Source organism: Patagioenas fasciata, chromosome 1 (genome assembly GCF_037038585.1).
Source record: "Patagioenas fasciata isolate bPatFas1 chromosome 1, bPatFas1.hap1, whole genome shotgun sequence".
Classification (NCBI taxonomy): domain Eukaryota; kingdom Metazoa; phylum Chordata; class Aves; order Columbiformes; family Columbidae; genus Patagioenas; species Patagioenas fasciata.
The window spans coordinates 45160584-45282479 of NC_092520.1; the positions used below are offsets into that span (position 1 = coordinate 45160584).

Genomic DNA, 121896 nt, shown 5'->3' on the forward strand with positions numbered 1-121896 from the left:
CCTCAAAGCATGCCATAAATGGGAGAGTGAGTAATTGAGGTCCTTTGAGGATCTAATCACACTCTTTATTTGAATCTCTAAGTATAAAAATAAACAAACAGGCTGAGGAGGCTGTCGATATTACATATTTCCCCTTGCATTTTTTTCCAGGATGCATTTCTGACAAGAAACAAAGCCTTTTGTTTCATTAACAGTTGTGCTAACGGCTAGGTTATTATACAAAGGGAAAGAAAGGAGGTACCATACCTCTGTTTTTCTTGCTGGTATGTGGGGTGAGTGGCAGAGAAAAAAGGAACAGGCAAATGCTTTAGGACCCACCACAGCCAGAGAGAGGCAGATATCGAAATTAGATGAATGAGATTTAATCTTTGGTGGTGTCTCTATAAAGTCAGTGCTGAGCCAGAAAGCTTGATAAAGACAAAATCAAATCTTCCCACTTCTATAAACAGGCACCTACAAAATAATTGTACATCTGCCTAAGCAGATCATAATTGCCCTGAGCCCATGGTGCTCTTCTTACCAACTCACTCTCATCCTTATTCCTATCTCTTTGATTTAATCGTAAATTTCTGGGACACTTAACATCTTTTGCTGTCTTACCAGATTTATATTGTAGCATCTCTCTGTGCCCTGCAGTATCACCCATAAATATTGTTTCCAAAGTGCAGGGTCCTCCACTTAGCAACTTTGCATCATGTTAGTACTTTAGTTCTCTAGGATGCTGTGGTAATTTCAGGTGGTTATAGGAAAAAATATATACTTTTTGTAAGGAGTAACTAGGACAAATGTCAAGAAGCTAGAAATCCTGAAAAACTGGCATGTTACCATGTGTTTTGGTATAAATAAGCTGCTGTAAGAGCAGAAGTGTTTGTCATATCTATTTTATGATGTCCTGCCATAATTCCATTTCTTCCTGCCTACCCACACGCAATCGCTTCACATATCCCCAATCTCCACAAACTAAAGTTTCTTTTCAGAGCTGTTTAAGTGCATCAGGTTGCCTTCCACTGAGAGACAGTAAAAAAAACCCAGCATCTTCATCTGCTATGGAAGTTACAGTCATCCAGATCCCGGACCTTTAAGAAGCAGGAGCTGCACCAGGCACATGAAGTATCCTCCTGCATTGCTTGTGTATAACCTCTCAGGAACACGAGAACTAACCCTGAGGAACTGCTGGACAGGGTGCTCTGCCTTTTCCCAAAGTGGGCAGCAGTGCTACTGCCCATCCAGCTGATAGAAACACATTCCTTGAAAAACCACAGAGCTTTGATGCTACATTTCTCCAGCAGGCCAGGGTTGGTGAGAACATTGCCCACAGACAAAGGAAATGGTCAGTGATCTCACCCTTTGTGAAGAATATGAGCAGGAGGGGAAAGACTAAACAAGTGGGGACCAGCTGGCCTGAAAGGAAAACAAGATGTGCAGCAGGATCTGGCCTTCTGCAGAGGATAAGAAGTTGGAAAAATAGGAGGAAAAAAGACATAAACCAACCAGTTTAATATTAGTTTGCACATTTTATTCTGAGAAGAAATTCAATGAGGATCTGCCCAGTCCAGGCTGTAACAAGAGCCGGTACCAAGCATCAGAGCTGGGCTACCTTCCACTGCACTCTTACATCTTCCTCCACCCATCGGCATAACCAAATCACCCAACTCCTTCCTACAAAGGAGAAGTGCACTGCAGCACTATGTGAAGATTGCCTTTACACGGAAAAGAGGAACCAAAAGCTTTGTGGAAAACTCCCTTAGAAAACTGTTAGAAGTTATCCTCCCAGTTGGCATATTATTATAGTTATGCACAAGCACTGGTCACTGTGAAAGTAGTTAGGCCGCTGTGAGCAATTCAGTGGTTCAGCAATACCTCACTTCCCTTCACTGGTCCATTTGCAGTAGGAAGGACCACATAGTTTTTACTTGTTTTAGCCAGAAAGTGACAAAGGGATGTTCTTCCCAAAAGTCTGCTACCTTTTCTCCTTTCATAACATGCAATACCAGGAGTCAGTGACAAAAACACCCATTTCAGCCCACCAAAGCCCTCTGAAGTTTTCAGAATTACCGTAAGGGCAGAGGACATAAACATGACGAATTCTGGTTGGGATGATGGCTTGGCAACGCATCCAGCTCCAACAGCTGTGATTGCTCGATGGGCAAAGGATGTCAGGGAGTCTCTGCCCCCTGGGCCGCTCAATCCCATCCCATACCAGGACTGCAGGCTACGGAGGATGGAGATGTGCCTGGTCACCACATTTTTAAGATACTCTCTCCCTCTCCAAAGCCTTAAGCACTGCTAAAGTTAGCACTGTTTCTAATAGTTTCTTAAATAAACATGTAACATTAAAAAAATTACTCTGTAGATTCTCCCTCATCTATATTTACCCAGGCATAATACCAGCTGCCTACACAATTTTTGTCTTGCTAATGCACAGCAATAATCATAGATCCACCCACAGCCCATCTATTTTAGTAGAGTGCAGAAATAGACATTAAACCTATAAATGTCAAAGCATGCCTTCATTTTAGATGTTAGTATTATTTAAATTAGCACTTCAATGATGTTTCCACAACGTGATAGCTTTTCAAATGATGGTATATTGCACATGAAGTGCACTGGCCCTGCTTTAAGCACCTTCAACCCATTAGGCCCATCTATAATTTGGTGCTTTCAGAAACGCAAACACATTGCAGAAGAGATGTGGTCTCTTTGTTTATATCCAGAAGTCCTTAGGGAAATGCAGATGCCGTAATTACCAGAATATGGTTTGAACATCAGGCTCTGGTCGGGAGGTAAACACGCCTCGTGCTTGTTGTCCACACGTACTTGAGAACAGCTGCATCTTGGTGGTAAGAACAGTATGTTATCTTGAATGTGTCCTCTGCATCTCAGAGTGAGTGCGACATCTGAAAGCAATGCTGTTGGGGGGAAAAAAATTGAAGTAGCAAATCATGTTTTTGCTGCAGGTCTGGGAAAAATAGGAACAAATCCTTCATTTTTGTACTGATCACTGAAACCCCAGTAAGCTTAATTAAAATAAAACCTGGAAAGGACTGGTTCTTTCAGGTTTAATGGGCATAGGGAAGCCTATTGCAAGGAATCCTTATATAAAAAAAAAAGCGCAGAATTGAACTGCAGTTAGACCAGGTCATCTCAATGCTGGTTTCAAGAGACATAAAAATAAATCCTGCTCAACCAGAACGGTACAAAAGGAGACAGCCAGGATCAGATTGCTGGGGACAATGTGCTTGTTGTAAGGTGTAAAAGTGCTTCCGTAGTTTTCTCACACAAGAACAGAGGCTGAACACTGCAACTGAGGCATCTGTTTCTGAGAAGGCCATATCTGTCATTCAGTAAGTCTTCTCATTACAATAAATTCTTTGACACAAACATCACATTTTACTACAAACAAATAGAGAATCATGCTTCATCAGGCAGGAGAATAAGTTAATTCTCCTCATTTAAAAAAGGGCCATAGGGTGCTGCTTGCACACTGCATGGCACAAGAGCCATGCAACCACAACACTGTCACGGACACCAGGTGCACATACAAAAGCAACAGTGACACCTCGTGGGCAATATTCAAGTACAAATATTAATGACTATGATTTCTTCTGAAGCACCAGTTTCAGCAGATTGAGCCCTAAAAAATCAAGGTGAATGTTTTTTGTTGCACTGGGAAAAAATAAAAATTAAAAAGATCACCCTTTACTGAGGCCTGGAGAGGACAGTGCTGCCAGCCCAGCAGCTTCATACAAAACTAGTCCTTCCTCTTCCTGGAGAAGTGGTGATGGATGCTGACAGGGCTTTGTGGGTCTACAGTAGGGTTTTGGTTAGCATCAGGTGTCCAGCTTGCAGGAAATCTCCCATGCATCTCCATTTACTGTGATTTGGTTTGGATTGTAGTGCCATCTCGGCACCTAAAACTAAACTGGAAGACATCTTTCAGAAGTGCAAACTGTGCGGGACAAATGGGCATTCGGTCCACAGGACCAGACTTGACCATGTCTGAATCAAGGAGCCCTGAGATGCAGCACAGTGGTGATTGTCCAGGCCTCCCAGAGCCATGCACAGACTGCACTCCTGGATGTTCAGCAAGCCAGGCTTTGCATGGTGTTATTGTGGCTGCTTCCAGGCTCTGGCTAGCCCAGATCTGCTCTTCACAGTGTGCCCAAGTATCTCTGTTCCCTAGAACTGCTACTGATGATAAACTAGGAGAAGCTGTGGACTCCCTCAAGGGTAGAGAAGCCTTACAGAGAGATCTGGATAAACTAGAGAGCTGGACAATCTCATACGATATGAAATTTAGCAAGAGCAAGTGCCAGATTCTCCACCTGGGACAGGGCAGTCCTGGTTTTACATACGAATTCAAGGACAAGAGGCTGGAAAGCAGCCCCACAGAAAGTGTTCTGGGATTTGGGTTGATGGCAAGTTGAACACGAGCCAACAGTGTGCCCTGGCAGCCAAGAGGGGCAACCGTGTCCTGGGTGCATCAAGCACAGCATTGCCAGCCAGGCAAGTGAGGTGATTGTCCCGCTCTGCTCTGCACTGGTGTGGCCTCACCTGGAGCACTGTGTGCAGCTCTGGGAACCTCGATATAAAAAGGACATCAAACTATTAGAGGATGTGCAGAGGAGGGAGACCAAAATGGTGAAAGGCCTCGAGGGCAGAACTTACCAGGAGAGGCTGAGGTCACTTGTCTTGTTCAGTTTGGAGAAGAGAAGGCTGAGGGGTGACCTCAGCACCGTCTACAGCTTCCTCATGGCGGGCAGCAGAGAGGGAGGTGCTGATCTCCTCTCTCTTGTGACCAGTGACAGGATACGGGGAAATGGAATGAAGCTGCATCAGAAAAAGTTCAGATTGGACAATGGGAAAAGGTTCTTCACTGAGAGGGTGGTCAATGTAGAGCGCAATAGCCAGTGCAACTTGGTTTCTGTTTTGAAGTCAGATACAGACCTATTTCCCACACTTTTTAAAAAGTGACATCTCTTAGTCCAGCATTTTACAAGCACACGCTCACTCAATACTTCTCCCCATGTATGTTCCAGCATGACACGATGTATGACATTTAAGTCATCTCTCAGCATGTACTCTAACGGAAAATAAACCCAATATATTAGAACCTTCTAACACTTGTTTCATCAGAGTGGAGACTTGAATAAGTTGTAATTTGAATAGAGGAACAGTTTGGATAAGCTCCAAGAGAAATTTTTCTGATGGTAAGACTAAGAACAACAATTCCAAGTTCCCTTGTTAAGAAATGGCTGCTGAGCAGGAGTTCCGAAGAGAATGGTAAAGGAATGGAAAAACCTTCTCAACTCAAATGAAACACCAGTACATCATTTTGGTAAAGGAGCTCCTTCCTTTGGTCCAGAGTCAAGGTCAACATTAAAATAAAGCCAAACATCACACCAAGTACCCATCTGTCCAGATTCATTGCAAGCCAGTGAGCACACAACCCATCAGATGCTCGAGGCACAGAGTAATCTCAGTTTTATTTCTCAGCTTTTTACTGTCAACTGTCGAGTTTAATATGCTTTCAGGCAGAGTGATCTAACATACTAAACTTTAACCACATAAACTCTATCCCTTGTATACCACATGTCTGAAGGAAGGATATAGCTAAGCCTTCAATGTGCCTTTCTGGAAAAGAAAGTTAAATTTTGTTCTTTCTAGTCACTAGAAAGATGGAGGAAGGTAAAGCATACCTTAAACGCATTCAATGGTTAATACTGACAGTAAAAGCTGAACTACAAATACAGAATCAATTACAGTTTTTCAAATAGATGGTGTAGCCTGGCACAAAGCTTGGAACGTTATGGCCTGCACATGCCTGTCAACACCCATCTATGACTACAAAGACTGACTGGATAATCACTATTAACACCGCCTGGTGTTACTCACCTCCACACATAAGAGGCTATTCACACTAATACCTATGTGGTTTTAGGTTTAGATTAAGTGTCCAAATGTGGACTCTCTCGATCATACTAGTAATATCAAATTATTGGATTAAACTGCTGAAATTCTTTCCTATGTTACAAATTGTTTGGTTTTCTTGCAGTGATATTAAGCAAAGCAGTGTCATGTTGAAGGAGGGTGTAATCAAACCACAAGATCAGCTAGATTTGTGATTTCAAGTCAGGTCTTCAATTGGAACACGCCATTTATCAGAAGACTGTTTTTTCAGTAAAATCCAATGGGTTTTTTTTAGAAAAAAGTGAACAAAATACAACTTAAAGGCACCTTAAATAAATATTCCCCTTTTTAGTAGAGAAATATATACTTTCTTTTTCAGGAGAGGGAAAAACAAAACAAAACAACAAACACCACCACCACCAACCTCCTGCCCCCTCCAAAAACCCAGCCAAGCAAAACCACACACACAACCCAAAACCAAATTCAAACAACCATGAAAACACACCACCACCACCACACACTTTCTGGACACTTCTTCTACCCATGAAAGATGTGAATACAAGAGAGTTCCCCAGATTAGCCCAGACTGACCTATTTCAACTGCATCCCGGCAAGCAGTACTCTTCATTTACAATCTAGTTTGCTAGTTAAAAGGACACATCTCTTCCCAGACTTCATAAAAACGTTTCTGCCAGCAGAAAATTAGCTGTTCCTGAAAACAGCTGATACTTTTTCCTCCCAAGTTACTTCTCCACAATTTGACTGCAAAAACTGTGGGTGCTGCTGTGCTTAGCTGGGACAAAACAATCACTTTATTCTGAAAACTTTTTTTCCAAACAGAAAAACAAGATACAGGAATTAATGAGCAATTTGTCCAAACCCAGGAACCGGCCCTTCTCCCAAGGAAACATCCTTGCAGCTCTGCCTTTGGCCCACTGCACCTTAGATTTCCTCCTTCACAGACGCACAACTGCACCCAGAACAGAACAGCTGTAAAGCCGTGGACAGGGAGAGACAAAGAGATGGGCACAAACACACACACAGACTATTCACAGTCTTCTAGATAATCTTGCTGGTTATTCATCTGAAGATGGTCTGGAGCATATCTGATTAAGGGTAGACTTCAAGCCAGACACCCTAGAGATATCCCATTACAAGCCACACTTAAGTCCAGAATACAAATGCTGTCACAAAGGATCTGATGTCATGAGGCACTTACCTCCTTGTGGTTTCACTGCTGTAGTTCATCCTGCCTGTTGATACGGTGTCCTCCTACTCCTCCCAACCTAGATGTACAGTGTAGAGTTCATAAAATGACTATTCTCAACATGCATGCGTACTAAATGAACTGCTACAGAAGAAAAATGCCTTATAATAATTTCATCTTCAGTTAAGAACAATGCAAGACTATTTTCCTCAATAAGAATTTCTATCCTCCCCGTGTCCTTTTGCAAACCTTGTGGTTTTTTTTTTCCCCCACAACTAAAAAGATCCTTTTCATCTTTCATTTAAACAGTACTACGGAGAATGAGATTAGTACTTGAAGTGTAGAAAAATAAAAACCAGCCAGAGGCCATGGGGAAACGCAGCAATGACATTTATTGGAATTTCTCCAGGCATTACATGAAAAATTCTATAAAGGAAACAGAGGGTAACGCACATTCAGTGCGCCTTCAAAAAAAACAAAACAACAACAACAACAAAAAAGATGATGTATCTGAATAACCGTGATTCTTCGCAATACGTACTACTGCAGTTCCCGGGATTGGTTTTTTATGTACACACCAGCTAAAACATATTTTGTACAAAACTGCAAAGAACTGCCTTTTCACTTGGCATTTTCCCATCTAATACAATACAACATTCTTGAAATATCTAGACAAGAGTCCACTTAATTTTATACACAGTATTAAAGACCTTTCACCCCAACTGTAAAAAGAAAGACTTAAGTAAATCAATATCTTTAATCAAATAAAACACCATGGAAGTAAAAAACAACAAACCCAGGAGACCCCAAGCCCCTAAGTTCCACAGCAGCGTGCAGCAAATCAGCATTGCTCTTCACTTTCACGTTAACATAAAGCATAATACTTAGAAAGCAGTGATATTATGTCCTTGCTTTCTAAATCAGACAATTTTATGCATCAAGACACTGCTGGATTTGGCACTTCGCTTAATTGCTTTTATTACTAAAAATAATAAGTGTTTCCTGAAATACAGTATAAATGGTAAGAGATAATATGACCCACTGTAACACTCAACAGTTCAGACATGCACTCCAAAACACGTGTCTATTACACATTTGTCTAAGCCTGCTTAAAAATTCCACTCAAACATTTTCAAATCTATATGCATCTTTTTATACCTTTATAAACATATTTTCTCCCTTGAAATGATCAGAGCTCAACTCATCTTCTGCCTGGAACACAAAATCATGACTTCTGTTTTAAAAAGACGACCACAAAGCAGTATTAAAACAGGAATAACCTGGAAAGCAGTATTAAAACTGCATCCGTGCTTTGGAATCCCCTTTGAAATGTATACCCACTGTCTATGTGAAAACTGAAAGGTACATAATACTTGAAACCTGCTTGGTCCTCATGCTCAACTTCCCATAACCTGCCTCAACTTTTTCTTCAAATAAAACTTAAGAACAGTTCTCTGGCTCCCGCTACAGCAAGACCAGGCTTCTTGCAGTATTTCTTTGGTTAAATGAGAACCTCTTGCACGCGTAACTCTTATGACAGCGAGTCTCCTGCGGAAAATTAACATCAGAATAAATACCACCCTGCAGCCTCGCTTCCTTCCTCCTGTCATCACGACCAAGCCCAGGACAGGTGGAAGCAAAGAGGCTGGGAAGCAGCAGTCGCCATTAGCTCTTACCTTTACAGGTGCTGCGAGTATGTACAGACAGCTGTTTCTTAGCTCTGAGTGACGGAGGCAGAGCTATGACATGATGCTTTTTGTTTCCAGTTCCAACATGCATGTGGAATTCTGCTGCTGACCAGTACAGCCCAGGCAGCGGATGGCACTAGAGCTCTTTCTGTACAAACCAAGTCATGATAACTAATCTGCTTATTGGTCTGTGCACGCAATGTCAGTAGAATTAAAAGAGGCACACATGAGCTCACACAGATTTCCCACAGAAGATGTGAAACATGCTGCTCTTTGGAGGGAAGATTACATTCTTTTTTTTTTTTACTTCAAGTATTATTCAACATACATATATATAGAGATACGCTATCCTCACTTCACTGCAAGACAAGCATATCTAGAGTGAATCTGTGGATCACCATTATCTTGGCTTTGACTACTGAAATTTCTCTTTTCCTTTACGTCAATTCTAAATTTACATCAAATCATCAATATTACATATGAGAACCCTTTATTTTCCCCTTCTGATTTATTTACACAATCATAAAAAAATTAAGAGCTTGAATTTGCATACTGACATTTGAAGGCGCATCTGTAGCTGTAAGTGTCCCAGCACTAGTTTTGGATAATACCATTGCCTATTGCTAATTTCTCTTCTGAAAGCAGCATACCCATCTTTTCTTTCCCCCTTTTTTTGGAAGAAATGCTGCCTAGAAAAACCCTGGTTTATGGCTTACTCCTTATTTTTTATTTTATTATTTGGATTATAGTTTACTTCCTTTAGGAGCAGTTCGCAGTCAGACAATGCTTCTGCTGGCAAATACTTCATCATCTGCTCAAGAGTCTTTTGATACGTTATCTTCTCCTGTTCCAGGGTCTGAATTACAGTCTTCATTTTGTTCTCTCGAGTCAAAATAGTCTCCAGGCTGGATTCCAGATTCTGAATTTTAGCATGAGCAACCTGGAAACAATAACATTATCTTTATAATCAATTGAGACATTCTGAATAACTTTTTTTTTTAACATTATGATACGCTATATGTTAAGGAAAGACCTTAATTACACAGATGTTCCTAAAAGACACCTGTGTAGGTAGATGATAGACCGAATGCCTACTGTGTATCATACACAGAATCTTCTTCTAGTGGCCAGACCAATCTGAAGGCTTTGTGAAAGCTTGACAAGGGGAAGGAGACATGCAAGGGACAGTTGAGAGTAACAAGGAACTGGAACTCCAGGGAGAAAAAAGAAATCAGCAGCTGGACTGACACTGGAAGAGACGGTTTGTCTGGCAGTGATGGAGCAATGGGAACCCTATGTAATAAAGTAAATTAGCACGATTGAGAGGTTAGAGGGAAAGAGAACCTCAGTGTTAACAACAGAAGCAGACCACCTTCTCTATTTTCCAATAAAATACCTATAGCTTCCTCTGGAAAAAAACAAACAAACCAAACCAAAAGAACTGACTGGTAATCAGAAGCCCTGGACCTCATCAGTAGCAAATGTCTCCCTGTGGGAAGTGAGGGGAATTCTGACCATTCCTAAGAAAACGCCCAAGCAGAGTAAGGAAGAAGCTATACAAACAAAGAGACAAAGAGGTTGAGGAACTGAGGAAGATGCATTGAAGTACAGCACTCTGGAAGCTTTGACAGAGGCTTTCAAATCAGTCACTCATAATTAGTCTATGCCCTTGGTGCATTTTCAGAACAGAGGTAAAAGTCAGTAAATAAGCAGATAAATAAATAGCAAGGCAAAAATATAACTGTAAAAAAGGCAAGCGATCCCTGTTTTCAATATCAAAAGAACACAGCACAGCACCCTCAGCCTATAAACACAAGAATAATGAGGACTTGATCTTTCATTTCTTCCTTACTTCTATTTTCAGGTTTCACAAACTGAAGGTGCTCTTGAGCTCTTCCCAGTGCTTTTTTAAATTAACAAATATAGCAAGAAATGGCCTGGTGATGTAAAAAGAACTTGTCTTTCAGGAAAAGGCAAGACAATACATATTGAAACCTGAAATATGTCTTGGCCAGGCTACAGTATAAAGGGCAAAACAGTGAAGGAGGAAGAGAAGACTTTTAAAGCATGACTTTATCAGGCAAAGTCTGGTGGGCACTCAGTTCTATTCAAGTCTGTTAAGAGAGATCACATTTCAGAAGTAGGCCTATGAGCTTCAACAGAAGAAAACAGAACTATACTGCCTACTAAAGTCTGGAGAAAACAAGCCTACTGCGCTATGGATTATTTCTTAAAATTCTCCAATAAGGAAGCAGAGATGAAGGAACAGAGAACTTATTTTTCAGCAAGATACACAAATTTTGCGAACAATTTTTATGGGACATAAGGGTAGAGATATTTTGAGAAAAAGAAATCAAAATCAAGAAGGAAAAGTCTAAGAAATTACAAAGGAGTTAAAAATATGTCTAACAGAAGTAAATCACTGTAACTGAGAGAACTGTTCAGCTGCATAAGATCTTGCAGTTTGGAGAACTTTAAAAAGACACTCCTCCATTGGCTGAATCACAGAAATGACCTCTCTGTGGGTTTGTAGTCCTAAATCATTTACCTGTAGCTTCTCCAACAAATCCATGTTTTGTCTCTTCAGATGACTGTTCACCCTCTCCAGCTTCTCCAGGGGTTCACCTTCATCACACGGATTCACATTTTCCTGCAGCTCATCCTGAAGTACATGGTACTCTACTTCATAGGCATGGAGCTGTTTTGAAATATCCATCTCAAACACCTGTCACGAGAGAAAAAACAGTTTTTAACTACAATAGAGAACACTTATTCCCATGAATGTTCGTTTAAGAGGCAACTCTGCTTGATAAATGTTTTTTCCTGTTCCTTTCAAAAAAGTATTTTAAGGGGAAGTCTACAACAAGAGCATTTTTAGCATCTAGACTTCTTATTGCAGCCAAAATAAATCATGAGACTTCAGAATAAACTCTACCATCAGTTCTACAATTACCAAATACCATCTCTTACTACAAGATGTATCAGCAGAAAAGCCTTATTTAATAAAATGATTTTATAATATTCTTGCTCAAGAATATTAAGAACATCAAAAATAAACTTTTAAATTCAAGTCTCACACACTTGTGATGGGAGCAGGATCACACAATGAGGAAGAATAATACAGGAATCATCAGATCTCGATTCTCAAAACTGGATCTCTTGACTCCAAGTGCCCATTTATAGACTTTCATAAAACACTCTTCATGGTTAGAGTTTCCCTGTGTTCTGTCTCTTCGTGAAGATACACTATTTTCTTATTGGGATGCTTTGGTGACAAAGCATTGTGAACACTATGGAACTGAGCATGTAAGCAGTGATGGGACCATACAACCCTTATGTGTTTATTCATCCAGTCACAGCCTCTCAGCTTCTGAAAGCTGTCAAATAGTTTAAGCTAGGCAGGGAAGGATCTCTACAGTGACATTAATTCTGTTCCTTGTTCTAGAGATCACAAATATTACACCAATAGAAGACATGAAAAGATAATCCAGCTAAACAAGTTCTGCGTTATATCCACCATTCTTCAGGTAATTCAAAACAAAAGGTAAAACTTTAAATTGCATATGGTGTTCAAGCTGGACAAATGCCATTTTCCTCTATGTAGCTACCCAGTCAATTCTTCATTTTTGTATCTAAGTCCTGCATAATATCTACATTTTTCTTTCATAATCACAGAATCACAGAATGGTTGGGGTTGGAAGGGACCTCTGGAGATCATCTAGTCCAACCCATCTGCTAAAGCAGGTACACCTAGAGTAGATTGCACAGGAATGTGTCTGCTATAAGAGGACAGTCCTGGGAATTACAATGCTGAGACAGCCAAACGACTCCACCTGCAGCCAGCCTAGGTAGGAGCAATCCAATACAGGTAGTCCACACACGAATACAGATCCAGAAAGCTGTTAAAGGTGAGCAGGTGACTTTCCTCTCAGAGCGGAGCTGACCTGCGTACAATCACATCCACCTCCATTCAGGCGACATAACCCATTTTTTCACTCAAACCCAGCACTGCACAGAGCCACTTCTACCATGCTCACCACAGCACGATTCCTCTGCAACACACACAGACCACAGGATAAAGATTTAATTTCTAATTGTATCAAAAATACTGAACTATCATCTCTAGCAGCGCCAGAATCAGTGAGTTGTGAAGTCAAACACTAAAGTGCCTGACAGGTTTACTGTGCCAACCACAATCAGTGCAATGAGAAATTAAGACTTAGATGTCATCTAAAAATGAATTCTTAACTGACAGCACCTGAAACATTCAAGTGTTAACCAAGCCATGGGAATGCATCAGTGTTAACTGTATTCCTGCATATGGAGACTGCTTTCTACAGATCTTCTGTGATCTCTGAACTGCCACCCGAAGGGGGAAAACTGTTCGTATGTTCACAGTTCAGGTACCAGACTGAGACTCATTTTCAATTTGCAGCTTCAACAGAGAAGAACAGGATGTAGAGAGATGAAGGTCCCAGCCACTGACAGTATTTCACAAGAAGCTTGTTGCTTCTCCTATATCAGCATCAGTAATTCTTTTTCTTTCTTCTATTACAGCATCACAGAATCGTTTAGGTTGGAAAAGACCTTTAAGATCGTCAGTTCCAACCATTAACCAACCCCTACCAGGTCTACCTCTAAACTATGTCCCTGAGACCCTCATCTACGCATCTTTTTAAATATTTTCATGGATGATGACTCAAATACTTCCCCGAGCAGCCTGTTCCAATGTCTGACAACCCTTTCCATGAAGACATTTTTTTCAAATGTCTAATCTAAATCTCCCCTGATGCAACTTGAGGCCATTTCCTCTTGTTCTATCACTTGTTACTTGGGAAAACAGACCAACACCCTCCATGCTACAACCTCCTTTCAGGTAGTTGTAGAAAGAGTTAAGGTCCTTCCTCAGCCTCCTTTTCTTGCCCATTACCACAATGTTGCTGTGATACCACTGAAATAACACTACTGCAGTCCTCCTTTCCCTTACCCAAAAAAGGCAAGGCAGGTATCAGTCCTGAGGAACTTTTACCTCTGGCACCAAGTACCTGCCAGATATGAACCCTTCAAGAAAGGGGTTGAGGTGGAAAGGGGAAGTTGCATGAGGGCACCCTAGAAGTGATTCCCAGGAGGACAGAAACTGCCCATGCAACAGAACAGCAAAAGCTTGCTTGACCTTGATTTTAATACAGATCACGAAAAACAGGGTACCACCAACCTCCTAACTTGTAGGATTTTAAGATGGAGGTGTCAGGAAAGTTCCTATGGGGATACCTGGCCCTATGCGGCCAGAACTTCAAAAGGTCAGAAGGAGATGTTGCTGTGATGCTGTCTCTTCCCACCACTGCAAGTTGTGCTTCCCATCATGAACTGCTGGTCCGCTCACCCACTAGCAGGGAGCAATAGCTGGGTTTAAGTTTGGATAATAGGATACTTTTATCCTTCTAATGGTGACATGGAATTTATGAACAAAGTCATGTTCCCAATACGTGGGGCACAAAAGAACCTTTGAACTAGAACTTGATGCAGCAACTATGGTCTTGCTAAAATTGCAGTTCAGAACACATTGAAATTAGCTTATATCCTATTTCCATACAAGCTACTGGGAAGATGATCCCTTTGCATTTCAAACCAAAACAAACATACTGAGAAGACTTTTACCTGTAAGTTAGGCATGATACTTTCAAAGTAAACCAAATCGGGGGAAAAAAAAAGTAAAGAGAAAAACAACCTTACCTGGGTAATAATTTTTTCCATCTGAGGCTGAGTCATATCTGGAATAGTGGTTTTAAGAAAATCAACAATGTTCTCAAAACTCTCACATCCCATTATAGATGTTTCTTGACTGCTAAGGAGGCTCAGTGCTACTTTAAATATGACTTCTGTTCCTTGAAGAAAAATAATGTCTAAAAAATAAAATAATGAAAATATCTTGAAAATGAGAGCTGAAGTCATTGGATAAACATTATATTTGCTGGGATGTTTTTCTTTTTAATCAATCATACTGCAGATGTGTTCAGTTCAGGAGAAGTGCAATGTCTTATTTCAACATGACATAAATGCACATAAAAGCATTTTCTGTCATCTTACAGATGTGAGAGAACATTAAAGAAAATATCGCATGCTTGTTATGTCTGTAACAGTTATCTGCAATAAGCATTTCATTACTGCCTACTGTAGATTGTTAACCAACTGCTAACTCTTTTAAAAGTGCATTTATGACTGAAAAACAATTGGGAAATGGATCACAACACAATGTACTGACATTTTACTGTTTTCTACAGGTAGAAGCTAGACCTAGATGCCTAGATGCCATAAGCAATCATATTATTTTCAAAATCCATACTCGTGATCACACTGGCTATAATTTAAGCCTCAAACCCTTACGTTGGGGTATAAGTATGTGGATAAGAGAGACAACTACAGGCTCTGCAGGAGTCAGCAGACACAGACTGCGCAGAAACCCAAAACTTGATCACAGTAACTAGAAACTTGGTCTCAGTAGCAGCGATAGACTTGCAGTTCATAGAATACCCTGATTTGGAAGGGACCCACAAGGATCATCGAGTCCAACTCCTGTCCCTGCATGTGACAACCCCACAGTTCACACCATGTGTCTGAGGATGCTGTCCAGTCTCTTCTTGAACACTGTCAGGCTTGGGGCCGTGACACCTCCCTGGAGAGCCTGTTCCAGCACTCCACCACCCTCTGGGGGAAGAACCTTTTCCTGATGTCCAACCTAAACCTCCCCTGGCACATCTTCCTGACATTGCCTCGGGTTCTGTCAGTTGTCACTAAAGAGAAGAGTTTGGTGCCTGCCCCTCCTCCTGCCCTTGTGAGGAAGCTGTAGACCATCATGAGGTCTCCTCTTAGTCTTCTCTAGGTGGAACAAACCAAGTGACTTTAGCCACTCCTCATACGGCTTCTCCTCCAAACCCTTCACCAACTCTGCAGCCCTCTTCTGGACACTCTCCAGTAGTCACTGAGATGAATGCAGCACACAAGCAGTTCAGATAAGCTTCCTGTGCTGCTGGCTCTGTCACGCCACCAAGAGCAGCACCGCACAACCTCAATTTCCGATCCTGACACTGACAGGTCATCCTTGGCCCTAACTCAGTGTTGCAGGGTAGCACCAGGACACTGGTGAGGCATCCAGCTCACTCACACACAGCTCCTACAAGTCTCCCTTCTCAAGTCTATGACACACATTCAAGCCACATAAATATCTAATTTATGATGGGTAGACACTTAACCACCTGTTCCTGGTATGTGACAATGGCCCTTAAGGACACAGGAATTCAAAGCATTAGGAAGTAAACCAACATGGTGACTTTTCAGTTTTAAAATCAGAACATGCCTTGCTCAGCTCATTTACAGAGAAATTAACACTGACCCTCCCCCATCCTTAAAAAAATAGTCTTCCAAGCTCAAAGCCTACTGAAGTTAAAAAAAAAAAAAGGCACTTTATCTTTGAAAGCCAAATAATAAAAAAAAGCTTGAATATCCTGGAATTCAATAATCCCACTGGGAAAGAGATGTACTCATCATGTGCATATCACTGAAAACCAGATACACCAATCATTTGCTCACCCAAAGAGCAATCAGAACAAGTTTCTTGTAAAAGAAAATAATTGTGTAATGGAGAAATCACTAAACCAAAAAAAAAAAACCCACCCCAATATCAAAACCCAACCAAACAAGGTCCTCTTCCCCCCAAACTACCACACCAAATTAAAAACCCAACACTCTCCAGTAATAAAACGCGAGACAGAAGTCAGATTGAATTTCTTAAGAAAATATAAAAGGTGCCATATGAAAACAGAAAAAAATCAAATGCAATTAGTTTTACATTAATAAATATATTTTTTAAAACGCTGCATTACTGGAGTTTTGATTAAGCTGGCAGTTCTTATTGACAATAAAAATAATACAAAACCAAGTACTTGACATGCTGATACTGTAAACACTACAGAGCACAATCAGTATTTAAGCTTTTGTGCTTGATGTTATTTGAAGAAGAAAGTATCACAAAAAAACCTTTTAAATGGAAAAAGAGGCATAATAAGATTGGGAAACTGTTCAATATATATACATGAATACCTGAACAGCCTTTAAGTTACACTTTAGGTGAATTTTTATTAGATAGTACATTAGAATCAGTTATTCAGAAACACTTTCTTGAAAACCAATGCCTTCTCTCTTTTCAATTTGCAAGTTCAACAAGATGAACTTTTCTATACACATAAACTGAATGCTTAATGCATAAAATACATTTGCGACAACAAACTTCCTGCTGTTCACACTTCAGAAGTCTCTTGGCTAATAACAGTAGACAGACTTAATTGCTCAAGTCTGATGTTTCAAATAACACATTTCAGTTTTCCTCTTTGAAAGGGGGCTGATATGCCACTATAAAGAACATTGCTACTTACCACCCACACTAGTCACCCCAAACGTCCCTAGTATGTAGAAAACTACTTCCTGAGGTTTCAAATCAAAATGGACAACATTGCTCTGTTTATTATTGCAACAGAATAAACTTTCTTACCAAATACTCTGGCTACAAATCCTAATGGAAACTGAGACGCGAACAGTGTAAGAAACCATGGTGCAGCATAAAGACTGGGACTGATTTCATTTTCTTCAAGATGATTATACAGGTCTCTGTGATAATCATGAAGAAGCCTTGAGAGCTGATACATCTGTATCTACAGTGCATGATGGGGTTGGGGGGAAAGAAATAGAGAAAGAGAAGTTCAGCTTTACTCAGTTTTCCAGACCATTCACATTTCACTCAAGGGAAATTAACTCCAGTACAGATGGCAATGTGAATGAAGCTTAATTGTTGCCTAGGGCCCGACGCGATATCTACTCATGTATAAACAACCCATCCCTAATGAATTAAAACCAACAGAGTAGTCAACAACAAAGAACAGTTTGAACCCAATTATTAATGATGTATCATTTCAGATTCATAGGCATAAGAAGAGAATATATTGATCTAACTCTATCAACAAACCAGAACTTTCAGTCTCACAGCACTAGAAATAGCTTTTGCAAGATGCCAACACTCTCCTTTACAGAATTCAACTAATTCTGGCTAAATTTACACATTTCAGCTTTCATCCTTTGAATCTTGCACGCATTTTTGTTGCATTTAAAACTCCTATGCTAGTCATCACTGTAGGCAGCTGCTGTACCCACATCGTATATTAGATACAGTGGGTCAATAGAGCTGTCCCACATACATATTTCCCAGCACACCCCCCACATGCTGGTGGTCCAGAGACATTTAAGATACTGATGCAAAAAAGTGCTGCTATACAACCTGGAAAAGGTTGCAAGGCAAACTGGTTAGAAGTTGCTATTCATTGCTAAAAACAGCGCTCTACGGCAAATTATTTCCTTGCAATTTTGATAGTTTTAATATTTTATATTCCACAGTAAGTCGCTCATAGCACAGAACAATGTTTCTCTCAGAAAGCAGAAGAAGCAGACATACATCAATTAGCTGTCAGGTCCAATTTTGCTGTCAACAGTGCCTTATGGTTAAAGTGAATCTATTCCTCAATAAGGAAATAACTTAGTGGATTCAGCTACTTTCCTACTTTTGGTGGTCATGATTATTTCCCTACCACAAACTGACTGCACTCGAAACTATCTGATCAGTCAGCAGAATCCACAAGCAGACAGATCATTTCTCATTCAGACAAATTAGCTAAATTTGTGCGTGTCTTTAAGTTCTTCCTTTAATTGCCAAAGATACTAATTAAGCATGGTTTGGACAGTGTCAATAAAACACACATTTACATGTGAAATTAGAAGAGTATCATAGAGGCAGTAAATCAATTGGATGGGTTCATCATGAACTGAAGATCTACAACAGAAAGCCAAATAAGTTTTCATCATCCTAAAGAAACATCCAATGTATTTCTTCTACAGGACAAAAGCTAATTCTGCATATAAGCTTACTTTCTGTTTCAGTACTGTAAATGTAAAAGAATTTGCAAGTGGTCTACTCCTGTTAAAATCTAAAACTAAAAGAATTAGGCTTAAGCAAGATCCTCTAAGTCATCTTCAACTGTCTAGTTCGTCTTGAGCAGAAAAAACTTGCACTTCTGTCTAGAACAGGATAACTGCCTAGAAGCAAACTGTGTAGAAAGAGGTAATCTCATTTAAAAGGGCAAACTGTACTACAAGTGGTAAACCTTCTCAAACTTAAAAAGCATTTTTCCTAAGAGCTTCGGATGATGAAAGTTTCAGACTCATTTAAATAAAAATGTGAAACCTGGACATTTGAATGCTCTCAAACCATCAGATGGTACTGAAAACCTACACCTGCGGTATGACATACAGACACTAAGAGAGCATCTTCTTGGGGAAAAAAAAAATCCCACAACCACACGCTTATCATCCTTTGACACCCACTGGTCCAAAAAACACATTTGGGGTGGGGCAAATGGGACAGGGAAGAGGCAGAATGATGCTCTTTATGGCTGTTTACTCTCAATTCATCACAACAAACTGGTTAAAGCATACTTATATCCAGAGTAAAACATCCCTCTTTATTATTTTTAGAATTAACACATACGATTTCTTTAACTACAATCTGTTCTGTTGTTATGGACATTTGCCAAATAAGCACCTAATCTGACTGACCATGAAAAGTAGACTGAAACTCCCCTTAAGTTTTTACTTTATTATAAGTGTTTGCCATGCAGACAGCATGAAAAAAGAGACTTTTAAAATCTGCCTCTTTGTTTTCTCTTTTTCCACTATGGATTACAAGCTTTAACACAGCTGAGGTATATCCCTTTATAATATTAGGGACTTATGGAATAATAATATGTAAGTGGGTGGACAGCTGCATCTCAAGATCAAAGACTCATCAAACTCTAAAACTTGGAGTTTATACAGATCTGAAACATTTTCTGTTTCCTTCCTAAACAGGCTCCAGTATCTATAGCCAGCTATTAAAAACCAGTAGTGCAGAATGTGCATCATTTCATAAGCAAACTAAATTATTAAAAATTAATCTGTTTTCCTTCTGTGTTGGGGTAGAGAACGATGAGAGAAAAGGGGTGCAAATGATGACGCGACACAGAGCAGCCCCAAGTACAAATGCCTGTGGAGTACACTGACTGGCCACTGGGTGTCACTATTGATTTGACTAGGAATAACTAGAGAAAACTCTACATTTAAGTGCTTAAGGACTGCAGAAAAACAAAATCAAATTTATTTTTAAACTCTGTCTATACAGATGCAAGCATATTGTGTCTTTTTTGGATAAGGAAGAGAGAGAAGTGAGGAAAGGAAAAGGAAGAGCAAAATAGCAGAGATAGAGTTTCCAAACAGGAGATGATAGAGACGTGTGACAGGAAAAGCCTGCAAGTTTTGAACTTCTCTGTTTGCAAACTCAGAGTTGAAGAGGGGTTTGACAATAACATTTGCATGCATGCCACGACCTCCAAAACAGCACAACAAGCTTCATAAGGCCCTGGAGAACAAGAGCAAGCTCTGAGATCTCAAAACTCATTTAAAACTCTGGTTTGCTTTAGGAGAAGGATGGACTTACCTGTAGTGACATCATGTCTGGCCTGTATTGTTTACGGAAGCCAAGGTCATACATGAGGAATTTCAGCATTTCAAAGGCCTGTTCCTCACTCATATGTAGAAGCAGCACTCCAGCTACAAAGCTTATACCTTGACAATAACCCACTTCTTTGTCCAGCAAAGAATATGCTTTCAGGAGATTAAAGAGTGACAGCTGTCCTGCTCCCAGGTGGGTAGAAAAGTAAGGATGTGTAGGGAACGTCCGTCCTGATGTGAAGAGAGAACAATAGTTGATATTCAATTCTTCTCATAAAAAAAGAAAACAGATCCATCTGGCAACCAGCACTTCTCTCTTCTCATAGACCTTTTCTCTTTGCTTTCATGTGCAGGTTCATTTTAGACAGATCGATCTGTATTTTACTGATTTTAGGTTGTATCCATTGAGCTCATTTAATATTCTCATCTGCACAGAATTTGCAGATACAACTGCTTTATTTCTCTCTTCAGACAGATGTAGAAGAGCACAAATACAAACAGCATAACCTAAGAAACCATTTGCTTAGAGAACGCTAAGTGACAGACACAGAATGTATCCTGACAACACTGAAAGGTGGGCTGACACAGCAGCATCTATCTCCAGCAACAGCTTCCATTAAGATTGTTGTGTTTCTGCTCAAAGACACACAAAACAAGCCAGAAAAGTCTCCCAGCTACAAACAGACATACCTAGATCTACAAGGATGGCGTGCTGTTGAGCAGTCAGTTGTTTCAGAAGTTCTTTGTAGGAGATGTCAGGAGGCTGCTGCTTATTTGGCAGTCTGTGTCTGACTCGATGCTGCACAGCCAAAAACTGCCAAATTTCTCCCCGACGACTTTTTGGTACACCTGCAGATCAGTCAAAAACACAAGAGGCCTAAGGAGGGGCATATTTTCAGTGCTATAACACAAGAATTCAGTTTTTCATAATCTTTGCCTTTGGAGGATCCCCTGGAGGATCCTTTACAAGCACTGAGCTTCAGAAGTCGTGCACTCTGCAGTGTATTGCCTCAGCAACCACAGTTTGCCCCACTAATAAAACATTAATTACAAACTTATGGTAATTACACTGAGTAGTACATTGGGCAACAACTGAGGTACAGACATCACTTGTTTTACCACCTCTGAGCTGTCAGTCTCCAGCAGGAAAAGATGCGCAACTACATGAAGAACGCAGACTTTCCCATTTAGAAAGGCTGAACTAAATTTAGAGGTGTAATATATACAGAGGTCCACCTCCTCTTCCCCCTCCCAAAGAACTGCTCATGCCAGTCCATAGGCTTGTGTAACAGAAAGATGTACAGATCACGGAATGCTCAGTTCAAATCTAAAAGCATTAATGCTGCATACCAAAGGAAGGACACAGAACCACTCATATTGAAAGACAGCATTTCTCTTTAATCAGCCTAACACCTGTGAAAGCATAAACTAAATTAAAATACTACTTTTGGTATTTCACATACATTCCCCTGACTCTGTAAACTGACCTTTGGAAGTCAAATTGAACTGTCAACTCTGCTAATACTTTCCAGGCAAATAATTGCTTAACAAGAATACAAATTAGAAAAAATTATATCCTTGTTCCCAAGTCTAAACTTCAGTCCAGTAGCAGAATATAGGGCAGCAATGCAAGTTGTTTGTTGGCTGTCTTCTGCAGATCACTAGCAGGAACTGCCTTATTTCTACCACAATTTTCTTTGGTAGCAATTTGAACTTCCCTTCTGTACCACTAGCAGATTACACTGAAATGTTGTTTTTCAGCATCTGTACTACAGACATGAGATTCTATGAAGGAGAGCACAGCGGTGCAGTGAGACCAGATCTATAGGCCTCCTGGCCCACAGTTAAGCCACAGAAGACCTACTTCAAGCCAAAATCCCCAGCCTTTCACTTGAGGAAACAAAATACTAAAAGACCATAGTCCAGACTCCATAAAATGTGGTCCCTTTGACTCTCTGAAGCTTGGTTGTGATTCTCCTAGGTTTTGGGTACAGTTCACACTAGACATTATGGTCCTGCCTTCTCAGTGAGTAATTGAAATCAGAGCATCTGAAGCTCTGAGTCCACTGGATAGTAGCCACAGACCAGAAACCAGAAGATCACAGTGTCAGCTGCAGAAGCTCCAAGTTCAGTCTTCAATGCAATACATGGACACAAGGTGCTTCTTTCAGAAGAACGACTATAGATGTTTGCTGACATTGTAAGCTGTAGACACAGCAGAACCTGTTTTCTGTTTGGCAGCAGGAGGAGAATGCATTTGCAAAAAGAAGGCCATTTTCTCATTATTTTGTGCTACTGGAAAAAGTGTACTGCTGGCAGATTTCCTTCAGTATCAAAAGGCAACTTCACATACACACCAAAACAATCTTCAGACTTCATAGTTAAAAGCCATCCCACATGCATACCTTCTTTCAAAGTGGAATGAATATCTTCCATGTCACATCGGATTTTGGCTCTGCAGTTCAGTAACTTCTTATCCCAGACATTTATGACATCTTTCTGACATGTACCAACTTCATCATAGTCCAGTTTGACTTTTCTTGATTGGAGCTCATCTCTGCTTGCTAGAGCATAGAACACAAAGGAAGAGCAGATGAAACACCAGAACATCAAAAAACTCAGATTCCCACACTATTGGTGGAAAAAAACTGGAATTAAGACCTTCATGGGTCTTAATTTACAGAGATAGGTTTAATTATCATTGGACTGAATTATACATTCCACAACATGACCTCTGAAAACTGCAGTTGAGTTTATCCCAAATTTGTCTTGATCCATGTGCAGTACTTACGCTCCTTGCAGGAGACTGGTTCCTCTTACAGATGTACTGCCCTCCCCACCATCATCTCTAGGTGAAAGAAAACTCTCACATTACTATACAAACTGCAAAACAAGACAAGCAGGTCCTTTGTCTGATCAGCACACTTTGGATACATCCAATATTGCATGAATCCAGATGATGATTGCCTATTCCACTCCAAAAATGTAGGTGGCATTTTTTTTTCATTTCCAAAAACTGTATGTTACACCAGTGAAATCTATTCAAGACTACAGGGGGGCTTACAGAAGCAACATTATGCAAGGTGCAGTACACTTTCACAAAAACACAAATGTGATCTTACCACAAGAATCCGCAGTCTAACTGGGGTAATTTTAAATGCTACTCTCTTGCTGCATGATTTGAGAATGCTCATTCTCATAAACAGTACGTGACAGATTCAAGATGACAGTAACACATACTTCAGCGTGGCAACAAACTCCAGAATTAAGTGCATGGGTTATCACTCACTGAATGGTACTTTGGCTCTGCAGTTAACCCTAGTGAAAGTCAGCAGCTTGCCCATCTATCGTACTTGTCCTACCTCCTGTGCCACCCTTGGCTCCTTGCAAACATCCTTACTATATGTTCTTCCTAATCATTGCTATGTGGCCTGTTACTTTTTGTAGTTCTTGTATTTCTAGGTGATCTACTGGAAAAAGGAGCTTTTAGTTGCTGATTAAAAAAATAATGTTTGTGCAATTGACAGAACTTACCTTCTGTAAAACAAAGAGCTAATAGATTTCAAGTCTCCTCGACAGCAAAAGAACAGGAAAAGAGGTTCTATTAATATTTTGTAAATAAAACTCAACAAAACATTAACAGAAAACCACTGAAAACAATTCCACAGCAATACCAGTCTTAAACCAGTCATATACAGCTGAATAAATTAACAGGTAGGAACATGACTTCAAGCAGAGAAATGGTGGCATTTCTGTTATATTTCCCATTCCTGAGATCTACATTTAATTGTAGGCTAAAATGCCAAGCACTGCCCAAACCAGCGCTTGTTTGGAATGTACCAGTTCTGCATATGTCCTGTCCATAAAATGGCCCACGTTACAGCAGCCCACAGGAAGGATGCCTAGAGACAGGTGTTAAGACAGTTTATTTTTCTCCCTTTGAAAATAAGACGATAAATTCCAGCTAGCCAGAGCACCAATTTCACTAGCAGTACTTACAAACCTCCATAAAAGAAAGGCGACATGCTCCTTGGAGCACAAACCTACATGTAGGCTGGCAGACAAGTTTCAGTTTGCAGTCTCCACTGCTGATGCTCCTGTTTTCACCGCAAGTGATTAGGCAGGAAGAACTTATTTTCTACCTGTCTCCTACAGAATGGAAATAACTTGTAACTGAATCTTAAGAAACTGGACTGATTTTACAGTTTCTAATACCTCCAGCCACACAGGGTGGGTATAGAACTTAGTTTGTCCCCTCAGCAGCTCATACTACCAGAGGGAATAACATGAAATTGGTCACTGCAGCAGATGTCCAGATTTCCCACTCCACAGTAGCAGACTAACCGTTTGCTAAAACAATAAATGAATATTTTGGCTGAAGTTAAAACAGACTTCTCTGTAGGTGTTCCCTATGAATCTAGGAGTTTCCACAGAAGTGTGTGCCAAAAAGGAGACAAACAGAGAGTGCACAGAGAAATATACTACACATATAGGCAATACATTCAATGATGTGCTGTTGTAGGGACATGGAAGGACTTCCGTCCTGCTGTTTTCTTTCCTCTCCCTGCCTTCTCAGTAAGTACCACTAAAGAAGGAAAAAGAGTTCACTGACCTTAATAAGATCAATACATTTTGTTTGAAGAATCAGACTACCATACAATGAGGTTATACACCATACAGAAGATGATGAGGGCAGCAATTGTAGAGAAGACGTGTGAAATTTTCAGCTTGCACCAAAAGATACTAGTCTATTACACTGAAGAAGTTCTATATGTTAGGATAGACATTGCATCCTGTCTTTTATTTGTGAGTCTTGACCAGCCACAATAAAATATCTCTGCCAAAAGCTCAGGCAGCTGACAAGTCAGCATGGTCACGTTCAGATCCCTCAGTAATAGCACTCAATTGTCAGTGTACATTGCTCATCTTCCAAAATAAGAACTTTCTGCCGTACCTCAAGAACCAGTTGCTCAAAAGTCATATTTGGATTTAAATACTTATAAATTATCACTGTGACGTGATTAAGGAAGGACAGGAAGCCTGGACAGAAGGACTGAAAGGAGATTTAGAGGGTTGACCATACCTAAGGGTTCACACGGCAACTGTGGTTCCATGTTAGAACTCCTAGACTAGACACAGACTGCAGTAGGCTTTGTCTGACACGCACTAAAAAAGGAAAAGTGATCACTTTCTTGTTTTCCTAAGGCAACTCATTACAAGTTGGCATGTGGACAGAGAACCTGGCAGACTGGGAGATGCGACTAAGTGAGTACATTTTTTTCTAGCACTGTTAACCAAAAAGTTACAGCATCACATCTCTGTCTGAGGTGCCCAACACCAGTACAGTTTTCAGCTTCAGACAGTAGAATATGTGGTAGTTTTTAGGTGTATTTTCTAAATAGCTAACCTTCCAACTTCTGGTTTTCTTTTTCCATTCGAAGTAACAGAATTTGTTGATGGATAGCTTTTCTCCACAGGCTTTGTAGTTCTTCTGAGTTCTTCCTCTCTCCAGTTTTATCTGAACCATCCTCATTCTGCAATACCAACACAAGAGGGTCCTCCTCCAAGGGTGGAGCAAGAGGGGATAATGGTAACAATTCACTTCCATCATGACCATCTGCAAAGAATCAGAAAGATATTATAGGAAACTCAGATTGTTTGACACATTACGAAAATCTAAGTCACAGCAGAACAAAAATAGCTGTCTTCCACATTCAGCAGTGAGGTGCTGATATCAAAGACAGAAAAATGCAGTTCAACAGCAGAGAATTATTTTTAAATAAAGTGTTTTACTTAAATAGCTATATTTAAACGAAATCAAGTTAAATTAAGGGTCACCCAGTATTTCAACACTTTCCCCTGCTAGCTCCTCTAACATTACAAAGAGACATTTATTCATACTCTCTTATAACTGAACTTGTTGATTACTACCAAGGCTCTGTACTAAAAGCAACTTTTCCCATCTGCTGAGCTGCACTGTAGGCAGTGCTATAGCACTTCATGGTCACTAAATTCAGAGTTGGTCATTTACCCATGGCTGCGAATTCTGCCAATGCGACTATATCAACATAGCAGGATTACAGGTATTTCAGAGGTTTCTACCTTAAATCACCTAAAGCTACAAGAATTGTTAACACACTCAGCTGGTGCTACATGCAGTACATGGACAAGCCAGAAAAAACTCAATTTTCTGCAAACAGTGCTATTATGTAAGCAGGTTAGGGTAAAAAAATGCTACGTGTTAGAATGGATATCTTTGTCAGCAAGAGGCAGTTCTTTGTTTCCTTGCTACCGGTGCAGCCATGGCAGATTGCAATTCATTTTATTTTGATGACAGAATCCTCTGTTCAAAGCAACAAGGACCTAAAGCCAACTGAGCACAACTGTTCTCTAGTGAGGTTCTAGCAAGAAAATTGTATCAAGTTTACTTCTCCCTTTCATATTTTCACATGTTGCAATTCACTATAGTAATAACTAGTCAGTTAGCTTGTTTATTTTCTTTAAAAGCACACACAGACCTGGTTGCTGCATCTTGGAAGGAGATTTATTCATAGGTGAAGCTACCTGCAGGAATATTCTCCGCCGCCAGGAGATGCGGCGAGGTGTAAGCGTGGCCCCCGCAGCATTTAAAGATTCACTGCTGCAGACAGTTGATGTTCTTTTCTTTCCATCCCCATCACTAAAGGAAAGAAAAAGCAGATGGGGTGATCAAAGTCAGTCATCTTTGGAGGAAAAAAAAAAAATCGTTATTAAGTCTGTCTAATGTACAAGCAAACCCACAGGAGCGTTTGCTTGGAAGCTTTAGAAGGCAAGGTGTGCTGTGTGTGAGCTTCGCCTTGAATACAGAAGTGCTCAATTGTTTTCTGGTAATGCAGTGCTGCACAACTTGCACTACTTGCCCCCAGGAAGAATTCATAGCATTCATAAAGTGCTCAGCTGGAAGCTCAGAATAAAAGCTAAACTTTCTGAAAAGCTAAGAGAAAAATATAGTAATATTTAGCCCCTAAAACAGAGAGCAATGGGGTTTGCTTTGCCATACATTAGTCTTACAGGGGTGATCTGATGCAAAAGGCACAGATTTTGCTTTAGCAGAGCACAATGCTCCACTTGATGCCATTTTAAATGGCATGATGAGCTCACAGGTGAACATTTCATTGGAGGCAGTATTCTGGACTTCTTACGAAGCCTCTTTCCTGTGCTTCAAGAAGTGGACACCTCACTTGCACAAAAGAGGCCAAACGTCCTCATGTCTCATCAGCATCTTCAGCTGAAGGAACAAAGACTTCACAAACAGAGGGCAGGCTCAGTTCTTGGCACAATGATCTCAAGGGGCTGACCACCTCCCCAGCTGCCACATATATTTTAATAATAAATAAATAAATAAATAAATAAATAAATAAATAAATAATAATAATAATAATAATATATTTACACAGTAACTTTAATCGCTTATATTGCTGGAATAGGCAAGGAGAGGATATACGAAAGCTTTGCTGGGAGGTGACTTTAAAAGGACACCAAGCAGATCTCTTTACTGACTACTGCCAGAGGTAAGGACATTTAGCTTTCAGAAGTACTTGAGCCACTTTCAGAAATGTTCCAGCATTTTCTATTTAATAGTAAAGCAGGTGCACAGATCTCATATAGCAATGAGTACATTGATTATCTGCCAAAAATCCTTCCATGTAATGTCAACAGCGTGACACACAAGTATAAGCTTCTTGGGAAGACAAAATCAAATTTGGGCAACTGTGTGTGCAGCTTCATCTTCATCAAAGGGAAAAATGATATATTAACACAGCAGTAGCTATGCTCAAACCTTCATCCTGTGAAGAATTTCCATGCTACAGTACAAAGCCTGTAAAAAGAGTTAGATGAAAGAAAAGCCCAGCATGTTAAGCATTCACTAAGTTTGTCGCAGTAAGTTAGTTGTAGATGATCACAGTTTGCCAGCTGTAGTTGGTTTCCCCACATCTGACTTGCATAAAAATAAGAAATCTGCAAGGCAGACAGACTAAAACTTCTTGAAGTTTCAGCTACATCACATCAACCAGCACATTTCATATCAAATACTCTGTGCTGTAGGACAATCCACTGAGCCAGAATTAGCCTTTTTGGTGATCAAAGCTGTCCCTGTGATAACATTTTACAACAGTTCCCTGACATCTGTAAACCTCAGCGAGCAAACTGGACTCACCATCATACACAGGTATCAGACCCTGCTTCCATATCCTCGCAGATAAAGAACCATGTATTCACGTGCACCTACCCAGCATTATGCACCAGCCCTGCTCTCCTCTAAGAACAACGCTATGGGCTGGGAGACCTGGAGAACAGATACTCTGAATTATTCTCTACTCTTGATTTAGATTCTACAGTGCCTCAGGTTTCCTACGCATCAAACTATTAGTAAGCGGTCTCAGAGCTCCACACTGCACTAACCAAAACAGCAACAGAAAACCCTGTGACAATCTTTGGCTAATTCTTAGACAGCCTTGGGTGATGGGGTAACCACTGCTTGTGCTAGCTAAACATAGACTACAAAACTAATTTTGAATCTAGAAGTGCTGTCTTCCAAAGGTATTTCACCTCAACTCTTCAAAATAAAGTATTGAGTTTGTCTATATTAATCATTATAACTCATGTTTCTATAAATAATGTGATGAAACTACTTCTTCCTTTTTCAAGTCTTTCATATCACATGCTAGAACACAAAAACTGACTGATTCCAGGGCTTACTAAATAGGAGCTATGTAACAAGGGAATGAAAACTTCCCTCCCTTCAAAATTCCCCTGGCATTTTAAGCAACTAACATTAATCATTTCCTTTTTCAAAGAGCTGCCTGGTGAGCAATTAGAGGAAAACTTTTGAAAGTCTCATGTGCACACTTTGCCATATTCAATGGAAGTGAAGGGCACCTGTGAAAACACTGAGATTTAGGAAAGGGAAGCTAGAAAGGGAGAAAGGAAAGCCTCCCCAGTTCAAGAAAGACAGACAAGTCCTAGTTTAACATCAGATCTGAAGGTGTGAAACAATACCCTACAGAGTAAAATGGTAGTGCCTCCTATCTTGTGATGGAATGGTTGAGAAGGTTGGTGCAAAAAACAGATAACTCAGCTACATATTCCCCACCTTGAAACAGGAATTGCACAATACTTACTCCTTAGACTTGACCATCCCTCATACCTAAACTTAACCAGCTGGCTTCAATCATGCTCATATTTGCAAGATTACTCCAGGTTTTAAGGCAGCCGTGAATTTTAACAGCCGAGCAGGCACGTGCTCTCCTCAGACAGGCCAGAAACGCCTCATACGGTTCCTCTGAACAGGTAGCGGGTAAAGGAAAAAAGAAAAGTCTATCTGGCCATTAGCTATCAGCTTCCTGCAAAATGAAGAGGTTTATTAATGTGAGTGGAAAGACTAAGAGCAAAAGCAGCTCCAAAACAAAAATTTCTTAAATGGAGTTCACTCATTGCTACTGAAAAGCAGAGCAGCGTTTTCACTACCTGGGGAAACAGAGAGTTTCACAAATTTCTGCCAAGGCCCTGATACCAAACCCCAACCACTCATGGGAAAAATTCTTAAGAATTCTAAGGAAGACCCTGTTCTGACAATACACAGGTTTGAATATCTACATGAGCAACATGTTGCAAGGTCAGCTAGCAAAAAAAGTTTCATTGTTAATTCCAGTTTTTAATGACGTTTTTCCTCTCTAAGAAAAAGTTGCTACTTCAAACTCAATAAATGTATACCTGCCCTATAAGCTATGAATTATAGAGCCTAAACACTGGGGCAAGGCAGAGGATGAGTATTTCTTGGGTTGTACAGTGACAAAGCAACCAAGAAGAAGAAAAAACACGCAATTACTTTTTACAAGTTCCCGTCCTGCCGCAGCCTCCCAACAACTGAGCAAGATAAAATGCATCACAGTCAGTGTGCTGCAAATGAAGAGATGGCAGTATATAAAATCTTAATGAACTGCAGAATAAATATTGAAGAGCTGAATGGACAACTAGGACAGAATTGCAAGAACAGATTTTTTTTTTTTTACTTAATTTTTAAAAATTTATTTTAAGAAAATGACAACTAGATTATGGTACAGCTTCTACATCAAAATATTTCAGCTTGGTAAAACAAACATATGAAACGGCAAAGCCAAATATTTCAGTAAAGAAATTTCACAAAATTGAATATTTCCAGTTTATTTTACTGTTCCTGTCTTCATCACTTAATATACCTCCCACGCAGCTCTGAAAAGAGGCTAACAATGTAGTACTCCATATTTAAGACAAATGCATCACAGTTCAGTTTGAAGAACAATGGTTCTCCATAAGGCTACTTAGCCTATGCTCCTCACCCAACACAGAAACTAAGATGCATTTATCACCTTGTATGCAATAAAAAGTGAAAAGCTACCAATTCAATATAATGCCTTAAATAGTTCAGTCTGTATTTTCATCCTTAAGCTATTAAACATTCAGATAACTGCAACTCAATTTCACAAAAAGTGTCATCCCATTCACTGTTCTATCAGATAACGCTTAGTATGAAGATGAGACAGCTAGTTTAGGAAAAAAACAAACCACATCACTTGTTCTGATTACAAACATTCTAATCGCTTGGTTTCAACTACCCAAATCTCTTCCCAAAACTGTTCTTTAAAATGCTTCCAAAGACTGCTATTAAAAAAAATGACAAAGCTACCCCATTTCTTGGGAACTCCTTATACAATACTTACCTGAATTATTTTGCAATTGAGTCCATGCAAGCCAACTGATTCAAGAATAAACACTGCTGCTGCTCATGCCAAGATTTGCATTTTTAACCAGCTTGCTTTCATTTCAACTTCTTCTCTTGATTGCTCTAAGTAGCAATTGAATCGACTTGACCTACTTTGCAATTTGGAGACTGTGATGGTACAAAACCCCCCAGATCAAGCACAGAGACACAGCTGGTATTTAAACTCCCAGGGCTTACACTGGCAGAAGTCTATATGTAAGCCTCATACATGAAGCCTCCCCGCCGGGAGGAAGAAAAACCAGTTCCAATCGGTTTCTCTCTATTAGTTCTCATTCCTGTCATGTATTTTTATTCTGCATAATTACTTTCTGCTATTTTGTTTAAAGAACATTCTCAAATATTTTACTTTCTTCATGAAAAATGAAGTGGTTTTAGAAAAGCTGAAGGTCATTCCATTTTTAAAAGTGCTGGCTTTATTTTTATATTAAAACCCCAAAGATTCTTCCAATAGCCTACCTTTCAGGAGTAGCTGTTGAATAAAAGCCAGAAATTCCGGAAGTTACAGAAATGAAAGTTTACCACATTATGCTCCCAAATTCCTGTTAGTTTACCTCCATGTTGGTAGGATTTTTTTTTTTAATCCTTACATGTGCTTGCATTCGGTATTAAATGCTGTACACCACTTGTCAAAAGTCAAGATTATGTGAACTGCTTCCACCCTAGATTTGTCTCTAGACAAATTAATCGGCAATGCAATAAAAACATTCTGAAGGCACCTATTAATATTGTGTTGATGCCCAACTTCACTCCTTAAAGCACAAAATGTGCCAGCGTTTTCTCCCTTCCACATGAAGCATTACAGCAGCGATCATCAGAATTAAACTCTAAAAGATCAGCTGCTCCACAAACACTGGGAAAAAAAGAGATGTCTTTCACCATAGTGAACCTATCTGGATAACAGGTTTTTTTTCTTCTGGCTTTAGGTAACCCCAGCACAGCCATTTAAATCCTAATAAGTCAACTGAGGCTTCCTTTTTACTGAAGGTCAAGACACTTTCAGGGCATGATTCACACTCTCTAAGTGAAGATGTTACCAGTGACAGGCACAAATGGCAATGTGGATAACCCATGGAATGTGGATAAATAGGCAGGATCAGCTCTGCAAATGTCAGAATATTACAGAAAATCACACTAGGATGAGAGCAACCATGCTGCAGAAACAGCAACTTCTCTCCTTTGATGAGATGAAGGTATCTACAATCAGATGAGAGCCACTGTGTCTCCAACGTCCTAGTCACAAATTCAGAAACTGATACCATATGCCAAATGTGATGCAAACATAGATAAGAATCACCTCCTATACAACAGCAAACACCTAAAGAGACATATGTAATAAGCAGAGCTGTTTTTTAACACCCAGCTTCCCTGCTGACCCTGGCTTGGTGTATTTGCATAGGCCCATCTGACTGCTACAAAACAAACATCTTTCTAGATTAATTCCGACTGAAACTGGCTGTGCTTCTGCACATCGAAGTTCACCAGAACACCAAGGAAAGCTGCCGGCTGCATCACGTGTTACCTCAAAGCTACATGATATGGAAAGTAAGAGTATAAAGAATATTTCTCCAGTGCAATGTGGGTAGAAAGGTGGGGTCAGCTTAAAGTGACTCTCTCTTCAAAACTGTGAAATATTTCTAAGATTGGTTTTGGAAAGATGTTCTAAACTTAAGTAAGGATTAGTTTACATTATCCCCTTATTAGAAAGTGAATCTAGACAATTTAATGTTTACTTCTTAAAAACTGTGGGACTGGGGGGAACAGGGGAGGGTGCAACAGGCAGCAGTGGTCCTGCCACTAAAGCTATGGAGTCACCTTCCTGTAAGAATGTCTCACCTTATTCCATTTATACACAGGTTTATTCTGCTGGAAGGACCTAAACTGTAGAAATTTCCAACCAGGTGTTTTTTAATTGGGTTTACAGTAGTTTTTGGATGCATGCTATACACCAATTACAGATTAGAGGTCAGAAAGAGACACTTTAAAAGTCAGTGAAATCAAGGTAGGACACAGTGTGCTTAAGGAGATGATATGTACTTTGTATTTATTTTAACCTGTATATTTTTAGAGATGATTAACGTAAACTGTTCCTCAAAGCCACCTTTAGGTCAACTGCCTCTCACATTAGTTCGTACATTTACATAGTTTCCCACAGTCTGCCCTAAATGGGGATGATAAACTAATCTGCATTTAATTAAACTGCATCCCCCAAGGTGAAAAAATTTCTTCAGGCTCTCCTAAAAATTTCCACACCTGTCTCACACAACTGAAATCCCCATGCACTAGAGTCCTAACACACCTGGAATCCAGATTTCATCAACACTTGTCTGGTAAGAATGCGGTCTCCAGTTATTTTTGAAGGGAGAAAGAGTCACAAAAGCACCTTCCACAACTCCACAGGTTTCCATTGGGAATGGCTGGGGAAAAGCCACTCTCAGAGATGAAGAGTACCAGAAACACAAGTATAATTCAGTGAACAAGGACAGTCTGATAAAGGAAAAAGGATCTTTCATTGACAGAAGAGAAACTTAAACAGGCGAGCAACTGGCAAAAACTCATGGACTTCAAAACTATGGCTCCACTACAGTCCTACTTCAGAAAAATAACCCATCTGCAGTTTCCTCAAGCACCCTCCTGAAGGAGAGCCTATTCTTACAGTAAAATGAAGCGTGACTTCCGTTCAAATACTTAGTGTTTCACACCAATGTCAGAAAGCCCTTCTTGTATCTTCATTTCTTCCTCACTCTTCTTCAATTGCAAGCTGTTTTCCAGTTCTCTCTAAACATCTCACACCTAGTATCAACCAGCTAACTTGGCATTTCCCCTTCCTCATGCACAGGCATCCCACATTAGTACTGTACACTCTTCACATTGCTCTTCTGTTATTTTCACATGCCAATGATCACAGCCATACATGCCGGTTTGCATTCAGCAGAGGAAGCATTAAATTGGCGTGACACTCCTGAAAACCATTGCATTTCAAGTGACAAACCAACAGGACAGATTTGCAACGCTGCAATGGAAATAGGTCACAGCTACTAGATGTCAGTACACAAGCCTCTATTTTTAAATTTTAAATTTTATTTGCATCAAGTACTTAGGAAGTCTGTTAGAAATGCAGGAGCACAAAGCAGAGTGGAAGAGATCCCGTGTGCTGCATTGCACTAGGAATCCTGTTGTTAAGCCGGTGGAACTGAAGAACTAAGCAGGAGACAACGCTCTCACCTCTTGGAGAGGTCACCTTCTGAGGGCTGGAGCAACCTTCCTGAGCCCTGGTAAAAGCTTTTCAGGAAAGAAGGGGCAGAGACAGAGGAGGGGAGACCAGGTGACGCAGATTCACTCTCATTGAGAGCGCGACGAACCCCGACAACAGGGCTGTGCAGGCAACAAGAGAACACAGCAGATGGGTCAGCACGGGTTTGGATACAACAACAAAACATCTAGGTTTAAGATACTGGCCAAATACCTCATCTTGGCTTATAGTAACCCTGTTTCCCAGAAGATGAAATGTACCAAGTGCACCACTGGGCGGGTTCCCTGATATTGATTTTGCTGTTACAGCTGACTTCTTTCAAGAAGCATTTCAATGACACTGCAGAACAGGGAAACCATCTTATTTCTTTAGCCTTATTTCTTCTCAAAGCAAATTCAGAAAAAGAATCTCTGGAACATTCAGAAAATATCCTTGGAAACCTGCTTCCAGTAACATGAACCACCTTGTTTCTTCCCTTCAGTTTTCTCTTGCTCTTGTAAATAACATGTATTGCTAGAACACATTAGAAAGTAAAGATTATTTAAATCAATATTTTTGGATCAATTTTTGTGAAGAGTTTAAGCCAAGAAAGGTAGTCCTACTACACAGTTAACCACTACTTAATAATAGTAAAAAATATCAAGGGGACATAAAAATTGTTTCTTTTACTTAACAGTAATACCCAGTAGAAGAGAAGGAAAAATCTCAGCCTAGACCCAAGTTGCTATGAATTGTTTTGACTGAAAATCTGCTGATGATGCCACTTAATCAGTGACTTCTTAAAAGTTATTACAAATAAGTGAAGTCAGCAAGTCCTTCAGTTTGAACTGTCAGGGTTTCCTGTTTGCATACAACATGGTCAGTGGAAAAAAAAATAAAAAAAAAAAAAAAAGGGAAAAAAACAACAACCAAAGTTTATCTCAGTAAAAAACACATTATTTATCTCTTCAGAAACACAATGAAACAAGGGTATTTCAAGGCTAGTTTCTTACCCTTCAACCCCTTCCATTCTCCTAAACAGGGAAAACATTTTTGCCTTTCTCTACAAGCTGGTGCAGCATTCACAGTGGTGTTTTAATCTAGACATCAAATAGGCAATAAATTGTTATTTAAAAACATTTTTAGAAAGAGCCCACAAAAGGCATAATGACAACCAAGCACTGAAACAGACGAGTAGTTTGGAAAAAGTGCTCCTCCGACAGGAAAAACTGAGCTCATTTAGACCTGAATCTTGTAAAGGTTTTGGAGTTTGCAAGGTCACTTAACTGCAGATAGTCAGGATGGAAGCAGAGAAAGAAAGTGCAACCAAAGAGGCCCACAATGAGCTGTGGGGACCTCTTCTGACCGAGTGAAGGAACTCCTGAAGTTATTCCACATGTTAATAGCTGGAGAGTCTCCAAAAAGGAAGGGGAAAGAAGTTACAGAGGGAAGCTCCGGAAAAAAAGCAAACAGGGAAACTGCAAGCCTCACAGTTCAGTGGAGGTGTTTAATCCCTAAGTCCTTTCTTTAGACTTCAGTTTTAATTCTGGTCACGCTCTCTGGGAGTTTGGCTAACACAGCAAATGACACTCGAAGCTGTTAGTGCCTTTTTCATCCTGGCGTAAAACTGTCAGGCTATCGTCTCTGCCATTAAAAGCGGTGAGGACATCTTTTCCAACGGGTTTGACCAACACTGCCAAAAAGGTTCAACTCTGGGGTGACAAATAAATAAACAGACTGGCACCGGCATCCAGCCTGATGATCAATTCACCGGATTGACACTTCCCTCGAGTCACTAATTCAGGGATTAGTGAGTTACTGCAAAGCACCAAAACTTCTCAGGCAGAGAAGACAGGCTGAAAGTAAATAAATAAAACCCTGAGCAGCACAGAAACAGCTTCCACAAGCAGGAACAAGGGGGAGGCTCGTGTACCGAAATGGCAGGAGATGGTAGACGTGTGGGGTGGGCAACATCCTGACTCACCTTGTCGCCTCGAGGCAGCTCTGCCGCAGCAGCGGGGACCGGACGCTCTGGGACCTGCTGTTCTGGAAGGTGATCCTCCGCCTGGCGCTGGATGGCGGGTGGCTGAATGTGTGGGCTCGCCTCCTGAACTGGGGGGAGTCTGAGTCTTCCTCAGGAAAAGGCTGCCAGCCCGAGGACACAGGGGATGCCGGAGGGGTGGCTGGCGGGGAATCACCCGGTGAAGCGTCCTGGAAGGAAGTGGCGGCGGAGTGAGGCCTCCTGCCCTGCGCCCCGCCAGGGCTCACCCTAACCCCGCGTGTCGCGCATCGGGGCACCAAAGCCTCTCCCCTTCTTGGTCACGGCCTATTGTATGCTAATTATCACCAAAACCAGACATCCTCTGAGAATGTATTCCGAACCAGCAGCGCCTTTCTTTAAAAAAAGAGGAAGGAGGAATAAAACTACATACAAAACGCAAGCAAGATACTAATTACTCTAGGTACCCTCTCACAGGGATCGGCATTCCAGCTACTGGACTTGTGGCTCTTTCGGGAAAACACAGGAATTGAAAAGACTGGGGAAACTGCTTTTAGCTGGTTTCCTCGACATATCGCGAACATACTTCCTGTATCGTCACAGTGATATCCTGGAAGAGAGGCTGTTATTACACAGCTAGTTTACGAGCAACTGTAGCAGGAAAACCATAACAGAATCTTCACCTCATGGGAAAACCAGCAACCAATCCTCACGTGAGGCGAAACATTAAAAACAGGAAACAAAAAGAAAGTGAACAGAGTTCCGCCCCTCGCCCCTATGCAGCATCCCCAACAGCTGGTTTTAGGTCAAAAATCGCAGCATCCCCAACAGCTGGTTTTAGGTCAAAAATCCTTACTTCCCCAAAGCAACTATTACTTACAGAAATTATTCTTCACCTTCAGAGCACTTCCTTTTGTTGAGAGATGACCTTTTTTAATTACTTCAGCAAAACAAAGCAGAAGCTCACCAGAAATTCCCTGCTTTTTGTAAAAGCTAGGGAAGTGGAGAAAAAAAATAAATAACTGGCAATCCAACAACACACTGAAGTCGAAACTTCAAGTCAACATACATGCCAGCCTTCTTACATCCTCCAGCTCTCAGTGGAAACTCTTATTTGAGTTTTGTAAATTGATGTGTTTTGTGCTCCTTCCTTCAAATTGAAGCGGGGTGCTATATTTATGCTTCATTACCACCCGCGCATGAAAACGTGCCAATTTTAACTAAGCTCCTTACATACTTTGTCAGAGGCAAGGCTGTTGCAGCGCTCAAAGCTGTCCACACTTCCCAGGCGGCCTCGCATTCTGTTGGCTCCCTGCAAGAAAAAGGGCGAGTGATTCAGTCTGGTCTCTTTTTCTCTCTTTTATTTTTTTCTGAAGGTTAAGCAAAGATGGCAACAGCTGTGCAGGTGAACACAGGACGGTTCAGGTACGTGATATGTTTGACGTAACACCACAGATTGTGGGGCAAGCACTGGATTTTACAAGGAGCAACGTCTTTAGCTGGCAAAACTGTATCTTCTCTTCCCCTGCTCCCAGGAGTTTTAAACCTTTAGCTCTGTTGACCGAAGTAACTGAGTATTTCTTGATCCATTTCCGTAAAAGACCTGAGTTGGCTTAAACAGCTGAGTTCAAAAAGCTCCAGACTTCAGTACTGCAGCTAACAGAAGCATTTGAATATACTACAATCTAAATAAAGAGTTCACTCTGTATCTACACATTTCAGATAAATTAATTCCACCTCAGTATAATTAACAAAAGCTCTAAAACTGGGAAAAAACACACTCTGACAGCAAATCCAGTCAAATAGCATCAGATACAAATAAGACTTTTCATTTATAATGCAGATAACCCTGAGGCAAATTTGTGAGAAACTGGGATTAGCAGATACTTGCTAAAATTGTTAAAAGGCACCTGGTTTGACAGGGAGAGGTGACAGAGCCACAAGACTTTTGACTACCTTCCACTCCTAACTGTCTCCCATGAAACATGGATGACATGTGCTGTTGGACACTTTCAACTGCTGATTAAGTTGTTTTCAGTACTTTACCAGGGGAAAAAACAGACTAGGTTTTAGGAAAACTACAGGTAGAGCTCCTCTTAGTATGCTTGCAACTACAGGGGAAGTTTTGTCAACATCAGCAGTATTTATTTAGCCTACTTTTTCCTAGGGAGGTTTATTTCCAAGAGTCAGAGTGCCCTTTAAGTACATTATCCTGTTTAAGCTCATTACCAATGAATACTCTCTGCCTGAAGCATCTCTTCACTGACCCTCACAATAAAACAAGAGCAAAGGATAACTTGGAAGTTTCTCACTAGCTTTAAAAACATACACTTTTGGCACTGTAAGAAGGGTTTTTTGATTCAGAAAAAAGAACAGAAGAAGTTAGTGCAGCATGGGCTGAAGCCAATCTGTTCATAAGGTCAAACAGAGGTTATATTTATTTTTCTGAGCTACCTCGTTAGGAAGCCACAGCCTGTTTTCAATTCAAACCTGACAAAAATAAGATCAGTCCAGCAAAAACAAACAAGTGAAAAAGTGACATTCCTCTGGGACTAAGGGAAGCCAGAGCACTGAACCCAGCATCTTTCCTACAGCAAGCAGTGAGCAGCTACTACTTCAACCAGTTTAAAATGTCATGTGATGATACTTATCTAGCTAAGAAGTCATCCACTTAAAGTGTTCCTATATATCTGGTTACTACTTATTTCTTATTTTGCCAAGATAGAGGCTGTGTACACCTCTCCCCCACATATACTGACTTTTACTTTTTACTTAAATCTTTTTATCTACACAATGATGCTGAATGCAATTGAAAAAAAGAAAAAAAAAAAAAAGTTATTTCTTTCCCAGTCTCTAAATATACTTTAGAATAAAGATGGAAAGTCACGCAATAGTTAGCATCATGTGATGTGCAGCTGGTTTGAGGAGGGGAAAACCCACCACACCACTAGGTATTTGGGGCCTAAATACCTTTAGGAATTAGCCATGATCCAATAGGCTTGTTGTAACAGCCTGATTAAGAATAAGAACTATTGAAACAGTCACTGTATAGCACATGTATGCATATAACACCGTATACACGCACAGAGACACTTATCATATATACCTGCATTAACCAAATAAAAGTGGTGCACTGTAAATTACTTTTCACAGTCTTGCATTGTGTAACCTCTAAATGGGTCTTCAGGGATGAACACCTACGTGTTATCATGATTCACTACAACATGCTGCTGTTCCTGATCTCTTGCAGTTTCAAGTTAAAGATGATAGAAACTTCCTCACAACAGCAAGTCCGTTGCATAAATAGCAAACTTAAAATGGGCCCAATCCAGTCTCCTGAACTCAATCATGGGCTGTATAGATCCTTATACTGTAACATGCAGCATGTCACAGTGGCCCTGGTGAGAAGGAACAACACTACACAAAAATAAGAATATATAAGCAATTTCCCTTCAGAAGCTCTTCAATTTAAGCAGTGCCCTTCATCTAAATCATTCTTCCTTGACATGATCAGAGCACTAGCGTTGTCCGTATATGACAGGGCTGCTTTACTGGGCTATTCCCAGTGATGTACGCCTGGTTCTGCAACCACTGCAGGGTTAGTGAACCCCCGTCAGAGCTAGATGACTTTCCAGTCACATGTCCTTTAGATGTGGAAAAGAAAACAGGTTCCTCACAGGCATGACTGTAGCTGTCACCATTTGATGATATCCCAGACTGCTGAAATTATTAAGATCTTCTGACTGTCATTGCTCTCTTTCATGCGGGCGCTCTCCCTCTCTTCAGATCAAGTCCCCAGTGTGTAAAACTTGCTACACAACACAGGTCAGATCTGACCAGGAGAGTTTTAATGCTAACTTCAGTCCTAAGTCAAATTCATGTCTAACCTTAAGTACAAACAGATCTAAGGATTCTCCCTGGCAAATGATATTTTGCATCCTTTATACAGAACATCTGTGGCATTCTACATTTGAAGGTTACTTTATGACATACCCAAGTGCAACTCGAGTCTTGATTTAGCATGGTACTTTTAAAATTAGTAGCAGAAGTAACTTAATTTCACTACTCAAATTATATTTAGCTCTTGCCATCCAGTATTCACAGCTCATCACACATTCTCTGTAACAACATTCTGGACCCCAGGCACCAGCCTTCTTCAGATACTCCTCTAGATGCCTCTTCTCTGCTTTCAGGACTCTCCCTGCTGAGCAGGGGACAGTAAGCAAAACTTGAAGTTCAGAATTCTTTAAAAGGTTATGTAACATAAGAGAGCTCCAGCAATTATCTGCAATTCCACATCATACCTGGCTAGCAATGAAGAACAATTCACTATTTTTTTTCTATAAATCTATTTTTTTTTTTTTTTTTCCTGCTAAAGAACAACTTTGTTACTACTTTCTAAAGATTCCTAGTGACCAATATGAGTAATTTTAGCTATGAGAAGTATGGTATTACTTCTCAGAACCAAAAGACTTCCAGTTTATGCAGGCACATTTAGTCCCACTTTCAGAAAAAGATAACGTGTCTTTTTATGGGATCATACAGCAATCCTGATTATTTCTTCTTATTCTGAAGCAATGCATCTGACAATGCTCAGCTAACTCATCACCTACAAGGAACATTCATTATGCAGAAAAAGTTGCTTTTTGTCCTCTCTGTATGTATGGTCTTACCATAAATTTTCTAGCACAGTTAAATCACAATCAACCCAGCTATAACCCTCAGATTTCAAAACAGGGATATCACTTCATTAAGTATTTAACAGACTGAGGTCAGAAAAAACAAAAAAAATCTGATAGGTCTTTACTGTCAGGGATATCTGGGAGAGCTGCTGACAATTAGTTGTTAATCTTACCCTTGAGAAGATATTTTCCAGAGAGCTAGTCAAGGATTTCTTGGCCTTGTTTTTCAGAACGTCAAGTTTAAACCTGCCACCACTGGTAGTGCTTTCTGGAATCGCACTGTTAGAAATGGTCTGTTGAAATGAGCAAGGACATAATTTAGCTTTGGCAATTCTTTTTGCAATTGCAGACCTCTAAAGACTAGAGCTGAACAAAGTTACGTAATAAACAATATAACCTTGGCCTTTACCTAAAACAAACAAACAAAAAACCCCACACAAACAAGAAACCCAAAACAAACCAAATAACCCCAAGCACCCTACCCCGCCCCCCCCAAAAATACCACAAACTCACAAAAAAACCCACAGTTAAAGGCACATTTCATCCCTGAAGACTACCTTGTAAAATTGTATCAATTTAACAATACTGTTTCTCATTTCCTTTGCTAGCTAAGTTTGTAGTTTAAACTGAAAACAATGGCCCCTCTTCATTCCTGTTTCCCCTAGAAATGACTGTTTGGGAGCAGGGATCAAGGAGGAGGGAAAAGGACAGAAGACATGTCCTCAAGTTGTACGAAAATCTAGACCTGAAAATAACTGGTTGCCTTTCCTCCCTCCCTTCCTATCCCCCAAACTGTAAATAAATAAATAGAACAAAAAAACCCAACCAAACAAAAAGCCACAAACCAAGCATGCCAGTATAAATCAAATCAAATTCCTTTCTTTCACAGTCCTCTCTGTATTACAACATCAAGTTTCAGCTATTCCTGATGACTTCTAGCAGTGGCCTTGCTAGTATTCAAGGTTGCATTTGAATAGGGTAGAAGAAAGAAGAGGAATAATACAAAAATAAGCTAAAAATAAGCTTTACCGATGGTGCTTCACCAATGTGAATGTGCGTTTTCTGCTTAGATTCACAGAGCTGGCGCAGATGTAAGATCACAAGTTCATTTTCTTCCTGGTCATTCTCAGGCTTCATTTTCTGTCAGTAACAGCAAAGAAAACACAAAAAGTTCTCGTTCAAGTCATGATTTGCTTATTTTCCCTTCCATATGTATCTAATCTTTGAAGTTTATATATATATATATATAAAATATATTGACATGCCAAATGTCAGAGCGCATTACTAGTGTGTCAAATTACACCGTCTGTGTGCCCTCATGCTCCTGACCAAAACTGATCAAAACTTTCCATATGGAGAATATTACAGGCCGTGGAGGGGAGGGAGACTCACGCCCACACTTCTTGTTTCCTAAGGTTGTCTACCATTGCATAGCCTTATAAATGGAATAAGGAACACACAAATGACAGAGGCATTCCCATCTTCAGGTAGCCAGAGAGAAGCACAGCCTTTGGAAGCCTAAATTATTTGTAAACTTCATCTGCTTGAGTACACCTGCTTACAGCTCTTGCCTCAGAATAAGTCAAAAGAGAGCTGCTGCAAATACAAACCACCTCTTTGATACCCACATATCTCACCTGCTCTCAACTCATTCCCACGTCGCTTTCAAGTAGGGAAATGCATCTACAGGGGAAGAACTAAGCTCAGAAAAAAAACACCCTGAGTATGAACACAGAACATCTCATCAGACTTGGGAACAAAAACTTCTGACAGCAGTGTATCACACATGAGGATAGGTTGGAGCATGCTATTTCAGTGTGAAGTTTTGTGGAACAATAACAAATTCTAGATCAACTACATAACAAAACAAACAATCAAAAGAAAAAATGTCCAGTTCATTTTACCACGGTCTTTCTCAAATTTGAGACAACAGCGTCTAATGTATTACCTGAACACGTTCAAAAATGTCCGCTTGCTCATTATCACTTAATGTCGACAGATGCCTCTGAATGACAAGTTTGGCTCTTGGTGGGTAGAGCCCTGAGAAAAGAAAGGAACATAAAACTTCTAGATTCTCAAACGATCTCTCAAAAAAGCTTTCAAAAAATTATAGTAGAAGGTATATCCTGCATTTGAGTTTACATAAGTTTAAAGTATGGTAGCAGTATAACTGCAGTATCCATGACACAAAATACTTCAGGTTTTTCTGAACCACATGGTTTTGTCTCCTTTCTTTAGCAGTAAAAACAGAACTAGCAGCAGCTAAGTGGCTAACTTCTGTGTAATAGCTTGTGCTCCCCACCCTACTGTTATGTTCTGTCCTAGTACCAATAGATCACCGAGTCAGAAGCCTGAAAACTGTATGAGAGAGAAGAAAGAGAGGAACAGATCAGGGCTATAACTGGAAAGATAATGCACAAGATAGTCAGAAGTATTCAGATGTTTTTAATTGAAAAGTTTAGATTAATTTCTACACATAGAAGGGGTAGGGTATAGGTCATACCAGAGAACTGAAGACATTTTTAAAAGCAAGAGCAGCATAAAAGCCATAAAAATAAAGCAAAGAATTTCCGATGTTCGATAAAGCGCACATTTGCTCAAAGGAATTGTTCTAGGAAGCTACAGAAACTGCGAGGAAAACGGCCCTGAGAATCAGATCAAGATATATATTTTTTCCATCCAAGGTAGATATAATGGGCAGAGAATTGCAATCAGAATAGATCAAGCTTTTCCAAGTCATGAAGCCCTGGGTTTGGCTATGATAAACTTCTAAACAAAGCAGATGAAGAAAAAGGAAGGGAAACTAAAATAAGTCTTTCAGTTACTAAGTACGAAGTTTATGAAACTACTATTACTGTACTCAAGTTGTTATCCTAGAAGAAATTTTATTTTGATACTGGATACTTATCCCAGGCTTGTAAGTACCTGTATTCAAGGTACTTACACTGCCTTATACAGCAGCCTCTATAGTTTTCCACTGACAGAGGACTTTCCCAGGTAAGCTTTATCACTTCTGAATAGCTGTCGTAAATTCGGAAAATATCAGTCACAAGCTAACAGAATTTCACTCCACTAAGATTTTATACTTTGCTTTTCATCCACCAGAGGGAGGTAAGTAGCAATAGTGACTTTTAATGCATGGGAAAACTGGCGATTATGAGCACCACCATCAACTGACCAGAAGATAAAAGACTAGTATAACATATTTGAGTGGTTTTTTGCATACAATAATTCACAAGGAGACACAGCAGAGTGACTATAAAAATAGGATCCTGCTACTAAACTTTTCTTAAAAATTTCTACTTCATAATATTTTTGTATGTGTTCTGGCACACCTCACTTCCAGAGAAACTACAAAGGCTTGTGCATTCATATTTGAAGCCATGTAGTTGCCTTAACTTTCTATATTAGATATTAATCTCCTAACTTAATAGTTTATTTCCCATAATAGAACTAGGTTTTGAAGTATGTAAGAGAATAAACACAAAGAAGGAAAAAACAACCCCACACAGAAAAGAACAAACACATGAGAAAAAAAGACCCTTTTTGATCACAACTGCCTTTTTACGACCCATTTTGAAAGCATGCATCTTCAGAAAAAAAACAAAAGGTGAACTCATGGGTTTTTCTGCTGTTTAACATTTAAGAGAGATTATGTTTTTATAACACAAGCTATACTATATTCAGCTGCAATATCATTACTTTTCTGTCTTAACACTGTTCAAGTTGAAAGCACGTGGTTGACATAATTAACAGATATTGTGAAATTCTTCTAGAATAATCAGAAAAAAGTACAATTAGAAGATCAACTCAGTCTCTACCTTCAATTCTTTCACAAAGTTTGTGCAATGAATGCATAGGGCAGGCCTCACACAGTTTAATCTGCGTCTTGGCATTTTGCAGAGCTGCAGCAGTGCTAAAGGCTTGTTTCAGGGTGAGCATTACCTCATCAACCTAAAGGGGAGAGAGGGAAAAGACAGTATATAAACAAAAAAATGTACCATTTCAGCACAAAACCCTACAGACCCATCCCGCTGGCAGACAGGAGCTCAAAGGAGGTGATTGTCCCGCTCTGCTCTGCACTGGTGCGGCCTCACATGGAGCACTGTGTGCAGTTCTGGGCACCACAGCATAAAATAAGATAAAAAGCTACTGCAGAGTGTCCAGAAGAGGGCTACAAAGTTGGTGAAGGGTTTGGAGGGGAAGCCACATGAGGAGCAGCTCAAGTCAGATGGTCTGTTCAGCTTGGAGGAGACTGAGGGGAGACCTCATGGTGGCTACAGCTTCCTCACCAGAGGAGGAGGAAAAGCCGCTGCTGATCTCTTCTCTCTGGCGATCAATAACAGAACTCAAGGGAATGTCAGGAAGATGAGCCAGGGGAGGTTTAGGTTGGACATTAGGAAAAGGTTCTTCACCCAGAAAGTGGTGGAGCACTGGAACAGGCTCCCCAGGGAGGTGTCACAGCCCCAAGCCTGACAGTGTTCAAGAGGAGACCGGACAGCATCCTCAGACACATGGTGTGAACTGTGGGGTTGTCACATGCAGGGACAGGAGTTGGACTCGATGATCCTTGTTGGTCCCTTCCAACTCCGGACATTCTATGATTCCCATGGGTGTTCACTTTTATCCATCCTACTAGCCTGGCTCCCAGCCTCATTACAACTACCAAATGATCTTTACAGCTGGCCTGCCTTGCAGTCAGTTTGCCCTGATCTTTCCTCTGCCAGTACCACAAATAAAGCAGTGCTATGTGGCCACACAACAGCATTGGAAAAGCTCAAATTTTATCTAAGAAAGGTCAGAGGTGACAGTGTTTCTCTATAATTATTCAAATGCTCTCCCAGACCAATACACAAAGCACTCAAGAGTTCCTCCCTCTATATTTTAGGGGAATACAATGCTTACTAAAAGCTGTTTACTTGAGTCTTTGCATTATCATGGAAACGAGACAACAGCTTGATAACAATCTTAGGAAAGACATCAGTATTATATTTCAGAATCGGGTCCCTGCTCTTACCTGTTGCTTTTTTTTTTTTTTAATAAGCAGGAAGAAGAAAGCTGAAATATTTGACACCAAAATCATGCTGTCTAACACTGGAAACATACAGACTTTTTTGAGGGTCTGTCACTCGTAGGAAAAAAATAAAAGAAACAAAAGAAGGGCACCTGAATGGGGAAATTAGAATTAGTTTACATGTCAGTATGTTTAAGCTTTATTTATTTATAACCTACAATTTTAAGCACTACCACTAATTTCTGGACATTCTCTTTTTAGCAATAAAGCAGGGTATTGAACAGTGAATATCCGACTTGAAATACAGAATGATCATTTTTAAAAACTGGCAGCAATGCCTTTCAAATGGAAGATCCACGGAACAGTGCTAAGCATATGGATTGTGACTACACTAAAATAATGAGAACTGCAGCACAGACTGTAGCTATGTTTAAAGCAAATTTACACAAAACGATCAACACAGCCTGCCTGGCGGCACAGAAACCAGAAAGCATGAGGTTTTACAGCTCTGCCCTGCCACAGCCAGACTGTCACTGAGGCCCTGGTGATCGCATCTGAAAGTAGCTCAGAAATGTACATTTCATATTGTAATGTGGGCATACCCACACGGATCAGCACTAGAATATGTAAAGAGGTGCATAAATACATGGTTTCTTTATACACCACATTTTAAGTCTTTGAATTATGCGTGGTCAGATTTATCGACAGGTCAGATTTAACATTTTGTGCTAGTATAAAGACAGAGCTAATTTCATAACAAGCTCCCATTTTGATCAAAGAGCAGCCTCAGCTACCATTGTACACCCAGGGCTGTTTGTCTGCTGTTTGAACTCCTATTGATGTGAATCTATTCACTCTCAAACTAGTAAATGGATTGACAAATTACATTTTCAGCTAGCTAGTAGAGCAAATTTTAAGGTTAGCTGAGAAAGAGATAGTAGCTGTTGGCACAGCCATCAGGAACAGAACATGTTTTGGAACAGAAACCACCTTCCTTTAAAGTATCTTAGCTTTAAAATAAAAATGTAGTAGCCAAAATTATTTCCTGTATGCATCTCACATTATTAAGCTACCTGTATCAGTTAAATTAGTGGCACCTAGAACTTCAGTTGATTGATACAATGGATGGTTTTATAGTTACATCCATACATACTATGTTTTTCTTTTTCTCTGATGAGATGCTACTTTCTTCTCCTGAGGAGCAAAATAGACTACAGGGAAAACGATAAAGCCACATGGATGCTAAAGACACATACAGGATCGGGCCGGTAGTTTGAACCCTACCCTGAAAAGTACGTTCAGGTTTTATCATCAGCTTTGTTCCTGATTCAATACATGGAATTACATGTTTAATGGGGAACCAAGTGTCTCCACAATTAGAAATGCAAGAATTACTATCAAATATCAAAACTGTCTGCATGCGTGAACTCATCCATCTGGATTTTTTCTATTTGTTATTGATGTATGCATCAGCAGAGTACCGGGATATGGCTGTATATTAACAGAATGTACACATCTCCTATGGCATGTTTTCATATTCACAGCTGAGGTCTTGCACCTGAGAAGACACGACCACTGAGGCTCAGCTGACACAGCAGAATAACAGAGACTCCCATGGTTTGGGAAACATCTCAGACATTCCCTGATTTAAAGGATAGGATCATTAATAAATACTCACCAGAGACTCATTTGCACACTGGAACACATAGCAAACATACTGGCTTAACCCAGGTTCAACAGATTCCCGGCAAATGAAGCCAAAGTGATCAACATGTTTTATACCCTAAAATAGTTCAGAAACAACATTAGTGGACAATTTTATGAACAGGTTTAGTTTCCAAAGTGATCCTAAAATTAGTTACCAGGCTCCAACACTTGTTGACACAAAGATCTAAGAAACTGTAAATGTATGCTCCCAATGATCTATTTTATAACTACAATAATTATATTTTAATTTTTTTTTAATTTAAGTGTTATATAACGCTCTTTACACAATCAAAACAAAAGTTATACAGCAATGGACCTGGACCTGAATTTCTTGCATTAGAAAAACTGGATTTTCAGGGAAGCGAACAAGAGTCCTAGGTTGTATTTGAAATTGCCTTTGCGGTGAAGCTTGATGTAATGAGCCCACACTAAAACATGGGACTGGATTAGCATCAAAGTAGCAACAGATCTTCACTTTCCTGTAATACAAGTTTGGAGTACAGCAAAAAGAGCAGGGAGTGAGCGGTGGCATGCAGAATTCCAACAAAATTCTTAAAAAAATTCTTTGAGTTATATACCAGAAGTTTCAAGACTTACTACACATTATTACTGATGTTTTCTTTCAAGATCCCAGTCTAACTGCTTGACAGAGAATGCTGCCTTGTTAAAAACACCACTAAGAAGATCAAAGAGAGCTGTTTCCTAAGAATCACTATATTCTCAGTCTCAATTCATGGAACATGACTCACTATTGATAAAGCTTTTGCCAGTGTTTTTATCATCTGAGTATGGTAAAAGTAAATTTTCTCCAAGAGAAGGCCTAATTCCTCAAGTTCAAATACAACAGAAAGCAGAACTCAGTTGCTTGGATCCATCTCCAAAGAAAACACCTATATTGGAAGAGAGGGGAGGAGGCAAAACAACTTGTCACTACAGAAAACACTCTAGACAAAATTGGTAACGCACTACGTGACAGACTGAACATACTATCACTACACGCTGTAGTTTTTAGAACCAAAATTCCAAAAGTTACCTTTGTGCTACTTAAACAAAACTTAAGAAAGCTGCAGAAGACCTCTAAGATGGCACAAATGGCATTAGTTTACCATGGCCCACACTGATTCTAACTTAATTGAACCCATCTTCCTGTGACACCACATAATAAAACAGATGTATACACACATGTTGATCTACAGAACAGCGAAATGTTGTTCTCTGTTTTGCAAAGAAACCGTATTTACTTAAGGTGGTTTGGTGAGATGCCAGTTCCCTCACTGCTGACAGTGCCTGAACAAGTTTACTGCTGTCCAATTTCTCAGTCCCCACAGGAGAACGTTTGTGGGGGAGATGGACATGGCACTTGCACAACTGAAGTGTAAATAGCACAGTACGTTCCTCAATTAACAGGAACTCCACCACTTTTCTTTAAAAGGGTGGCCATGCTTGCCATGCCAAAAGAGCCAAGATGTTGTTCTGGGTTCCTTCAAGGTCAGCAACGTTGCAACAGGAAAACTTGTGCAGTTGTCCAACACCTGAGCTTACTCAAGGGTTTATCATCAACTGTATTTGCTGCTTTGACTATTATATGAAGTGCAGATAATGCACTGAATGCAGCAGATCAACCATACTTAAGCTACAGAATAAAAATACATTTATTAGACCAGACTCAAAGAATCAATAACGCAAGCTGAAGGGAACATCTCCTTTCCATTGTTTGTAAAGCTTAGAAGAACAAACTTTCCCAAGCTGCAGTCTCACAATACGCAGTAAATCAATGCCTTATAAATCCACAACAGAGAAGCCCTGTGGCTAGCATAGAGTTCTCAATAGAAGCACTGATGAGGTTTTTGCAACCAAGTTCTTCGTCTTGAACAAATTAATGTTTCACCTCTATTGAACATTGAAAAATCCCTGACTTCTCTAAAGTAGCAGTTTTGCATTAAAAACTAACAAAAAAAAAAAAAAAACACCATCACCCCACAGTATTTTTTAATGACTGTCTGTGTTATTCAAGCATGCAAAATAGCAAAAGCTTTGTTCCAAATGAAAGTCAAGAGGTGGAGTGAAAAACTCCACCTCCAAAGCTCAACACACAGCATTACCTAACACTATTGTATACAGTTATTTTATGGAAGGAAAGCCAGGCCTTGAAGGTCTGCCATGGTCTTGCTGGCCTCCACCATCCTTTAAAGTCAGCAGAACAAAGGTTGTCCATGATTAGAACTGCTTGCTTTGACTATTACCAGTATGTACATGCAACCCAGGAGCTCAGTATTTAAAGCTGAAGTGTCACTTTTATTCAGCTTGGTACACCCACAAAGCAGAAGACTCCAGCTGTCTGCAAATTTTCCTTTCCATACCACTGCTTCAAGAATCTCTTTGATCTGTATTTATTATAAAGCTATTAATACATCATTGTTTTATGCTGTCCAATTCTAGATTTGCATTTGCCTTTTTTCCTACCAAGAGTAATATAAAGTGCAGTTAAACAGCAGATTTTAAGGGCCTAGAGTTTCAGTTGGCAGCTCAAGATTCCACTTGAGTTCCAAGCGTTGACCAGTTCTTAATTTGTATTAGCATTTGTAGCACAGTCATGCAAGAGCAGATTTGTTATTAGCATAAAAATGAAAGCACTTGGGAGTGGAATATAGGTTTAGAGCATGGCAGGAAGCGTACTTTGAACTGAAATAATAATGTTTAAGGAGGCCTGAAATGATACATGTGCATAGCGAATGAAAGAATGTAATAATAAACCAAGACCTCAAAGCAGAAAGTACCAGAAGCAACAGGTGCTGAATAATAGCAAGATAGAAAGGTAAATCACTCAGCCCTGCCATTTAACTTTATAAGACACATTTATTTATTACTTAACATAGCTAGGTTCATCTATTGCCATATTCTCCAGAAGAAATAACACAGGTGAACTGCTGTTTTTCTGGAGGGCTGATCTGATGCTCTTCTCCTTTCATTTCAAAGGCTTTCATGTGCTTAGCTGCTCAGAGGCAGAACACTCAGAGCCCCTGAAACAGAGTAAGCTACTTCCAAAATTATAGCAAATGTTCTCCCAAAGCAAAACAGTTTATACCTTGTTTTCTGACCAATGACCAAAGTTGCCACCACCACACCTCAGAATGGTTATTTTGAACTCATCTTTTCTATACTTAAGCTCTTTGAGAAAGACACTGCGTTATTTTTGTGCAGTATCCACTTGAAACTGCTACCAGACAAGCAAAAGCCCTGATTCAAATTAGAGTTCTCACTCTTGCAAGGGCAAATCTGCACTTCAAGTTTGCTGAAAGTGTTCACGAAGCAATCACAGTTTAACACCTCATTTCTTCAGCTGTGTACCCCATAGAAGCCAATGCATCAAACTTCATGCAGGATTTATATATACACTAGCTACAAATGCTCAAAAATCACTCTGTCCCCACTGTGTTTGGTGGATTTTTTTGTAATTAAGGAGCCAATGGGGTAAAATAGCTATTTACTTTCATTCATGGTAATTTATATAGGATAAACTGTTTAAAAAACGCTTTTGAGACTGAATAAGGGAAAACAGCACAGAATGCTCAAAAAGAATACATTTTTTTCTCCTGCCTATAGATGAACAAGGTAACCCAGTCAAAGACCAGATAAATTCCTTTTCTTCTGATGATCTACATGTTGTTTCTTATTAACACTTACCTGAGAACATGAGGAAATATCTTTAAAATTCTTTTCAAGCACAACAGATTTAGTGTCTGGGCTGATGAGGTTAACTTCAAACCTTCCAACCTGGGACAGGGTTGGGGGGGAGAAAAAGAAATCTATTTTATGACTGTCTTGGAGGCACAACATTAACAGCAACAAAAATGTCACAATCTAGCCCTTTCTTGTTCACATAGAGCACCTTCAGCACAACAGCTTACTTAGCAGGAACAAGAGTGCCATAATTCAGCCTATGTTGAGTATGAACATTTCAGCAAGAATACACTTGGTTGAATAGGAAAAAGACTTGGAAAGAAGACAGGGGTTTGTTTCTTCTTTCCCCGCCCTCCCTTTTCTTTTCAAGTTATTTTGGTCCAAAGATCACATGTTTGACAGACAATACTAAGACCTTAAGTAAGCAATGTGGCTAAATTAAAAGCTAAACAAACAAACAAACCAACCAGAATTTGTGGATTTTTTTTTAAACTACATCGTAGATCAGCTGAGAAACTATGTTGATCTTAAGGTGATATTTTTGTTTTTGTCATAATTCCAGATGAGAAAGAGGAGGCTCTGCAGCAGGCTATCTTTCAGCTTTCCCAAACTGCTGCTCAAGCATATGGAACTTATTCCATAGAGCTTGGGCAGTTTCTCAGCTAAATCCTTTTCATTACTAGTGATAGCTGTGGCTTTCTAAAGGGCAATGCATTCTCACTTCAGTTAGCATTTCCCCAAAAGAACAGAAGGCAAGAATGATCTTTAAAGCAACTGGAAAGACAAAACACAGGCATTTAGCCCCGTGTTATTTTAAGGTCCAAAGATCTTTCCTTTTATGGGTCACTTCCTTTAAGAGTCCTTTTGTTTTCTCAAAACAAGCTCAAATACACTTTGGGCAAGAGAAGAAATAACCATGGCATCTGAAGGAAGAAGCCTTCAGTGCAGAGACCTTTGAGTACTCATCTGGGAAAGACAAGGTGAACATCAGTACAAGTTTTCATAAAGCAGCTGGCTCAAACATAAGGCTGTGAAAGCCTTATGTGAAGTTGTGAGCTTCTTTTTAATTGCACAAAAAAAAAAGAGGATTTGTTCACGTGGAAGTCTTCATCAATTCTCTTTTTGAAAGAATATGTATTTTTTTCAGCTACGTCTCAGATCTCACCAATACAGATGAACCAGGACTGCATATAAAATAATAATTTCCCTAGAAACTCTGCTCCTGTAATTAATTACTCCATAAGTAATTCATTTTTCTTAAATTTACCTGAGCTCATGAATTGAGGTGACTTCCTTAAGAAAGTTCAGCTACTTGTGTTCCAATCATTTATGAACAGATACATGAATATTTATGACAAATCATGAAACCCCACTGGATCCATATTACTTATGTTGTAAAACTTGTCTCGGCTTCAAACTGCACGGGGGAAGATATGGTGCAAAACCAACCAGAAATTGCTCATTCTAGCACACACCTGGAACAACATCGTCCTGTTCTTCTCTGAGTCAGAGGGCTGAACATGACTGGGTGCACTTGCGTGTCTTCTGCGCGGCTGTATTTTTAGGTTTGTGTCATGAACCTTTCTTTGCATAACTGCAGTGACGCTGCTGCACCGGGAACGAAACTCTTGCTGTTCATCAAAGCCAGAGTCCTCTAAAATACGTTCTGGGAAGGAGCCGCGAGTGCTGGCCAGGTTGGTTAAGTTGGTCTGGCTGCCGATTGTAAACATCGCAGCGTGCCCTGTGTTGTTATTTGGGCTGTCCAGCTCCTCAAACGGGCTATCTGATGGAGAACCTGGTGCATTTCCTTCGCTCAGGGGTAAGTCCAAACTCGACTCGTTATTCCGCTGCTCGTTTAATAGTTTCAGGCGCTGGCGCTCATGAAGGCTGAATTTCTCAATGCAGTCATCAATTAGCGTGGAGGGCGCTTTCTTGTGAGCCACCGTCACCTTTCCACAGTACAAGACCTCAAATTTTTGAGAGTCGTAGAAGGCATCTTCACTATCCTTACTTGGTTTGGCATCTTCTTTCAGTGCTGCTTTGGAGACCTGTCTTATGCTGCTGATGACATCGGGAACCTGAGGGACAGTTTGAAAGGTCTGTTTAGAGGCCACAAAGGAGACAGCACAGACACTGATACATCAAACATTTGTTAATCTAAGTATTTACACAAGTTATCTCTTCAGTAGAGTGCCACTAGCCTCTTGGTCGACAATATAAAAATAGTCAATTCTAAAATCTGTATAGACAACTCATGCAGTAGAAGAAAAACAAGTAATTTCTATTTTTTTTACTGGAACCTGTTTCAGAACAAAAGGTTTTAAATTACCAGAAGGTCTACTGACAAATGTTCACTTTTCTTTTTTTTTTTTTTTTAATTTATTTTTTATTTTTTTTTTTACACTGAGACTGCCTTCTCTTTTCTGTAGCCCTTTTCCCAAATCAGCATCTCTTGCTGATATATTTTGTATAGGGCCATCACTGTTTCTTTGTTTTTATTCTGCAGAAACAGATATTTCATTCTTAGGAGAGTTGAAGAAACAGCTTTGTGAAAAAGAGACCAGCAATACCTGTCAGTTTCAACTGACATTTTTGGAATACAGGTAGCAAACATACAGAAATTATATTGAAATACCATGTACAATTGTATTAGTTCCTGTTTATGATCGACTACAAAAACCTCACCCCATCGTTCCTATGGCGTATATTACTTTAAGGTCACACTTCCCCGCTGTCTCAGTCATCTTGCAATTAAGCAACACACCCAAATTGCTCTTCTCCTCCAACATTCTTACCTACAGATTCCCACTATATTCTGTAGCACCAAACTGCACATGAAACTCTCAATTTCAGCCCTATATTACCCAGTCTTTTAAGGCCACCTGGTTCTTCTTCCATCGTATCTCAACCACCTTGCGAAGACGTCTGCCTCAATCAACAATACTATAATATCAACATATTGCATATGCAAGCTCCTTTTTCATTTTGCCTTCACTAAAGGAAACAAGGATTTGTCCAACTTTACTGACTGCAGATCAGAGTGATTCTAGTTGTTCTTTTGACAGTACCCGTCTCTGCTTAACCAAACCTCTTTCTCACCAGGTCTCATCTCCTCTGGAAGGATAATGAATGGCACCACATTACATGCAGTGAGGAAGTAGTGACCAAGAGAGAATATCTATCTGATTTTCTTTGCAAAATAAATTGGTTCTCAACACTTACCTAATCCAATGCAGTCTATCAATAGCTTTTGTATTCCATACAGCTTCCTACCATATCTATAATATTTGATTATTTGTTTCAAAGTATTTTTTATTAAAAAAAAAAAAACTCTGAAGTCACACCTTAGTAAATAATCCAGGCTCCCTACAGTATCTCTTCCTTCCAATCAAATGATACCAGTTGCAACTTGCTAATGAGCCAATAATCTCGTATGCCAACACTTTTGCAAGTCATAGTGGAAAATTACCTCATCTTAATCCCCGTCTCCCATTGCACACTCCTCATCCATTGGGCATTCAACTCAAATCTGCTTCCAGTTCATTTATTGCAAAATGAAGTTCAACTACCCTACGATCTACTGACCGTTTGGCTTTTATCCCTATAGATGTCATCATCATCTCAGTTTTCAGTGAAGCTAAAAGTTAGTCTTGATATGACACAGATACTACAGTCTATTTAATCTCCACTAGCTCTCACTGCCAGGCTGCTTTACCACTGCCCAAGGTGCATTTCCTCCTGGCCATGCCAGCTCAGCTAGTCATGGACAACTCTCACTTTATACATGATGGTTCATATTCCAAGATGTAGCTCTTTTTCTACCTATCAGTTCTCATATTCTATAGTCTATGCTTAAAGGAGCTCTAGAATTTAAATACCTTAGCTCTCTATTTTGGCAAGATTCACGAACTAGCTGTCTTTTAATTAACATTTCCCTTGTTAGAATCCAGAACAGGAAAATTCACTTAGATTTCTATTCAAAGTACAGTGCCAAACAATAATTCTATACAAAATGTGTAAATTCTACACGCAGTCAACTAGAATAAACAACATCAGCTGCTTAATTGGCAATTTGGATTTTTTTAAAAAGTGTAGTGCCACTTCCACTCCAATAACCAGGTTCTGCCACTTGCTCATCACTTTTAACATAAAAGACTAGAGAAGATATTCCTAAGTCTTTCTACTAACAGTCAACCGCCTCCTAACACATCCTATCCCTCCCTGATCTGTTGATGTGCAGACAGGCTGAGGATAAGGCACTACCAACTGTACCACAATAGGATCCCCCATCCATCCCCTCCTCTCTCAGAGATCTTCCTCACAAGCATATACACAGAGTTTTAGGTAACTGCAATTCTATTGAAAACAAAACATCCCGCTATTTATCACTTGGTTTTATTTGCATCTTTTCCAGCTCGTGCATGCTCTTCAGACTCTAGTATTCGAGTGACAAATACTATTTCACAATCCCTGCTCCTTGTATAGCTTTTGCTTCTATCTACCACATGAATTACTACAGGATTTTCACTTCAGCATAGAGGGACCCCAAGGCACTGCAATAACTTCTAGCTCCCTTAATGAGGCTAGAAGATTCTCAATGAAGTGAAACCAAGAAGTTAGGTATTCTCCTATTCGATGTTTTCCTAGAAACTCTTGCCTGCAGTGTTCAGAGGTTTTTGACTACAAACTTCATCTAGTCCAACCCACCTGCTAAAGCAGGTTCACGCAGAGCAGATCACACAGGAGTGTGTCCAGGTGGGTTTTGAATGTCTCCAGAGAAGCAGACTCCACAGCCTCTCTGGGCAGCCTGTTCCAGTGCTCTGCAACCCCCAAAGTAAAGAAGTTTCTCATCATATTCAGACGGAACCTCCTGTGCTTCAGTCTGTGCCCACTGCCCCTCATCCTGTTGTTGGGCACCACTGAAAGGAGTCTGGTCCCATCCTCCTGACACCCACCCTTGAGACATTTATAAACATCAATGAGATCCCCTCTCAGCCTTCTCTTCTCCAGGCTGAACAGACCCAGCTCTCTCAATCTCTTCTCATAAGAAAGGTGCTCTAGGCCTCTAATCATCATTGTAGCTCTCCACTGGACTCCCTCCAGTAATTCCTTGTCCTTCTTAAACTGGGGAGCCCAGAACTGGATGCAGTACTCCAGATGCGGCCTCAAATTTTTGTTGTCAAGCCCTGAAGATAGTTGTGTTGAAGAAGGAGCCTGGAGCAGAGGGGGACAGGCAGTGTATTTGCAGGGTGAGAGAGGAACACTTCCAGCCCAAACAAACCAAGTGTTGCCACTGATGGGACAATGCCAGGAGCCTTGATTTTCCTGTGCTTTGCCTCTCCCAAGTCCCACAGTCTAGGAGCCTATCACCCTTTTCCCAGGGTGTACTTTTAAAAAAGTACAGTGATAGGACAATACAAGCTTGTTAGAGACAGACAAATTCCCAATCTATACAAATTAACTTGACAAGGACCTTAAACTGACATTCTAAATGTTAATTGTCCAACATATTGTATCTACTGACCACAGAATGTAAGGAGTCTATCAACTTCTTACTTTAAATGGTTAAGAGAAGAAAAGGGCGAGCGCCCAAAATAGAATCTGCAAGGTCCTTAAGAGCTAAAACCCAGGAGCACATATGTCACCAGGTAAAAAAATGAAAAGTTTTCAGAAAAACAAACAAAAATCCTGACAAGCTTCAGATAGATATGTTTTATTATCTAGATGAGAAGAGTAACCAACATGCTTATTCAAATATGTTAGAACAGCACACAAAGGTTTTTCTAGTACAGCGGTGACCTTCTGCTTATACAGTTACAGGCACACTGAACTCTGTCAGGTTTTAATAAATCGATACCAAACAAAATACAAGTAAGAGTTTCAGATGAGCTTTCCTCCCGTCCAGCATGTCAAGAGCTGCACATGCCTGTCAGGAGACAACAGTGGCATGTGAACTTTAAGACCCTTGAAACAGTGCTCATAGTATCTCCTAAATCTCTGAATAGAGCCAAGGGAACTCACAAGAGCAGAGATCCTTCTTCAGGGCCTGTACCAAAACCCCCACAAATGCAAGAGGCCAAAAAGACAAGGACGGACAGTGGGCACCAGAAGTACAAGACTAGATCTGTGATACCATTTTCTAGTCCTCATTGTGAGGAACACTCCAAAACTCAGTTGAAGAGAGAAAAAAACCCAAAAGCAATAAACAAAAATAAAACCCACAAAACAAACAAAGACACAAACCACCAAAACAAACATAAAAGAATGAGTTAAAAAGTAAGTAAGAAGAGCTTCATAATAACATTAGAGAGACAGTATTTCACTCCAGGGAAATGGGATAGAGCTAATAAGTCTAATTAAGGAGAAAAAAAACAACCAACCAACCAACCAATACTTGGGAATCCAAATTAAATTTATCATTCAGATTTGAGTAGCATAATACTGTATAAATCACTCTTCACCCATTTAGACCTGATTCAATATGTGGCGATTCAATAAGCAAAGGTAGCTGTACTCAAATCGTAACAGATGGCACCAGTCAAGTTCTGTATCACCTACAGTAAGTTTCAGCTCCGAATATACAACATAAGAAGTGTGATAGGTGTTACACTGTCACAAAACTCTGTTTACTACAGACAGTAGAGTTTTAGTAAACTAATGACAGCACCAATTTCAAACAAATAGTCCCTCAGTCAATTATATTTGCACCTCACCCTTTGCCCCACCTCCTCTGTGACCTTTGGTCTAGACCTTAAGAGCTACTGTAGTATATTACCCACTTGGCCAGCTAGCATAGAACAAGGCTGCAGCACTTAGCCCTGGCTAGGAGACAGATATATTAATACCCTAGATCTGCTAATTCCAGCTCTGCAGTTCATGGGCTCCATCCAGTTCTGTCTCTTGTGATCAGAACTACAACAGGGCCAAAATACAACAGCGAGCAAACACCTTCCTTGTGCTTTAGTAGCACACTATTCAAAGTGCATGTGAATAATACTGCCACGAACTATTCTACTATACATAAAGAAACTTCACCATGTTCAATGTAGGAAGGTGTTTTCACATTGGAAATATCAGTTTAACTGATGTAACTAATGAAAGCTCTTCTGACTTGATTAAAACCAAAGAGACGAAGATATATAACATCAAATTAAAACTTCCATGTCATGCAACAAGTGTTTTGTAAACATTAATTCTAACTTTATCAACCCTCCCTTAAAACCCCCAGAAAGAACTTCAGTTGTGAGGTGTTTATCACCAATATCTTGAAGTTGCAAAACAGAGAGGCTATCAAGCCTACTAAATCATGCATACTGCAGCATAACACCAGCACAGTTTATGACAACTCTGCAACAGGCAAAGTATCTCCATGGTGATACTGCACGCTTTCTTGTATAGTGGTGACAGAATTTGAAGCACTTAAAAAAAAAATATATACTCCCTTTGAGTTTACAACAGCCTCCAGCGAGCAAAGGTGGAGGTCCCATTTTGCTGGAGGAATATTATTCAAATGCACCCCACAGTAATTACCGAATTCTAACCCAAACTTAGAACTTGAATGCTACAGATATTGCAAAGAACAAAATTCACTTCCTGTATCTCATTATTTCCACAGCTGGACAGAATTTCACTGTGCAGAGAAGCTACAGCTCTTGTTAGTTTGTCTCTAACTTCAACATGGAAAATTTCAGTCTGGAACTTATTAACAAAGCAGAGCCGCTCTTTATACCATAAGGCTTATAAACATTAGTCTGTGAAGTACTAATCTAACAAACATGCCTAGCAAATTAGGCTCCTTAATGACAGGAGTTCCAGCAAGGCAATTATTTCCAAAGCAAGGAAGAAGTTTGGCCCCTCTCACTTCACCACCATGGGAGATGCAGTGCCAGATCCTTTCCACCACGCAAAGAGACACGAGATGAATGAACTTCACACCTGCACGTTAGGAGAGGTCGGTACCTTCTGGCATGAGCTCCAGTTTCAGAAGCACAGGCATGTCCAAGCAAAACTGTCACAGCACTCCAGTGTCACGAACACAAAGACTCGGGAGCAGATTGCGACGATAAGTGAGAGCACAAAGACCGCCCTCCTCACAAAGGGCTGTCAGGGCTGCCACAGCATTTCCTCAGGCTCGGTTCGCAATACCACGGCACAGTGAGAGCTCCGTGCAGCAACCATGATGCTCCCAAAGCCAAACATTTCTGGCTGGAAGTATGCGTGTTGCCTTGGATTTGAATAACTAGTCCCACTCATGATCCAGTTGCATATATTTAAAAATCAACAAAATAGAAACAGGATACCACCCAGAAATCAACACCCCACGTTTTGCCAGTTACTGAAGGAGTTTGACATCTATCAATTAGAAACAAGTGCAGCACCAGTAAAAAAAAAATAGGAGTTCTTGTACAGCAGTCAGACATGGCTCTCAGCATAAAGCTGCATATCAAGGCAAGAGAACCCAGCCACAGCAGTGACACAGCAACAGAGACAAAATAAGCGACATATCACATCCTGTTATGTATCACATATTCAACAGAGGCAAAGTTCTTATCTTACGCAAAAACACACCCAAGCACCAGCCAAAGTGTAGCTATCAGTGACTCTTCTCAACCAGAAAGAAGGGTCGGAGAGGGAAGAAAAACAAAACCAAAAAACACACAACTGTTCTAATTGCTATAAATGTTTTTAGTGGCATCCAGTTAGTACAGCACTGATCATTCAGACCTGGCTTCTAAATCTACAGCAATCTGCTGTTGCACATGCTGGTGACAGTACTCTACTTAGCAGCTTTCACCATTAAAAATGTATCTTTCCAATAAAGAGATAAAAGACTAGCTCAGAGTGATCCAATTTATGCAGTCACACAAACAATTTGTTGACTTAGTTTATGCTAGAAACATTTAGAAACCAGAATTGGTCTCCACCAGCTGACCATCTTCAGTTTTACAGAAATAAGGAGGATTTGTAGCCAAGAGAAACGTCACAAAGCAAAAAGAATTACAGCCCAATTGCTAAACATTTCTATAATCCACCTGCACTTAGTGTACTTCTAAAAATACAGTTTAGAAAACACAAAGTCAGGTTCTCAGCAGGCAGTAATAAGCATCTGCTCTCAACTCTGACTCATTCTGCTGCAAGTCTGGGCTAACACAACATAAGCCCAGTAGCAGGAAAGCTGGAACACAGGCTGGCAAAGAAAAGACCCAGTGAAAGCAGCTTTTGGAGCTTCAATCTGATAGTCACCCCTGGCAGCCAGTGCTTTCACAATTCTGGCATTCTCTACAGGTATAGTAGAGAAAGCCAAAGCTTACAGCAGCTGAACACACATGATGAACAAGCCAAAAACCCATTAAAGAGTTGCATATAGAATTGCATGTAATAAAGTTTTGCTTTCAGGAGACAGAGTCTGTATTTTTTTTTCAGGTGACCACTCAGGACCCAAACAGGTTTGTTTCTCAAGAACAACTACAGAACGAGGCACTTATGTTACTTTGACATTCAACCTCATGCCACATGGGGAGATCACATATTCCTGCTGAAGGAAAGCCTGAAGGCTACCACTAGACCAGCCTAAGGTGGGAGAGATTTTTAGACAGACAAGCTAAAATAGAACTAAATAAAATTCAGTTCTCAAAATAATTCTTCCTTGAGATCAATCCAGGAATTACTTGTATTGTTTCATTTTAAACAAGCAGAAAAAAAGTCTACTGCAGTTATACAGCTTATAGAGAACCCATCACATTCCCTAATTTGTTGCTGGAAACTTGTGGATCACCTAACACGTTCTGTGTGCTACACACATGCCCAAGATGCTGCTTTGCCAAGTATCCAAATAAGCGATATAACAACAGAAGGTGGATCAAGTTACTTAACGGGAAAGAATGTGTAAGAGTTACAAGATTGTTTGGATGCCTGAGCAGACAACAGATGCCTTTTTTCACACTTGCACACAAGCAGACTGCATGGTATATCAAAGAACTTAAGTGATGGCAGTGACAGCACAGCACAACGGGAACATTACTTTAAGTAAGGAAGGTTGTTGCATTTCGTATTTTGCTCCTATGTTTATGCCAGACTGATGCTTTTCTACCTTTCAGATACAGCTCACACTCTCTGCTTGAATACTTTGCAGCCCATAGGAAGTGTCAGTACAGAGCTCTCATGATAATCCTTATGTTCTTTGAATATGTAGACTAGTAAGTCTCAATTCACCTACCAGCTATATACTTTGAGCATATGTAAGCATATGTAAGTTTATTTACAAGTTCAGGACATAGCTCCCAGCGAAACATTTAGCAAAGTACAGCTTGCTTGTAACATCAGTTAATCTTGAACTTTCCAACTGCTTCAACCCAAGTTTTTCCAAATTATAAAAGCACAAATTCAGATTTAAACTAGGAATTTTCTCCTGAAAACTCTGCATTTTTAACTTAATTTAGCACTTGATTTTCTAGGAAGATGTTTATTAAAGAAGGTGATGTTTTTAAGAACTCCATCATATTTAACATATAAGCTATTTTTAAAAGGGTTTCCCTGAGGAGATAAGACTGTCACATGGACAGTCCCAAACAATTAATACATTCTCTGCATTCATTTCCTTTTGGGGGAAAAAAAACCCAAAAGCTAGAGTTGAAGAAGTATTTTGCCCATTTATGGTCACTATCCACTTCTCAAACCCAGATCAGAAGAAAGTGAAGTTCATTTTAGTAGATTCAAGGTGCAAGTGCTAAGACTGAAGTGTTCTACGCACCATGTTTAAGGAAGCACAAGAGTTTTTTAATTCAGTGGTTTCAGACAGAAGCTCTTGAGATTTTAACTTGAAAGATGAACTAACATGTTGATTCACTATGGAATGAAGACACCTTGGAAAGTCTGTTTTTCCCTAGCCAAGAGATCAAGGCTTCAGGATTCTTCCACAGCAGATAATGATGACTCCTAATGTATCAGACCAGATCTGGTTGAAGACCACTTGCATCTGATTTCCATGGATGTCACCACGTTTATAACTTATTTGCTATGATAACCACCTTCTCTTCTATCATGGAACAAGAAGACAGTAAGTGGTTAGTAATTCAGCATTTTTTTCTGGGAGACAGGAAAAATTACAGACTCAGTCTAAGAGATCTAGCAGGTGTCTGTGTATTTGGACTGGAAAAAGTAAGGCACTGCAATAACTTCTAGCTCCCTTAATGAGGCTAGAAGATTCTCAATGAAGTGAAACCAAGAAGTTAGGTATTCTCCTATTCGATGTTTTCCTAGAAACTCTTGCCTGCAGTGTTCAGAGGTTTTTGACTACAAACTTCATCTAGTCCAACCCACCTGCTAAAGCAGGTTCACGCAGAGCAGATCACACAGGAATGTGTCCAGGTGGGTTTTGAATGTCTCCAGAGAAGCAGACTCCACAGCCTCTCTGGGCAGCCTGTTCCAGTGCTCTGCAACCCCCAAAGTAAAGAAGTTTCTCATCATATTCAGACGGAACCTCCTGTGCTTCAGTCTGTGCCCACTGCCCCTCATCCTATTTTTGGGCACCACTGAAAGGAGTCTGGTCCCATCCTCTTGACATCCACCCTTGAGACATTTATAAACATCAATGAGATCTCCTCTCAGCCTTCTCTTCTCCAGGCTGAACAGACCCAGCTCTCTCAGTCTCTGCTCATAAGAAGGATGCTCCGGACCCCTAACCATCTTTGTAGTTCTCCCCTGGACTCCCGATAGTAGAGTTAAGAAAGTTACTGTTGGGTTCAATACTCCTTTTCTCAAAAGAACATTCACTAAGAAACTGAAAAACAAATGCATGCGTGTATCATCAGTGTATCGTATCAGTGTATACAGAGTAGAAAGTAGTGGATTGCAACCTAACAGCCTTTCAACAGCTCCTCTACCCCTGGCCAAGTAACGTTCATTAGTTTTCAAATACTTTGGAAACACACACCCGTACAAGTTCCAGCTTGTCTGGTTATCTCACAGTTCACAGGAGCAACTGCATTACCCTGCAACAGTATAAAATGCACAAGTAACCGGTAGTACAATTAACTTTTCCCAGATAACAACTGGTAAACAACCCTGGCACAAACACAGCAGAAGAGGATTTCAAAGCTGTATTGATCCAGATGCTAAATTCCCATCCGCTTGGCAGAGCAGGGAGCTTCCACCTCACTGGACTTTCTCCAGCGTCCAAGTCTTGAATCACCACTTTGCAGGACGGGGGCAGAGGAATAATGAATACTGTGCCTGAAGGCAGAGCTAGCACACCGTAAAACGCCAAGTGCCGCTCTCACTGCTAGTCACGGTAGTCTAATCTTGTCAATCACTAACTCTTAAAAATACTAAGATTTCATCAGCTGCTCACGTTAGTTACAAAAAGAATGAAATACAGTTAGTTTCACTGTTCAAAAGTAAATTTATATGGCGACAGTTAAATGGGTATTTCAGATTTAACAGCTGAAAGCAATTAAGTGCACGGTTGTTTTACTTTTACACAGGGGGAATTCCAAAAGAGCTACAGTTAACAATAATAATAATCATCATAATATAAAAAACCCAACCCACAAGACCCAGGGGCAACGGAAAAGGAAATGCTTTCCCAGAAAGTTTTGAGACAGATAAGTCAACAAAGTAAAGAGATAGTAAAGGTCCCTTCAGAGGAACAGCTTCACAAAGCAAGACTCTTACACCAATAGTAATGCACATGATCATTAATCTAAGGATCTGATAAAGACCCATGAGACCATTTGCCTATATTCCCATACAGTTTGTGAGAGACTTTTGTTTTGATTATGAATCTGGGTTCTGTAGAACTGTAGGGAAGAGGGGAGCATAAAAACGCTCAGTTATTGTGTGAGGAACAAAGCACAATAGGTGATGAACACAGAGAATCAAAAAGGGAAGGAATTGTTTTGGAGGATACACAGGGAGTTTCTGGTTTTTTTTTAGGTAACATTTTCATATATGTCAGGCAAAGTAAATTTGGAGTGCTTCACTAATTGCTACTGGTAGATACTACTTGTTTCAGTACCGCTAATCTTCATTTTCTCAACTGAGTCTGCCTGGTACGTGACAGATGTTCCTCAGCCAGCAGCTGCAGAGCACGGCCTGACAGCATACTAAGATTTAGGGGAACAGCTTTTGGAATTGGCTTGAGTCCATGCAGATAAGCAGAACAGGCAGGTTGCATTAACTAGAGCTAACATTGCTAATAATGTTTACAGGAAGAGTAGCATAGGCTTTATTGTGTCCTAGCAATAGGATCACAAACATAGGCAGGATTTCTGGAATTTATGTTCATTATTAAAGCACACCGAAGCCCACACTGCTTCACCTTCTGTGGCGGCATCTTCATCTTAGTAGTACTCTTAGCATATCTTACTATTAGCACATCTTACTTGGGTACTTACATATTAAGGTATTTTCCCTGCATGGACAGGAGAAGGGCAGCACAGCCCCAATATCCAGGGCCTGGCAAAAGTATGCTTAGATATAACATGGCAATCCCCATGATGTTGCTCCTGTCCGGCCTCAAAACTAAACTCCCATTTCTGAACTGACAGGGAGAGGGTTGGGAAGAATGGTTTTGCCACTGACAGAACAGCATTCTCACAACACTTAAATGCTACTTTGAAGGATAATATAAAATCACATTCACTTCAGATTACCGCAGGAGTTCCTTAAATCACTTCAGCTAAGGTATTACTTGTCATGCTTAGCCACAATCAAAGCAAGAGATGGTTTCAAGTAACTTAAAAGTTTCACAAATAAGCATCCGAGTCTTTTCATAAAAGAAGGCAGTTCTATCTGGACTGATGAACTTAAAACTCAATTTATCCATAGATTCACCATGCTACAGCTGAAGGGGTTTTTTTTAACTTAAAATAGCCCAGATTATGAAATACGTCTTTCTGCAACAGAAAGTCAGTTTGCTGATGAGAGTTAGCAGTGATCATGTAACTATTAACAGAAACTGGAAAATAAGCTCCCTCAAGGAGTGAACTTCATTCCTCCAGCCCATCAACTTTCCCTCCCCTGGGGAAGCTTAGCCTATCTGGGAATTATCTACATCAGGAATTTATTCTTGGTCATATCTGGATGTTCTGTTCTCACTGGAGTCAAGGCTGAAATGTGTTTTGCAAAGCCAACGAGGAAACATGTCAGCTTTATCAATAAGAGCAAGTACATTTCGTTATGTATCTGTTCTGTGCTTCCCAGCATCGTATCTAGGAAGGTAAGGTATGTCTTACTCACCAAGTCGCAGCCTTTTGTGTGGTAGGATTTGCAAACATGCCTTCTAATTTCAGTTGTGACACCCAAAACTGCTTACAAAACAATTACATCCATTTCTATATAGTAGATACTGGTACACTTCAGGGAGGAAAAACAGAAATCTCAACTGCAAGGGCTGTCCCAAACATAACAGAAATACACAACACTAGTTAGATTTATTATTCTCTAGGGAGTTTTTAAACCATTTGGCATAGTCCCAGGTGCTGTAGTATCTGTTCATGAACTCTCAGGGAGCTGAGCTAGTAAAGGATACACATTGGCACATTTCTGTGGTTTTGCTCTCAGAAATACTTAACATCTTGCATAAATTAGGTAACTTCAAAACAGAGTTATGATACAATGAAGCAGATGTAACAGATTCATAGTTTATCAAGAGAATTTTTATTAGAACTATAAAAGTTCAGAAATTAATATGGATAGTCAGCTAGCAGTAAAATCTGAAAAACACATAATTCATTTGAGAAGTCAAATCAAATTTGTAGAGCAAGACATAGTTCATAAAGATTGACATTAATAGAAGTAAAACTGAATATATTAACACCACCAGAAATTTGGATTCTGTAGTTCTTGGAAGGATCCTACTTGGAAGCTGAAATCATGGTTCATGCAGCTAACAGCTCAGTAATATATGTGTAAGCAGGAAGAGCACATTATTATTGATACAGTATTGGTCCCCTCAAACCAAGCAGAGTTCTGCCTTCAGAGCAAGGATTGATATTTTAAGCCATGGTATTAGTTTGAAGAAGAGATAAAAGAGAAAGCAACTCCAGTTGCTAAAAGCAGATCATATTTGCTCTCAACCCCAAAACTCCTGAGCCTCTATCAAAACTGCAGCGGACAAAACAGCTAAGTTTTTCTTACCTCACCATTATAGGCAGCATGATTAGAAAGCCTCAGATTTACAAAAATTACCCAAGCAATGACAAGAGGACAGATGAAACTCCTACCAGGAGGGGAGCCCCCCTAAATGGCTGGTCCTTAGAAGGGTTGCTATGTACAGCTGGGAAAGAAGAGATAGACGTACCTGGAAACTGAAATGCCGAAGGCTTTCCCCACCACCACCTCCTCCGTATTTTCTCAAGATATCACACCAAAAATGTTTACACCTAATTATCTATCATTATAGCTGCATATAAATGTTTACAGACACAGTTATGTTTCTACAAGTTGGATGTTAAGTTTTGCCACCCCAGCTTTACCCAGCGCTTTCACAGGCTTTGTGTGCAGGCCGTCCTGTCCCTAAATACAGACTAAGAACTGCCACTGTAAGACTTATCCTGCTGCTCATAAAATGGCGTTTCAGAGCTCTTAAGTCTCTAGATTACTTAAAAATATCTAACAGACTGAACAGGGGAGGGAGCTGCTCTTTGTAATACAACAGGTCCCTTCCTCACATTAAGAACAAAGCTGTATTTATATAATTTCACCGCTTATCTGAACACCACCCTGTGCTATTTAGCAAAACACACACCGTGCTTTTGTGATAAAACACCCCGGGCTAAGGTGGCTTTATCTTCCCACCGGGACATGAACACCCATCCATCCTGAGGCCCATTACAGGCACTGCAGGTTAGGGCAGAAACAGCCAATTTCAGGTTCATGTACTCAGCTTGGATTTAATCAGCAGCAGCACAGTAAAGCCTCCGCACACCCACAAGTCTGAAAGAGCACCAGCGAAGGGACTAAACACTTAGATGCTGCTTGCATAGCATATTAATACAAAACTAACCAAATTATGTACTGTGCTTAAGCCCTGCATTTACTTTGACAGACTAAGATGACAAAAAGGACAAAACAAATGTGATGACGGAAGAGACAGCCTGAGAATAAATGAGGGATCCAATCCTTGGTTGAAGTTTCCTTGTGGTTTTTGTGGGTTTTTTTTGTTGTTGTTGTTTTGTTTTTCCCTTTTCTGACTGAAAATTGCAAAACAAATGGAAACCCTTTATGTTTTCCCCCAAATAGTTAAATTTCCTCAACTTTAATACTCTCCACTGTTGCAACCTCGTGCCAGCTCTGGTCAACTAGAATTATTAGAAGACCTACAACATTAGCTTATAGGGCTGAAAGAAACCCTGCATCCTGCATACAGGGAAGAGGGACATGTCAAAATAAAGAAGACCTCAAGTTTGTTTTTCAAAGCAGATACTTCTAACCACACTTCCCGCTCAAAAAAAAACAGGTTCAGGAGCCTGCAAACCCCTCTCACTTAATTAAAAACTAGATGGTGTTTTGGTGATAGGTGGCAATGTTTTGGTGGCAGTGAGGAGAGGCCAGGGCTGCCCCGTGCTGGACACAGCTGGGTGCAACAGCTGGGTGCAACGCACCCACTGCAGGACAGGGCATGGCTGGGCCCATTGGCCAAGGTGGTGGCACCCAGAGGAAAATTGTTTTAAGAAAGGGGAGAAAAAAGAACAAAACAAACAAACAAACAAAAACAAAACCCAAAACAAACAAAAAAAGACAACAAAAAAACACCACCACAGGTAGAGCGAGGAATAAAGTGTGAGGAACAGACACCTGCAGACACCACGGTGAGAAGAGGAACAGCTTCGTGGTGGAGCAGAGATGCCCCTGCAGCCCCTGGAGGAGACCAGGCTGGATCAGGCCTTCCCAGGGAGACCAGCAGCCCGTGGGGGACTCATGCTGGAGCAGGGGAAGAGCAAGAAGAGGAAGGAGCAGCAAAGAGGAACAGTTATGGACTCATCCCAAACCCCATATGCCATCCCCCTGCACTGCTCAGGGAGGGAAGGAAGTAGAGGAGTCAAATGAAGGAGTGAAGTTAAGCCCAGAAAAGAAAGGGCGGGCGGAGAAATATTAGATTTTGTCTTTCTCAACAACCAAACCTATTTTAATTGGCAATAAAGGAAACTGATTTTCCCCCGAGTTGAATCTGTTTTGGCTGTGACGGTAACTGGTAAGCAATCTCACTGTCTTTGCCTCAATCCACAAGCTTTTCCACCCTATTTTCACTTCCATCCTGGTAGAGTGTGAGTGAGCAGCTGGGCGGGTGTCTGGCTGCTTGGTCAAGGTTAACCCAGCACAGTTAAAAACCAGATACACGATTTTCATTACTATTTAAGTGTTGCTAAACAAACTTTTTTTGTTGTTGTGTTTGTTTTTTGTTTTCTGGTTGTTTTTTTTTTTCTTCCGTCAAACACAGACTGTTTTAACACCTGGATTTTTCAAGCTGTTACATGGCATAGCACAGACGGCCAATGTAGTAACAGTCGCTGAACTGAGAGGCCAATACAGGTCCTGCCATGTGCCTTTGCTACTGGTGGCTAATGGACACCGACAGGGCACACTTCAAACATGAACACAGAAAATTAACACTCGGTAACCACTAATTCCGTCTCCATATTTGCTGCTTACAGCAGCATCTCAGTTCCAGGCCTCAAAGTGCACACCACTGCTTTTTTTTATTTCAACTTGACATTTTTGCATGTTAACTTTTACGTTTTTTACAGCCACATTCAGCTGAGTGTCTCAGCTAAGAGCTTCCCATTTAGAGAGCCAGAAACCAGACAGGGAGACATTTTTTTTTTTTAAACAAGATCCTGAAGTCATCAAGGAATAGGCCAAGAAACACCCACATGCAAAACTGCAGTAAATAAACCTTGAAACATGCACAGTGGACTTTAGAGAGCTTGGCAAAGAAACAGAGGTGTGGCTGAGAGGCTACAATGCCCATCCTTGTTCTTGTTGTCTTGCTATATTCTCAGGGCTCAGTAAGGACTCTCTGCAAGTGCTTTAAATTTTAAAAGCAGAAGCTACTAAAGTATGCCTCATTTTATTCTGAAGAGAAAAAAAAAAAGAAAAAGTATTTGTTTAGTACAGTGTTAATTATATTTACAAGTGCAATCTCATTTCTTTGGCAGATCTCTCGAGTAAGTTTCACAGAATCACAGAATGTTAGGGATTGGAAGGGACCTTGAAAGCTCATCTAGTCCAATCCCCCTGCCAGAGCAGGAACACCTAGATGAGGTTACACAGGAAGGCGTCCAGGTGGGTTTTGAATGTCTCCAGAGTAGGAGACTCCACAACCTCCCTGGGCAGCCTGTTCCAGTGCTCTGTCACTCTCACTGAGAAGAAGTTTCTTCTCAAATCTAAGTGGAACCTCTTGTGTTCCAGTTTGAACCCATTACCTCTTGTCCTTTCATTGGTTGTCACCAAGAAGAACCTGGCACATTATTTCTAGCCAACCTACAAAAGTTTACATGAGGTGAACCAGCAATGTCCACTCAGTATCTCTGTCAGTCTTTCTGAAATCGCTCATAATACCATCATTTTCCTAAGTACTCAAGGAAACGGTTTGGAAGGTGCCACTTCCTCAAATTTCAGCAACAGGAAAAAGTCACTGTCAAATATATATATATATATATATATATATAAAAATACAGGACTGAGTCTTTACGCACCAAGCAATTTAAAACACTGCAACCGTGCAACTTGAAGGTGAACTTGGAGAGATAAGATATACAAGTTCTTTACAGTGAATTCTGCCTGGCAACACTTGAAAGCACTGGCGAGCACTATCAAACATTTGGTGAGAATTGCATAAAAAAAATTAAAAGCTCAAATTTTGTGTAGTCACACTCAATTTATATCCAAGTTCATTTTTAGGCATCAAGTTCTGTTTTTTCATACTTCAGAAAATGAGATTTTGGATACTTCCTTCCCTAGTAAAGTTGATTTATATTACATAGCACATAAGCAGCATGAAGAGCTCAATCCGATCTGTGGTGGCTGACAAATGACTGACAGGATATCAACCTATTTATATATGTTACCACTTAATGGGATGGTCTCACAAATACAGAGCAGAATGTCAAGAAAGTCTGCTCATCTCATCTCCCAAAAAACCAGGACAAAGCCCTTTTCCAATGCTTTTGCAAAGCCAAAATAAATTCTCCGCAGCTCCTATTTAATAACAGGCTCTCAAGGAACTTAAAAAAAGCTGTTAGGAAGGAAGTTATTTGCCTAACTATGGTTCTTCGGTCCAACTCAATAGGGCTGGGAAGAGACTGAGTTCTGAAAAAGCTTGTTTTGAGGATTCAGAAACTAGGCAACACAAATAGGCTGCATCTGCACGTCTTAACTTTTGCTGGAAGCACAGCCAACTTCACCATTTACAGCAGTGTTCCAGCTGCTCACATTCTGGCAAACAAGTGCTTGTACTGACAACCAGGACTTGATACATTTATTTTTCATACACCCTTAGGTTCCTATTTTCATACACCTTAGGTTCCAGGGCAGGAAGCAAGGCCGCTTTATGTTTACAAAGCATCATCATTTATCATTTCACAGAATGAAACTATTAAAATAAATGTGCAGTGTAAGAGAACACAACAATGCTATTTTTTTTTCCCTTTCTTGCATAAAACTGGTGTCCAGAAACAGCACTCAAGACTACAATTCCACATTGCCTGACTCAGTTCTGGTCTTCGACAAACCCTGTCACTCAGAGAAGTGTCCGTCTCCATTACTGCTGACAGGTAGCAGCTGAAGTCTTTTCCTGGGAGACAACCAGGAATATACAAAATGCTGCCCACACACAAGCAGTTGTGTCCTATCCCCAGTGTCATGAGGGATGGAAGGATAATGCTGAAGAATGATATCCTCAAGCACAGACAGAGAACAGACATTCAGCGGCCTTTTGCTGGAAATTAAGTGCAGCACTTAAACTTCATTCCTCACTTCAGATATTTGATCCTCTTGGGGAAACTAGAGCTCCCCAGTTCCGAGACAGCAAAAGGAGACATACTCAGAAGGAAACATCTACTTATTTAGAAAACAAGGACCTTACTGGGATCTCCACAGCTAATTTGGAGGAGCCCCATCTGCCCAAGGGATCATTGCATGCTGGCAGGTTCCTCACAATGGACAAGTTGCTATGCCAGGCCAAGAGACTGGAAGGAATAATCACAGGTCCCCAGTGAAATATCAGGGACTATCTACAGGTATCTTGTAAGCCTCATTTCCTGGCTAAAAAAAGGTTTCTGAACTTACATTATCAGTTCCTTCTTGTCTTCACAGGCATCTAGGACCCATGTCTTCACCAAAATGACCACTATCTCACCATCTGAAGAGTGACCTTTCTTGGGGAAGGGTGAGGAGGTAGAAGAGAAAATGAGCATAAAGCAGGGACGCCCACACAGGGGAGAACTGTCGAGCATGTACCAAAGGCATCTGTTCTGCTCAGACGGCCAACACACACACAAGTGTGTGCACAGCAAACACCAGCCACAGCTGGCATAACACACTGTTCCTTGCCCAGTAACTGGCCGAGAACACAGGGTAAGCTGGAAAATTAAGAGACTGTTAAAAAAAAAAAAAAAAAAAACACAAAAAAAACCCCACACAAACAAAAAAACACACCAAACTTGATAAATTGCTTTATATGAAAAAAATTCTTATTGTGCGTTTGTGTATTTTCCCTTCCCTCTTATTTCTCCTTCATCTCACCAGAGGATTTCACATTCATTTTCCAGGAAATGCTGAAGGTTCAGCAGAATCTTCCGAGCTATGTAGCAGATTAGAATACAACTTTCTTATCTCTTTAAAACAGAAGGAAGTGGATCAAAATGAGAAAGTCTGTAACGCAAGAAATGGCAGGAGTGTTTGTTCTGTAGCAATCTGGACTTTTCCTATTACTGAATGAGAAGCCGTATTACAGTTTTACACGGACACTAACACAGTGTTAGTCACTTCAGGCACAGTGAAGATCAATACCTCTGTCCTGCTCCCACTTAGGCACACACACATTGCAGTATTTCATTGGTTACAGTTACAGTTCTCTAGAGCGTGAACCCAAATAATTCAAACAGCTGATAAAAATCACGCAGACTACATTATTCATTATCACCAATGCTATATCAGTTTAGTGTGTTTAATCCTGACCTGTTCATATTTACACTTTGCAGGTTGTCATTCAACACCATCTGCCATTTAAGAATATTGAAATCATTGGGTAACATTTCCCTAGCTTAGATACTGCCCCTGCAGACAAATCAGAGACTTCACAGCTGAACTCTGCAACACCAACAAGACAGAGCCGCATCCCCAGCAGAAGAGCAGTGAGCCTAACACATCTCATTTAGCTTGTCCACAGTTTCCAGACACAAAGACTTGACATTTTCCACATACATAAGAACTATCCCTCACACCCTTCCACAGAGAATTTTCAAGGCTGTTATACTACCAAGCTGGAATATCTATTGTGTGTCTTCAAGGACTGGAATGATTAAGTGGTTGAATTCAAGGAGTGTTACACAACCCCCATGCACAGAAATAATTCTTAAACCTCAGCAGTGACAGCAAGGATTTTACTATCCTGTAAGACAATGCCACTTAAGCAAGAAGCAAGGTAAAGTCTAAAAAATTAGTAAAGCTGACTTCTGGCATACTTATTTTCAACAGAAAGATGGGTTCCAAAACAGCACATTAGACGCTGATGTGGAAGTACTGGTGTTTGGCTAGTCAGGGACCTCCAAACCCTAGACAGCTATGTAATACTTATAAACTAAGTCTGGGTCTCATGCTGATTATTTTTCACAAAATGAGCTGGGGAAAGTAATGCACATAATATTTCTGGGCCTGTCAATCAAAACACAACTTCCTCATGCTTTAGACAAGGATATTCATTATGAGCAAACAGACTAGATAAATAAACTAGTAGGTGGTGAATAAAAGATGAAGAAGAATTTTGTGACTACAAATGACTGAGATATAGTCACCATCTGATGTGGGAGACCGAACTTCAACTTGTAGCTGAATCCCATCCTATCCTGTCTTGTCTGATCTCCAAAAAGCTTTTTGTTTGTCCCCCCCAAGTGAGTCTGCCTTTGAAGAATTGGAATTCTTAATGCAGACAGCAAAAACACAGATCACTGAGAGCTTTTCATCTCGCTGACATATGGTCAGGCACTGGGCACTCCAGAATCCACAGACCCAATTTACTAGACCATTACCAACTACAGCAGCAACTTGAATACCACTGTTAAGCACAGGTTAAGGTGCCTATGGGGGAATAAACTCAAGATCATGAAACAGCAACAGAGTGAGAATCCACTAGCACAGAGCTCAATTTTTTTATCATGTCTCTGTATACCAAGTCCAAGTTTACTATCTAAGTATCCCAAACTAGGCAAGAGTCTCTTTGAAGACAAGTAAACATAGCTTATCTTCCTCTGTTGCCTTCCACTTTCCAATTTATTTAAATATCTAACAATAAGATTCAAAACTCCCATCTGTCTTCCACTGCAGTCATTGGAAAGACTCATTTTTAATGGGCACAACATCAGAACCAAGTTTACTGAACACAATCTGTCATTTCAAAGGACAGTGAACAGATTAAAGCTTTTTTTGACTTCATCTTGCTTATTTACTTACCATTCTCTTCCTAGTTATTTCCTATTACTTTTCTCTCGCTGCCTTATGCAAGTCAAATTAATTCCTACTTTTAAGAAACTTATTCCTCCTAAAGCAAATCCTCCATCAACTCCTCAGTTATACCATTTGAAAAAAAAACAGTTAAGTCAACAGGGGGCAATTCCAACTACTGAATTATGAGAACTTATGTTCTTCAATGTTGGGTTGAATTTAACCTCCTTCTTCAGAGAAGACAACAGTTTGCATTGAAAAAAAAAACAAAAAACCAACAGAAAAAAACACCTTGACATCTCATATCTTCCCCTTACATTGCACTGTTAGACCAAAGGTTCTTTAACCCTCTATAACAGCTATATGAGCAACTGACACCTGAGCTGCTTATTGACCAGTGGTACTATGTGTTATCTAAAGTATAAACACCAGGATATTTCCTACAGCATTCAGCATTACCTGACAGCTGCATTTCAAAGACTTCCCCTTCAGTTTCTGGTAATAAGTGCACTCTAATACAAAGAAGGTCACATATCTACTAATATGCCGCAGTAAGCACAGTAGTTTTTTGCCATACCACCTCCACCACACCCTCACATGGCCACTTGGAGCTGGTTTCCTTGTTAATGTGTAAGCCTGAAGAGAGGCACTGATTTCAGAGGGAGCAGTCTCCCTGCTACCAGTTCTGGATTCTTAGAGTTTACGGTCATCAGGATAAATCCTATAGAGGCTTGAGCTGAATCATGTCTAGCAAGCTTGTGAGTCCTACCACAAAGCTCCAGCCAGTAGCAACAGGATCAGCTCATGTGCTGAACAATTTATCACACTTTGACTGCTCTGGGAGCTGCAGAAAGCCCTGTCAGCCCTTCCCTTATAGCAGGGAGTCTCCAGCTTCACAATAAAAATATTGCTCAAGTTTTAGACATTAATCCCCATTTTCTTGATGACCCTTGCTTGCAGAAAGCAACTAAACATATTTTAAAATTAGCCTGGGATACAGGCTCCTCTTTGTGCAGAAGTGATCCTGGTTAACTTTGGGCAACAATACTGATTAAGGAGTCTGGCAAAGGTTCTTCATGGCAGATCCTAATTAGCAGACCAGCTTCCCCTAAACTGGGCCTTGCATTGACAGTTTTCTGTGAAAGAGTATGAACCCTCAGAAAACAGTACAGTCTACTATACAAGTAATCAGCTTGCAAGTTGGAGGAAAAAAAATAAAAATCTGTCTACACACTTGTCAGTTGTACAAGTAAATCCACATTTAGCCTTCTTCTACCATCCTATGAATCTGTAGAGTCAACTTTTCAAATCAATTAATAGTGATGATGAAGTTATGCATAAGCTGGTTTTGCACCCAAAATTAAATTTCTTCAATTTCATACCCCTGCTTGAAGAAGACTTAAAAAAAATTCTTTATTATTTCAGCACTTCTGGGGTTTTTTCTTTTTTTTTTTTCTTCTTTTAGAAAAGCAAAGGGTATCAGATCTGAAAAGAGACTCAAATACTGAGACGCAAGAGTTCTGTGAAAGATAAACCCTTACCACTTGCCTGTAAACTCTGATTCCATCTGAACTACTTGAGTAGGAAAGTCAGGGTTTTTTATATAAGTTGTGAGGAAAAAAGAAATACAAGTTTTTTTTAAATTTGTATCTAGGTTCAAATTGTACAAAGGACTTGATTTTTGCGAGTTGCAGGAGAGAAGACTTTTGACAATTTGACTTCTGACAAGAGAAATTAAGTGTGTGTGGGAGAAATAATTCAAATGAGATCAGAGAGGGTCATCTGCAAATGATGACAACGAAGTAACCTGTGGGAAAGAATCTGATTGCTGGCTGAACACCTTCCAGTTCCATCATCTGGGAAACAAGGTATTGCTGAAGTCTCATGAAACCAAGCTATGCTGTATCAGTTCTTTGCCCGTAACTGCCATTATCAAAGTATTTAATGAAATGTAACACCACCTGTACTCACTTCAACTGTTCCCCCAAACCCTTTTTTCCTTCCTGCCCCCATCAATGAACTGAAAGATATTACCCAAGAAATTCCTATAGCTATGGAGACAGCTCAGTTGCAAAGGAGAAACTGTTGGATAACAGTGAAGAACTAATTTTAGCTTTTAACATGAAGACTGCTGTTGGAGTTACATCTTATATAAATTTAGACCTCTCACATGACAGCCTTTCATTAAATATTATGGCAGGAGTCAAAAGACACTTTTAGGAAGCCTGGAAAAATTAGTAAGATATTTTGTTCCCAGCAACAGAAGGCAGAAGAGCAGCAGCCAGCATTTTCCCAGTTCCTTGGGGAAAGCTGCACAAGCAGTAGTAAAATCTGTTCTCTACTGAGAGCCCATTCTGACACTAAGTGGGCAGATGTTGCTCTTTACAACTCCTACTTACAAGTATCAATAAACCAGACTAAGAATATACCCTGTCAGCTATACCTCCTACAAAAGAATATCCCTGTATATTTTTGTCACACGTGCCAACTATCATGCCATTAAATATTCCAAAAGATGGCATGATTTTTGCCCAAACTATAGCTCTGCTAGAAGAACAGTACTGCTGCTTCTGACATGTAGGCAGACACTACCTGGCAGCACATAATTCCCATCCTAGACTTTGTTCTTGAAAATGGTAATAAGTCAGGGAAACAACTATCTTGCAATATCATAAAACTTTATTGCTACACTAGTCATTGAGTCTGGCAGTCTCTCCAAAAGCATCAACATAAACAGAAGTGGTCTTGTGCATGAGGTAGACATGCTGATAAAGGTATCTGAAGCAGTTGTTGCCATTACAAAATGCAAACTAGCTGAACGCACCCAGTAAAAAAAGTGTTTTCAGATGGACCAGGCAAGTTTATTCTTCTGAGTAGAGCATTTATTCCACAGGCATAAGGCTCAGGCTAATAACTTACCTAAATCCTAGTATTTGGAACAACAATTCAGAGCAATATATCACCATTGAGTGGATACTTTTAAAATCTTCTGAAATGACCCACACATATATCTAATCTAACTATCTGAAACAAAGCATACAAACACTCTAGAGGAAAGGACATAATTTCTGGAATAAATTACTAACCTGAGATAAATGCTTGAGGCACTCAAAGAGATCACATTAGAAAGGTTCTGCATCTATTGAGTGAGAAGTCTTACTATGCATCAATTTCTAATAAAGAAATCCCACTCTAATCCTGACTTCTGCCCCTTTGGATCAAACTGTATTACCAAAGAGACTCAATATCTTAAAGTAAGGGCAACTTAAAAATGCTAAGTGTCTCAGTGACCACTCAGAAATCAGAGTATGTGTCTTTACTGCACAGTTATCAGGAACTGCCGTCTTTGCAGCTGATAAACAACCACATGGATCCACCCAAGCAAAGCTCCACAATGCGCTTAAATACTGTGTGGCATCTCCCATGGCTGGCTCGGTTGACACCCTTCATCTGAGCTGAGGGTGGGAGAAAGGAGCTGTGTTACTACTCCGAGTAAAGCACAGCCACGGCAAAGCTACTATTTACCTGCCAGCACTTGAGCTGCGTTCCCTGCACCTTTGCTGCAAAAGCAGACAGGTCTGAACAAGAGCTGGAACGCATCTCATGCTCTGACCTGCACCTTTGACGGTCTCAGGGCTGCTCTGAAGGTTTTCCACACCAGTGCCGCAGTCTAAGGGATTAGAGCTTGGGTTTAGTGGGATTGTACTCAAAAGCAGCACTGAAGCAATTCACTACTAGGTCTGAGGATCCCAGGCATCCATCTACCTGTGGCCAGCAACAGGGCTGCTGCCACCCAGCAGGTCTCCTCCATGGAAAACAGACTGCTCCCTGAGGGGTAAATAAGGGAAGTGCACTTTCATATCTTCCTGAAGACAGAAAAGTCTCATCATCTTTCATCCAGCATCAAGACAACAACAATGTACCTAAGCCTAAAAAGCTTCAATTTACCTTCCCAAATGTAGAGAGGTTGCTCTAACTAGGAGCAGGGGAGACATAATTCTGATCTCTGCTCAGAAATACTTTAGTTTCTCAAATTATCTTCTTCATCCTTTGAAGTCCAAATGATCTTCATCTGAAGTTTAATTAAAACTACTTGTCTTAGGAAGCTTGGTTTCTGGTTAAAACAATTGGGAGAGGGCTACAGGAGGGAAGAAAATATTCTGTGCTTTAGTCATTCTTACCAGGAAGAAATGTAAGGTAAATAGCCTGTATCTTCTTTTCCCCTAAAACATACACATGCTCCAAAGCAGTGAGCAGCACCACTGAACACTAGAAAAGCCTGACCTGACTATGCAGTACAAATATATCACCTAGGTTTATACTGCCTGTCATTCAACAGCGAACTTCAAATTCATACTGTGACAATTTGCCAGTCATATGTCTCCCACACGTTTCTCCTTTTGGGGCAAGGAGGAGAAAAAACACATCCTTTAAGGATTACATTTTGCACGTGTGGTGTAATACAATACCACACAGAGTGAAAAGAATGATGTGCACCAGCCTGAAACCAACAAAAATCCCCTTCCAGGCCCAGAGCGCTGCCAACATTTTGGGGTTTCGTTACACAACTGCATGAGCTGGTTCAGCTCCCACTGTGTGCAGATTTTCTCTGCTAGTAATTGTTAAAGGCTGTTTTTCCCCACTGTGTTATGAAACAATGGGAATGATAAATGTACCCAAGAGCAGTATGTGAGTTGAAGATTATTGTTATCAAGTGCTGGTGTTTGGCATGAGATGAACGAAGTTCTGTTATGTTACAGACAGCTCCCCTCTGCCAAAACCCTAACCTCATTTTTCCAGAGGGAAGAAAAAATAAACAAACCAAAACCAACAACACTTAACATAAGTAAAAACATTTTTAGGAAGGTTATCCACATTAAAAAAGACATAGCTGGTCCCATTATTTGTTAGGTATTTGCAGCAAAATGAATAAAACTAAACCCAAACACATTTGGTCTGATGTTTAGAAAAATCTAGTAGTGTGAAGACCTTAGCTTCACACTTAACTTGTCTGTTGTAGCACAGGGCAGTAACACTGACAGCAACTACCATGTTTCAGTCCACTTTCTTTTTAATCAAGGTTGTTTGTTTATTCAGCTATTCTGAACTGGGTGAAAGTACGGTTTTGCTTAGGTACACTTTGGTCACCATCAGCTCTCCCCTAGGAATCATTGTTCACGACCACAAAATTTGCTTATCTTAATATTTCAGTATATTCTCCTATTTGTACTGAACATCCTTTTTTATCAAAAGGTACACATACCACTGGGTTCTTTGAAGCACTTCAAAGCTTCCCTTATTGAAAGCAGCTCCACAAGCATGTGCCTCAGCTCACCCCTGCGAGCTGCAGCTTCAGGCACCTCTTTCAAAACGTGGGAAGTGTCTTGTGAACTCGGAGCCTCGCACGTCCAGCTCGACACGGGTGGACAGGACACGCTTTACAGGAGCAGTGCCACGAGGACATTGCAGCAGGAGAGGACAGGGGATCGGAGTTCTGCTTTAGGAGGATGCTCAGGAGCAAGGTGGGAGAAGGGAGAAGTCAGGAAAGAACTAAGATTTTTCTAGATGAGTGGCATATAGCCATGCAACTGTTTATTGCATTAATGATAAATGAAAGCACTTGAGAAGTGAAATACTAAATACATGCGGCTTCTCAAAAGTGGATAGAGCACAAAGTGCACAAGCACAGAATGTGTTTCAAATAGGGTTTTATAACATTTTATAACAACATAATTGGGGGCTAAAACCTTTCCATTTTTACCCTTCTGTAAAATACGTTACAGTAGCCAACTGAGATCTCAAGCATCTATTTGATGAATAGATGAATAGATGAATAGACAGCATCTATTGACTATAGGCAATTTCAGTGCTTTGTAATGCTAAAGTTTAAAAAAGGGGAACGTGTGGAAGTTTGGCATCCATTTCATATGCACATTGCTTACGGCACTCTGAACACTACAAAGTAATCGACATAAAATTTTTTAAAAAGCCCTCTCCTGCCTTACTGGAAATACAATCGTCACAAGTCAACAGAAAAACAAGATTAACTGATACAGGATAAAAAGCAGGGAATAAGACCTGGCTCTTGGTCAAATTTTATGGCTTCAAGACCGTAGGAAAAACATAGAAGAATGCAAAGATCATCCTTTAAACACATTGATGCTGATTTCCTACGCCCCCCCCCAGACTATTTCAAGTCTTCTTGCAATAACAATCCTTCCATCCCCCTTATCTCCTCTAGCATTGTTCTAGTGCATGCAGTGCAAGACCTTATCATGAGTTCCACTGCTGGATCTCTTAAACCCTGTGCTTGTGAATGAAATGCTTCTGTTTACATTTCTTCAAAAGGAAATTGCTGGAAGAATGGAGCTCATCAATGTGGTCAATGAAACAGATACAGCTTAGGTTTAAAATCCGCACTCCTTAGGAAGCTGGTGGCTGTAGTTGTGGTGTGCCAGATTATGGATAGCAGAAGTGAATGTCCAGAAGTCTGTGCTTGTGCAAACATTATGTGCGCTCTTAACCACCCAAGTGGCACAAACCACCTTTGCTGTTCGGTGTAATCAAGTGGAGGAGCAGTAGCAGGGCAAGACATGCAATTTGTAACTATTTGTTATAAAAGCAAAGACAACAAAGGTAAATCTAAATGTTGTAAGATTTTTCCCCCATTCCCATTATTACTACATTTTCTCAATCCATTCCTGTAGTTCATAACCAAGTGGAGTTTACATCAGTATTTGTATAACCATTTCTTAAGCCACAGTTTGGGTTCAATACTTGACCTTGTTATTCCTGCAGCACATTGAGCTTCACACCCACATTCTTTGATAAGGCAGAAGAGTCATAGTATTAAGACAAGACAGCAGAAAATCTCTTAAAACCATTGGAAGTACCAAATAGGTGCTACAATTACTACAGAACAATTTAGTTCTAAATTTCTCAGATCAGTATTGTGCATTTACTGTAATTTCATGACCAGTCATGTACACACTCCTTGTGGGCTATGAGAAACATGCATGAGAGAACCCAGGAGACAAGTACCTGACAGGACCACAGCACATGCCTGTTGCTACTGTTGGACAACGACCTTTTTTTCAAGTCAGAGACTAATAGTTGAAAAGAAAATAAGCTTCACTACATACTCAGCAACTGTAGAGAATAGGAGAACATCAGCACTATCAGCAACCAAATCCCATAATCATACCCAAAGAAAGGTGGCGATTCTATAGTTTGAGACTTTTTAGTCTGGCATAGAAGTGATTTCGTTAGCAATATTAAACTGCAATGTGAAATTTGAAAGATCCTGGCAGAAAAGATTATCACGTTTTTTCCATCATGACGCTTTTAATCAGCAGGCAATTTGACAATTCTATTCTGGAAACAATTTCTGATACTATTAGGGAAATAGTTCTGGCTCTGAAATTCAGAGTCTAGGTTTTTCTCATTAATTCCATACAAAGGCAGGGAAATCCAACCATCATATAAGCGTTCAATCGTGAATTAAGAGAGGCACTGTCAAACTCCTTATTTGACACAAAGAATAATCCGACTAATTTACAGCACATGACTTCTGTCATACTCCTCTGCAATACTGGAAATAACTTGTAACTTTATAAATGGATACATTAATTCTCTTTAAATAAAATGAATTGGCTATTCCTAAAGATGTGTTCTGATAAACATACACAGTGATTCAGAAATGTTGTATTTTTGCGTCAATAAAATGAGCAATTTTTAATGTCCTACTTTATGCATAAAGGAAATGAGCCATAAAAACAGATGCTGAAACTCCCTCATTCATCAAACTGAGGAAGATGGTCCATCATTACCCATTTGTTCTCTGCACGAGCTCACTCTTCATCAAGAAAGAAACTGTCTCTTCATCAGTAAGGCTATTTTATTTACATAGGTAAGAAGACATGATTGCTGTTAGATGTGACCAGCCTCCCAACAGCTAACTTCACCTGAAGCTGTCCCCACACACCCAGAAACTTTGCTGTGAGGGGCTCCTTCATTTCCTACCCATAGTACCAGTCTGAGTAGCTACAACTGCCTTCAAGTTCCTCAAGAGAAATGCAGCAGTCAGTCAAAAAGGTCTCCTCACACCTACTTTACTTTAAAAAATATGTCCTTTAAAAACATATCCTCGGTGGTTTACTTCTTCATATCAAGTCATTTCGCAGCTTTCTCTTGTTCACTGTGGATAAGTAGCTGGCCAAGTATTTTCACTGGTGCTCTTAAGGTCATCAAAACAAAATCCCCTAAAAGTGCTGATTGACGCCTTACAGCCTACTGCTTGCCTTCAACTCCAGTCTGAAGTCTCACCCCTGCTCACCCATGCTGTGCCTCCAAACTCACTCCCAAGCCCCCTTTTGGCTCTCATTATCTTACCCAGTTGGTTTGCTCAAACGTGAAGCATTAAACTAAGGATTAACTGCTGCAGGGCAGCCTTACAACAAGGGGAAGCCAGTAAGATTGCATCAGATTTAACCTTTTCTCCCCTTGGACCTTCAATATTAACTAATGTACCGCTCTCCACACACAATCCCCCCTGCTCTCCCTTCAACCTACACCCAGGACATAAGATTACTTCAACACCATGACATCGTGTCACCGCTGCGGCTGCCAACTCCAACCTCATGTTTGAAGCAGTCTGAACCACACAAAACACCTACCTATCCTCAGAGGCCTTGTAACCGATCCACGAGAGACCCAGATAACCCTAAGCAGACGCTGGGCAGCGTGGACACAGCCCGTACGCTCTGGAGGGAGCTATCTGGGCAAGAATGAACACACAGGTCCCATCTGTTCACTGGTAGAGTCAAGAACCACTTCCCAGAGCAGATGCCTTCAGCGGGATGTATGTGAATTCAAATGGGAAGCTCTTCAAGGGCAATATTGTGCCTCTGTTTAAGCTTGCACAGCTCCCATGGCAGCACAGCGCTGACTCTTCAGCTGTGCAAAAGAGACCGCAACCGCTAATGCTATCAGCTTCACAGTAATTAGATTAGATCTGCCACTCAAAACTGCACTCTACACAAAACATTACAACATGCAGCCAGGCACATGCTGTTCACAAGGTCATTATCCTTCAAGAATGTTAGAACTAGTCGTGCCTTCATATGCTTCTCAATATCAATATGTTTAACACTTGCTGTTTCCACAGTCTGGTTCTCAGAGAATGACAGGCCTCCACCATAACATACCAAGCTTAATGGGAGTTTGTTTGTAACAGATCTAAGCCCTGCTCCTACCTGAACACCAAAATGCTGTTCTGGTGAACAGATGCCTTCTGTATCATTGATGGAGATGTCATTTCAAAAACGTAATGTTTTGTGAAACACAATGCACAGTCACAGGATTTTTCATCATCACCTCCCACACACGCCTCAATTTGAAATCCCAGCTCTAATGACTGAAGGTACCAGGTAGCTGCTCTTTGGAGGGAAGAAGGTAACAAACAGCCTGATGCATAACTTAGTGCTCTAAAGCTGATGTCTCTGCACTACAGTAGAATTTTCTTTCCTAGCTTCAGGTTTTGTCTTCTCCCATGACTAAGAGAACAGCAAAATGAGACTCCACCTTAGGCCGAAATATTTGGGGAACAGGCCCTTACTGCCCAAAGTGATTCTCCTTTATCTCCCCCATGCTCATAGACCTCTGGAGCACCAATTCCGCAGCACCGATGTTTCAGCTCTACCTGATATAGAAACACCACACTCTGTACAAGCACCTAGTGACCTCTGTATTTAAGCAAGTTGTAAATCTATGAAGGTACATACGCTATGACTTTTGCACTCCTTTGTTTTTTCCTCACTTCTAGCCAAGCTTTTATCCAGTACAAAATTCAACCAAAAATAATGGATGCACCAAAAATGTAGCTATTCTCGTTGGAGTTTCCTATTGAAAGAGAAACTATTTTAGAATTGCTCTCCAAAGGGACTGTTCCAGAATACGTCGTAAGGACAACCCACACAGCAAGCTGTTCTGAAGAGCCTATCCTACCATCATTACCCTGAAGTTTTACTATCAAGGCAACACCACCGAAGTCTCATAACACCATAAGTAGACAAACAAAGGCAAGTACAGAAAAAAAAAGGAATAATAAACCTACAACTAGAGTACAGATTTTGCATAGGAAAACAGTAGCTCCAATGCAGCAGACAAATTACGTCCATGGCTTTAGGGCAGGCACTTTTTGTAGCTTCAGTCCCTCATCACAGCACTAGTGATTTACATATAAGCCCTAAGCACAAAAGCACTAATACTTGTGGATTTATTCCACACAAGAGCTTTTGTAATTAACAAATCCAAGACTGAGCTACTTATTCACAGGGTAAAAAACCCCAGTTTGTATGAAAGAAAACACTACACAGATAGAGGAAATAAGAGAGACGTACAACACTGACACATTACCAATGGTAACTTTTTTGGGGATAGCAGAGTGAGTGAATGAAACCAGACATCATTCAAGTCAGCCTTGGAAACACCCTAATAAACTATAAAAATCCTTAAAGTAGAACACTTACATGATTAAACCAGCTACTAAAGCCAAGTTGTTTCTTTAAATCCCTTTGTTATCTTTCACAGCTTCAAAAAACCAATGTTTAATAACAACGTAAAGGAAAAACAAATACAAAAAACTTACTTTTACAAAAGCTGTTCTTTTGTGTGTATTAACATACCGAAGAGCACCATAAATTTCCATTGAAACACATAAAAAATTAACACAGATGAGTTCCTTTTCCTAGAAGTCCACTCATGTTACATATCCTGTTTCCCCTCAAGAATGCTGGCAGCTGAGCACTACAGAGGAGGGGCCAAGACTTTACATAGAAAACACCTGATATTGCATTCAAAGGCTTATATTTACTACAGGTGATGTTTACTTAAGGTAGTACTTTAAGTTATTTCATTAATTTCCTCTTAAACTAGCCAGAAAGAGATACTCCTGAAGTTTGTCTTAAAATTTATTGATATACAACGTACTGTTACATTCCTAAACTGAAGTAGAAATAAATTTACATAATAATCAGAATCTGGTTTAAGTCATTATGAAATTAGATATACTACCACTTTCTAGTTTGAGAATAAGAGTTTAAATCTAAATAACACTTTGCATGTTTCTAAATAGTGATACTTGCTATAATCTCATGGATCTTCCTGACTTAATCGATACCATAATTCCCAATTGTGTCTTGCTATTACAGTAAAGATGTAAGAATTATTGTGCCTTGGTTGTTCAGTGATGCTAATAGACATTAATTTTCTTCCAAGGTGAGAAGTTTGCTTATCTGTTCCTATATTCTTCAAATATTATATGCCGTATATGTGTATTGCTAAGCTCTCCTTTGCTTAATTAGTCTTTTGAGCTCCTAAGTGCTTCTAAAAAGTACAACATGAATTTACTTATATTTGAAGAGATCTGAAGAACTTCCTGCTAAATGTACTCCTGGTGTTCATTTGTTTAAAAAATACTGCTATTCCTACCACCCTGTTTGACGCTTGTAGCTAAGATGCTGCAAAAACTCATGAATGACAGTGACCAAATCCCAATGCTTTCTAAAAATCTGCCTATCAAGCGAGAATATTTCTATTTTATTACCAGCAAAAATTGTTGTGCCATACTTGTTAGGGAAACTTACTTTCTGTCTACTCCACAAAATCTGACGCTTGTAAACTCTCAGATGAGTGCTTAAAGATTTCCCACTAAGCAGTATACAATCTTGCATTCATAGGCTCTTGTCCCATTCTTTATTTCTCAACTTTGTGACCACTGATCTGTGCTACTGTAGAATAGATACTCTAGATCCTGGCTTAAATATAGCAGACCTGGAGAAACACTTAAGGCTTGGAAAAGATGACTAATTTTCAAACACGGGTAGTATACTTTTATTTAATAGGTATGGATTCAACAAGACCTGTTTCCATAAAGAAAACCCCCGAACTATTGTCAACTTCTGAAATTTTACAACTATTATAAATTTATGGATTACAACATAAAAAAACCTCACAATCCTATAAAAAATAAACATATTTTTTCTTAGGCTAATTCTAATGTAGTTAAGAAAGAGACTGAGGATGATCAGTATTTTGTTATCTAGAGATTCATGAAGAAAGACTTTAAATGGAGGACGAATAACTGGGAGAGTTGAGGGAAAGGAAATTTACACTGAAAGAATTAATTTTCTGTACTGATGTCATAAAACGTCAAACAACTGATGAGACAGCTCAGACGAGAGACAGTTCAGATATCATTACCTTAAAATATTGTTTAACAAAGGTGACTTTCGTTCTGTCATTTTCTAAAAAGCAAATGTCTAGATTTGGACACATGATTAAGAATATTGTGATTACTTAAAATGCTTGTTTCTAATTTGATTAGATCAAATTTGTCTCTGCTGCATTTAGGCAGGAGAAATGGTGTTTGATTGCTTCATCATATCAAAGGGTATCCAACAGCAAAACATTTTGCATTTTAGGCCCTTACCCTACAATTATTGCTGCTTGTCCTATATACTGTTTTACTGAGCCTTTATAAACACATGCCTCACCCATCATGAGATGTTTTGTTTTGACCAGCGTCTTTAAAAGCTATTCCAAATATGCTCTGGGCTTTTAATGATCAACTATGACATTTCAGCTTACAGATATTTACTTGGCAAGGATTTTGCTGCTTTTTAGCCACTGCATCAACTGTGGGTAGGATCTGGACACAACAACTCTTCCATCTTTACATTAGCAGGTGTCTGTACTGCCAGACTTTAAACCTGAAGTCTTAGCTGATTTTCCTTAAAATGAGGAAGGGAAGAAGGAAATAAAACACCCTGATAATCCAAATAAAACCTGTGTAAAAATGACAGAGGGAGTTTACTTTCCAGAACTTCAGTGACAACCTGCCTTTTTTGATCCAACCATTTTGTTTGGTTCCACTGATAGTTCTGCTAATTCAGCCTAGAATTTAAAAATAAAGCTGTATTGTGTGGGGTGTTTGTTTTGGTGTTTAGTTTTGGGTTGTTTGTGTGTTTGTTGGTTGGTTGGGGGGTACTTTTTGTCGACAAATAAAACGTAACAATAAACTTCTGCCTTCAATTACACTATGTTTTCCTATAGCTGCTGGAGTTCCAGCAGGGTAACTGAGGGCAGAGCCTGCAGGCTGAATGCAGCTGAACTTGCTGAACTGGGAGGCACAAGAGGTCTATGGGCCACCCGCTCTGCATGGACAACTCAATTAGAAACATGTGAACACACCTGCTTAATGGCAAAACATACAGGGGCTTTCATCATGCATGAGGAACAGGGTGGCTGATTAAGGTGTTAATTCTCTCAGTCACTGTGTCCCAAGGAAAAAACCTATGCCAATGTTTCCATCATCTAATGAAAATGCTAATCAGCCTCTTCAAATATTCAGCAACTGTGAGGTGAAGCCCCTAGTTAATTTAAGCAACACTGTTGGATTATTTTGCTTTTGCACCTGCTATTCAAGACCTGTCTGATATGATCTTTTCAATTTAGGGTGAGATAAAGCACTGCTGACATTGTAACACAAAGAAAACACTAAAGACCTATTAAGATGATGTCCCACTCAGAAATATAACTTTAGATGGAAGGTGCATAACCATTCAGAAGTTTTTTAAAAAATATGCATGGTACACACTCTACAGAAATACAAGAACATGCAAAATAATGTAATAAAATACAGCAAACTATAAACCGCCCTAAAAGCTTATGGTTGAAGTTAGAGAATGTCAGCATCCTTTGTATAAAGAGGTCGCGATTTCTCTCAGTCTGTAGCTGTCTTGTGGGGAGCCACAGCAAATCTGCCAATAGACACCCAAACTTAGATGTGAAGAGCCCTTGAACTGCTTTCCCTCCTTTTGCTGTTCCCTGGGTCTTTCTGGCAGCTCCAGGTGCCATCCGCTCAGCTCTTCTGCAGCTTGTGCTGCTTCTCCCTACAGCTCAGTCTCCCCTCAAGAAACATTGAAGTTTATTTTTAAATAAAAGCATTAAAACAGACATCATAAAAACTTACCATTTTCTCCCTTTCTCAAATAAATGTTTTCTTGTGTTTGGTTTTGTTTTGGTTTTTTAATCGTAACTAGGAAACCACATGCTTTTGTAGTTTGCTGTTGCTCATTATAGCTATTGAACTGCATTACAAAAACAACTAGTTAACAAAGCTGAGAGTTACTCTTTCGGCATTTACTAATCCAATAGGAGAAAAGCTTTTCAGATTACGGAGACTAAAAACATGGTTGTAGGCACAGAAGGTGGAGAAGCCTTCAAGTAGTCTTAATTTACAATTCATCACAGATGCAGTAATCTGCAAATCCAGGTTATTCAGCAAATATGTACATGTGCTAAATTTTTTTCCAATCCCATTGCTTTAAAGCTTACTGTCAAAATTAATCCTCCCTGTCAACTATGGCATAATTTATCTAATATACTAATTTTTTTTCCAGGAAAGAACAGCACAATGTTATGGCTTAAAAGCATCATATGTCATCTTGTAGCTGTATTCCAACCGGAACTTAAATTGCAACATAATTAAATGTAGAAGCAGATGAAATATAATTAATTTCAACTGAATGCCTATAGCAGAAACATCTTCACTGTTTATCTCCATTTTACAGGATTTTGGTTTTAAAAATTTCAAGTCACCTTCCAATGTATCCAGTGGATCTGATGTCTTCAGTCAGTTTGGGAGCCTTTCTGACAGCTCTTAAACAAGGAAAATAGAGAGAAATAGCCCAAGAAATATATCCAAAATAGCTTTTGCGGAGATGCAAATGTTTTATTGGTGTAATTAACACCATTGTTAAAGTGTGTTTTATTTCTGAAAACCTTTGGAGGAAGCCTTAAATAACTGACATCCTTCCCCTTTAATTGAAATACGACAGCTTACATTATACACAATCAAACACTCCGGCCAGGAGCCTGCTGACTGCTAGAAATATTAGGAACTTCAACATAACAGGACAGCTTTGCAGACTGTCTTTGCACTGGAAGAGAGCCTGAAAAGAAGATGCAAGTCTGAGGATGCTACATTTGCATCCTCCTTCCCCAGGTGAAGACACAGGGCCTCTTCAAAAGCATTTTTCTCATAATATCCTTGCTGACACTTCACGCTTCTCCTTTGGAGAAGCAACATAAGGCTTGTGACAGGAAAAGATTTAAATATAGCTAGGGGTAGTAAGCAACGTAACACATGGCCACTGTGGTTTTATCTTCTCCTGCTTGTATGGGACAAGGAAAATGACCCCACTGCCACCAGTTCCAAGTACCTACTACCTCCATTTGCTTCCACTAACTAGTTCTTGTTGTGTTCTTTTATATATAAATGGTGAGGGGAAAAAGGTGGCCCTGGAAATGCCTGGATTGTGTGCCCAGGAAGATGAAAAAAAATCACACAGGCAATCAGAATTTTCTGGCGTTTAAGGGAGGCTGCGCGAGAGATAAAGCAAGTCTTGCTGTCCTGGCCCAGCACTAAAGCCTCTCTAATGGATGCTAAGGAGTACTTAATCTCTTCCCAGAAACCTCAGGAGCACAAATCACAATCTCCTATTCCACTTCTGAGAGTCAGCAGCTTATTTTGACTGTGAAAGAACTTGTAATAGCTAATCATAAAGCAAAGATGCTGAGAGCTTGAGCAAACTCCAAAAATAAGCATACCCAGGGCTTTAGTACTGTGAGACGCAGCCAAGGAAAGGTTCAGCAGACTCAAGTCATCTGGCACCGTGCTTTCCTCAATTACATATGATCTTTTTATTTTCGTTACAAACCATGTGGAATCTCTGAGTTTCGACACTTCCAAAAATACTTAAAACTATTCGGAAATCTTATGATCATGCTCTCAAGTTGTGTTTAGAGAAAACCCTTCAGAATGCATCACTGGCATTCTTACTTATCATTTCCTTATTGGTTTACATGCTTTTATAGTATTTTATGTCAAATGTAAACTTAGACTAGGAAGCCAATCCACGGGAAGCACAAAACGCAAAATAATATTCTAAAATGAATGATGACTTTGTTTCTTAGCCTATACATGTTACAGATGTCGAATCATGTCCTTTACATTCAGTGCTTCGTTAGATTTCGAGTTATTTTCTCCCTAATAACTGGGTGTCTCAATTCACCCCTGGGCATATGCTATTTTTTTCTTAATCCAATCTTTCCCCATTTAACCAGTTTTAATTTTTGGAAAATGTTCTTGAAATTTTCACAGTCCAAGCAGCAGTGTCATTTTTTTTGACATGTTACTGGTAGAACGAACTATTCTGTATATGTTACTTTATGCTGTGTTTCTTTTTTAATTATTTTTATTATAGGCCTTTAGTACTACAGGCACTATCATAGTGAGGTAACTGTGTCTGTACTGAAAATCATTATCTAAATCCATGCTTTAACTTAAAATAAATGTTTAACCTAAAGTATGCTAGATACACTAAAAAAAAAACAAAAAACAAAGCAAACCAGGACTGCACAGCTCATACTTTAAAGCGTTGACTTCAAAACTAAAAGCATCAGTAACTGTTTTTTATCAAACAGAACTGAGACAAATTTATGCTTCTTCTTCCTTTAATAAATACTTGCAAGTTCAATTAATTTTTTATTTTTGAGATTAACCAATACTTTCACCAGCCTGAATTTACCTGTACTTAAAACCCAAAGTGCAACAACAGAACAGTGAAAGAATAGATTTAGCTTCTTTATTTAATAATGAAGATGAAAACTCAAAGGAAAAGTCACTGCAAACAACTAAGTTCTTAAATACACATATATATAGAGAAAAGAGAGACTGACTACTCCATGGACTGATGTCCAGCTAAAAAAATCCAAGCTTTAGATATTATTTGAGAACACTTAAAAATAGGTGGTTATTAAATGGAGACTGATTTTTACCTTATCAGCACAGGATGTTTATTCCTGATTAACTTTCTACATAGACGTTAATCTTTAATACAGTAGAAATAGCGCTTGCATAACACAATACTTGCCCATGGTGCCTGCATCTTATATTCTATCAAAGTATTCTGATGTTTCCATTAAAGGCTTAAAGTACTGTATTCAGATTAGGAACCCTAAACCAGAAGGTGCTACATGGTCCACCTTGAATCACTGTAAATTGAGAATATATGTAACTTTAAAAAAAAAATAATGATCTAACATATGAGCGATGGGCTAAGGAAATGCATGCCAGGAATTCTCATATTCTGACTGGGTGCTCAGAGGACAGGACCAGTGCTTCGGGGACCAGCGTCAGCTCCAGCTAACCAACAGATCTGGGATGCAGCTTGGATCTTCCCACCCTGGAAGTCTGGAAATGGTTGGTTGCCAAACATCCGCTTTCAAAAACGGGTAGAAAGCAGAAGAAAAAACATCTTCTGATAAGAAAGCAATTCCACTTTCTGAGGAAAAGGGATTTATTTTGGTATGCCTAGTTTCCAAAGACAGATTCTGACCCTTTTCCATAGCACGCGAATAACTATGATATGGCAGTGTTAACTCCACAAGGTGAGTTTGTTCCACGATGCTCTTTGAAAAATGAGGTGGACTTGGTCTTCAGATTGAGGTGTCTTCTAGGGTGCATCGTAGCGCACCTCCTGCTCTGAGGGCTTTATGTCTAATGAAAAAAAAGAATGTAGAAGGTGGTGTGAACTCAGACCTTGTGCTACGGACAGAGTAAAGCAGACTCACGAGCTGACAAACATGTCCCAGTCTCCCATATTACGAGTACCAACTAAGAACCTATTTTATTTTCCAACATCAAAAAACGGTCCCTATAGATTTCTCCTTGTAAAGACAAATCTGACATCCACCTTGGATTTTAAAACTAAACCAGGGCAATTTGTGCAGCTTATTTGTGCAAAATAGAGCATTTTTTTTCTCAACTTAAATTAAAGGTCTGTAAAGCTTGCACTGAGTAACTAAAATAGACTATTATTCTGCTGGGTACATGAGGCAATCTCCCATGGAAATTTCCTTCCTTTTGCAATCCTAATTCAAATGATGTTGAACACTCAACTGCTCCCATCCCATAGTCTGTTCCAAAGGTTTCTGAACCTCATCAGCACATTAACAGTATTTAAAAACAACATCAAAAACCAAAAAACAAACAAACAAAAAAAACACATTGGGAAAGAGTCTTAATGAATGAAATGTCTCTATCAAATACTGTAGTTGGGGTGAGCATATATGTGTATATAGAACTGCAGAAATTAGACTCATTACTATTTTCCTTCCCAGTAAACGGCAAGATTCTTGCTGAAAGGGTGAGGATATGGTGCTTTGGATGCTGGCTGGATGCAGGACTGAATCTGCTGTGCCATCTTGACATAAAGGAACATGCTCCACAGCACAATTCCAACCTGCTTCAAAAGTTAGGAAGTCTGAAGGACTATCTTCCATCAGGTATGGTGTTTACTGTTGGTGTTCTTCTTTGTTCTTGTTTGGTTGGTTTGGTCTTTTTTTGAGGCAGGAGTGTTGTTGTTTTTGTTGTTTGGTTGGGTTTTTTTCATATAGTGCTCACTCTTAGCAGCATTATGTGAAAAAGATGTCAGACTCCATGATGCTCTCTCTCTTTCAGCAAGTTACATTTCAGCTTATTTCTGAATTTTTAATGTTGAATTCTACTTGGGTTAGATTTTTTAAAAATATTTTCAAGTGCAATTCAGCTGACCCTATAAAAGCACATCATAAATTCCACTTGAAATAGAAGTTGTGTTAACAACAGACATCGAGTAAAATCGGCTGTTTCTGTAAAGCCTAATTCTAAAATAAAGTATATGGTCCACAATATTGTCCAGTTAAAGTGTTATGTATTTTAACAGACCTCTGCTTGTGTTAGGTCCATTTGCCTCAGCCCACAGTAGGTAAAGAATTATGATCTTTGCATCTTAGCTCATACTTAAAAATAAAATCTATTTTAAACCTATTAAACAAGTTTGTAATATTGAATAGACATGGGGCGCCAAATTTGCTTTTGCCTCAAATTCAGCCTCTTGAAACTAGTTGTTTCGAATTCGGAAATACCTGATAGTGGTTAAAAACAGTTTGTCTGCCCTATGATGAGAATGAAGAGAGACCAAGCTGCCATTACCAATAATATTGCTGAAAACTTCAAAGAGAAACTGAAGTATCTGCAGACAGATTACCCATCTTCACAGGTAATCTAGGTGTTATGATCACTGAAAATATGGGGAAATCTGAAGAAATGACAAAAAACTGTTTCAAAATATTCAATATCTTTCTCTCAGGAAATTTTACGTTCAGTTTTAGACAAATTGAGATATTTTAAGAGCTGACAGACGTTTCCTCTCAAAGCAAATCATATCTGCCCTTAATACATGTTAACATATTCTAAAAAGTAGCTGCTGTATATTTAGAATGATTACTAAAAGTAAGGCTTTAAAAAGCTGCCCTTTGTATTTAAATTCAGTACATGAGTAATAATTTTCCTTCTGAAACTGTTTGATAAACAGATTTATTAGGAAATATGTTCTCCAAAATGAGATCAGTTGCTTTCAACTATGCACAGATCAGTCTAACCATCACATCTCAAATTCAAATGCAGCTAAGAGCAGTTTTCACAGATGGCAATAGAAAAGGCAATGCTCTCTTTACTAGAGAGGCATGACTGAATTAATTTCAGCTGTGAAATTACTTCTAATGCCATTGGAAGGTCTTTCTCTTTAAAATGAAATTACTTTTACTGAACTGCATACTGTTCTAGTATTTCTTAGCGTCTCTAATTTACCAGTTTTGCTGTTTTGAAATACTATGGAAATAGACTGGATTTTCATCTACCTTTTCCATAACGTCAGGGGAACTTATACAGTGCTCCTGGCTTGAGCTGCTTATGGCTAAGCCATGCAATTACCTCCTAGTTTTATCCTGACCTAAAAAGCATCACTTCAGGGCTCTCTTATTTTGGAAGCAGGCTGAGTACTGGACCTCACGTATAAGTTTCACCAGCTCTCCAAACTGTATAAACTATATAATCCAAGTATTCTGTCTTTACTGTCTACTCTTAAGGTACAAGGGATGACCTAACACTGCTGTGCCAGGAAGATGCTCTATCCCCTGGCCTTTTTTTCAGAAATAAGGAGGCAATGAGCAAAGAATCAGCTAACCGCATCACGATCTTCTGTCCTTCCTGAAGCTGATCTCAAAAAGAAGTCTCCCTTTTTAGAGCTTCTCCTACCCCCCTCTTCCTCTCTTAGCTCCTCCGGCTAGCCTGTCAGCCCACCTGGAGGGAAACAGTGCTCTGGTGCTTAAAATGCATCAGAAAACAGTTCTCTTAAAAACATGAATGGAAACAACACTTCTGAACAGGTGAATTTAAGCAGCAGTAGAACTGTGCTGCTTGCAGAAAGCTGAATGCTTGGGAGGTCAGGCACTAACACTCATGTAGCAAAAACAGGTGCCCACCAAATGTGCGGTTGCTAGGCCAGTGAAGGTCTGATGCTCTGGTGAGTTCAAAAGGAAAACGCCCTCCCCTCCACTACATTTAAGAATCACAGAACACAAGGTTGGAAGAGACCACAAGGATCATCCAGTCCAACCTTTCTTGGCAAAAGCACAGTCTAGACAAGATGGCCCAGCACCCTGTCCAGCTGAATCTTGAAAGTGTCCAATGTTGGGGAATCCACCACTTGCCTGGGGAAATTATTCCAATGCCTGATTGTTCTCATCATGAACAATTTCCCTCTTGCGTCCAACTGGAATGTCCCCAGGAACAACCTGTACCCATTACCACTCATCTTTCCCATGTGACTCCATCTTCTTTGTAGCCACCCTTTAAATACTGGAACACAGTGATAACATCTCCCCTGAGACTTCTTTTCTCAAGGTTGAACAAGTCCTGTTCTCTCAGTCTTTCCTCATACAGCAGCTTCTCAGCCCTTTGATCACCTTTGTGGCCCTTCTCTGGACCCTCTCCAGCCCGTCCACATTTTTTTTGTACAGCAGGGACCAAAACTGAACACAGTATTTCAGGTGTGGCCTGAAAAATGCTGAGCAATTTCTATGTATTGTATTTTCAAAATACAAAAGGCATCCGTGGATTTCAGTCTTTTAAGTGGAAAAAACAAACAAACAAACAAGGTGGTAGATTTTCCCGCCGTCCTTGTTTTCACACACAGGAAATAATCACTCCATATCTAGCAAAAGTCAAGGGAGTGTGAGCACATCCCTCTTCCCCACATCTGAGAAAACACACCTCATCTTGGCTTAGATTAAACTGCTGCTGTACTTCTCTCTCAGAGAATCAGCACGAGAAACCCGGGCTGCAATGAGATACCCAAAAGGCAAGTCACCCATCTTCTTGTCTCTTCAACTCTTTCTGGAGATCTGCCTCACATTTAGCATTCATCTTTTAGAATGAGCTGAAATTCTGACCCTATATAACCTGCATCTGTAGGATGGATGTTCTTATGTGAGGGAGTTGAGCTTTCAATTGATTTTACCGATCAGCAGGATTTCAAATACTGATTTATCATTCTGTGATACAGACTTGCCCTGGTGTCCGATGAGCTGGAAGGCTGGGAAGTTACAGCTGGAACAGAAGCCAGTATAATATCCAGATATATCAACTGTTTCGTCAAGACAGCTCCTAAATACCCTAAATTGAGCATTGATGTAATAGATATTTTAAAAATCCCTGGTTTTTTTCTTCCAAATTAATACACTTCTTCTCTTCTCTCGCAAATGTGACAATAAATTTAATAATGCTTTTGTAAAATATTCAGATCTTATAGTAACAAGTAGCTCAGGAAACCCTTTGAAACAGTTAACAATGACATCAAGGTGTGAGACAAAATATTTGTGACATAGTAAAAATAATAAGTATATACAAGAAACTGTCGCCACGTTTCTTTCTACAGACTTTCTGTGCATTCTGCCATCTATGGGGGCTCCTGCAATCAAGAAAGGGACTTTGTGAAAGAGCAATACCCTCACCATTAATGTCTATGGCGTACCTCTAAAAAACTACTTTTTCCAACAGATCCCAAAGTATGAGTTTGTCACATTAAAACGGCAATTTACTAAAAACAAAGAAACAAAAAAGTATTTGGAAGAAAGATCCAATAGCAGGTTCTAGAGTTTGTGGCAAATCAAGTTAACAGCTTATTTTCTTAACATCTTGTAATTAGTTAAGGTTGGTATTTCACAGCAAAGTGAAGCATGTCTGCTGGAAGAGGATAGGTGACATCTGAGATATATTCCTATTAAAGCACATTTCAAACCAGCCAGCAAATAAGTAAAATAGCATTTGTGAAGATCTTGGTAAAAATCAAGATTTACAAAAAAAACCTTTCATGCAGAAACACGACGTAACTAAAATGCTCTTCAGATTAACCCGCCCAGTCAGATTTTTGGGCCTACAGCCAATTTCTGGAAAATTCACACAGGTGAGCCAGCTCCCTGAAGCCAGCTAGACTTGTCCAAGAACACTTGGAAGACCTGTGCCTTTAGAAATTAGCTTGGAAAGAATCAGTGCTTCTAAACATTTAAACAAACAGATATTAGCAGAATAACATAGTTCCGTGCAGTAACTGGTGTCTTTGTGCCAGCCCAGCTGTAACGCTGCAGAATTGTGTCCCGAGCTCAACCAGGAATTGCGGCTCAGGAAGAGGCAGCACGGCTGCAAGGTCATCGAGAACGGTTGTTTGCAAGCCGGGAAATAACCTGAAGTACTTTATTAGAAATTACATATACGATTCCTGCTGAGAAGCAAGTGATCTATAAAGCAAGGCTTATAGGGAAGGAACTTATTTATGTAATATATAGAGTTGGACTTTTTAGAGGATCAGTCCCACAAACAAGAGGTCGATATTTGTTCAAACAGGACTCATGCTGTTCAAAGCAGTCATCAGTACCATATTTGCAGATTCGTCTACATGAAACTGCAGAACCAGCTAGAAAAACTCAGTTACATTTGATCACGTCCAAATTATTTCACAAGGACTAGATGCTCTCATGTATCTCTATCGCAAGGCATGGATGTTTCTGCTTTATACCAGTGCACTAGATAATTCTTGGGGTGCACAGCAAAAGAGGCAATTCTCATATATAAACATTAGATATTCAGAATCTGAAAGAGCAAAGTGAAAGTCACCTATACTTGAGAAAATACAGTAATAGTAGAAGCTGCAGGAAAATTTTACAGAGATAAAAATCATCCTTCACAGAGAAGCTGGAGAATTACACAAGCGTTAGAGATCCCCAAAGACTGAAAATAGGCATTTTTATTAATCTGGACTATTAAACATTGCTAGTGACTCAATTTAGTCTTAAAAAATATCTGATCTTTTTTATTGTTTTAGTAAGTATTCTGCACATAAAGTCAAAACACCACAATCAGTACTTTCTTTTAAATTTACTCATCTCTAAAAAGATTCTATCTAGTCTAATCAGATAAGCTTATTTCCAACCTGCAAAAAACCCCACAGTGGCACAGAGAAGCGATACTTTTATGAATGGAACTGCCATGCTTGAGGAATTCAAACACGTTTTCACGCAACAGCACCCTTCCAAATACGTGAATTTTTTAATGTAGTTAATCTCTTTCCTTAGCTGGTGCCATCTGTTTATATTCCATGGGCTGGAGCAAGAAGTATGCTCTGTCATATACACTGCTGCTAGGCACTGAAACAATCCAAGCTGACAGAAAGAAGCCACTGGATTAAATGGGTGATGAAGACCTAACAGTGCCCTGAGCTCCCTGGTCGAGAGACAAGGACAAAGGTCTGCCTCTCAGTGGTGCTTGCATCTGTGAGGGCCTAGAAGTAATTTACTTGAATAAATTACTACTGGTGTGAGGTTTTTTTTCCTTCATGTTACTATATTCAAACTATGCAAGTTTCAGTAAAGCAGAAAAATAAATCAGTAACCATGATGTTGAACCCTCCTGATCAACTACCATCCAAGATGGACAAAAAAACATAGAGCCAGGAGGAAAACCTGCACCAAAAGAGACAAGAGGTTACATGACTAATGGAGGGGTATGACACCCAAGAAGCCATCTAGTTATTTAGCCTGTAAAGTTGTGATGTCACATATGTAAGCAAACTGGCAACTAGCCATGCCTGGTATGAGAAATAACACTATTCAAGAAGTCAAAGGAATATATTTGTCAGAGTCACTTGTTAATTACTCAGGAGCCAGATTATCACAGACACCAGAATGACCCCTTGCCTCCAAGCTGCCACTAATGGCTCCTCCAGCAGACCGCAAGCACTCCCATGGAAGGGTCACAATTCTCTGATGGAGAAGGAGAATCGCTCCCTCTTTTCTCCTTAATTTTAACCTACACTGCCATATTGTCTTGGAAACAGCACTCTGAAATTCCATGATATACTGGTTCAAGTCCCCATGAACTTGCCAGCTTCTTTAAGCCCAGTGAAAGAACTAAGGGCTTGTTAAAATCTCCACCTTCTGCCCCTTGCCACAGGACACCGACGCAGGGACCTATGAGTTATTCTTGATGCTCGGTTTTGAGCCTGCTTGCTCAGAAAAAAAGCATTTGCCAGCTGGGAAGAAAAGGCACTATTAAGGGAGGCAGACATCATCTTCAAACCAAATTTCAAACAGCATCTTATATATGAAAATATTTCCTTGATAGTTACCAGGAAGCCTGTCATAAGGAATTAAATATGCTTTTAAAAAAATCATTATTAAGAACTAATCTGTCAAAACAATCTTCCAACAGAGAGTGTCTTCAATGACCACAAACTGAATATAAATTTTTGAAAGGATTAGTTTTATGTAGTTGCAGGGAGAGCATATTCTGAGGCTCATACTAAAGACATTCAAACCTCATTAGATACATACACGATCAGCACAGCGACTTACAACAGCAGCCTTGTACTGCATTAAGATGCAGAGAAGTTATAGTCAAGGCATTTTCAAGGACAGATTATTAACTTTATAATTTGATATATGAACTATAACTGTATTACTAGTGAAAAATAGTGCTACTATTTCTAGTGGATTCATGCAGAAGAAAAAACTAGAAATCGGTGATTATGTCAATGTCACGAACATGTTTGCACATCTGAAAACTTCAGGCACTAGAAAATGCTGCTTAAACAATTAAGTGTTCCAGAGATTAAAGTACACTTATCTGGAGTGTACTTTTCCAGAGCAGTCCTTACCGGGCTCAGGTTTACTTTGCTCTTAACCAGGCAATCTACCAGGTGTAGCAGCTGCCGTGCAATAACAAGCATCCTTCAGCAGCAATTTGTCTCGGTACCAGCTCTAAGTGACTCAGCTGTTCATGTCACGCTCCAGGAGCTATACTTTGCTAATATTACAGCCTTTACCCATACAGCACAGCATCATTTCCCTCCATAACAGAGGCTGGGTTTTTTGTTTGTTTGGGGTTTTGTTTAATTACTCATATCTTCTTTCTGAAACATGACGCGATCGCTTTGATCACCAAGTGAGCTAACTTTCACTTCTCATTGGCCACATGCAGTCTTGACTTAAAAATAAACATGTGCTAAGCCACGTGTTTTAAAAAAAGGACGTGAAGGTGAAAGCAAACTTTAAATGCAAAGGAACTTTGAGCGAGTGAAAACAATAGAAAAGCTCTATTAAAACTGAAGCAATTGTCATGCATGCTTATTTTTACGTACAATTTTCTGTTCAAGTTTTTATTCAATAAACAGTCATACCAGAATACACATTAAAAAAAAAAAAAAAAAGAAATAAAAGAGGAAGAAAAAAAGAAAGAAAAAAAGATAAAAGTTGATGGGGAAAAAAAAGCCCAAAACATAGAAGCTAGTCTTGGTGATATTTCTTAAACATGAAACTTGCTACTAGCAATATGAAAAGTTATAAAGTTAAAATTTTTATAATTCTGATAGCTATCTCTGAAAAGCTGAACTCTTGGTAACACGCAATCAAAAGAGTGAATGGCTTCTTTTCTTTCAAGTTTTAATTTGGGGCCAGCAGGCTTGTGGGAAACAGTAGGGGGAAAGAGATGATTCTTTTCTTCCCTCCCTGTGGTCAGAATCATGACTTTTCTTGGTCAACAGTACTACATGCAGTACACAAAACTCCAGCAAAAAATAGATTATAATCCTGGATTGGGAAAATTCCAAGGAGCTGAAAAAAAACAGAAGAGCAAGAGACATGCCATGAGAAAATAATAATCAGTAGGCCTGTATACACATATGGCAAAAAGATTGGAAAAGCCCGCAAATTTGAAAACTAATGCATCTGTTGACAAGCAGTAAGGGATCTCGCAGTTTTTTGTGTTCTTTACTGTTCTGTGGGCAGCTCTGATTTCTGTACCAGGTTCCCTATTCTAACCCTGACTTCATCATGGTCACTCACAGGCATCAACTAGAGAAACAACCCTGAAGAAACGTGTTCCTCTGGATGAATGCTCTCAGCATAGTACAACAAAGCCAGCAAATCTACGTGCCAACAAAAATTATGTTTTCTTATGTCTCTCTAGGGCTCCGAATGACAGTAGCACCACGTACTGAATCTGAATTAGAAACCTGCCAGATCCTTATCCACCTGCTTATTCAACTGAGCTGGAAGATATTTTGACATTTTAATAGGAACGGTACTAGTAGAAATTGAAAACTTCAGGACTAGTATTTTTATGATGTAGTAATACCAAGAGACTGCTGTATTTGATGGAACGATGATACTTCAAGCAGTATAAAAACCAACACGTGCCACAGACCAGTAAAGCAGTACGACCTTTCAGCAGCTGGCGATCCTATAGGAACATACTGTGCAATGTGGGCAGGCAGACTTGCATAACTTGGTTCCTATTTAAGAGCAGGGCTCTCTTGACAGAGCCTTTAGTTGTTGACTGAATAGTCCCCTGAAACCACTGCAAAGCAATTAAGCCCTGGATGAAAGCACGAAGCAGACCCTGCATAGTTTCATGCAGGGTGCATAACAACAGCCCTCCCAGAAGCAGTGATCCATTACAATTTATGGATGCTGCTCCCTGCAATGTGGCTGGGGAGCCCACGTGGTGCAGTGTGCTCAAGAGAATTAACTGACCTCTGTAACAGGACACCATGAAGCCACTCTTCGTTCCTAGCAAACTGGCCCAGCGCAGGGCTGAAAGGAAGTATTTTCTGTATGTCACACAGGTAACAGACTTAAATACTTTATAACTGATGGACAGAAGAATGTCACACAGAAATAAAGCTTGAACTTTCTGAAAAGAAACTCAGGAGATCATCAAATCATAGAATCATTTTGGTTGGAAAAGACCCTCAAGATCATCAAGTCCAACCATTAACCCAACACATCACTAAACCACGTCCCTAAGAACCTCATCTACATGTCTTTTAAACACCTCCAGGGATGGTGACTCCACCACTTCCCTGGGCAGCCTGTTCCAATGCCTGACCACCCTCTCCATGAATAAATTTTTCCTAATATCCAATCTAAACCTTCCCTGGAGCAACTTGAGGCCATTTCCTCTTGTTTCCGCTTGTTACTTGGGAGGAGAGACCAACAGCCTCCATGCTACAACCTCCTTTCAGGTAGTTGTAGACAGTGATAAGGTCTCCCCTCAGCCTCCTTTTCTCCAGGCTAAACAGCCCCAGTTCCCTCAGCTGCTCCTCATTACATTTGTGCTCCAGACCCCTCACCAGCTTCATCGCCTCCTCTGTACTCTCTCTAGGTACTCAATGTCCAAGTTTAAACCTTACACCCTACCTGGTATTACCTGAAATCAGTAATCCCACCCACGAAAGCACGACACAGATGCAAGCATGCTTCAAATCATTATAAAAAGGCTAAAATATATAGCAGAGTTGAGAATTTTACCAGCGTGTTTTTATCTTATTAGGTGTTAACAATTATGTACGTGGCTGTGAGGGCACACATGAGCTGAGTGCTGTGTTTCTACAGGAGGGCAACAACACATGGGACTCTGCAGAGCATTCTGAGTCTCCCACAGAGCTACAGCAAGAATTTTAAGATCTGCAAAATGAGCATCAAAACCAGTGGAACTCAGCAGGAGTTTTTCAGGTGGTGGTATATTATGTGTATAAAATGTAATAGTACAATTGCAAAGCGTAACAGCAGGACTAAATAGCTAAAAAATTGCCAACCTAGCCTGTAATATTGGATAACAATGAATTAGCACTACCATGTTGAAGAAAAGCATCAGAATGGAACTGCAAGTTTAGCATAACAGGAAAGTTATGATATTCCAGTTTATATGATAACATGATGCATTACCTGATAGATAATACACAGAAACCTATACATACACATGCCTGGCTTGCCTGAGGCTGAAACTAAGCAGAAGTAACATGTCAGCTGAATCATGCACTCTCGTGCTGCAGAAATCAAGTATTAATCATCTTCTAAAAATCTGACTATTTTATAGTGGTCATGTGAAAACTCTGAGCAGAAGTGTATCAAATAGCCTGTCAAATCTGAAAAATCCAGGCTTAGAAAAGATAAATGGCTAAGCTTCTGTTCAGCTAACTAATGATGGCATTGTTAAAAAGGACTGCTGAAGTTTTAACCTATAATTTTCACTAAACAGAGAAAGTTCCCTTTCAGATTCCCACACAACTAGCAAGTGCATGATCTAAAGTGGAACAGATGAAGTGCAGAACGGTGGATGAAACAAAATACTTGGTTACATACAGAAACACCAGGCTCATTAATCTAACAGTCTGGGCTAGTCTCCACATTTCTCACACTCCCAACTGTGATGCTGTATATTTTAAGGACAACCTGCACATTGAGCAGAGAAAAAAAAAATTAAAAAAAAAAGAAAAAAGACAAAACCAAAAAGCATTCATACAGATCAACTGGTGTGCTCCATTTGGTTTTTTTTTTTTTTACATTGCCTTCTTCTGCACTGCTTTTGCAGACAAAAGACCACTATGGAGGAAACTTATTTATTTTGTAAACTTCATGCCAGCCCACTAAACTGCAGATATTATTTTTAGTTCTAGCACTAAGCAGACTGGGAATCCGAGGCACAGTGCCAGGATGTAAACCCACTCCTTCAGAGCTGGCTCTAATCATATTGCTTCGCTCCCACTCTGCTCCCCTGTTTAGGTCAGCAAATTTCCTCAGGGCTAAATCTGAATACATGCACACATATGCCGTGCATAATCTGGGTGTGTTTCTTCATAAATAATTCAGATAAAAGTGTGATGTGCTGCTCCTACTGAAAGGCCCACTCTATTTTCTCTTTTGGCAAGGTTTGCCCAAAAAAGTGCTGCTGAAGAGTAGCCAACATCTTGCCTCTATTTATAATGCGGTTGGTTTACAAAAAAAAAAGTGGATCCTCTTTGCAAGCTGTTTTGCACCACTCAAGCTTGCAGTCCTGCTGCACAGAAAATTAAGGGACTCTCATTGAGTATGACCACAAAGTCAGGCCGGAAGTTTTTTCTACAAAATGGATACTTATTTAAAATTTTTCTCTAAAAAAGAAAAAAAAAAAAATAAGTCTTGTATACAAGCCTACACCAAACGTTCCAGGAAAAGCAGGATTTTCCACAGAAAGCTCTCCCGTCAGATGCTACGGGATTTGCATGTATAAGCAACAATTCAGCATATTAAATTATGGCTTTTGGTTTGTTTTTGTTTGTTGTTGTTTGGTGAGGGGTTTTTTTTGTTGTTGTTTTGGGGTTTTTAAGTATAGTTACAGTAAACTGTTTTGCAATTTGTATCCTAAACTGCTTAGATTGCCACAGAAGTATCATGGCACTGAGGGCAGTCTGGTATTTATCCGCGTTGCCAAGCATGGCAGCAGGTCATACTCACAATCCCTTCTCCTTCTAATCTGCACGCTAGCAGAAATGGTAACTTTTTTCCACCTTAGACTACTGGAATCATAATTGTGCAGGCGACAACAGAGCCGGGACAAGCAGGAATCGCAGAGTTTTGTACATGTATTGCAGTCCACCCATGGACATCAACCTGAAGGTCATACATCAGCTTTCAGTGCAGGGTTTAGTGGGAGTTTGTGCTGCTTTCCTTCTACCCTTCCAGCTGAGCGGTCCTAAAGAAAGGAACTGGTTCCTCTTTGACAAAGGCAGCTCTGTTAAATATGTACTACCCTACTTCTATTTTTATTTAGAAATCCTACCGTAACTCGAGATCAAGTTGTTAGGAATAATCAACAAACTATGAGAAGGCATATAAAAATATGTTTCAATGAGTTAGCGTTGCATGTGATAGTCTTTCATTGCTCTGTTACTGAATATTTAATCTAGTTCAGAAATACTCAAGAACCCACAGACCACTGACTGCTCCCAAAGTTCCTGGGACATTGCTCTTTTTTTTTTTAAATGAACATAACAGGAAACCCATCTTGGCATCACAGAGTACATGAAATATATTTAACATCAGCATCCTAAAAAACAAATATTTATTCATCCTGCTAGGAAAAGCAAAATTGTGAACAGTCTGGAAGGCAGTCATTGCTATGCCCCAGAGGATAATATTCTGACTTCCCACAACATGTTTTTCAATGCATCAAGGATCTCTAGACAGCACTGTGCAGATCTACACATCCTCACCAAGAGGAGAAATGAAATAAAACATAAGCCCAGTCATTTTGGCAGAGAAAGGTGCTTTTTAAGGTATATCAACGTGCAAAAATGAACTTCACGACTGAAATATACTTTAAAAGTCAGCTGTAGTGAGAAGAAGAAAACCACAAAGACAGGGATGGTAAAGCTGGGAAAAAGCCACACTTCTATGGTATTTGGTTTATCTTATCTAATATCTTCTACAAGTCTTTCACACAGGCTTTGAACAAGGGAGTCTCTCATGCTTGCATTTTCAATTTATTTAATCCTCCAGAAAAGTGCCACGTGCTCAATACTGTAGAATCCTTCCTATCTTCAGCAGTTCCAGAGATGCAGAACAAGAACAATCTTACCATATTGCCCTTCTAAATTTCCATAAAAGATCATCTAAAGCTTATCTAATTTTGAAGAGATAAAACAATAAACAAGGAAATTAGAGATTCCATGAGAAAGCAATCAGATTTGAGCGGAGATGAAGACGACTCACTATTACAAGTAACTTGGGAAGTCAGGAAACGTGATTTAGTAGATACAATTCCTCCAAAAGCATTAAGCAGAGCCCTTTAAAAAAAAAAATAATAATAATTTTTCTTTTTTGCAGTGGTTCAACTGAAATATTTTGCCTGTTTTACAAATGATTCGAACTGAAGGGAACTGTAATACATCTAGATAACTTCTTACTAGTGTGTGACAACTTTCAGAGGCTCTGAACTGAACAATAAAATTTAAGACACATTATACACATACTATTTGCCATCTGCCTTGTCTGAACAGTCTTCATGGTACAACATCCTTTGAAGAATACGTTGTAGGTTTTTGTTCTGTTGATGCCAATAACTAAAACTACGTAGAAGGACAGAACAGCCATGTTTAAGTGCTGCAGCTGAAGCCGACACACAAAGTTTCACCTCAGGAAGAGAAAATGATACCTAGAGGCCCCACTGCTGCCATGGTTTTCCCTTTTTTTGAGAAAGAGTCTTCTCAAGGAGCAGCAGAAATCCCAGCAGCACCACCCCCTCCAGGAGAGGACCGAGTAATTAACTTCTCATTGGAAACGCTAATTCCCTGCAGCAGGGAGAGGGAGGACTAAGCAGCTGATTTCACTTAGAAGCGGGATGGGTTTAAGCAGGGTTTGCTTTAACCAGCAGGACACCATGCTGCTCATTTCATGGCCTATGGCTGCCGTGGAGGGAGAGGCAGAGGCCAGAGAGAGAAGCTTCAGATGATGGCAGGTTTTGTGCTGGTGAAGCACAACTGTGTTCAGAATGAAAAGTAATTGGATTTTTCAAGACATATAGTTAATTCTTACAAAGACATAAAAGTTAAGACTCTAATACAGGCTAAAATGAGCCCTTTGGGGTGAACGCATGTGGTTTTGTTTGCTTGTTTGGTTTGTCATGTCCTTTTCCCTGCAGCCCTAAATATTCTACTAGAACTAATCCGCTACGGCACAAACAGGCTCACCTCTGACCAACGCCGAAAAGACTCAATCACCACCTCTACAGGACCACCAAATTCGTTTGTTTGCCCACCTCATCTAGTTAATACACCTGGAAAGAGGGGATGGAAAAACCAACCAACCAACACCATGTTTGTGCATGAAAACACACATATCCAAAATGGATGCATGTTCTCTGGTACCCAAAACAGATCATATAAATGGGAGGTCACATACTTAATCCATCCCTGGGGCAACTACTTCCACACTTCCTGCTTTCTGCCCCTCTCTGACATTCTGTATTGCCTTTTTGCACTCTGAAGACACCTTCAGGGCAGATTTAGTTGTTCATGACACGATCATACGCTATCGTCCATTACTAATGCCCTAATTTATTTTGGAGCCCACGTTATTGCACGTGGTCTTGATGTACCCATTTGTGTCAGAACATAAGGTGACAAATATTACAGTCTATACAGAACAGAAAAGTACAAATCCTGTTTATGAATTAAGTCACTTGGTGGCCTTAAGTCTGCTTTCCAGCTGCCCTCAAACACCACATTATTTAATGATATATACAAGACTTACAGTAGGTCTGGTCTTTCTACCCAGTCATCTTCTTGTGGTCTCTAAAGATGTCTCAGAACAGTGCAGAATGTAAAGGCAGATGATACCAAAATTCACATACGGGACAAATGATAAAAGCTACACGGAAATAAAATCTTTTTTTTTTTCTTCTATCTGAACTTCAAATATTATATGAAACCACAAAGGAAACAAAACCAGGTGGCAGAGGACAGCTGCCACCAAGAGGGGACCATGCCAACACTGCTGAAAATAATGCATGACCTAGAGCTTAGACAGCAATCTCCATGATCAACACCCAAAATTCACTACTTTACCTAAGGAAAAACTCAAGAGGCTCAGGGAGTTCCAGGCAAATGGGGAATACAGATGGAAGAGAGGTGCACATCAAATGCTACACCAAACTCTAGCAAAGAGTCAAGGTGGGTAGGAGCGAATCACACTACTATTGTGCAGTGACTCTCTAGAAATGAAATATTTTTTAGCATTCACTTTCATAAGCACTAGCTTCAAGCATTTTGGTCTGAGATTTTTATCATCCCTAAAAATCAGAGCCTCCCTGTTGCCAAGACATACATGAACTAGTCAATCCTTTTGGAAGTCAATTTTCTTTTTAACTGTTTTTTAAGAGGAACTGCCTCTACATTTGAAAAACAGGACAGAAAAACGTGCAAACAGATAACCAGAAGAGGAGCCTTGATTTGGTACACACAGATGCTCCAAGCTCCTTTCTTTAAATAAAATAGCCTTATTATCTAATCACTCTGTTACTTACAGCCACTCTCAGTGAGCTTACATCATTTCATATCTTTATCATTCTATATTTTATTTTGCCTTTCTGAAAATATAATCCTCCATAAGATTGCTTCTACTCTCCAAATAACGGGGTGGTTTTCAGGAACCGCAGAAGGAAAAAGGAATTAATTCTTTCTTACTAACAAAGCAGATATGATAATATTTAAAACAAGTCTCTCTTTCCTCTCCTAAACATCAGTGAGGGATAAAAAGGCTACCTATCAGCATTCAGGAACAGTTAACCATTTAAATGGTTTTATTATTTCTTCTGTGATGTGGCAGAAAATTAGCACAGAGAAGATGTTCAAAAGTGGAACTCAGAAAGAGTTCAACAAGCCTAAAGTGAGGAGCACTCTCATTTTCAGAAAAAAAAAACGTGCAAAATCTATCATTAAGGAAAACAAAAATGAAACATTAAGCTCCCAACTTTCAGTTCCACTTCTCAAGTCTTAAGCCAGACACTGTTTAAACAGAAGAAAGAAAAATTAAGGAGCGCAGGAGTTTTCATCCAAGGCTGTGTAGCCCATGTGGGCTGGGGACAATGAGGCTGCTCACCAAACAATTCTGCATTCATTGCAAGCTTTTAGCATCCATGCTTTGTATTGAGCCATTTCTTTTCAGTTTGCCACCTCATGAATGAAATTCTGACCCACACTAAGTTGGAGAAATTTTTTTTTGGTCTCTCTAAGACTTGTTTTCTTGATAAAACTGGGATGAGCTATCTTTTTCATAGAAAAGTGTTACCTCTGTCCTCTGCAATCAAAGTCCACTTGAATCAATTTAGCAACAAAACTCTCCATCTCTCCCATTTCTTGCAGAATCCTTCAAAACCCAGAGCCCATCTTTTTTTATCCAGCCTGTTATACCTATTCAAAACACAGCTTATCAGATTACTCAACCTGTGCAACATTTTAATATGAAGTGCAACAAGGCTGTACCTATGTACTTAATATTCCAAGAACGTGCTACCATTCAGACCGTGCTCCTATGTCACATAAAAATCCAAGCACAAGCACAAAAGAAATATGAATGTAAAGGTCACGAACTACGAACTTTCTTTTTCAAATGTTTCTAACTTACATTCTTCAATAAGAAGCTTTACAGAACTTGATATTATCACAGCATAAAAGCCTCCTTTGAATAGCTAAAATGAAAGAGTTTGTATTGTTGCCTTGTTTTTCAGAATAAACTGTCTTACAGCCTTGCTTTACTGAAATACATTAAATACAGACTATTAACACACTTGGAACAGACAAACATGACAGAGCAGGGATCTGGGTTACAGGCAGACTGTCTCTGGCTCTTCTCTCTCACCGTCTACCTCTTTTCACAGCTTTGTCAGCAAAATGCTTCATTATTTCTGCTTTGCCTTGAGACAGCCTAGTCCCCCTAAGACATGGTTACAGCAGAATATCACAGCTACAGATTTTACACAAAAAGCTCAAGTCTACCGAGGTCTTGCATGACATTATTTTTTTCACAGCCGGCTTGGATTAGTTTTGAAACCCCATAACAATATATTTGGATCATTGTTTATAAGGTTTCTACAAGAAACGTGAAATGCATCAAGTAAGTTCTTGTTTAAGTGGAGGAGACAACTATCTTCAGTAACAAGAACCAATTATAGTATAACCAGATATAGGATGCCAGTTCAAGTTAAAAAATATAATAAAAACCCCAGGCTAATTCATGTTTCAAGAAGAAAATGCACAGTCTAGATCGGCATAGTAATTAAAAAAGAGAAGTGCAGAAAGAGATCAGACCATAAGCTTCTCCCCTAGAGAACAGGGAACTCAAGGCAGTTGTCAAACAGCATTGATTCGTTTCACACAACTAAAATCTGGTCTATAGAATAAAATCAGTATTTCGTGGTAAAAATCTATTGAAGTAGAGCTTGAAAACACTAATCAAAAGGGCTTTTCTTGGTGGCTGGGAGAAGGGCACGCCTGATATATTTATAAACGCTAACTTTTGGTTTAAAAAAAAAAAGTCTCTTCCTGGGGTTGTGAAGAAAATCTGCCAAATATAAAACGAGACAATGCTATCATTTGATGTCTACAGGCAGACTCCACACATCCTAGACAATTCTCAAGTGACGGCAATACAAAACTAACAAATCTCTGGCTGCTATTCAGAAGCTACTAGCCAGCACTAAACTAGATAACTACCCTCATCCACTTCAGCTGGCTGCTGCTTTGAGAAGTGGCAAAGACAGCAATAATTCTGAGGAAAAAACTAAAAACTTCCGCTCCCATACTCACCAGTCAGGCAGCTCCAGAATTTTTCTCTCCCCTTGTAAATAAAGGGCAAAAGAAAGAGACTCCCCCCCGCCAATAAAAGCATTTTAGCATCCACCCCCACACCGACAGCTGAGCTGTGGGTTTGACACTGCCAAAGTACTGCTCCAGAACAGGAGTCGACCCACTGGCTCCTGCTTTTCAGCTTTCCCTACAATTTGTTGGCTTTCAAATAAAATGTAAAGATACTTCATGCCACTTCACACTCTCTCATTTTCCTTTGGTCATGGCAAATAACATTAAAAAAATGTTATCTTCCCACCTGATGTTATCAGAGCACATATTGTATTGGCTTTTTATTGGTCGTCTGCTAAAGAAATTTGCAGGGAATAGCAAAATAGTATTGTTTTTTCTCCTGCGAACAGCAACCCCTTTCACGGTCACAGGGAATGCACATGCAGCCTAGACCCTGCACAATACCACTAGTGGACAAAACAATGGGCTCGAAGCCAAAATCTTCATTGTCAACTACATTGTTTTATGAATTACTGTGCCAGCATTAATCTCTTGGAAGTTATCCTCTCACTTTCATAACTTACCATTAAAAATTACGGCTAGCTGTCTTCTAACTCAAAGACCACACGACACCTCCGGCACCGTTCCTTCGTTCCAGAGCGACTGCTGAACTTAAAACTAACAAGACTTTCGTACTACCTATGGCTTTATGATTATCTCCAGCTAGCCTGGTCAGTATAGCTGCTGAAAAGGCTATTCCCTATTTCTTTCTGGTCACTCCTTGCTATTTTGTTCCTCTTGCCGTAAATGGTATTAGGGTTGTATAGCAAAGCAAACGAGGGAAGCGGTTTGGAACTAACCCAGCGAAGGTGGGGGAAAAGCCAAGTTTAACGCCCGTCAACTCCCTGATCCTGTTCACCGTGCGGCTGCACAAACAGTTGTGCTGCCACGAGGACAAAGCTGAGAGGAAGGAACGAGGGGTCGAGGTTTGAAGAGGACAAGATCACTCCTCTCAGTAGCGGTGCCAGCTTACGTTGGCTGGAAGTGACTAAGGCCCAAGATGGAAAATGAGGTCGCCTTAAAATAACAGCCGTGCAAAATACTTTCTAAGCTAATGCGCACCACGAAGTTCACATAACCAATATGAAACAGAAGTACGTGCTTAAAGATGTTGAAAGCGTGCATCTACTTTATAACAAACAATTAAGAGCTTCAAAAGATTTCCAGAGCTAGTAACCTGCTGCCTGATTTCATCTGCTCAGGACTAGCCTTAAGCACAGAACAACAGCTAGAGACCTGCATAGACTTAGCCAACCAAGCCTCAATGACTGGTAACAAAACTCGGAAGTGGGGAAAATAATTCCACCTTCTTCTCCTTTTGATGCCTTAAAAAAACCTGCTTGTTAGTAAGATATTTGTGAATCACATCGCTGCCTGTGCATCTATTACCCCTACTATGGTTCTTGGTCTGGAAATCACGTGCTGAGTAACCCTCAGGCAAGGGACTTACTCACTAATGATACAAACATAAAAAAAAATAAAAATCTTGACAGCTAAAATTCAGACAATCTTGTCAGAAAAAGACTGGACCTTATAAAAGGGAACTTGTTCTCACTAATAACTTCCTTCAATAGGAAGATTTTGCCTACAGTGTCAATTTGATTTAATTCCATGCACATAAGCACATTTTCCTTGACGAGGAAAGAAGGGAAGCCGTACGGACAAAAAGTTTAGTCAGAAATAGTCTCCCAAATAGAAACGTTCATAGTATTTTGCATGTTCAGAAGAGTAATAAGGATCTGCTATCCTGCAGCATGAGGTCGTCTTACAAACTGATGGTACCAAGGCAGGCCTACCCCATAAATCAATTTGATTCAGCATCTTCTGCCAACAGCGGGAACCTTGGATGCCTTCAGTCCATACAGTCAGGCTCCTAAAAGCACAGTTTGGCTCCTCCCTTGCCAGGCACGATCCCCTCCGCTTCACGCTCTTCCTGCGTGCTCTCTCCTGGCAAAGCGCAAGGGCGGCAGCGGTTGCCAGCAAGTTAAACGTAGTTACCTCCACTTAGGATACTGCCTGTGCTATCTTTGATGATGGCTCAAGCCACAGCTATGTATGCAATCTAAATCCCTCACATGTCATAATCTATGGCAGTATGTTGGCTCAAATAAAAATTAATATACTGAGAACTTTTCAGTCATTTTCTCAATAATTTTACCCTATTCACCTTTTTTTTTTTTTTAATAAAGATAGCAAAGCAACTGTTCAGTAGATTTCGTAAGTCAGCTCACTGGTTTCGCTAAAATTCAGCATTTCTAATTGCATGCATTTTACTCCATATACCTGTGAACTGAGGGGAACATGTCTTAACATACTGAGCCAAAGAAGAGCTATGGAAAGGCTTTTTTCTTGCTGTCACCGTGCAAAATCACCGATCAAACCTCCTCATCAAACCACCATTGCTCACATACTCTAAACAGGGAGGAGAAAGAAGTCTGCTGCACATTTGATACACAAGCCAAAGCCTGTTAGAGAGTCAGGAAAATACGGTCCTACTGTTGGGTCTTTTTTTTTTTTCAGTTGGCACTTTATCAACAATGTCTCCACCCAAACCTTGGTTGTTTGCAGCAGTACCTAGTGTGCCTGAGCACGGCCAGGTGTCCTTAGTAATTACGAGCAAAACAGGGCCCGCTGGTCACAAACGATGGTTTCCGCACCAGCGGGGTTCTGCATGAAAACACAACCCTCACTACTCAATTTCTTCCCAACATCTACACCACCGTATGGACGGCTTAGCACAAATCCTGCATTTTGTTCACGGAGCAAATCGTGCGCTCGCCCTTGAGCCGCTGCAGGATGCCAGGCCTCCCTCCAGAAGGGAGACCGAAATGAAAGAAACGAGCTCCATCTCCCAGCTCATCCTTCGCAGAGGCTGGTACCCCCAGGTTGGCAGGTGGATGCACCGTGTGCTCGGGACAGGGGTGGCACAGCACCCCACGGCCTCGCGGGATTGTGCCCACCGCCCCGCTTTCTGCAGCCCCCGAGGGCGCTGCAGCCGCCCGAGCAGCTCGGCGCGGTACAGCACAGGTGCAGTTCCGGGACGGCTGTCCCAGGGAGAGCCCAGCGGGCACTGCCCCCCCTCCGGGGACGCGCCCCCCTCTCTTTCCACGGGTGGGTGTGTTGCGGGGGTTACGGTCTCACAGCGCCTCTCAAGCGCTGCCCTGTTCCGTCCAAACGCACCGACCCCCTCTGCCATTGCGCAGGGCAGCGCCCGGGGGTCCCGTTCGGGCGAGGGGAGAAGGAAGCAAAGCGGGGGGGAAACCTCGGGCAGCGCCCCCTCCCTCTGCCCACGCCGCCACTCGCCTGGTTGGGGTCGGTGGCCCGGAAGACGTGGCAGGCCATGGGGGAGTCGGGGTTGTCGGGCTGCGCCTTGATCAGGTAGGCGAAGTAGGTGAGGTCGTGGCTGTTGTGGATGAAGCGGGCGATGTGCTGCGCCTTGTGCTCGAAGATGAAGACCGCGGGCGCGGGACTGGCGGGGCGGCCGGGGCCCGCGGCGGGGCCGGGGCTGACAGGGCCAGCGGGCACACAGCGCAGCGTGGGGGAGCCCAGCAGCAGTAGCACCTCCCGGGCCGGCACCCCGCTGCCCAGGGCGCCCCCGGGCTCCTGCCGTTGCCCGCGGCGGCGGATCTCTGCCACCAGCCAGGGCAACATGGGCAGCGTGGTCCGCCGGTCCAGGCACGACGAGCCCACATACCACAGCCTGAAACGCTTCTCCCCGGCTGGCGCCGGCTGCGGCTCCGGCTCGGGCTCCGGCTCCAGAGGGTGGGAGAGCTGCCCGTCCTCTACTCGCTTCTCCATGGTGGGTCCCCGGGCGGAGGACGCGGCGCTCCGCGCCCGCTTGCCCCCGGCGCCAGGTGCAGCCGGCGGGGCCTGCGCTCGGCCGGGGCCGCTGTTAAGCGCGCATCCCGCCGGGTGCGTCTACGGAGCCACGCCGCCTCCCTGCCTACCCGTGCGGGGTCAGCCCGCGGGGAGGGAAGGACGGCAGAGTCATCCTCCTTCTCCTCCTCCTCCTCAACGCCCCGGGGAGGAGCGGAGAAGCTACGCCCCGAGCGGGCTCCGCGGCTCGGCCACCCGCGGCCGAGGGGCGGGACGGCGCCGCCCCGGGCTCCAAACAAAAATACAACGTGGCCTCCGCGCCGCGGGCTGTTCCGCCGGGCGATGCTGGCCTCTCCCTGCGGCCCCGCAACGCGACCGGCCGCGGAGGAAGGAGGACGAGGTCCGCAAGGGGAGGAAGATCACCCAGCGGTGGAGGAAAGGAGATAGGAGGCCGCCCCCCGCCCCGTTTGCAAAAGCTCTCAAGGTTTTTCAGAGTTGGTTTTGCTTTTGGCGAGAAGCCTCCCCGGGGCATCCCCTGGCCGGGGCTCCGCTCCCACCGCTGCCCCTCCGCCGGTTCTCCTCCACGCAGGGAAAACGAGCCTTGTCACAAACGCGCTGAGGTGCTGCCACGGCTGTGTCACAGCAGTGTCTCCCTGCCGAGTCTGAGTTTAATTAAGACTGATTTTAAAATAGTTTTTTCTAGGTTTCTTTTTCCTGCTTGAGCTTTTGAGTGGTTTGTGTTGGGTTGTGGTTTTTTTTCTCTCACTATCGCGATAACATCTGTTTGGTCCAAGGAAAATCCGCCACCTACTGTAAATGTTAGTTAGTAGTCCACTCTACCTGAGAAAGTAGCTGAACAAAGGTTTTTCACTCACACAGCATCCGTATCCCTTCTGTAATTGTCAGTGTTAATGACTGCCCTTGTGTTTACATCCGTGGCAACAGCAGCGGTAATTCCCAGTAACACGCTATTATGGCAACCGGTTTAACCCTCTCTAGAAATAACAAATGTGTAGCTTGAGCTGAAGAGCTGCTCCGTGTAATTTGAGGCTGCGTGCTAGATTATTTGGGCAGAGACGAGTCATGCAGCACAGCAGGACACAACCCACGACAATCAGAAGTGACACAGAAACTGTCGTGTTAGCGGTATTTTTAATAGCTTTACAAGCAACTATGCTCATTTCCTGAGCAAAGTATTTTACTCTTCTTTTTCCCAGTTTAATCATCTGGTTGAATGCATTGTGATTATCAGTTGTAATTTTTGGTTTTAACATTCTGACTTGGAAAGACCTCAAATATACCACATGCTAAAATGAGCTTTTCTTAGAACAGGGCAGCTAATGCAGAAGTCTTACTTAGGCTGGACACCAGCCTTAACATTTGCTAAAACTGTACAAGTTAAAGCCAGAATGGAATTGCTTTCCCAAGCTGACCGTTTGCACACATCAACATCTGAATGTGATGTTGTACATTAGATTTTACAAGGGAGGTAGTTAAATTATAATGGCCAAATTTTCTGGATCACAAACCTAAAAAATTTCTTGTTCCTCAGTCTGCACAGTTAGCATTAAGCCTTTAGCTGCGAATGTAACTGGAGATTTTGTGCTCCAGCACTGCGGGATGACAGTTTGGGAGCCGGCAGGGTCCTGTGACAACGCACCTGGAAGAAGACCCGTTCGCTTCCTGGCAGCACTGATTTAATGCTGCAATGAACTGCTCGTTTTCTGCCAGTCCCGTTCCCTGAGCCGCCTCTAATTTAAGTGACAGGGCTCACACAGACACGGCTGTTGGCACAAAGGAAGCGGGGATAGCTGCTGAGGGGTGAAGAGGGCAGCAAGGCTGCTCGCTCCTTTGGGGAATGGTTCATTAGGTGATTCATCCGGAGCGTGAAGCTGCAATTCAGTCACTTGAGCGCACAGAGCGATTTGAACTACCAGGGAAGTGAACCGAGCACTGGGCTTGCACTGAAACACCGGAGAAACCCCCTCATACGTCTGTTGCAATGATTTTTAGATAGGTTACATCATGAAATGGCTCTAACAAAGCAGCCTAAGGGAGAAGCTCCTCCATACTGAATTGCTGCAGTTGGTTGCAAACACTGTCTCCGAGACTATTAGATCCCTTTTGTATTCTTTTGGTAAAAGACTCACCAAAACCAGGTTGCAGACAAACACCGAGGTTTTTAGATGCTGTGGCAATACAAACAATAATCAGGAAATGTGAAGACAATCATCAGTACATTAGGAAAAAAAAAACAAACAGGCAAAAAGAGGCTTAAATCCTCTTACGCAATCACAGAGCCATTGATGTTCTTGTGTTGTTCAAACAAAACAAGCAGCCTTCTCTTGAAGATGCTATAGAGCTGGGTTCTCAGCTGCTAAGGATGCACTTCAGTTTATATAAATTGTTTTACCAAGTAGAACTCCGAAGGACAAAGTGTGGAAAATGAATCTTGAAACTCTTCAGTTGTCACCATTGCACCAGTTATGTGTGGTTTCTCCTTTTGGATCATTTCCTTAATATGATATGTGGTTATTTTGACTTAATTTATTGTTATTAATGAATTCTTTATACAAATCCCTCTTAAGATTAATTTACATAAACTCTACCACTAATATTTTAACTACCTTCATAATCAAATTCTCAGATGTTAATCCAAAGTTTTCATGCCTTTTTCTTGCTTCAGCTTTTTATGTCTCTCTGAATTGATTATTCATAATAATCCCATGTAGCTGTCCACTATGTTTATCCATTTACTTCATAATTTCTTTATTGTCCTTTAATTTGCCAGCACTTTTTATCCTCCCATCTCAATAATAGTGTTTCATTAGGAACTCAGTCCTTTAGTTACATAACTTTTCTTCTTGAAGTTGGTCCCTTCTTCCCATTTCAGTTGTAAGATTTAATGCACCTTTTAAGTTAAAACTTTCTGATTTCTCTCATGTTGAGCACAGTATTCCTTTGCTCATGACCTCTGGCATATTGCTCATGTAAATGCTCCCCAGTGTTTAAAAGTGTAGTGGTAACAAAAGCATCATCCTGTACTTCTCTGTACAATATAGTTAGGAATTAGTCTAAACTCTGTAATCCTTATAGCTCAGTTAACAACAATCAGAAATTGTGGAATAGAAAAGAAAGCAACTTCATGTCTGTTCTTGATGAATGAGCAGTTTTTATCGAGGTTGTCCCAAATGGAAGGAAGTGTCAATGTAGCACCCATTCAGAGACGTGACAGACAAAGCCTCTTGTGAGAGTCCACAATTTTTAAAAAATCCCTTTATTATTATTGGTCAAGCTTCTTGAAAGAAACCGTAAAATTCAAAGTAAAAACTATATTGCAAGATCTAAAGTAGATAAAGTACTATGCTCAGTAATTGCCATATCATGTGCTGCAAATACACGTTCAGTTGGTCAAATAAAACCAACCACACACAGAGTCATACTTTTTTTAACTGTTGATAACCTGCCATTGATTGCTGTTGACTAAACAGACATTAGATACAAAATCTCTCAAAATAAAGTATATTATTGAAGTGACAAAACGTGGATACAGTCAGCTAAATGTAAGTAAATGCCTCTGAACATTTTGGATTTAACGTGCTTGTCAATAAAGTACTACACAAAGATTTTTTCCAAATAAAATGGGTAAGTATATTTTCCCTCTTGCTTATTAAAGGAAGTACGTTTTGTTCATTAAGATGATACCTTGATAGCATATACTGTTTCTGAACATGGCACCACAGCAGCCATTTCATGTTATCACATGCAGATCATCAGTTCACCTTCAGTGTTAAAGGATTTAAACCTGCAAAATGGTAAGCAACCACAGTTCACAGTAATTTCTTCAGGAGCAGAGAGACCTCAGCATCTCACATGAACAGACTGTTAATTGCTAGTAATTATCCATCCCCTTAAGCTTTCTAGCCACAATTTTAATTGCGTAAAAAAATATTAAGTTATTAGAGGAGCTGTAGACTTGACTTTACAATCTCATAATTTATGTGTAATTTCAATCACTCTGGACTGGAGTACATTATTTCAATAATATGCGCCATAGCTAGAATTGCTTTTCATCCTATTGCTTTTCTAAGAACGCTGTCACTTAACTCTCTGGGGTTTCAAGGTTCACTACCATATTTGCATTAGTCAAATTTTATCTTGCTCTCAAGCTCACCTTTTAGTAAGGTCTAAGATATAGACATTTTTACTTTAGAAAACATTTTATTAATTTACCCAGTCATAGTCAAAGACTCTAACGAATTAAGTTTCAGAAATATAATTGCAAGTTTTGGAAAGTAAGTTAAGTAGACTGTGCTTATTACCAAAGCTTTAAACTTCAGCTGCTAGAGAAATTCTGGTGCTTCCTCTATTAGGTGTATAAGAACATCACTACAACTAATGAAAATTGTATATGCTGGAGGCTGTATAGAGTTTAAAATGCAATGACAAAGGTTTGAGTAAGACATCAGTCAGAGACATTTCAATAGCAAGAGACACTTTGTACACAGTAAAAATGACTAAAAATTAATCTGATAGGGGGTTGGGTGGTTTGCTGTGTTTTTTTTTTTTCCTTCTCAAATGGCACTAATCTTTTCTGATAGTAATGACAGATTATAATTTGTTCTGCCAATAAGAACCACTCAAAAACAGATTTAAGGGAACTGGAATGAGCAAAGTTCGTAAGAGAATAATCCTTGCATGGAAATTTCATCAACATCTCTAGAACTTAAGGCGACCCACCACACTTTGTGTCTGTGTTCAATATATCATTATTCAATTTAATGTAGTACTGATTAAGAGAGCCAAGGCATTGAATTATGTTTCTCTTCAAAGAGGCATTTGATTGTAGAACAGATTCTTATTTTGTTATTTTTTTAATGTAACAGTTGTCCCATCAGACTTACTAGCACAGCACACTGTGAATCTGCTGAAACAGGCTTTTTTGTTTAAAATTTAAGTCTTAATCTTGAGCTCGGTGTGCTTATGTGTGATCATAACATCTTTCTAGGTAAGAACACGTGCAATAATTTTTTATTTTATTTTTTTTAAAGGCTTTACCCCCAGAAAGGGATATAAGATCAGCTTACTAAAATCCCTGTTAAGATAAATATGGAGTTTGGTGGCTGTTAGCAGCTCGGGCTGGTTGCAAAGGTTGTTATTACAGGAGACAGAGCAACTTCTGCAACAAGAACTTCCACATTCCAAGTTATTTCTGCTTTTATATGAAGGAGACATTTACTTCCCTACTAGTCCCCAACCACTGCAGTAACATACAAAGAAGAGAAAAAATGGAAGAAGAGAGCACTGCAGCTGCTGGAGTCCACTTCTCTCCCTGACAGTGCCCACTACCTCTATCTCATTTTGTGATTTGGAAGGGATCCCAGTCCTCCTCCAACATCCTGGCAATGGAAACTAAGACAGGATTTCTTGTCATTGCCAAAGCTGAAAGGGGCATCTTAATATTAGTCCACAAATACGTTATTACAAAGGATGAACAACAGGTTAGAAAGGTTAGCAGATCTGCAGTAGAGTGCAGAAATGTTAATAATACAGAATACAGATGCTTTGGAAAGCAAAAGTACTTTGACTTCAGAGATCACAAATATCTGTTCCAAGAGGAAAAACACAAATATCATTAAGACTTCAACAGTGTATCACTATTAAAAAATGTTATTCTAAGTTCACACCTGTACTCTATGTTGGGTAAGAGGAGGTGCAGCTTACCAAGAACAACAGAGCACTTGTAGGCCCAACACAAGACCAAGAATGGTGCCAGTGTAGCTGCCAAAAAAAAAAAAAAAAAGAACAGATGGGAACCCCTTAATCCTCTTTCTCATCATCCTTGACTCTCTCCAAGGTAAATCGACATCTGTTGCCTTGACTCTGTTGACTGCCAAGCATCTCTCGTCTTCCCACATTCCCAACTGTGAGAAGCAGCATTGCACATCATACCTGTGATTCATGTGAGGCACGCACTTATGTTCCTCTACTCATTTTAAACGTAAACTTTAACACCCCTCTCAAGCTTTATGCCTCGCTGCAGCATCCAGTACTTGCTGGTTCAGAAGCATAACCGGGAAGGAAGCTGGTCTTGCTTTAATTTGGCCAGGCTCCCAGATGAGTTTGGGTTTGGTTTTGTTTATTTTTTTTTTTTACAAACACCTGTAACCTGTTTAAGACACACTAGTGATGACATTCTGGCCCAATTACTAGGCAAAAGAAAAATTCTTTGCAGCCTCAGTAGTACCAAGAATACCAAAACATTATTTTTGGGATTCAGAGGTAATTCACAGGGAAATTAAGCAACAGGGTCACTTTCAGTAGCAGAAAAGTATACCCCTACATGTGGCATAAAGATCCTGAAAACAAGGCTGCATAACAAAATAGGAAGAAGGATTTTAGAGTGGTTAAACTGCAGGAAAACTTCAGATAGACATGCAAATTACTCTGTGAACAAGATACAGATCTAGAAAAATATTTGAGAGATGTATAAACGGGAAAAAAATGTAAAATGAGAATAGGCCCCAACAGAAGTGTAATGTGATACTATTTAAAGAACAAGTCATAATGCTTAGTATAATTAACTACTGTTAGTATAATTAACTTACTGTTTTAAGCTACTGCAAATATACAATGTATGGTATATGGTCTGTTATTAAAATGCCAAGTCTTGTTTACATCACTGGAAATCTTTATGCTCATCTTTTTAATAATTAATGCAGAAGTTAGAGCATTTCTCTACAGTGTAGTAAGTAGGATGGAAGTTACGGTGACATGGATACACACAGTTCCAGATACAAGCTAACACAAGGGAGAGGATGAACTCCTTATCCCATTGTCAGACATGCATTCTAAGGATTACTGTGTGTAGCAGTGCCACCTGGTGACCAGTGCTATGACAAATTCCTCTTAAAATACTATTTAGCACAGACGCTTATTGTATGAAAAAATAGAATTCTCCTTTTTTAATATGCACATTAAAGCTTACTGTTCCAAAGCTCAGTATGAGAAGAATGAATCTGACAGTAATATCTCAAATTTATAAATGTAACAATATTTGTAATGTAAACACTAACAGTATTTGGAAACTGGCACCTACAGACATGGAACAGAAACAGCTCTCAAGTTGGGGCAGGTAGACTGTAATTAGCCATAGGAAGAAAATGAAGTACAGGGAAGAGGAAGCCCAGAAACGCTAAAATTAGTTTTCACAGAGAAGATCAGCAATCTCAGCTTCCTTTTTCAATGACACAGAATCATAAGTAACCATAGACATATCCCAGTAACTCAGTTCAAATGGCAGGTCGTTCCTCCACCTTCACCTCAGAAAAGCCTTGGAAACGAGAGTCAGGAAGTCTTTCAAAGGAGTCCAGGCTGAGAGTAAGGAATGCTGAGGATCGTCCCTCTAACACACATGCTTCCTCACACACTCAAGCATCAAGAGTGGAACTGGATAGGTATTTATGGACAGCATTGTACAGTAGAAACAAAACATTTGGCCAAAATGGCACAGTGACAAGCAAATCCAGCTGTTCCTGAAGTGACCCAGCCTCAGAAAGGGAGAACAGTGGCAGCACAACATGCGAGCACAACCCAGGTCAAGGCACTCATTTCCACATACTATACACGTATTACTATTCTGTACATAATTTGAACTTCTGAACTGAGCAAGTGCCCAGTAAGCTAGCAGCCCAATCAACAGGTGTATAACATTTAACTAAAAATCAGTCTGGGAAACAACTGCTACCATGATCAACCACAGGGTAGTGGATAGGATGGAAACTGCAGAATTTTAAGTCTCTGCCCCTGTTGCAAAGGTTCTTCAGAGATGGGGCATTTTTTCCTGCAGATAGATTAAATGACTCAGGAACTTGTGTTATTCTAGTACCCGCAAGGGCTAAACAGAAGAACCCTGCATGCCTCTGCAAAGGAGTGGAAATTACCCTCTCATTAGTCCCACAGTTAAGAGGGTAATAAAACATTCGAACACCAGAGGGAACAGGGCAAACAGGAAGCAACAACATTCTTCCGCTCTCCCAGTTTATCAATGTACCTTTGTATGTAGTTGGTCCAAGCTAATGTATCTTCAGGTGTCCAAACAGAGTGCAAAGTCTTGAAACAGGAAAGTAAAAAATAAAGAGGGACAGGTTCACATTAAAAAACAAAGTGACATACCTTTAAAACATGGTTAAAGACAATATAATTTTGTGGAAGTAGGAATGGAGACACGCTCTTACTT

The 121896-nt window shown here is 40.3% G+C and overlaps 1 protein-coding gene across 4 annotated transcripts; it reads right to left on the reverse strand.

Moving 5' to 3' along the window:
- Positions 1-7490: 7490 nt before the first annotated feature.
- Positions 7491-113839, reverse strand: TBC1D4 (TBC1 domain family member 4). 4 transcript variants are annotated; one of them, XM_065830813.2, is made up of 20 exons: positions 113145-113836; positions 52980-53582; positions 51508-51597; positions 47795-47899; positions 44924-45056; positions 43051-43142; positions 42132-42242; positions 41276-41395; positions 37658-37732; positions 36406-36632; positions 34415-34564; positions 26910-27070; positions 25799-26008; positions 22797-22955; positions 21082-21240; positions 20378-20622; positions 17351-17510; positions 14539-14708; positions 11354-11530; positions 7491-9745 (listed from the first exon to the last, which is right to left on the reverse strand). In XM_065830813.2, exons 1-20 carry the CDS (start codon positions 113637-113639, stop codon positions 9518-9520), a joined length of 3870 nt encoding a protein of 1289 aa, XP_065686885.2. In that variant the 5' UTR covers positions 113640-113836; the 3' UTR covers positions 7491-9517. The 4 variants fall into 4 exon arrangements, 3 of the variants coding, with proteins under 3 accessions (XP_065686885.2, XP_071662324.1, XP_065686972.2); XM_071806223.1 differs by lacking the exon at positions 113145-113836 and adding an exon at positions 66806-66882; XR_011738299.1 differs by lacking the exon at positions 7491-9745 and adding an exon at positions 12639-12857 and having other exon boundaries at positions 11444-11530; positions 113145-113839.
- Between the last annotated feature and the right edge of the window lie 8057 nt (positions 113840-121896).

Coding starts and splice junctions, on each gene's coding strand:
- TBC1D4 (XM_065830813.2), bottom strand. CDS start 113,639: ATGGAGAAGCGAGTAGAGGACGGGCAGCTCTCCCACCCTCTGGAGCCG. Junction 37,733..41,275: donor TGGAAAATATCTTCTCAAGG/GTAAGATTAACA, acceptor TTTTTCTTGCAG/GGAGCCAACAGAATGCGAGG. Junction 27,071..34,414: donor GAAGGTGACCTCTCCAAGAG/GTGAGAGCGTTG, acceptor TCTTTCCTTTAG/TGATGGGGATGGAAAGAAAA.